This window comes from Balaenoptera musculus, chromosome 21 (assembly GCF_009873245.2).
Source record: "Balaenoptera musculus isolate JJ_BM4_2016_0621 chromosome 21, mBalMus1.pri.v3, whole genome shotgun sequence".
Taxonomy (NCBI): Eukaryota; Metazoa; Chordata; class Mammalia; order Artiodactyla; family Balaenopteridae; genus Balaenoptera; species Balaenoptera musculus.
In genome coordinates, this window is record NC_045805.1 from 24,428,006 (window position 1) to 24,572,184 (window position 144,179).

Below are 144,179 nucleotides of genomic sequence, written 5' to 3' on the forward strand. Positions count from 1 at the left end.
CAAGGATTTAATTACACATGCTTCTAACGGAACTCCAGTAAAAACTCTGGTCACCCCAGCTCTGTGGAGCTTCCAAGTTGGTGAACACATTGATGTGGTGGTGGGGTGAGATGCCTGGATCCCACAGGAGAGGGCGTAGAACCTCTGCATATTCCTCCACTTCTAAAGAGTATTTCTCACGTTTGGTTGCTCCTGACCTGTATCTTTTATAGTAAAACTGTAATTCTAAGTATAATGTCTCAGTGAATCCTGTGAGTTGTTCAAGCAAATTACTGAACCTGAAAGGGTTGTGGGAACCCCAAATTTATAGCCTAGTTAGGGTACACCTGAGGCTTGTGGCTGGAGCCTCAAGGGGGGACAGTCTTGTGTAGGCCTTTGCACTTCTCTTGTGGGCTCTGTGCTAACTCCACGTAGTGTGAGAATTTAACTGAATTACAAGCACTCAGTGTAGAACAGTGCAACACACTATTTTTTAAAATGTCTTTTGTAATTTAAAAAACTATTAAACAGTTTTTAACACATCTTTTGACAGCTGAACTTATGACATTTACAGTCTTGGTTACAACTATATTTAGCTTATTGTCATCTTAACACTTTAAAAGATAAATTTTAAGTTGCCATAGTTACATGATAATTTTTTAAATGCATGGATATAATTTATATCCTTTCATAGTTTGCTATGGAAATTAACTCTCCACTTTCTTTTGGGTCTCAGATGCACAAGTATAATTAATCCTTTTATTTTATGGCACATTGTGAACATGTCTGTGCAAAAACTCGTTTTCCCTTCTCATCCCTGATACACAGTTTCATTTCTCTTCCTTAAAACGTATCCTCTAATGTTTTTGGTATATATCCTTAAATTATCCATGTAAAATATATAGTATTATGTACTTAATATGCATATAAATATATTCATATAGTTCTGTACATTTCATTGTTTCTAACTTCTTTCACTAAATGGTGATTACTGTATTTAGTATTTGTACAAATAACAAGCTATCACGTTTGAATCTAAAATGCTTAAAATATAGCGTTCTGTTCACCAAACAATATGGTTTTAAAAAACATTAGCTTTGATTATAGTAGCATCTTCTTGTCTATCATAATCACTGTCTTACTTGCTTTGCTTCTTTCTCCACAATTTTCTTCAACGTGTTCTCATCTGGTATGGGACTCGTAACACACCATGCAAACCAAGGGCTACACATGAAACCTTAAATGTGGTGAAAAAGCCTTTAGGACAAACATACAATAGTTGAGAAAGGTTCACATTGAGTATTAACTGTGATATCAAGACACCTATCCTGTTTTTGACACTCGGAGCACTTTTAAAAATGTGAGGATATCCCTGGCGGTCCAGTGGTTAAGACTCTGCACTTCCAATGCAGGGGGCACAGGGTTCAATCCCTGGTCAGAGAACTAAGATCTCACATGCTGTGTGGTTCCAAAAAAAAAAAAAAAAAGTCTGTGATTGTAATATTCTATGTATTTCGACCAAGACTTTCCCTATACATCATGTTGTTAAAATGTTACATCAAGTTTGGGGGACATAAATATTTTTTCCAATATTAAACTGGCTGAAAATGTATCAAGGAATATATCAAAGCAGGGTCTTGAAAAGATATTTGTGCACCAATATTCACAACAGCATTATTGACAATAGCCAAAAGGTGGAAGCAACTCAAATGTCCATCATGAATGAACGAATAAAAATGTGGTCTTGGGCTTCCCTGGTGGCGCAGTGGTTGAGAATCTGCCTGCCAATGCAGGGGACACGGGTTCGAGCCCTGGTCTGGGAAGATCCCACATGCCGCAGAGCAGCTAGGCCCGTGAGCCACAATTACTGAGCCTGCGCGTCTGGAGCCTGTGCTCCGCAACAAGAGAGGCCACGACAGTGAAAGGCCCGCGCACTGCGATGAAGAGTGGCCCCCACTTGCCGCAACTAGAGAAAGCCCTCGCACAGAAACGAAGACCCAACACAGCCATAAATAAATAAATAAGTAAATTAATTAATTAATTAATTTTAAAAAATGTGGTCTCTACATACAATGGAATATTTTTCAGCCTTAAAAAGGAAGGAAATTCTGACACACGCTACAACATGGATGCGCCTTGAGTCCATTATGAAATAAGTGAGTCACAAAAAGATGAATACTGTACGACTTCATTTATGAGGAGTTTAGAGTAGTCAAAATCATAGAGACACAAAGTAGAATGGTGGTTCCCAGGGACTGGGGGAGAGGGGGAAAGAGGCATTGTTGTTTAATGGGCTTATAGTTTGTTTTGCAAAATGTAAAATACAAGTTCTGGAGACTGGTGGCAAAAAAATGTGACTCTACTTAACACTACTGACTGCACTGTTAAAAATGGTTAAGATGGTAAATTTCAAGGCTCAAGAGGGAGGGGATATGGGGATATTTGTATACATACAGCTGATTCACTTTGTTGTACAGCAGAAACTAACACATTATAAAGCAACTATACTCCAATAAAGATGTAAAAAAAAAAGGTCCATTTCGTTTCACTACAATTAAAAATTAAAAATAAAAAGGGAGCCCTGCCAGGAATACCTTAACCAGGGATACGTTCTGTGGGGTGAGCCTGCACTTCCTTTCACTCCTGTGGCAAACCCAGGGTTGGGTCAAGGGATGAGGCCAAATCATTGCCCTACACTGACAGATGCTCAAGAATGTGAAGTCTATCAATCATGTCTCTTTATCAACTTAAATCATTCCACGGGAGGGGGGTGTGATGTGTGTCCCTCTCACTTCCCCATAATACCTACGCCCACAAATGCCGTATCAGTAGAATGCTTTATGTTATATTCTCGTATGTGTTTCCTCCATCCAAAGACCTTATTCTCACCTTTCCAGCATGTATAACTCAAACAGATTTTCAAGACTCACCTTAGGGTTGTCTTACTCATAAAAAGTGTTCCTAAATCCAGTAGGATTAATTATATGATTAATTATATGGTAATCCTCTTAAGACCTGTACACCAAGCACTAGCATCTATCACACCTCACTTTATTTTCACGGTTGGTTTCTTGCATGCCTCTCTCACTCTACACAGACCTTTCAAGCGAGAAGTGTCTCATTGATTTTTCAATTCCAAACGTCCAATCATAGAGCTAAGCCCAGCAACAACAGAATGTGCTCCATAAACATTTGTTGTTTGTAACTTGGTACTGTATCTACATTGAATGGAATGGATTTTCACTTTTGACTTTATGAAAGTAAACAAACTACTGTCATTCTCACCCTTAAATCTTTCTTTGGGTTTTTTTGACTTTGACTTGTATCCAAAAGAAACACTCATGATGAAATATCATTCATTAACAGATTATTTTTACTTTGTCATTTGATGGATATCAGTAGATGGTTAGAGGAAAAATTTTTTCATTATTGCAGGTTCCTGGGCCAAGAAACCCAGAAGGCAGGGTAAGAAAATTAGTTTTTAGTCTGACTTAATGTTTTGCCCTGAAAAATTGGTGGAAGACCACAAAAGTAACCTAGCTGACTCAGCAGGTTCTATGCGTGCATTTTTCAATAGATGGCATGTTTGAAACATTTTTTCATGGTTGATCTGTAAGAAAGGTTAAGAGAATCTTCTCATTGGGGAAATGGAAGTACAGCCTTACATTTGGCTAGATTCAGAACTCAAGTTTTAGAGGCACTTTTACATTATGCATATTAACAGAAGGCAGACTGATGTAACTAAAATATATGAATATGAAAGTTAGTTTGATTACCTCATCAAAGAGGCTACCCTGAACATCTCAGCTTATGGATCATCCAGTAATTCTCTATTACTTTGTTTTGTTTTGTGTATGTCACTTCTCACGATGTGAAATAAACTACTGTACTTAAATATTTATTACTTGTCTCTCTTGACTGGAATGAGAACGGCACGAAGGCAGGGACTTTGGCTTGTCCTATGAAACTCCGGGCAGGAATGAAGTTTGTCAGAGTCAGGGGAAAGGAAGGAATGAGATGAAGGTGGAAGCCGCTGGAGTGGATGGAGTGTCCCAGCAGTTTATTTAATCAAATTCAGTTCTTTGTGGACTCTTTTTCTTATAATGAGTATACGTATAAAGAAAAGATTATCCGTATATTATTTGCTCATTAGTCAAGAAACACAAAAGGAGAAAAAAAAACCCCTGAAACTAGAAGGACTAGAAGGAATTCAGCTTATTCAGATAATTCTTCAAGTTCCAAAACAATAATATTTACAGACAAGCAGGTATTTTTAAAAACAACGTTCACTCAAATTTTAATTTGTTCTTTTTTTTATTTTTAGAACCAAGACACATACTTGAGGGGAAAAAACACTCCATTTTCCCACGTTCCGTTTCAAAGTGCAGATTTTAAAATGTAACTAAATATTTACAAGGTTTTTTTTCTCATTATCTTTCTTTCAAGAAAATAAAACTCACGAAATAAAAACATCACAAAGACAATATCAACAGAATCTGCAAGTTGTTTAAAGAAAGCATCCTTAATTAGAATATTTAACTTTCGGTTTACCTAATAGAAACATTGTTAATACTAAACCTGTAACATCTTTCCATAACCAAACATAAAACAAACGGCTGAGGCAAAGTCATTCTTTGAATAACAGTTGATATTATTGCTTTAATACCTGTTCAGGAGTTCTGATTTTTACAGAATATTTCCAAATAAAACAACTATCTGTACAAAAAAATGTTATTTTGATATTGCTTTAATTCTGTAGTATTTTTTCTAATTCCTGTTTTGTTCAGTTGCAGTTCTTTGCTTGACTTTCCCCTTTTAAGATCTGTTTGTTAGAGAAGAACTCTAAAGTACTCTGGACTCCATCCTATTTGGTTAATGTGATTAATGAGGCTTATCCTGGGGGATCTTAGTGTTTTTCTAAATTGAAAAATTAGCTACTCTATAATAAATGCGGCTGAATCACACTCTCTTTGGATGCCTGTACTAGATAACATAAAAAGTTTGCTAACACAAAAAGGCTGCGAAAACACTGAAGCTTTGCTACCTAGCTGTTTAGATTTAGCCAATGCAAAATCTCTTATCACATTTTAGGGCCCACTAGCACTTGAGAATCTATCCAGTTGTGAGGGATCTTTCTGACTTGGATCTTACAGAAACCAGGAATGGTTGCTGGTGGGCAGAGAGGTTGCTGAAGACCACGGTTACACACTACAGCCCTGTTGTTTAATGATGATTATTACTGACACTTCTTACTTTCGTGGAATGTTGAAAAGGAAAAAAAAAATCTATGATCACAGCATTAAAAAACTTGTATTTGTGCTGCATTATTCTTATTATTTTTTTAAATTTTAATTTATTATTTATTTATTTATCTATTCATGGCTGTGTTGGGTCTTCATTTCTGTGCAAGGGCTTTCTCTAGTTGCGGCAAGTGGGGGCCACTCTTCATCGCGGTGCGCGGGCTTCTCACCATCGCGGCCTCTCTTGTTGCGGAGCACCGGCTCCAGACACGCACGCTCAGCAATCGTGGCTCACAGGCCCAGCCGCTCCGCGGCATGTGGGATCTTCCCAGACCAGGGCTCAAACCCGCGTCCCCTGCATTGGCAGGCAGATTCTCAACCACTGCACCACCAGGGAAGCCCTGCATTATTTAAATTACTGAGATACAACTAAACTAATGGCATAAGCTAAAGACATTATTCCCTATTATTTGCTATAAAATCACTAAAAGAACCGTTTAAATTGTAAAATACAAATATAAAAGAAATAATCTTGTGGAAAGGGCCCTTATGGAAAAAGGTGTTAAAAGTGCTTTAATTTCAATATAATGATCTAAAACTGCTTCAAACATAAATATTTTAAAAATCTCTACTCAAGGACAAACACTGAAAATATGTAAACCTAGTTCTCTATTAAAATATATTTTGCAAGTAAAAATTAGAAAATATTGAAGTTAAAGGAATTTGTCACATTAAACACAGAACGGTAAATTACATAAAGTGTCAGGAATTATAAAATTATTGGTTTAATGATCAATCTAAGTAAAAAAAAAATCCTACTTTAATCTAAGTCAAATGGCACAACACTACCATAAACAATGAATCAAAAACTATCAGAGACAAAAATCTTGTTTTGAAGATTTTACTACTATTGCTTACCCTTAATCATATTAAATGTTACATTTACTCTCCTTATTCCATTAGAATAATCCCAAAGAAAATCTTTATATAACTTTAATAGCTGTGATAGCAACATTTCAAAAAATAAATTTCACAGTATTGTTAATGTTTTTGAAGGCTAGGTAGGTACTGAAAAATAGCCTAGTACAGAGTTGCTAAAATAATCGCATGGAAATTATTTTGGTATTTTAGATGTCAGAAATTGATTTCCTATTGCATTATATGATACACTTTTGCATCTAAACATTTTATCAAGGGCTATAAGGTTTATAATTTACCACATTTACATTTATTTTTAAATGTTAAAATAAAAAATATGTAAGTAAAAAATACTTGGAAAAACTTGTAAACCTCTTTTCAGTAGACAAAAGAACTATCTTCAATGTCCTGGCTGAAAGGGTTCTTGATACCATGGAACTGGAAGAAAACAAAAAGCACAAAGATTTGAGATGAATTAATGAAGCAGACGGATGGTACGTAATAGGATAGTGGAAAGAACCCAGTTAAGTTAGAGCCAAAGAGATCAGAGTTCAAACTGTACATCTGCTCTTTACTAGCCATGGGATCCCAAGAAACTTAATAGTATTGCAGTATTTAAGGCTCTCCAAAGAGTAGTTTCCTCATCTGTAAAAGAGCAATCACATCCCTGCATCTCTCTCACGTATCTTGTGAGAATTAAACGGAATAAAGGATGTAATGTGGCCCGCACACAGGGCTCTCTCAGCCCTTCCTTTAGTTCCATTATGGTGCTGAATACAAGTATCATGAGCACAACAGTAGGAAGTGGGTCACAGGGATTTTCACGTCTTCAGAAGGATGTAGTTCGTTGTAATACAACCAAAGAAATAACAATTAAAATTTCTGAGAATCAAAGCTGGATTTGATTCCAGATAGCTTTCTTAGCATCACAAACAGCTTAATTATTAAGAGCACAAGAAAGCTCAAACCATGAGACCTTTATGAAACAATTTCATTCAAGATTTCCTATTTCAAAAATTAAAATGTCTTTAATTTGTAGGTTTGCCACATCTACTATGCTTGGTGTGTTTATCATTACAGCAGCTACAGCAATTTATTAATCAAAAAGGAAAAAGCAGTCATATACCCTGCCCCCACTTTCTCTCCTCCTTTATAGTTTTTCTTCAGGCTATGATTTAGCTGAAAATTTTCCAGTCCTGTTTAAACTCATTTAGTGGGGCAGGGAGGGAAGGAAAGGATACATAGATAATTACACCACCACAAAATACTCATATGTGAGAAATGCACACAAAAATACTGTGGAAGTAGAAGAGGCATTCTCACATGAGAGAACAGTAAGAAGTTCAATGTGGCTTGAATACAGAGGTGGAAGTGGTGGGAAATGAGCCTGTCTATGCAGGGCTGTCAAGGGCCCTGTGTTCCAAGCAAAAGTATTTGAATTTTATCCCATAGGTTATAGGGCACCAGTGGCAACTCCAATGTAGAGATGCTGCTGTCAATAGGTTTCTTAATTAGAAATAGAACTATACTAACAGCCTGCTTCTTGTCCAATTCAGACTAAGGAATTAATTAATTCAATTAATTTTTTCTACTTATTAGTTTGTAAGATAACCCAGGACTGAGAAAGAACTTTTTAAAAAATACAATTCAGCACATTTATTGAACTCTCTAAATATTTTAATGAATACAAAACCTTGTTGGTTTTAATAGGTTTTCTTCCTTCTTTTATATTGCAGTTAGCACCAAGTTGAGGCAAAAAGCCAAATCAAAGCTTTAAAAATATTTTTTGGCTGAAATTGCATGTGGTATTTTTCACCTTATATATCTACAGACACACACAACCTACAAAACTGATTTTCCTTGAGAAACAACTTTTCAATTTAAAGAAATTCCTTGCATTTCTCTGTTTAAGACATTAAGAGATGATTAAATTTATACGCAGTACATTTTACCTCTGATGGTAGACTATTTGGGTGCTAATGTAGTTTTTGCAGAATTATTAATAACTGTTTTAAAATTTTGCTTTAACTATGGTAAATATACATGTCAATTAAATTAAAAATTATATTCTAATCATGATATTCTATAAACAGAATTGTTTCAGAGAAAAAATTTCAAGTCCCCGTGGCAAACTACCAAGTTGTTCTACTAACACATTTCAATTAACTCCATTCACTTATGCCAAGATACTATATTAAAATACTGTTATTAGATACTATATTATCTGATTGAAGTTCCTTTTTTCCACATATTTACTCTATTTTTTTCCTTCATTTATCGAAAAATGTATGTTCACAATAGGAAATCTAGAAAATAATGAACAACACTCTCCACAAACTCCAAATTTTATCACTCACAGGGAGACAGGTTAAAATGTTAGTGTACTTTATTTCCGTATCTCTATGCATTTCTTTATTTACGTAAGTAAATTTATACAATATAGTTTTAAAAATTGTCATTAAAAACTTTTATAAACCCTTCAATGGTTGCATATTTCAATAACTATAATTTACTTAACTATTATTCCTTGAAGTTGGGTTTTATTGAAGGACATATTTAGTGATATTACCAATTCTTTTTTTCTCAGTCTTTGACAACTAGTTTTCCACTGACAATGTAATTCAACTCTGCCTGATTTTAAACAATTCTACAAGTCTACACAGAAAAATGTGCCATCTATCACCACTTGTTGTAAATTCCACTAACATAAATGTACAAAGATAAAAGTGAAAACTCTACGAAGTACTAAACTTGTGAAACTCACCGTTAAGTCCAAGGAACTTCTGGAAGCACACCCAAATCAGGAGAGCAAGGGTATGCAGAGACCGGTTGATGGGAAACATACTGTGAAAAAATTGGCTGCTGAAAATTGTAAACAGGCATTTGAGATGGAAAATGTCCACTCACTGGCACAAAGTCATTTGCTTGTTGTTCCCCAGCAAAGTAACCAAAATATTGAGAGTACAACAGATTAGAATGTGTATTTTGAACAGTACTTGTAACTGCAGTCAACATTCCGAAAGGAGGTGGCTGTACTTCATAGGATGTTATTCCCTGGTATGTCTGGGTAATGGAACTCCCATTGCTGCTGCTGTAACGATAAACACACCAAGCAAAGTAAGGATATGAAGTTCCAAATGACTGCTCAGAAGAATTATATACTGGGGCACATGCAGACTGTGGAATTTCATTCCAATATGTGGCAGCATTCTGAGTTAAAACTTTTGAATTCTATTGTTCAGAAAAAGAGTATTCTACTGTTTGATTCACATTAAGGGTCATGTTCTCAGATGCTTCAACAGGTGTAGTATTGGAACTCAATGTACCCTTCCTATATTTTTCTTTTGACTCAGTTTTTGCAGGTTGTGTTTTATTTGCAGAACAGGAATTTTGTTCTGGATACGTATGGGTTCTGGAGAACTGGTGCATGTAGAATTTTTAATGGATGAATTTAATATTTCATTATCTTGAGGTTCAAAGTCAGTGTCATTCATTTCTAAATTGGCATCGATATTCCTCACAAAATAGAAAATAGGCTTTGAGAGCACTAATGCATTAGGCAGAAGAGAAGCATCAGTTTCTGGTTTTATGTCTGAGGGACAAGATTTCTCTGCAGGATCTGAGGAATTCTTAAGAAATTTCTGAGAAGGTATCTCCTGGTCTTTTGAAAATGTGCCATCTACGCATTTTTGGTCAAAAATTGCCAAAGGAGAACAATCTTAGCACTTTTTGTTTCAGCAACACTAAAATTTACATTTCTTTCCTTCACGTTATTTAAGTTTCCCTGTTGTCCACTGAAATCTTCTGAAGTAGTAGATGAAATATGTTAAATCTATTTTGCCCTTTAACTTTGACATACAAGTGTCTTTTAGGTTCTTTAAAGGTAAAAGTGAGCCAGGTAGTGATCGCTGAATTTCAACTTTTTTTGGAGAGACATGGTTTCTTTTCAGATTGTCAGATGAACTTGGTCCTATATCATTTTCACTTTCGGGATGAGATCTCACAGTCCTATTAAGTGTAACACACATACAAACAACTTTAAATATAGAGAGTCACAAAATTTCAATATAAATATATATTTGAAAATTTTATTTAGGAAAAGAATTCTTAAGATTCACATTTTCCTCTTTGTATTGGCACTATACAAGAAACATATTTCTCCGGTTTTCCTCCCTTGGTTTGAATTTAGATACTTTTCTTGCTGAAGGTGATATATTCCACATTTCAAATATATTTCCAATACATCTGAAAATACAGAGTGCTGCCAATATTCTAATAAATTATTTTATGCTTTGGACACTTCCTGATTTCAATTTTTTTGCAGTCGTTTCTAATTCATATACCTCCAACCTATTGACAATCTTCTTTACTTGCAAATGGCCATATATAGCTGGTGAAACCACTAGCTGTGATCCCTACCCCCAAAAGACTATCTTGTCACAAAGTACTGAGATATTTTGTCTGTTCAAGGTCGAGAACAGGAAAAGCAGACTTCCAAAATTTCTTGCCAAGGGAATATCCTTGGCATTCCTATCTAAATTTAGACAGTCTCAATCAGGGTGAAGGAAGCATTCATTATTGAAGGTCTAGAGCCAGACAGTTAATACAAGTCTCCAGGGCAATTATATTTTTTGGTGTCTCATCAAATTCTTCGAATTAAAAGTGGAAAAGAACATGTTGAAAGAAGAAAGTAACCATTCCTCCACAGTCGAGAAAAATTAATCTTTGGCCTGGAATTTGTATATCCCACTCATGAAACTAAAAGCCCCTATTTTACTTAATCCAGCCTCCTTAAAAGGCACTTAAATGACAACCTACATCATCATCCAACCCAATATAATACTTTGAGTTTCCAGAAAGGACAATTTTGACTCTATCACATTTCCAATGATGTTTCAGTGATGTCTCAACCTTATATATTGACAGTTGCCTGTATGATCTGTCCTTTTACCCACTCTCTTAAAGGATGTTCTTCCATGACCATGGAACCTTATATTAACCTTATATTAGAATTCATTTTCCTGCTAAGTGAGGCACAGTTTGATTCTTTGAGCAGCAAATACTACCTATACTTACAAAACTTAGTTTTGTAAACTAAGTAAAACAAATCATCTTAGTTACAAAACTAAGATGATTACAGAACTGGTTTATGTTATGCCTCTGATAGCCTATTCATCCTTATGCCACTACACAATTATTTAAAGAGTCATCTGTGCCAGGAAAAAGATTCTAGAAATGTAGTAAATTAAAGATCATATTTAATTTTTTAAAAAATTAATTATTTATTTTTGGCTGTGTTGGGTCTTCGTTGCTGCGCACGGGCTTTCTCTAGTTGTGGCAAGCGGGGGCTACTCTTCGTTGTGGTGCGCGGGCTTCTCACTGTGGTGGCTTCTCTTGTTGCGGAGCATGGGCTCTAGGCACACGGGCTTCAGTAGTTGTGGCTCGCAGGCTCTAGAGCGCAGGCTTAGTAGTTGTGGCGCACGGGCTTAGTTGCTCTGCGGCATGTGGGATCTTCCCGGACCAGGGCTTCCCAAACCTGTGTCCCCTGCATTGGCAGGTGGATTCTTAACCACTGTGCCACCAGGGAAGCCCTAAAGATTATATTTAGAGAAGCAAAACCAAATAAGACAGAAATGAGAATGCTTATCTTCTTTTAGTTCATATTATTCATTTTCCTTCATGGGATGGAAAAAAGATGGTAAAAAATGAAGCTTGTCATAAATTGAAAATCTTACAGAGTTGAATGAAACAAGAGATGGTCAACAAGTCCAGTGGTGCCACTTCATGTCAAAATGAGAAAAACATAAATAAGGTAGTGGGTTTTTAATAAAAATAACTAATTCAAAAAGAATTTAAAGAACTAGCCTTTATTCTGAAATCATGTCCTTTCTATATTGTGGTGTTAACACATCCTTTCCTGAAACAGTAGTATACTTATAATATGTGAGTGTGTTTGACTAAGCTCCCACTTAGGAATGTAACTTGTCAATTTTTATCTTGTTAGCCAGTCTTGAAATTTGACAGGTCTATAAAATCCACAAGTTTAAAAAAATCTAATCACTTGCCCCATTCTACACCCTTTTTAGTAATAAGCCAGTCACTAAGCCCCATCAATTCATTAAATAATGTCTGTCAAATATGACTTTCACCTTCTTATTCTGTAAAGCGTCACTCTTTTCTAAGCCCTGGCTGACTTACTACTTTTAACTATACTTAGAATCTCCTTACCCTTTAAATCACTGTGAAAACGCATTTCACAGGATATTACCTTTCAATCCTTACAGAATGAAATTCAAACTCCTTAGGCCTTACCTAAGACACTGCATAATCTGAACCTTCTTCTCCCTCCTTAGCTAACTCTTCTCCCCTAAGTTACATATATAACCCAACAGAGGAAATAAATAAAGGTTTTAGTCTTGTTCCTTAATATGTGCTCAATTTTGTTTAGTTTTTCTTCAGACAGGGCTGATGGCAACTCCTACCTTGGATGCTTGAATGTTGCCTTTTCTCTGTTGATCTTCGTGACATCTTTCATGCTAACCTATGTTTAAAAAATACAGAGAAAACCTACATTGTTGATCGTTTAAAGTATAATATTTATTATTTTACTTTTCAGACATTAGCAATTGCTTGTTCTGTCATCATCTAAAATGCACTGTCTGAAACTATATTCGTTAATGATCCTCTCCTTCAAAACTCAGTGACTCTGCTGGACTTCCCATATTTCATAAATGTTTGGAGAAACTTTTTAAAAAAGCAATCTGCAACATTCTTTTTACCCACATTTTACAACACATCTATTTATGACTGCTTCCTATTTTATGCCCTTTTTAATCAACCAGTCACTCAGCGCCACTGTTAAGTAATGTCTGTCAAGTATGGATTTTCCTTTCCTATTCTGTAAAACAGCACCTTTTTCTAAGACCCAGATGACTTACTACTTCTAACTATACTCAAAATCTCTGCTCTTTAAAATCACTGAAAAAACACAGTTTACAGGACGCTACCCTTCAATACGTACAGAACGAAGTTCACACTCTTCAGGTCTATATTTAGAACATTCTGTTATCTGAAACAATATGCTTCTCCATCTTTAGCTTACTTCTGTCCACTAAGTTAAAATGTTTGTTCCAGACTTAATTTTAAACTCATTTCTCAAATAATGTCAATAAGCATTGTGTCTTTGGTCACATTACTTTCCATAGCTTGGATACCCTCTTCATTTTTTTACCTTCATCTGATAACATTTTTTCCTTTAAGGCAAAGCTTTGATCTGTGTCTTTCTATGAAATCAATGAATAAATCTCTATTTTAAAAAAATTTTGCTTTTCTTCTCTACACTTACAACACCTTTTTAGTAACACCCTCATTTTACTCTTGATGTGGAGTACACAACTTGTGTTGTTCTTGTGTTTTGGAAGTATGTTTATAAACTGGTTGTTAATTAAGCATTTTCCCACAAACACAGTGCAATAAATGATTTGTTTCCTAGTCTCTAGAACTAGAGTTTAACTAACGAATACAATTAGAGTAAGCTGAGAAAGAATCCTACTTTCCATTTTGCGTATAGGTCTCTCTTTCTTCACTTCTGAAATGAGAAATTCTCAAAAAATTTTGAGTAGTCTCCGAGGGTGGAGTAGGGGCAATTATTAATATGGGCTCTGGAGCTAGACTGCCTTGTTTTATATCTAGGCGCTTCTGTTTACTAACTTTGTGACCTTAGGAAAGTTATTTAACCTTTCTATGCCTCAGTTTCTGTACTTTTTAATAAGATAATAACAGTGCCTACATCATAAGCATTCTGTGAAGAATAGAAAGAGTTAATGTTTGTACATTCATTAGAACGCTGCCAAGTATTTAATAAATGCTATATAAAATTTGTTAAATAAAATGTACTTATGCAGGACTAACTCCTTCACAATCGTCTATTTTAAAATATCTGTACTATTTCTCTGTGTGGATGATAATGGTCAAGAACACAGACTCCACTGTCAATTTTTAATATCCACAACATTAAGTATAGCCTCATTATATAGAAGCTACTCAATCAATACTTGGTCACTCGCTTAACTCACATTCATAATAGGGACTTTTCATTCACACCCTTCCAAGAAGTGTTTTCTAAATAAAATAATTAATTTGCAAGTTTAAAAGTAGACATTCGCAAGGTTATCTCTCACATATACAAATCATTCATATCATTTTATAGATAATATGGATTGTTTAATCCAATAGTTCAGTTAGTAAGTTCATTTTGCAAGGCAGTATTTAAAGCATTCTCAATTTTTACAATTCTGCAAACTACATACTTGTTTGCTTAAAGAGTAGACTTGTTCTCAAAAAGAATACCTACATAGGTTTCGCTTAAAACATTTGTTACCTTTTGTTTTTTACAACTGGAAACGGTAGTATATTCCTCTTGCTCCTGAGGGTCTTCACATTTGTCTACAGTGAAAGGCCGTTTTTTAGAGGAATTTGAAACGTTTTTCATTATGCACTCTGAAATTGAGGGCACCTTCACACAAGTACTGGACTTGCTGATATTCTTCCTAGGTTCTACATGAATATTCATTTCTTCCTTTCTCTCCAGGTGGAAAGTCTTCTTTCTGTTATGTCGCATTTGGCACAGGATAAAGGAAATGGTTAATTTAGCATCTTTAGCACATATTATCTTCATATGTTCAATAGTTTTCATGACTTTCGTAATATGGGCCATTTTCCCTAAGTCCTTCCGAGGGACAGCCATTACATTTTTGAGCAGGGTGGAAAACTGATTGTAGTTGTATTCTAACTCCGTCACAGTGCTTCCGTAATTTATGGATGCTATACATGGCACAAAGTCAATGTATGTGGAAACGGAATACTTAGACTTCTTTAGAAGTTTTTTTATTTCTGAAAGTTCTTCAAGTTCTCTTGAGAGCAAATGAAGAGCATAGGAGCAATTAACAGCTTCATTATATTTGTAGATAATATCCAGATCTTTCTTAAGTTCAGAAATAGCAGTCTCTATCACTTTCCAAAGACAATCTGTTGAATCATCTTTAAGAAATGAGAAAGAAGTCATTTTTTCTTGGCACTGAACCAGTTCAGGAAGAAGTGACAAATCAAACCAAAGCATACCTCGAAACCTCTGTTTGTCTAGTTTCTTTGCCATTGAGTTTTTAAGAAAGTGAACTGTTTCTGAGAGCATGACGATTTCAATATAGGTTTCAATGGCCGCAGGTTTTAAAATTACTGCCCCATGGTTGTGGTTTTTCACCATGTCCAAAACATTTTCTTGTGTGATAAAAATATTATCTATGTTATCTTCTTGCAGCAACTGAAAGTATTCTTTTAAAATTTCTAAGTGATCGGTACATCTCAAAGTGAGTTCCTGTAGTTTTTTAAAGTCTGCAAATTCAGCTTGATCCAATATTTCACTAATACAACAGATATCTGGATGTGAAAGCAAAGTACTGTTAAACCTAGAGTTTTCTATGCTAATTGTTGCTTTGTTTACTAGAGCATTTGACTTTCTGGAAGCAATCATAGTATTCTCAAGCCCAGTACTGGAAATGCGTTCACTGCTTAAATCTTCAGACAACGTATCACATATCTTCTGCAACTTAGAAAAAGCATGTTGATTCATTTTGAGTAGTATTTCTTTGCTGTTCTTTCCTGAGTATTTTTTGCAGAAAGACTCTCTCTTTTCTTTCCAAATGAGACTTTTTGCAGCATCAAAAAAGATATGTTCCAGACCATAAAGAGATATTTTAATACTTACTGCCTCATTGCTCTTGATAAAATTAACTTTTGAGGAGATCATTTCTATAATAATCCATAGATGGTCTTGTTTCCCTGGACAGGAATCATTTTGGGGAGAGTCCCCATACATACTGATCAGATTTAATGTACTTTTTCTCAAGGCTTCTAGGTCTCCTAAACTATCTCCAAAGTTAACTCCACAGGTAAATGGAACAGAAAGACAAAAGTCAAAGCAATCAGAACAATGTTTCATTATTGCCTCACACTCATTAATCTGTCGTTTGTATTTTAAGAATGTGTAGTATGAACTGTTTTCCCTTTTGGTTTCTTCAAACACTTCAACCAACTGATCATGATAGTTTTGCAACTCACAGAATGCATGATATTTTAACCTGCCTTGAAAAGCAGGATAGAAACTGGATTGTTGTTGAAACCCACGTGGTCTGCCAAGCAGCTCACTGTACAATGTCTCATCATACCAAAGCAAGCTTCGGAATGTTGGCTCACCTCCTAAGAGCCGTGTTTTGTTTTCAATGAACTGAATAGTTTCCATCATCATTTGGAGTTCTACCAAGGAGTCAACAGCACACGGCTTTAATTTGTGCCTGCAGTTATTCCACAGGTTTTGTTCTACCAACAGGTCTCTTGAAATCAAGATTTGTTTAAATGAACATTCTTGTTTTCTTTCAAAAGCTTCAACAAATAAAGGGAGAATATTTTGACAAACTTTAGTTTCTTCCTGTAGAATCTGCAAAGATGATGCTTCATCTGCCCTCTTCAAAATTTGAGCTATCTTAGCTATAGGAGCCAAATTATTAGTTGAGCAATGTTCTTCTTTTAATTCATTCATGTATGATGTAGGCATCTTCGGAGGAGGAGAGACGCTGGAGGTTTCAGAGTGGGCATGTAGAAGAGGCATATGATTCATTCCTGTAATGCCTGGTTTGGAATTACAGGCTCTTCCTGAGTGCATTGTGGAGTCAGACTGAGAGTCATGACTAACTTTTCCCTCCTCTTTCTCTCTTTTGTTAAGCTGATTAGAAGCAGTGTTACTCAAAGAGACTGCCTCAGTAGCATCTTTAATGCTTAAATGAGAATCAATCAAGTTGTTTTTAACTGTTTTCTCACTTAAGTAGGAGGATTCTTCTAATGTCTTATTCTTTTGATTTTTGTACTCAGTCTTAACACTTGATCCTTCAGTCATGTTTTTGTGAAATGAATCTTTTGCTTTCTCTGCTTGTTTATCTTTCCACATTTTTCTGTCCTGAATGTCTTTCTTTGCAATACATTTTGGGGAAGAAGAACCCTTTATGTTATCTTTTAAGAGCAAAAAACTATCATTGGAAAATAGTTTCTTCATCATATTGTCCTTACTTTCTTCAGTTACTGATGTGAAATCCAACTCAGAATTCTCAATAACATTTGTTCCATTCCCATCTATGTGGAAGCAATTACTTGAAGAGCAATGTTCTGTCTTTAGCAGCTCCTTTCCAGCACATCCTCGTTGACAGTGTGGTACAATGGTAGACACTGTTGAAGAATCTACAGCAAAAATGCTCTGTTTATTCAGGTAAGATTGTGAAGATTCTCCCTCACTGTCTGTCACTAGAGTGGCTGATAACAATTGAGGAATACTGTTACGCTTTTTGCTTTTTATCAGAGTTAGATTTAATGGGTCCATAAGGAAGTTTTCTGTTATAATGCCTGGTTTGGAGCTCTCATTAGGAGGTGTCCATTTTTCTATAGGAAAATTTACTTCCAGGTTTCTTGTATAACCAGATAAAATAAGGTTATTTGGCTTGTCGATATCAATGTTAAAAACATGCGTCACACTTGATTCTAAGACTGAAATAACTATATCAGTTTTCACCTTTGTGTGGGCTATACAAGTTGCATCATAATTTTTGTCCACGTTAAAATTTACGTTGCTTTCTTTTATGCAAGTTAAAGATACCGAATTCCTTTTACTTATTACTTCATTAGCTTCAGAATTGTTTTCTTTTGTTGTACCCTTAATATTACCATGTGCTGAATGGTTCTTAAGCTTTTCATATTTACTAACGTTAGATAAAAACTCTGCATCGATTTGATTTTCTTTTTTAGTTAGTTTCTCATCTGGGCAGTCTGGGGAAGAGAGACACCCAGTTTTTCTAGAAAAGGGCTGAAGTTCTGATGATCTGGGATTTCTCAAACTGCTAGTGCTATAAGCTGACTGACTTGCACTTTGGGACGTGGAACAGAGGGCTAACTGCGATTCAAGATACTCTCGATCACAATATCCTCTCATGCGAATAGTGGTGGGACTTCTGGAGACACCGGACACATTTTTCTTAGAAAGGCAATTTGTGACTCTCTCTCCACTTGTTTTATAAGACTTGTGGTTTGATACATGAGTTAATGATTTATCAACTTCAAATCCCAAAGCCCTGTTCTTTCCAGGTTTGTTGTATTTTCTTTTTGACAAAAATTGCTTAGTGGAGTAATATCTTCTTTCAGACACAGAACTATAACCTTGAAGGTCACAACTTTCCCAGAAATTATTGCATATTACTGCATATGCTTTTGGTAAAGGGCCCTTTCTTTTTTCTCCCACTTTAGCTATAAGCTGCAAAGACGTGTGAACTCTTCTATGAGCTTTTTTTAAGTGAAGAACAGCTCTGTCAAGTTTTCTGGAAAGACATCTGCTTTTGCATAAAGATGCTTCGCTAGTTAGAATATCCAGGACACTCCTAATGTGTTTTTCTGACCGTGAAAAGGTTTCAATTCGTCCTTGGGATAATGAAGAAAAACGTTCCGACGAGTCCTGACTGGTTAGCCTCCTCCTCTTCCCACAAATTTCGTGACGTCTTAAATCTTTACGCGGTATATTCTGGTCCCTAAAAGGTGTATGTGGCTTTCTTTTGCTAATTCTTGATTCTGTGTCCTTTTTACTTCTAGTATCATTACAATCGGTTTTTGACTTTGTAAAGGAACGCCTGCTTTCGTTATTTACTGTTGTGACATTAGAAGGTTCAGTAAGCAAAGGTCCCTTGTTTTGCTTTTCAGACACATGATTCACGTGTGTATTATGACTCAAGTCAAAACAAAGTGAGGTTTCAGATTTACTCACTAGTCCTGATCCTTGCCTTACATTACCAAATTCACCTTCAGATGGATGATGTGAATTTTCACCAGAACACTGGGAATGAATTTCAAATCGTGGAACTTCTTCCTCCTCCTCCTTTATTTCTGATGTTATGGCTTCAGTTCTGTATTTGCAGAAATTATCTTTCAATGCAAGGGGTTCAACAGCAGGACTGAATCCTTGCATAAGTACATTAGTAATCCTAACTTCTAGATCAGGAAGTAAAATTGGGTTGAAGAGCTCTGCTTTGCTTTTTGCTGTAGAGAAATAAAAACTACTTTCCTCAGAGCAATGCTGATCGCTATTCTCCCTCCTTGTGGTGCTTTGCAAAACTTCTGTCTCCCCATTAGTGCTTCCTAACAGACCTTCCCAATCGATGCGAGACTTCAGAGTCTCATATGAGGCCCCGAAGTCTTCATAGAGTACATTTCCATGGCTATGAGCGTCCTGTTGAAATAGAAAAGCATTGTCACTCCGTTCTGATCCTACTTCAATCTCATTATCCAATTTGACGCTTTGAAGAACTGAGTTGTCACTTACTGACTGATGAAATGAGTTGTGTAATTGATTTTTATCCGTATCTGTTTCACAATCAGAAACCCTATATTTTACTAACAAACCAAAATCCGGACTCTCAGAAGAACAAGTTTCTTTAAACTGGTATCTTAGGTGATCTTCGAGATTTGTGCCTAACGCAGGCACTGGAGCATCAGCTATCTGAACTGCAGCATGTGAGGCTATATGCCCTGAAGAACCTGCAATTTTGGGAAATGTTGTGGAAACCAAATGCTCTACAGTCCTTCCAGTATTTTGAATATCTTTTTCTTTTATGGCAGTTACGATATCTTCGTTTTCTAATAATGTAGATTCTGTGGACACATATTTTTTTCCCCAAGTCAAATTAAATGTAGTAGAAAATTCTTCAGAACTCAGAATTTCTATGCTATTGTAATCTTTATTCTCCCTCCTTTCATCTACAGTGGTAAAATTTTTGTTTGCATGAAAACTCTGCTTCTCATCTCCATGTATATTCCTTATGTTGTTTTCTGTAGACAAAGCAATGTCTTCCACTTCAGCCTCATTCTGGTTTTCCTTATCATTATCTCTCTGTTCTCTGCAATCAATATTCAGGTGCACATCACTGTTCAACTGTGAATTACAGAACTGAGTGTGATCTTGACCTTTATTGTTAACTTGAGAATTTTCTTTGCAGTCTCTTTCACTGTTCTCTAAGGACACTGGATCATTTCCATTTCTCCTTTTAACACATATATGTTCTCTAGCTATGCTGCAATTTGCATTATGAGCTGTTTTAATGTCATGAGATGAAGTAACAGCCGGCAGTTGTTTGGCCTGGAGAATGTCTTTTGCTTCCTGGAAAGCATCAGTCATAACACTAACACAGTTTTGACCTGGTTTTTCCAATTTCAGTTCCATTAGTTTTTGAGAAATGGTAAAACTTGTATCAATGTTATCTTTGTACTCTAAAGAGTGCTGAGGATGCTTTTGTGGAAGGTTCTCCAGTCTTGGAGTAAGATGATTTTGTATTCCCAATACTAGATGATCTAGCTCATACTTCTCCTCTGTGGTAGATGAGAAAGATTTTGGCTTTTCTAACCCTTGAGTAATTAATATTTGATCACAATTTTCCACCAAATAATGAAGATTCTCATTCTCTTTGTACTCTTGATGCAAAGAAATATAACTATCTACTGGACTGATTTTTGTTTTATTAGTAAAAGAATTATCAACTTCTTTCCATAAATTTTGCTTTTCTTCATGTTTGGAATTGTCTTCTGGCCCAGTGAAGTTTCTCATCTTTCCAATATCTTGAATGTACTCATGTATGCTTTCTTTGCTTTGGAGTGGAAAAAGTGTAGGCATTTGGTGACCAGTCTGATATACAGTTTTAAAATTAGAAGACTGTGATTCTGGAGAGATGTGACTATTACACCCTTTTGTACAAGTATTCACTGATTCGTAAGAGTCATGTGGCTCACTATTTTGTTCAATTAAAAGTGGAATGTTGCTTCTCTGCTGGGATCTCTGAGCTTTTTCTCCACTGTGTTTTTGGGTTTCAACTTCTGAGAGTACATTTGGCACACACATTGGGAAGGAAAAATTATCCTGGCTCTTACACTGTTCTGCCATGGTAATTTTATTGGGAGCTGTACAATCATAGGTCTTAGAGCCCTTGTTGTGAGCCTGGGTTTGTGAATCATTCAAAGAAATTTTGAAGCAAGGGGCATCCAAATAATTAGTAAGAACAGTCTGATCACCAGGCATAACTTCAGATGACGAGGCAGGATTAGTTGGCATAGATGATAGGTTTATTTCTGAATTAGCAAAATCTAAATTCTTCTCAAATGGCAAAATCTCATTTAAACCTGTAATAGTATTATGTTTTCCCATGCTTTCTTCTCTCTTCATCAGTCTTGGGTCTTTGATGAGTTTCGAAGTAATAACTGTGCTTGAGCCAATATTGTTATGAAGGGGAAAAGCAGCAGCCAAATCACTTAAAACATCTTTAAGATGTGTCAAATTTAAGAGGTCACCATTATTAACACTTTCTCTGGTATCACTGGGAATAAATGAAAGGCCTGAATCATATGCATGTACTTGAGAAGTGTCTCTACATTCTGCTGAATTGTGCTCCATCTGTCCCCTGTATGCTTCAAGCACAGAAATGTTTTCATTTTGCACATTTCCATAGGAGTTAGAAACATTTGAGTTGTAAGGATTTATCTCTGAATTTAGTGCACTGCATGAACAGTTTTCCTGAACAAATGGATCTATAGGTTTCCCGAAACGTTCAAAGGTGACAGCAGCATCTTTTCCTTTTCCAATTCTTTTGGCCACTGTACAGTTTTTCAGAGACCATGTTCTTTCTGTGGAAATAATAAGAAAATAAGGAAAAACAGGAACAAAAAGTGTTTCTTCAGGCAACTCTATTAATGCAAGTAAACTATGTCATGAGCGGTTTTAACTGAAAGTCCATCAAATAACCTAATGATGATTAAAGTATGTTCTCCGCAGAAAAAGCAAGAAGAGAAGAGGATGAGTAACCGACCAATAAAGTATAAATGACGTAGCATGAAATTCTGCCCTATAGACCCATTATAAGTATTTGCCATAAAAAATTTGAATTTTGACAAATACTAAGAAATAGAAAAATTAAATAGGAATAAAACCATGTTGCTCACAGACTAGGTATTTCTTATATTAATTTCCTATATGCAGATATTTAATAATAGAATCTATATATTGTTAGGTAAAATTGTCTCCCTCCAACTACTGTTACCTTGCTTCTTTTTTTTTTTTTAAATTATATATTTATTTATTTATTTATGGCCGCATTGGGTCTTCGTTGCTGCATGCGGGCTTTCTCTAGTTGCGGCGAGCGGGGGCTATTCTTCATTGTGGTGCACGGGCCTCTCATTGTGGTGGCTTCTCTTGTTGTGAAGCACAGTCTCTAGGTGTGCGGGCTTCAGTAGTTGTGGCACGTGGGCTTCAGTAGTTGTGGCTTGTGGGCTCTAGAGCGCAGGCTCAGTAGTTGTGGCGCACGGGCTTAGTTGCTCCGCGGCATGTGGGATCTTCCCGGACCAGGGCTCGAACCCACGTCCCCTGCATTGGCAGGCGGATTCTTAACCACTGTGCCACCAGGGAAGTTCCTACCTTGCTTCTTTTCCCTCTACCACAGGAGAACAAAAATGGAAAGGAAAGAGGAATAAGGTAAAGAAACGGCGGGGGAAAGATCAAAAAGGGTGCACAAAATCCTTCCCAGGAGCCAAAGCAAACCACTACCCCTGCTCCATTATGAAATAAATATTCTGGCAAATAACAAATATAAATAAAAACCTGGAAAATAGAAGCAAATTTTCTTTTTATAATTTATAGAGATTTATTCCTAAAATTTCATAAAGCACTTCATGTAATAACAAAGGAACATATAAAAACACATATTTAGCAAGTAAAATGTTCACAAAGCATTCATAGCTAAGTAATACCATGAAAATACCATTGTTAAAACAGATTATTAATGAGAGGTTGCTCATGAACAATATGTGAAGTTATAATCATATCACTGGGAACGTACCATGAAGTTCTTTTTCACAGAATGTTAAAAAATAGCTCTGTTGAAGATTTCTAAATTATATAACTATTGTGATTATCCTTTTAATTACAGTAAGTTATAGTGGAAATATGTTCGAAAATAGAGATGTGGGACTTCCCTGGTGGTGCAGTGGTTGGGAATCTGCCTGCCAATGCAGGGGACACGGGTTCGAGCCCTGGTCCGGGAAGATCCCACATGCCACAGAGCAACTAAGCCCATGCGCCACAACTACTGAGCCTGCACTCTAGAGCCTGGGAGCCACAACTACTGAGCCCACGTGCCACAACTACTGAAGCCTGCGTGCCTAGAGCCCGTGCTCTGCAACAAGTGAAGCCACAGCAGTGAGAAGCCCATGCACCGCAACGAAGAGTAGCCCCCGCTCGCCTCAACTAGAGAAAGCCCGCGTGCAGCAACGAAGACCCAAGGCAGCCAAAAATAGACAAATAAAAAATAAAATTAAAAAACAAAAAAGAAAATATAGAGATGTAGTGCTTAAGCTGGAGTGGACAGAAAAAAACGGAAGGTGGATCCCTATACCTCCTTATACTGAAATAAAACAAAATTCATTAAAAAATAAAGCCATAAAAATACTGGAAGAAAACATGGAGGGATAGTTTTATAATCCTGGGGGTAGGAAAGCACTTTTTAAGCATGGATGGAAGCCAGAAAACCAAAAATGAAAAGTGATGTCAATTACATACAAATTAAATATTTTAATAGGTCAAACCCATGATAAAACTTAGAAAAATAAACTGGTAAAAAGAATATTCTGAATGAGACAAACTTAGTACATAATTACACATATATTGGAATACATAAAGAATATACAGATATCTTCAAAAGATTAATAAAAAGACTATGCAATAGATAGTTGGGCAAAGTACTTAAACAAGAAAATCACAGGTTAAGTAAAAATTGTCAACAAACACAAAAAGATGTCCAACCCCACTAAATACACAAGAAGATTCATATTAAAAAACCTTTTAGATGGCAAAGATTCTGAAGGATAAGTAATTACCCTTTTCAAGATAAAAACACTCAAAAAAAAAAAAAAAAAAAAAAAAAGATAAAAACACTCAACAAACTAGGAATAGAAGGGAACTTCCTCAACAGGGTAAAGGACATAAAAAACCCCACAGCTAACATCATATTTACTGGGGAAAGATGAACACTTTCCCCCGAGGTTCAGGAACAAGCTATATACCTAAGAGCAAAGAAAACACATGTCTACACCAAAACTTGTTCAAGAATGTTCTTAGCATAATTATTCATAATTGCCAAAAGGTGGAAGTGACCCACATGGTCAACTGATGAATGGATAAACACAATGTAATGTATCCATGTAACAGAATATTTTTCCATAAAAAGGAATGAGGTACTGATACATGCTGCAACATGCAAGAAGTCTGAAAACACTGTTAAGTGAAAGTCACCAGTCATGAAAGGCTACTATTTATGACTTCACTTAATGAAATGGCCAGGCCAGGATAGGCTAATATATAGAGACAGAAAGCAGATTAGTGACTGTGTAGGGGTAGTGGGGGGCTTAGGGGAAAAGGGACATGAGAGCTTTTAATGGGTAAAGAGTCTCTTTTTTTGAGGTGATAATGGTAACATATCACACTCACTAGGCTGGCAGAAACATTTTTTAAATTTAGTTTTTATTTTATACTATAGTTGATTTACAATATTGTGTTAGTTTCAGGTGTACAGCAAAGTGATTCAGTTATGCATATAAATATATCCATTCTTTTTCAGATTCTTTTCCCGCATAGGTTATCACAGAATATCAAGTAGAGCTCCCTGTGCTATACAGTAGGTCCTTGTTTATTATCTATTTTATATATAGTAGTCTGTATATGTTAATCCCAAACTCCTAACTTATCCCTCCCCCTTACCTTTCCCCTTTGGTAATCATACATTTGTTTTTGAAGTCTGTGAGTCTGGCAGAAACATTTTTTTAAAAGTATATGGGGGCTTCCCAGGTGGCACAGTGGTTAAGAATCCGCCTGCCAATGCAGGGGACACGGGTTTGAGCCCTGGTCTGGGAAGATCCCACATGCCGCGGAGGAGCTAAGCCCGTGCGCCGCAACTACTGAGCCTGCGCTCTAGAGCCCGCGAGCCACAACTACTGAGCCCGTGTGCCACAACTACTGAAGCCCGAGCGCCTAGAGCCCGTGCTCTGCAACAAGAGAAGCCACCGCAAATGAGAAGCCTGTGCACCGCAATGAAGAGTAGCCCCCGCTCACCGCAACTAGAGAAAGCCCACCTGCAGCAACAAAGACCCAATGCAACCAAAAATAATAAATAAATAAATAAATATATTAAAAAAAAAAGAGAAGTATATGTACTGGCAATGATGTAGAGTAATTAGGTAACCTGACACAACCACTTTTGAAAACTGTTTGACACTGTCTTTGGATTAAGTTGCACATTCCTGATGTAGATGTATACGCTATAGAAAAACTCTTGCACATATGCACTGAGACACGTACATGAACATTTAAAACAGCAATATTTGGAATATGAAGAAAACTACAAAATGTCAAAACATCCCCAGAGGAATAGTGTATAGTCACAAAATTGAATAATGTGTGTGTATGTGTGTGTGTGTGTGTGTGTGTGTGTGTGTGTGTACAAATATATGAGTGAAAATGAAGAAACTACAGTTATACATATCAGTGTGGAAGAATCACACAAACATAACACTGAGCAAAAGAAGTAACAAAAATAGCTGCAATGTAATTCTAGATGTATAAAATCGAAAACAGGTAAAGAACAACTATTTTGCTTAGATATTCATAATGTATTAGAAAATCATATTCAGAAGTTGTAAGACCAGCACAAATGTTACTGAAGTAGAAAAATATATGTATCTTACCAGCCCTCTTAGGAACTCCTGTTGAGAGGAATCTCAAAGATGTCATAAGGTGTCCATTATCTACTTTTTGACCAATAAATTTTACTGTTACTATTGCATATGGAAGACACTGCCTAGGTTTATCTACTGGCTTTGAAAGATCATCATATTCATAGAGGTATACCTAAAAGATAAAGAAGGAAGAGAACATTTTTATGCTGATTAATTTTTTCAGACTTGAATAAGCTCCTATTTAAAAAAATCTAGATAACTGCATGTTGTTATTTATTAATCAGCTTCCATACAGCCCCACTCTCCCTGCCTTCTTCAACCCTAGTTTTCCTGAAGAGGAATTTTTTTCCTCACAGCATATTTTTTCCTTGATAGGCTTCCAATATCAGCAGAAACAAACACAATCTGTTTTTAAATAAAAAAGTATTTTTTCATTAAAACTTCAATGTTTTGCATATGCTGGGAACCACTATATTTTATTTGGGAGGAAAAGTCAATTAGAAAAATAACAATAGCTTAATATATCTTACATGTGGGAGCATATATATATTTCTAAAATATTTATCCTCATTTAATCATATATATTATATATAGTATGTATTACATAATTTAATCTTCTATAAAAGATTAAAGGTCTACTAAGTGTCTCAGTAACATATGACAGAAAATTACTGTGTAGTAATTAGTCTACCATGTAATGACTAATACATAAGCCTTTTCTCCTTTTGCGAAGATCAATAACATTTCAAAGTAGCCTTGTTTGTTTTGCAAGTTAGGAATTAATCTATGAAACATCTAAATAAAAGCAGCTACTGTACTTAGAACGAAGTTAAATGTAAATCTGGAAGCCTCTTTATTAATGTTCCCAGATCACAAATATTAAAACAACTTTTACTATCTATTTATTTAGGTCATATTATGGTGAATGAAGTAAGAGATTTCCATTTAATATTTTGGGCAGTTGTTTTAAGGCTTGTATCATACAGTGTGAGGCATGTGACTTTCAAGTTGTCAAATGAACCAAAAAGTTAACATACTGCTGAACTGTAGGCTTGTAGTTCAATGGTATCTTTCAAAGAGGGTATACTTCTTGACATATGGCAGTCAAAGTTAGGAGAAGGATCCAAAGAAACTTTGTTTTTATCCATTGAAGGCTGAATTTTCTTCACTTTTCCAAAAAGAACCTGGAAAAAAAAAAAGGCAAAAAGAAGGTAAATAAAAATATTCCAAAACGCTTTAAACTCTCATACTAGGAAAGTAAAGCTAGCTTCTTTTTTAAGGAAAGAAATTCGAATGGAGAGATAATCCACGTCCCAGATGAATGGCATGACTTATTGTAATTATGTCAATTCCCCCTTAAATTAAACTCAAAGACTACAGTAATTCCAATAAAAATTTCAGAAAATCCATTTGTAGAAATGAGTTTTAGTTTAAAAACTTCCCTGAAAGACTAAACAAGAATAACGTATATAATTTTGGAAATAATTTTTTGAAATAAAATTTGGGTCAGAAATAGAGAATGATGGAACAGGAAAGGTGACATACACTTCCAGATATTAAATACTTTTTAAAAGAACGGTACTACCACAAAAAAGGCAGAGAGGGGAAAAAAGCCGCACAAAATAAAAAGCCCAGATGAGTCCAAGCATCTATAAAAATATAGTATGATATTAAAAGCATCATTTGAAATAAATGAAGCAAAACCAGATTATTCAGTAAATGGTGTGGACTTGAAAAAAACTAAATTCCTCTCAACCTATAAACCAAAATAAATACCAAACAAGGTAAACATTTAAGTAATATAAACACTGTAGAAAGAAATACAAGCAAATATTTATCTAACCTCCAAGTGAGGATTCTTTTCTAAGCATATTGCCAAAAAACCATGAACTAAAAACAAACTTCACTGTAAAATATTCCAAAGCTTCTGTACATCAAAAACAAATGAGTATAAAAATTTTAAAAAACATGAACTAATTAAGTGATAAGAGGTGGGGAAAAAGTGCAATTTATATGAAAACAACTACAAATTTTACTTAAGTCAGCAATTCTATTACTTTTATTTTTTAATATGCTAATAATTCATTCAAAATTGAAAACAATACTAAATGTAATGTGGTACCCTGTACTTGGATACTGGAAGAGAAAAAAACATTAGTGGAAAAACTGGCAAAAGCTGAATAGTCTGTAGTAAATAGTACTGTACCAATGTTAGTTTCTTTTCATTTTATTTTATTATTATTTTTTAAATTGAGATATAATTGACATACACACTGTTAGTTTCTTAGTTTTAACAGAGGTGCCATAGTTATATGAAATGTTAACATTAGGGGAAGCTGGCTAAATTGTATACAGGACCTTTCTGTACTACCTTCATAATTTTTCTGTAAATTTAAATTTATTACAAAATAAAATATTTAAAAAAGAAAACAATAAGTGATAAAACATTATACACAGAAAAGCCTAGCTCTCAACATTCACTTTAATGAATTGATAATGCTTATGAATCAACTAGAAACAAAGAAAGGAAAATCCAAGAATCTAGCAAAGGATATTAATAGGCAGTTCACTAAATACTGTCAATGAATATACGCAGAATGTTAAGCTCAGCAATAACTATGAAAAAGAATAAAAAACTGAACCAACAATGAGAAACTATCACATATTAAGACTGGCAAATATTTTTTTTAAAATATAATACACAGAGTTAGTGATGGTGTGAGATAACAGACATCCCCCACAGGCTGTGGAAAGGAATGTCAATTAGTACAACCTTTCTCAGGACAACTGGGCATTACATATCGAAAGCTGTGAAAGTGTACACATACCTCTGACTCCTAATTTGACACATAGGAATTAATCAATTAATTCTTAGCAAATAATCACAGGTGTGTGTAAAATGTACCTACATGAATAATCAAAGTAGTATTTAAAAGTACAAAAATAAGAAAACCAAGTAATTTATATCCCAACATTAAAAAATGTGTTGCACAAATTTATGGTAGAGTTGTACAGTGGAATACTATGTAGTCGTTCAAAAGGATATTACAGAAGAATATTTATTTAATGACATGGAAAATGTTGATTTTATAATCAATGAAAAAAGCAAGTTACATAATATATAAAGAATGTATTTTAATGACCATTATACAATGCATATCCATATATATGAGCAGAAGACTAAGTATAGGTATACAAAAAAATTGTGTTGTTATTAATGGGCTTTTTGGAGCTTCTTAGTATGTTCCAAATTTTCTAAAATCAGTATGTATTATTTTTTAATATAAAAATAAAAATAAATCATGCTTTATGAATTTGATAATACCTGAGGTCTAAAAATAATTAAATTATACCAAATGAACTGTTGGTTTTACGTGAATGTACACACATCCTAAGTTACACAACTGAGGATCCTGCCTACTTACTGTGATTTTAGTAATCCTGGCAAAGCTGCAATTAACAAAAAAGTATACCTTAACCAGTTTGTTGATGCTTACAATTCGACTGTAAGATTTTTTCTTTTTTTTCAATTTTGAGTAATTTTAGACTTTAAGAAAAGTTGCAAGACAGTTCAGAGATCCCATATACCTCTACCCTGTTTTTCCTAATGTTAACATCTTATATAAGCATGGCAAAATTATTAAAGCAAAGAAATTAATATTGTATAACACTATTAAGTAAAATAAACAGTAAGAGTGTAGCAACTTTAGCTTAAGTCAGAATTATTAATACCAATGTTTTGAGGAAAGACACTTAGAATACCCTGGTATTAATTATAGTCTGAACAAAAGAGAGAAAGATAAGAGGGTCAAATAGGAGAGAAAAAATATACATTAGGAAAACCAATATGATAAAGGCTGCCTTTGTTTACTTGAAGACTTTTATGCTGCACACCCACTAGAGTCAAAAATAGGGGAAAATTTCAAATGATGATGATGATAGTAATAAATAATTATTATTTATTTTATACAATGCAACTTTAAAACATTAATAATTCATATTGAAAGTAAAATACATTTAGGTCAATTTAAAGCAAACTGAATATAATATTTAGTATTTGTTTTGTGCTACCAACCTTAAAAACTGTAATACTTTCTACAGTAATGCTTCTACTATGAGCAAAATTCAAGGCCACATCAACATGTCTAAATATATAAATTCCAAGAAGAGGGTTGCCTAGTATCTTCAATGTAGATGTTTTGGTACTTATTCCATTCTGATATATCTCAGCCACATCACTCTGAGGAAGTGCTAAAAAGCAGAAATGTTCTTCAAGTTCTCTGCCGTGTCTTCCACTCCCACGCATCTCTGACCTAAAGCAAACAGCGTGTAATTAAATGAGAACATCAACAGAATTTTCAAGGAGAAGATGAATACTTGAGCTAGCTTGCTACAGTTATGGTAACTATCCTATGGTAACAAGTTAGGCTGAAAAATCATCTAAGGAAAGATTCAGGAAATAGTTCAATAACTACTTGTGTAGGATTATGGTCTACATTCCGTATAGGCCAATGGAAATAAGGGCTAACATTTCCTGAATGCTAATGTCCCCAGCACTGTTAAGACTTAACCGTTACATACCTTTTGTCATTTTGTTCTCAAATCCCCAAGAATTGAACTACTGCTATTATTATTACTTATTATTGTCATTGTTGTTACACACATTTTTAAAATGAGAAATATGAGGTTCAGAGGGTTAAAACTTGCCAAAATAGTAAAGTGACAGAGTCGGAAATATATATGCCAATTCTTGTCCATTAAGTTCTGGAGCTAATGTTCTTATTTGTGTTACAGAGCGAAGGACATGCATTTCTTAAATATACACAGAGAGAGACACATACACAATACACTTATATATGGTCAATTATTAGGGCCATTCTCTATTCTCCAGGGATCTAGGTCACAGCTGGGAGAAGCAAGCTAGAATTTGATTACAGGTTCCTATCTTGGCACTGTGAAAATTATGAATCATTCTCAGAAAAGGTTATAATCTAAAGTACAGACACTATTGAACTTTTACCTACATTCCACGAGAATCACTGCAACATATAAAACACCCATCCTTCTCCTCCAGTTGGTGGACCGGGGAAGGGAGTCCTATGTGGCCTGCTCAGGAGCAGCAGCGGCGGCAGCAACTGCCACAGCAGGTGATAGCGACAGAGAGCTTCAATCACCGTGACAGAAGTGTGATTCCAAAAGACTATCAGCAGTGGAGAAGCTACAGAACCTAGAAAGTAATGTGCATACCACAAAAGGAAAACTGCTCTTGAAAACCACATGCTACCTGTATTTGTTATTTCCTGGAACACCACTCAAAAGAATTTGTATAAGTATACTATGCACATTAGTGTATTAATATTTACTTGCAAAAATAATTCACCTTCAACAGTAGACAGGCCCATGGCAACAAAACACACGGCAACAATAACAAGCAAGACTAACCAATGAGATCATGACCATTTCTCTCAGTTCTGGAAATGTCAGCCTTAACTTTCAACTCCACCGTCATCATTTCCTGCTCTTGTTTTTAGCTTGACGTCAGACTCTGTAAACCACTAAGATCTCTATGTTGATTGTTAAGGTTTAATTCTCACAGAAGAATTACAATACTTTTTTCTGTTTTCCTAATTTCTCATGTGGTTTTTCTTAGGATCTGGAAGAACTCCCACAACAATAGCACAAAGCATGAGAGGGAGGGAGGAAATCAAAATATATTGTTGTAAGGTTCTTACAGCACACATGAATCACATTACGTGAAGGTGTGTTGTGATGAAGATGTACACAGGTATACCTTGTTTTATTGTACTTCACTGCATTGGGCTTCACAGATATTGCATTTTTTATGAACTGAAGGTTTGTGGCAACCTTGCGTCAAGCAAGTCTACTGGCACCATTTTTCCAATAGCATTTGTTCACTTTGTGTCCCTGTGTCACATCTGGATAATTCTCGCAGTATTTCAAACTCCTTCATTATTATTATATTTGTTATGGTGATCTGTGATCTGTGATATTTGATGTTACTACTATGATTCACTGAAGGCTCAAATGATGGTTAGTATTTTTTAGCAATAATGCATTTTTAAATTAAGGTGTGTACACTGTTTTTTTAATGCTGTTGCACACTTACACTATAATGTAAACATAACTTTATATGCACTGGGAAGCCAAAAAATTTGTGTGAATCTCTTTATTGTGGTCTGGAACTGAAGCTGTGATACCTCCGAGTTATGCCTGTAATGTAAACCCTAGAGCAGTGGTGCCGTTGACATTCTGGACCAAATAATTCTTTGTGTTACCTAGTCATCTTATTGGCTGAACATTATATCCTGTTAATGGACTGAGTACAATGAAAAAAATACAACTTAATAAAGATCCGATCCAGGGCTCCAAAAACCTTTATAAATTCAAGTAAAAAATATTCCCTGGAGGTTTCTGTTAGTAATAATACTGTTAAAAACTTCGTACTTTTCAATGTATGTTCAGAATTACGCTTGAAAAAAATTTAGGACTAAATATGATTTACATAATCAAAATTACCAATTAAAAATTAGCCTTTAGAACTATTTCTAGGTCTAAAAAGGTTTGTAAAAGGTTGACTTTCAAAGTTATTCAGACACTAGGATCTATGTTAACTCGTTAAATGACGGCAGCTCTGAGTTTCGACAATGCCATTTCAGAGACGATAGGTAAAATGAATCCAAATAGTCTTTTGTCTTTTTTTTTTTGGCCGTGCCACCGTGCGTGCCCTACAGGATCTTAGTTCCCCGACCAGGGACTGAACCTGCACCCTCGGCAGTGAAAGCACGAAGTCCTAACCACTGGACTGCCCGGGAATTCCCGTACACAGAATATTTTCAATAAATATACAGTTGGCTCTCTGTGTCGGTTGGTTCTACATCCATGGATTCAACCAACCATGGACTGCAAACTTAATTTACAATCCATGATGGGTTGAATTTGAGGATGCAGAACTCGTGGATATGGAGAACCAACTATGGGATCTGAGCATCCGCAGATTTTGGTATTTGGGGCAGGTCCTGGAACCAATCTCCCATGGGTACCAAGGGACAACTGTAAATGTAAAAGACTTAGATAAAACTCACATTGATGAGAAGTTATACAAGTTAGCAAAGCACAATGAATGAGTGGTAGAGCTGTGCACTTACACCTGTCACCAACCTAAATTCCTATGTGTGCACCATGGCAAGATCCTGCTGATAACCAAGGCCCTACAGCAGCATGTAGGCCCAGATCCGCCCTGTCTTCTGTCACTGGCCTGCACCACTAGGCTCACCTGCAGCTAGCCCTTCCACAGTGATGGATACCCCTGGCCCCCATCAGGCCTCCAAAGCTACATGTCCATGGCAAGATCCAGCAGTCACAGTAGTGCACACCAACAGCCAGGACCCCCCCAAAGCTGTCAGTGCACCTGCCATTGGCACTTGCCTTGACATCTGCCCTGGCCCCCATTGCTACATGTGTGTTTATTTGATTTTTTTTTAATCATAGAATTCTAAGTATTTAATCACATTTTGAGATAATCGTTTAGTTACAGTAAATACTTTTTGCTTCCATTTTCCTTTCTTTATTTTATTCACTGTAAGTTATCTTATTGTTCCCAAGAGAGTATAACTTTAAAATGAGTTAACATGTTACATTACATTTTCCTTTCTAACATGAAATTTAATTATATTGCATTTAATTCACGTAAGTGTTCATCTAACAAGTGGATTCTTAAATATTTTTTGAGTTACTAAGAAACAGAACTTCTCTTTTTCCTCCGTTTTCTCTTTTCCTTTCCTTTTGCTCCTCTTCTTCCTTATTCCTCTTTTTTCTCAAATAAATTCCTCAGCATTGTCTTCTGCTCGCAGATTCACAAAGCTGAGCCCACTAGAGCTGGAAGAGGCTGTGACGATCCTCCTGTCCATGAGTTTCTGACCTGGGGTTCACTTACACAGGAAAAGTCCCAGGTTGGCTACTGTGGGGAGCCCAAAAACCTTAGAATTCTGTGCAAAGCTCTGTGTTCATGTGCACTTCCCTGGGAAGAGGAGCTATAACTTCATCAAATTCTCAGAGGGGTCCCTGACCCCAAAGGTTAAATAAGTATCACTGGTGAGGAAAACAATGGCCAAGATGTCAAAATAGCTCATCCAGGATCACATAACTATGTAGTGGCAGAACCAGGAGTAGAATTTAGGTCTCTGGCTTCTAGTACAAGGCTTTTTCTGCTACACTAAGAAAGCGGGCCTAGCTTCAATTTTTATGGGGTTGTTGATATACAGTTTATGTCTTCTTTTTTTAAAATTTTCTTTCTTTTTTTAAAAATTTTTAATAGAAACAACCTAAATGTCCATCAGTAGAGGAATGGGGGCTTCCTTGGTGGCGCAGTGGTTGAGAATCTGCCTGCCAATGCAGGGGACACGGGTTCGAGCCCTGGTCTGGGAAGATCCCACATGCCACAGAGCAACTAGGCCCGTGAGCCACAATTACTGAGCCTGCACGTCTGGAGCCTGTGCTCCGCAACAAGAGAGGCCGTGATAATGAGAGGCCTGCGCACCGTGATGAAGAGTGGCCCCCACTTGCCGCAACTAGAGAAAGCCCTCGCACAGAAACGAAGACCCAACACAGCCATAAAAATAAATAAATAAATAAATAAACGCAAAGTTTAAAAAAAAAAAAAAAAGCACAGTATCTTCTGCTTATATTTAAAAAAAAAAAAATAGAGGAATGGATAAAGAAGATGTGGGACATATACACATGGAATATCACTCAGCCATAAAAAGGAACGAAACTGGGTCATTTGTAGAGACATGGATGGACCTAGAGATTGTCACACAGAGTGAAGGGAGTCAGAAAGAGAAAAACAAGTATCGTATATTTGTAGAATATACGATAATGCATATATGTGGAATCTGAAAATATTCATATAGATGACCTTATTTACAAAGCAGAAATAGAGACACAGATGTAGCGAACAAACATATGGATACCAAGGGGGAAAGGAGGGGTGGGATGAACTGGGAGATTGGGATTGACATATATACACTATTGACACTATGCATAAAATAGATAACTAATGAGGACCTACTGTATAGCACAGGCAACTCTACTCAATGCTCTGTGGTGACCTAAATGGGAAGGAAATCCAAAAAAGAGGGGATATATGTACACATATAGCTGATTCACTCTGCTGTACAGGAGAAACTAACACAACATTGTAAAGCAACTATACATGTGTGTTTATAACCAGCCCTGTCACAACTCAGGCACCTGCAACTGGCCCGCATAGCCGAGTGTGTGCATACAAACCAGCTTGGGCCACTACTGCTGCTTACTCTGGTCCTCTCCCTAGTTTATGGACCTGGAGGTGCTGCTGAGAACCCCAACAGCCATTGTAACCTCTGCAGACCCCTGGCAGTGTTTGCCAAAGACCACACAAATTGTCGATGTCGTGGATCCCAATGGCCTGATCTACTGAGTTACACCACAATCCCCAAGACATGGAGCCACCACATGCCCCTCCACGTGGCACCCTGCAGCACTAACCCAGGGTCACAGCACTCTCTGGCATGTCCCCACCCCAGCTGAAGGTCTTTTCTTAGCAAAGTTAGTCCATAAAGTCTCGTCTTTAAATGTGCAGACACCTATGCAAGGCTAAAGGACCATGAAGAATCAGGGAAATGTGACTCCACCAAAGAAATACAGTAAACCTCCAGTAAATGGCCCCCCAAAAATGGAGATACAGGATTTGCTCTACAAAGAATTCAAAATTGTTCTAAAGATGCTCAGGGAGCTATAAGAAAACACAGATAAATACTTTAACAATATCAGGAAAAGAATATAAGAACAAAATGAGGAAAGAAAGAGAAAGAGAACATAAAAAAGAACCAAAGAGGAATTTTGAAGGTAAAGAATACAATGACTGAACTGAAGAATTCAACAGAGAGCTTCAACAGCAGACTAGACCAAGCAGAAGAAAAAAAATCAGTGAGCTCAAAGACAGATTGTTTAAAATTATCCAGTCAGAAGAGCAAAAAGAAAAAAGAAAAGACTGAAGAAAGCCTACAGATCTTATGGGACACCATTAATAAAACAATCTATACGTTGTTGGATTCCCATAAGAAGGATAGAAGGAGAAAAGTGAAGAAAGCTTATTTAAAGAAATAATGGCTGAGAACTTCCCAAACCTCAGGAGATATCCAAGTTCATGAAGCTAACAGGTCACCCCAAAATTTCAATCTAAAAATGATCTTCTCTAAGACACTATAATTTTATTTTAAAATTTTTAAATAAAAATTTTATTAAAATTAAAATTTTTATTAGACAGTTTTATTAAAAACTGTCTAATATCAGAGACAAAGAGAAGATTTTAAAAGCAGCAAGAGAAATTTTTTTCTCTCATTCAAGGGAACCCCCAATAAAGCTATAATCAGATTTCTCAGCAGAGATCTTGCAGACCAGAAGAGAATGGAATGATATACTCAAAGTACTGAAAGAAAGAAAGTGCCAACCAAGAATACTTAACCCAGTCAAGCTGTCTTTCAGAAATGAAGGCAAAATAAAAAGTTTCCCAAACAAAAGCTGAGGGAGTTTATCACCACTAGACCTGCCTTATGAGAAATGCAAAACGGACTTACTCAAGGTGAAATGAAAGGGCTGTAACTGGTAACATAAAATGTATGAAAATAAACAATACACTAGTAAAGGTAGATATATAGTCAGATTCAGAATACTTTAATACTGTAATATGGTGGTGTTAACTCTAGATAAAAGGTGAAGTACAAAAGTATTAAAGATAGCTATAGCTATGATAATGTTAATGGATACACAATATAAAAAGATGTAAAGTGTGACGTCAAAAACATAAAATGGGGGAAATAAAAAGGTAGAGTTTTTGCATGCAATTAAAGTTAAACTGTCATAAGCTTAAGATAGACTACTATACCTATTCAATGTTTCAAGTAAGCCTCAGGGTAAACACAAGCAAAAACCTACAGCAGATACACACAAGATAGAGAAGAAGGAATCAAAGTGTACCACTACAGAAAATCATCAATTCACAAAGGAATATAGCAAGAGAGGAAGAAAGGAACAAGAGAACTACAAAACAGCCAGAAAACAACAAGATAGCAATAGTTGGTTTTTACCTATCAATAATTACTTTAAATGTACATGGTCAAAAAGCACAGAGTGGGTAAAAGGATAAAAAAACAAGACACAACTATATGCTACTTATAAGAGACTCACTTCCAGGACACAAATAGACTCAAAGTGAAGAGATGAGAAAACATCCCATGCAAACGGAAACCAAAAGATAGCAGGGGTAGCTACACCTATAAGCAGACAAAACAGACTTTAAATCTAAAACATTAACAAGAAACAAGGTCATTATAAATGATAAAGGGGTCAATTCACCAAAAGGACATAACAACTGTAAATAAATATGCACACAATATCAGAGCACCTAAATATATTAAGCAAATACTAATAGAGCTGAAGGGAGCAATAGAGAACAATACAATAATAGTGGGGGATTTTCAAACCCAAGTTTCAACAATGCATAGATCATCCAGACAGAAAATCAATAAGGGAACATTGGACTTGAACTATATGTTATACCAAGTGGATCTGACATATACAGAACATTCCATCCAACAGCAGCAGACTACACATTCTTCTCAAGGGCACATGGAACATTTTTCAGGACAGATCGTATGTTAGGCCACAAAACAAGTCTCAGCCAATTTTAAATCACTGAAATTATCACACCAACGATCTTTTCTAATCACAATAGTATGAAAGTAGAAATCAGTAACAGGATGAAAACTGAAAAATTCACAAATATGAGAATATTGTACAATACGTACCTGAACAACTGATGGGTCAAAGATGAAATCAAAAGGGAAATAAAACATACTGAAATAAAGGAAAATGGAAACACCACATGCCAAACCTTAAGACATGCAACAAAAGCAGTACTAAGAGGTAATTTTACAGTGATAAATTCCTACATTTGGAAAAAAGAAAGACCTAAAATAAACAACCTAACTTTATACCTCAAGGAACTAGAAAAAGAACTAAGCCCAAAGTTAGCAGAAGGAAGGCAGATAACAAAGAGCAGAAACAAATGAAATAGAGAATAGAAAAACAATAGGAAAGGTCAATGAAACAAAGAGTTGTTTTTTGAAAAGACAAGCAAAATTGACTTTACCTAAACTTACCAAGAAAAAAAGAGAGAGGACTCAAATAATTGAAATTATAAGTGAAACAGCTGACATTACAACTGATATCACAGAAATACAAAGGATCATAAGAGACTATTATGAACAATTATATGCCAATACAAATTGGATAACCTAGAAGAAATGGATAAATTCCTAGAAAAAACAACATACCAAGTCTGAATCATAAAGAAAAAATCTGAACACACCAATAACAAGTAAGGACATTGAAACAGTAATCAAATATCTTCCAACAAAGAAAAGCCCAGGACCAGATGGGTTCATGGGTGAATTCTACCAAACATTTAAAGAAGAATTAATGCCAATTCTTCTCAAACTCTTCCAAGAAACTGATGAGGAGGGAACACTCCCAAACTCATTTTATGAGGCCAGCATTACCTTGATATCAGGGCCAGGTAAGGATACTATAAGAAAACTAAAGCCCAATATCTCTGATGAATATAGATGCAAAAATTATTAACAAAATACTAGTAAACCAAACTCAACAACACACTAAAAGGATCATACACCAAAATCAAGTGGGAATTATTCCTGGAATGCAAGGATGGATCAACATATGCAAATCAAGAAATGTGATACACATTCATAGAATGAAACATAAAAATCAAATGATCATCTCAAAAGACACACAAAAAAAGCATTTGACAAAATTCCACATCATTTCATGATAAAAACTGTCAATAAATTGAGTATAGGAGGAACATACCTCAACATAATAAAGGTCATTTTGACAGACTGACAACTAATGTCATACTCAGTGGTGAAAAATTGAAAGCTTTTCCCCTAAGATCAGGAATGAGACAAGAATGCCCACTATCACCACTTTTATTCAACAGAGTACTGAAAGTCCTAGCCAGAGTAAGAAGGCAAGCAAAAGAAATAGAAGGCATCCAAATCAGAAAGGAAGAAGTAAAATGGTCTCTGTTTGCAGATGACAGGATCTTATATATAGAAAGTCCTAAAGTCTCTACCAAAAAAACTATTAGACCTAACAAACTAATTCAGTGATGTTTCAGGATACAAATCAACATAAAAAAATCACTGCGTTTCTACACACCAACAATGAATTATCTGAAAAAGATGTAAAGAAAACAATTCCATTTACAATAACATCAAAAACAAAATACTTAGGAATAAATTTAAGCAAGGAAGGGAAAGAGCTATACACCTAAAACTATAAGACACTAATTAAAGAAACTGAAGAAGACACAAAAAATAGAACGATATCCCTTGTTCATGGATTGGAAGAGTTAACATTGTTAAAATGTCAATACTACCCAAAGCCATCTACAGATTCAATGCAATTTCTATCAAAATTCCAATGGCATTTTTCACAGAAACAGGAAAAATGATGCTAAAATTTAAATGGAACCACAAAAGACCCCGAGAGCCAAAACAATCTTGAGAAAGAAGAACAAAGCTGGGGCATCACACTTCCTGATTTCAAAGTATATCCCAAACCTACAGAAATCAAAACAGTATGGTACTGGCATAAAAAACCATATAGACCAATGGAACAGAATATCAAGAGCCCAGAAATAAACCCACGCATATATGGTCAAATAATATTTAACAAGGGGGCAAAGAAAACTCAATGAGGAAAGGACAGTCTCTTCAACAAATGCTGGGAAAAATGGATATTCACATGCAAAAAAGTGAAACTGGACTCCTATCTTACACCACTCACAAAAACTTAACTCAAAATGGATTAAGGACTTAGAGGTAACACCTGAAGCAATAAAACTCCTGTAAGAAAACATAGGGAAAAAGTCCTCCTTGACAGTGGTCTTGGCAATGATTTTTTTGGATATGACATCAAAAGCACAAGCAATAAAGAAAAACCAACAATGAGATGATCTCAAACTAAAATGCTCCTGCATGGCAAAAAGAAAGAGTCAAGAAAAGGAAAAGAGAACCTACAGAATGGGAGAAAGTATTTGCAAACTATACAGCTGGTAAAGGGTTAATATTCAAAATACAGAAGGAATTCATAAACTCAACAGCAAAAACAATCTGATTAAAAAATGGGAAGAAGACTTGAAGAAACATTTTTCCAAAGAAAATGTACAAATGGCCAAGTACTTAATAAGGTGCTACACATCATTAATCATCAGGGAAATGCAATTCAAAATCACAATAAGATATCATCTCACATGTGTTAGACTGGCTATTCTCAAAAGACAAGATAAAAAGTGCTGGTGAGGACGTGGAGAAAAGGGAACCTGGTGCATTCTTGGTGGCAATGTAAACTGGTACAGCCACTATGGAGAACAGTATGGAGATCCCTCAAAAAATTGAAAATAGAGCCACCATATGACCCAGCACTCCCACTCCTGGGTGATGTCTGAAGGAGACGAAGTCACTGTGTCTCAGAGATGCCAGCACCCCCACACCCACTGCAGCGCCATGCACAACCGCCAAGACGTGGACGCAACTAAGTTCAACAGATGAATGGATAAATGTGGCATATATACACAATGGGATACTATTCAGCCACAAAAAGAAGGAAATCCTTCCATTTGCAACAACACAGATTAATCTAGAGGACATTATGCTACGTGAAGTAAGTCAGAGAGAGAAATACCAGATGATCTCGCTTACATGTGGAATCTAAAAACATCAAGCTGATAGAAACAGAGCAGAATGGTGGTTTCCAGGGTCTGGGGAGTGCGGGAAATGGGGAGGTGGTGGTCAAAGGGTACAAACTTTCAGTTATAAGATAAGTAAGTTCCAGGGATCTAAGGTACAGAGTGGTGACTATAGTTTATAATACTGTATCGTATGCTTGCAAGGTGCTGTAAGAGTAGAGTTTTAATGTTCTCACTGTAACAACGACAACATGGTAATTGTGTGAGGTGAAGGATGTGTTAACTAACCTTACTATGGTAAACATTTCCCTATATATGTGTATCAAATAATCACGTTGTACATCTTAAACATACACAGTGCTATATGTCAATCATATTTTAACAAAACTGGAGGGAAAAAAAGATATTTTCTAACTCACACAAAAGTCCAGAGATAAGGCAGTATATAGCTGCTCTAAGAAATTACCGCACACTTAGTGGATTAAAACAAATCAAGTTTATTATCTTACAGTTATGTAGGTCATAAGTCTGACATGGGTCTCATGGGGCTAAAATCAAGGTGTCATCTAGACCGCGTTTCTTTCTTAGGCTCTAGGGGAGGATCTCTTTCCTTGTTGGCAGAATTCAATCAAGGGGAGGATCTCTTTCCTTGTTGGCAGAATTCAATCAAGGGGAGGATCTCTTTCCTTGTTGGCAGAATTCAATCAAGGGGAGGATCTCTTTCCTTGTTGGCAGAATTCAATCCCCTGCAGTTGGAGGACTGAGATCCCACTTCCTTGCTGGCTGTTAGCCAAAAGCGATCCCCAAATTCCAGACAATACCTGCGTTCATAACACCTTTCCTGCATCTTTAAAGCCAGCAAAGGCAAGCTGAATCCCTCTCATACTTTTCTTTCTTCCTTCAGTCTCTCACTCTTCTGTCTTCCTCTTAAATTTTTAAGATTAAGAGCTCATATCATTAAATTGGGCCCACCCAGATTACCCAGAATAATCACCCAAACTCAAGGTCTGTGACCTCAATCACATTTGCAAAGTCCTTTTTGTTAGGTAAAGGTTGTGGGGATCGGAGTGTGGGTATCTTTGGGGGAGCATTATGCTGGCTACCACAGGAAGAATCTAAACTTATTTAGTCCCTCAACAATATTAGGAACTCAAGTTTCTTTTCCTTGACTCTCTACCCTGCTGTCCATCGCTTTATCTTTATCTCTGCCTGGCTCCTCTTGTGGTCATAAGAGAGCTGCCAGCAGCAACTAGGCCTACCTGCTCCCTTGCCCACAGACACCAATAGAGACACTGACTTCACCTTCCCAGGATTTCCAAGAAAGCCTCATACTGTGTTATACTGAACCATATTGACTATGCTTGTACATCAGTAAACCAACAAAGGCAAGGGGAATGGGACAAAGAATAGTTTAGACTAATTATATGAGACAATCTAGAACTATTAGGGAGACTGCAGTCTACTCGTTTGGTTCCCCTTTAGACACACCCTTCTTCCAACACTTATACTTTCAAAAATGCTCATGCTCACACCGAGCAAGGTCAATCCACCTCACAAAAAGGGAACAATCCAGTCTCATCAAGTTACTGCATCTAACTTCAGATCAATGATGTGAGTAATACGCTTTCCCTTAAAGTGGGTCTGGACGTAGACTCATATAGTCAACATCCATTTAGGCAGCATATGGTTACAAGGTTAAGTTACCTACACGAAAAATAAATTGGTGAAGAAAACGTAGGGTAACCACAATTAAATTTAGAGAAGTGAAGAATGACACCATGGTCAGTGTTAACTGGCCCTTAGCACAAAGTATATCCTTCTAGAAAGAAATAGCTAGGATTCTTGGCCCTCAAAATTCCAAAGGCTAGGAACCATAGCATGATCTTGTTTAGACAATGGTTGCTATTAGGAATTTCAGTCTCCTGGCAACAAGCCTCTGAGACCCTCCCATTTCCCAAGGCCCTGAATTTAGAATGGTCTTTACCCACTGCATTACAATTTGAAACTATCCATTTCTTTCCACAGACTGCATTTAAAATATATCTTTATTGCATAAAGTTGAGTAGTTCCATTTGCCAGGTAGAAAATGCTTAAAAGGAGGTATCTGGGAAAGGTTGAAGGCAACAGATTTGTGCTTCATACTTACTTCAGATTTACCTCATACTTATCTCTTGTTAAATCTTTCTTTTAAACCCATATTCACACTAACTTTGGAAAAGATGAATTCTTTACTTCATGCTAATCTTGCAAAGCTGATCTGTGAAACTAGGCCATAAGTACAAAGGATTTTTTTTTTTTACCAAATCTGAATTTTAAAGGCCTCTTGGATCTAAGCAGGAAATGGGCAGGGCACTTCAATATCCTGAATTTTTTTTTGTACAAGTTCCCCCCAAACCACAGCCTCATAAAATGTATAGTCTGTGCCCCCACGTATCACCAACTTCCCATTTAGGAACAGTGAGGGGTCCTTTATTGCCCTCGTTCCAAGTTAAATCCATATCTTAGAATCTTCCACTAGCAAGTGGAAGTACCAAGTTCAACACCAGTACCAAGTTCCTAGTACCAAGTTCAATACCAGTTTAAAGGCTATCGACTTCAAGTATGGAAAACCATTCAAACTGGCTTAAAATTGAGTTAACTTCTTCTTTTTTTTTATAAATTTATTTATTTATTTACTTATTTTTGGCTGCGTTGGGTCTTCGTCGCTGCGCATGGGCTTTCTCTAGTTGCAGCGAGCGGGGGCTACTCTTCGTTGCGGTGCGCGGGCTTCTCATTGCGGTGGCTCCTCTTGTTGTGGAGCACGGGCTCTAGGCTCATGGGCTTCAGCAGCTGTGGCACGCAGGCTCAGTAGCTGTGGTGCACAGGCTTAGTTGCTCCGTGGCATGTGGGATCTTTCCAGACCAGGGCTCAAACCCATGTCCCCTGCATTGGCAGGCAGATTCTTAACCACTGCGCCACCAGGGAAGTCCTGAGTTAACTTCTTACGACAAGAAATTCAGAAATCAGGCAGCCTTTATCAGTTGACCTATTCCACAGCTCCAGATGTTTTCAAGGATTCAGGTTTTTTCCACCTCTCTGTTTTGCTGTCATCACCTCGAGGGTCATCCAACTGGTGTCGTCATTATTCCAAGAGTGCTGCCATCAACAGGTTGAGCAACATGCTTTCTTGTTCACAGCAGATTGGCTTCTCTTTTCCAGAGACTCCCCCCTGCCCACAAGCCAATCTGTCCTCAGTGTGTCACTGGCCCAAACTGATTTAGTTCTGCACCCTCTCCCCGAACCAATCATTGATAAAAGTAGATGAAATTAAGCATGGATGACTCAGTCTACTCATATGGGGTAGAATGTAAACTGAGATGCCAAGTACAAATTTAACCACAGTGTCAAGATAGATACTGACAATTTTTAAATTTCACATAAATTTGAAATGTTTAAAGGTAAGTTATCTTAAAACAAAACAAAAAAGGGTCAAACTGATACAAATAGCACAATATACTTAAGAAGAAGTGAATTCAGTTCTCTTTTACCCATTAAGACCAGCTCAAGTTCTTAACTCTTCAGAACATCTCTCAAGACTCTTACGAAGAATACTCAATCCCTCATCTATGCACCTACCTCTTACTATAACATTATTTTATATTTAGCTGTATGTCTTCTCCACTGGAATGTAAACTCTTTAAGGCTGAGGAGAAAACATTCATTTTTCTCTGAGGGTATCAAATACAACATCTGACACAGTAGGCACTCAAATGCTCAATGAATGACTTAATACACAGATGTTTAGATGATTAATGTGTTTTTGCTGATTTCACACTTAAGCAGTGGTAGATGCAATGTGGATAAAAAGTGGAGACTGGGGAGTTCGCTGGTGGCCTAGTGGTTAGGATTCTGGGCTCTCACTGTGTGGCCCGGGTTCAGTCCCTGGTTGGGGAACTGAGATCCCGCAAGCTGTGCAGCATGGCCAACACAACAACAAAGAAGTGGAGATTGGTATCTTTTTGGAGCTACTTTCTTTTGCTGAGATCACAGATTTATAAACTCCTCTAAGGGGAACAATAAAAAGAAAAGCTAGAGGCAGTCAATGTTATTAATACTTTCTCTTTTCATCTCTCCATCCTATTTTTCTCTTCTGCTAACCAATTCTGATATTTCCTTTTATTTTTTTTTACCTGTGCCTTAAGGCTACTTAAGGGTACTTTCTACCTTCATTGATTTAAAACAATGAAATAAAAATGTAACTTAATTTAACAGTTAAGTGCCCACTGTGTTGCCAGACTCGGTTCCATACTATGGACACAAAAAAACAAATAAGATAAAACTCATAATGTAGTAAGGGAATCAGACAAAACCAACATAGTGTGGTAAGTCGTGTAAAATGAGTATAAAGTACTATGGGAGATAAATGAGTTTGTCTAATTGGGCAAATACCTAAGAAACCAATAAATCCTATACACATTAGTCATTCAGAATGTTCTATCAAGTCTTGTATTGTTGGGTAGTTGTTCTAACTTTTCTGTAATGTTAACAGGGAGAAATAAATGGGTGAAACTTAAGTGTCAGGGGGCATTATGAAAAAGGACACAACTTAAAAATGCCTAATATACCAAAATCAAGGAACAATGCAGGAATTCATTTTTGATCAAACTACTATTTCAATCTGGAAGGGGCAGTGTATAGCCAGTCCATTCTACTTTTGCTCAAAACCGTGATTTTTAGATGAAAAAATATGCCATCAACTAATTCTGTCATTCTCACCAATTCTCCCCAACAGACAACAAGTGGGGTAGCATGTCTGAGTCAAGAGGAATTGATTCGAAAACAAAAAAAAAAGAGACCAAAAACATTCCAAAATGAGTTCTAAGTGTGGGTCCATCAAACTATAGTTATGTTCTAAGTTAAAAATGCAAAATGGTGAAGGAGGCAAGTTCAGAAAATGAAAATGCTAAAACTGTGTTCACACAAGATCCAAACGTATTAAATACAAAATGTTTACAATGAGAACTCTGCATGTGCTCTTATTTTTTCTTACTAAGATAACATAATGGGGCTTCCCTGGTGGCACAGTGGTTAAGTATCTGCCTCCCAATGCAGGGGACATGGGTTCGAGCCCTGGTCCGGGAAGATTCCACATGCCGCCGAGCAACTAAGCCCGTGAGCCACAACTACTGAGCCTGCGCTCTAGAGCCCGCAAGCCACAATTACTGAGCTCGCATGCCACAACTACTGAAGCTCACGTGCCTAGAGCCTGTGCTCCACAACAAGAGAAGCCACCACAATGAGGAGCCTGTGCACCACAACGAAGAGTAGCCCCCGCTCGCCGCAACTAGAGAAAGCCTGCACGCAGCATCGAAGACCCAACACAGCCAAAAATAATTCATAAATTAATTAATTAATTAACATAATGGAATGTGCCTTCCCAAAAACCAGAAGGGGTACTTTTTAAAAGTTAAGTGTCAGAAATTGTGGCTCTAGTGGAGTAGTTGGAAATAGCCAGATACAACTCCGCCAAATTAAAACATCAACTCAGTCTCTGAAGGATTGAGTCAAGAAAAAAAATTCCGTTCTAGGGGCTTTCCTGGTGGCGCAGTGGTTGAGAATCTGCCTGCCAATGCAGGGGACACGGGTTCGAGCCCTGGTCTGGGAAGATCCCACATGCCGCGGAGCAACTGGGCCCGTGAGCCACAATTACTGAGCCTGCGCGTCTGGAGCCTGTGCTCCGCAACAAGAGAGGCCGCGATGGTGAGAGGCCCGCGCATCGCGATGAGGAGTGGCCCCCGCTTGCCACAACTAGAGAAAGCCCTCACACAGAAACGAAGACCCAACACAGCCATAAAATTAAAAAAATTAAAAAATTAAAAAAAAAAATAAAAAAAGAATAATTAAAAAAAAATTCCGTTCTAAATACTTTAAGTGCTATTTTATATTATGCAGGAGGCACAAGGATCTACAAAATGGTTCCTTAATAAATGTGCTGATGTATGCTTCTGAAAAACTTACAAAGATTAAAAAAATTAGAAGGGAGTGTCTGAAGTCTGGCTACATTAATGTGCAGGACTTACTAACCAAATCTCACACTTAGCTTTTTACTATTACAAAAGGCTATGAGATGGCAACAAAACAAGAAATAAAACACCTCTGTACTTATTTTCTTAGTAATACTTATCAAATCTCAAATGGCAGAAATAACAGATTCGTATAAAACCTCAGAGCAAAAACAAACAAAATCTCAAACTTCCTTAGGTCACGGTAACTTACCTCTTAGAAGTAAAATTTTTTTCCAGCTCCTCATTGTGAATCAGTTTTGTATCTCCAAACTGCCATGAAGACTGTAGATCACAGCTTACATCAAGCCGGCACTGATTAAGAGTATCGTGTATGAAACTATACTCTCTAGTATTGGTGCAACAAGGTGACAAGTAAACTAAAAATAAAGAAAAGGGCAAGTGGTTATTTGTGTTTAAAATGACATCATTGGGACTTCCCTGGTGGCACAGTGGTTAAGAATCTGCCTGCCAATGCAGGCAACACCGGTTCGAGCCCTGGTCCTGGAAGATCCCACATGCCACAGAGCTACTGAGCCCGTGCGCCACAACTACTGCAGGCTGAGTGCCTAGAGCCTGTGCTCTGCAACAAAGAGAAGCCACCGTAATGAGAAGCCTGCTCACCGCAACTAGAGAAAGCCTGTGCACAGCAATGAAGACCCAACACAGCCAAATAAATAAAAATAATAAAATAAAATGACGTTATTGTACATCTGCACAATGACAACTGTGTATCAATATAAGACACAAATAAACAAATATTTGGAATTTTCTTTAACCATCTGGAGGCATTTATATTTAAGATTCTATAACAGTAATACAAACTTCCTATACCTGGTATAAATGAAAATATGAACCTTGTTTTTCTCCACATACCTATTGGGAGTTCTTAAAAGCTGACGCAGATATACTAGGTAGTACTAGAATTCAGGTGACTTGTTTTCAACTTAAGATGTACAGACTCTATAACATACAGTGCTACACAAACCTGGTAGCTACTGTTAGTGCATGAATATTTCTTGAATTTTGCCCAAATAAGGCAACCTATATACTAGTAAACTGGTTATTTTGACTTGCAAAAATACCAGAACATCTCTGTAAACTCTTGGCTGACATGGTGGCATGACTAAGAGGCACACTTTGAGAAGACAATAGGCAGTGTTTTAAGCACTGTGATATTAAGTAGATGCATAAAAGAATAAAACCCTCAAGGAAGAGGACTCGGAGGAAACTGGGGAATACAGTTGATTCTTGTTATTTGTGGAAGGTATAGTCTATTAAAGTTGCTGCCAAGAGTGAATTAGTGAATACTGAACTATTAATCTTAGGAGAAATACACAGTTAGGTTCCTGTCAGCCTCTGGTCACATTTTTGACAACTGGAATGCCACCTGCAGTAAGTTTGTTTGCCAACATCCCGGTAAAACAAGCCAGTCTCATTAGGGATGGAAACTTGCCACATAACCTTTTCCTGTATAACACTTACCAGGTGTCTTTAAAATTCTCCCCCAGCCTCCTGTTCTGCAGAACCTGCCTACCTGCATCCCTTATCACCTTTTGAAATGTGTGAGTCAGCCAGCACTAGCCAAGAGGGACCTAACATTTTCCTGACCCTGGGGACCATGACTGTAAGTCTCTTTGGCTTTTTGCCTCACAACAGTGCTGCCCACAAGTTTCTGTTTTTTAAAAAAAATTAATTAATTAATCCATTTATTTATTTATTTATTTTTGGGTGTGTTGGGTCTTCGTTTCTGTGCGAGGGCTTTCTCTAGTTGCGGCGAGCGGGGGCCACTCTTTATCGCGGTGCGCGGGCCTCTCACTGTCGCGGCCTCTCTTGTTGCGGAGCACAGGCTCCAGACGCACAGGCTCAGTAGTTGTGGCTCACGGGCCTAGCTGCTCCGCGGCATGTGGGATCTTCCCAGACCAGGGCTCGAACCCGTGTCCCCTGCATTGGCAGGCAGATTCTCAACCACTGCGCCACCAGAGAAGCCCGTCACAAGCTTTTTATTGGTGGTCATCTCATGAATCTACAAATGTAGATTCCATCCTTTCCATAGGAAAGGAAACACAGATGTTCCTTTAACACTTTCTGGAGAGGCTTGATGTACAAACTGGCAAATTTCCTCTTCCTTTTCCTGAAGGTTCCATACTGCTGGTCAACAGCACTATAACTTACCTTACAGTGTAGCTTATGTGACACATATTTTCTCTGTAAGGCACACCATAGACTACTTGAGCTTAGGAACACTAGACAGCATTTCAGCATGATATGGTGAAGACCATTTTAAACGGAGACATCACGGACAAAAATGCAAACAACACAGCCCTAAGTAGATGACGAAATGGACACTTATTTATAATGACAGCTGGAACAAGATGCAGAGCTCCGTCTCATCTGGCCTCATCTGGGAACGTGTGCATCAAGTGACTCAAATTTTTCACCACTCGCACGTGTCTGCAAATGACTGTGAAAGCACTGCTGCTGAGTACTGACGCTGGGGTTACAAGCAAATTTTAGCAAGTAGGAGAATTTGCAAATATGGAATCTGTGAATAATGAGGATCAATGATATATATAATTTAAGCCAATTTCCATGTATATGAATCTAATTAACATAAACAATAGTCCTTTGTATTTAACAATCAACAGAGTAAGTTACAACAATGGCAAAACTAATACAAAATATTACAATCCTCTGTTTATCAAAAAAACCTCATTCTTCATCCCCTTCCCATCTTAAATTCTATTAAATTAAAATAAAATTAATCCAAGTAAAACTAATTTTCGCTTTAATATTTGTAACAATTTAATTGTTACAAAGTTTGATCATTTCATAAGATATGAGATACGATTTTGTGCATGTGTGCCTGTGTTTAACTTCTTATTTTGAAGTGAATATAGATCACACAACATTCTTATAGAGGCCCTGTATACCCTTAACCCAAACTCCCCAGTGGAAACATTTCACATAATTATAATAAAATATCAAAACCAGAAAAATGACACTGGTATAATCCATAGACCTCATTAACATTGTACCAGTTTTATGCGCAGTTATGTGTGTGTGGGTAGTTCCATGCAATTTTATCACATGTGTAGATTCATGTAACAACCACTATAATCAAGATACACAACTATTCCACCTCTCATGCTACTCCTTTACATACAGTCATACTGGTAACCCCATACCGCTTCTCTTCCTCTCAATCCTGGAAACTACCAATCTGTTCTCCATCTCTATACCTTTATCATTTCAAGAATGTTTTGTAAATGGAATTTTGTACTTGCAACCTGTGGAGACTGGCTTTTTTCATTCAGCATATTCCCTCTGAGATCCAACCAAGCTATTGTTGTTCCAGTAACTCATTTTTTAAAACTGCTGATAAGTATCCCATGGTATGGATGCATCATACTTTAACCACTCACTCACTGGAAATCAGGGTGATTACCAATTTCTGGCTATTACAAATAAAGGTGCTATAAACATTTTTGTTTGGGTTTTTGTGTGGACTTAAGTTTTCATTTCTCCGGGATAAATGTCCAAAAGTGCAATTGCTGGGTCATATGGTAGTTGCATGTTTAGTCTTTTATGAAACTATCAAACTGTTTTTCAAAAGGTGGCTGAGCTATCTTACCTGACCATCGGTTGCATGACTGATTTGGCTTCTCCATATTCTTCCTAGTTTTTGGCATTGCTATTCTTATTTTAGCTGTTTTAACAAGCATGAAGTGACACCTCACTGTGGTTCTGATTAGCATTTCCTTAATGGCTATGATGTTGAGCATCTTTTTGTGTGCTTATTTGCCATCCATACCTCCTCTTTAGTGAAATGGCTGTTCATGTCTTTTTCCTGTTTTCTGCTTGGATATAACACTCTCTTTTCTCATACTATTGAGTTTTGAAGGTGCTTTATATGTTCTAGATGAGAGTCCTTGGTTACATTTATGATTTGTAAATGTTTCCCCCCACTCGTAGCTTGTCTTTTCACCTTCCTAACAGAGTCTTTCACAGAATAAAAGTTTTAAATTTTGATGGAGTCCAATTTACATTTTTTTTTTTGGATTGTGCTTGTGGCATCATGCTAAGGACTCTTCATCTAACTGTAGATCCTGGAGATGTTTTCTTCTAAAGTCTTACAGTTTCACATTTTCCATTTAAACCCAGGATTCATTTTGAATTAATTTTTGTGTGAAGTTAGGGTGAAATTCTTTTTTTTTTTTGCCTATGGATAGCTTTCAATTGCTCCAGTGACATCTGATGAAAAGACTACCTTTCCTCCACTCAATATACCCTTGTTAAAAATCAACTGAAAGGAAACCAACTGAGCATATTTGTGTAGGTCTATTTCTGGAATCTCCATTCTGTCCCACTGATTTAAGTGTCTATCCCTTTGTCAATGCCACAGTGTCTTGATTACTGTAGCTACACAGTAAGCCTTAGTATTGGCTACAGTAATTCTAAACACTTCTATTTCAAAATTGTTTTCGCTATTCTAGTTTCTTTGTCTTCTCATGTAAAATTTTTAAATTTATTTATTTATTTATTTATTTTTGATTGCGTTGGGTCTTCGTTGCTGCATGTGGGCTTTCTCTAGTTGCAGTGAGCGGGGGCTACTCTTCCTTGTGGTGCACGGGCTTCTCATTGCAGTGGCTTCTCTTGTTGCAGAGCACAGGCTCTAGGCACGCAGGCTTCAGTAGTTGTGGCTCGCGGGCTCAGTAGTTGTGGCTCGTGGGTTCTAGAGCACAGGCTCAGTAGTTGTGGCACAGGGGCTTAGTTGCTCCGCAGCATGTGGGAATCTTCCCAGACCAGGGCTTAAACCTGTGTCCCCTGCATTGGCAGGAGGATTCTTAACCACTGGGCCACCAGGGAAGCCCCTTCTCATGTAAATTTGAGAACAAGCTTATATATTTACAAAAGGTCTTGCTGGGATTTTGATAGAAACTGCAATAAATCTACAGATAAATTTGTGGAGGACTGACATCTTCATTATGTTGAGTCTTCTAATCAATAAGCACAGTATACCTTTCCGATAACTTAGAATTTCTTTGATTTCTTTCATCAGCACTTTGTGCTGTAAAGCATAAAAAGCCTGTATATATTTTATTAGTTTTATACATAAGTATTTCATGTTTCGAGCTATTAGAAATGGTATTATCATTTTGATTTTCATGGGTTCTTTGCTAGTATATAGAAATTCAATTTATTTTTGTATTTTGATTTTGTATTCAGTGACCCTGCTGAACTTGTTAGTTCCAGGGTTTTCTTCTTTTTCTTTTTTTGTAGGTCCCTTGGGATTTTCTATGTAGACCATTGTGTAACCTTCAAATAGGAACAGTCTTATTTCTTCCTTTCTAATTTCTATGCTCTATGCTTTTTATTTCATTTCCCTGACTTTCTGTGCAGGTTAGAATTTCCAGTACTATGTTGATAATAAGAGTGGTGAAAGAGAACATTCTTGCCTTCTTTCCCTACAGAGAAAACATTCAGTTGTTCATCATTAAGCATGATGTTAGCCATGGATATTTTTTATATACTTTTTATCAAGCTGAGGAAGTTCTCTATTCCTAGTTTGCTGAGTCTTTATCATGAATGATTTTTGTCAAATGCTTTTTCTGCAAAAATTGATATGATCATGTGATTACTATTATTTATCCTGTGAATACAGACTGACTTTCAAATACCAAACCAGCCTTGCATTCCTTGAGTAAAACTCTCTTGGTTATAGTATATAATTGATTTTATACATTGCTAAATACAATTTCCTTATATTTTGTATAGGATTTCTGTGTCAAGGTTCATGATGTATATCTGTCTGTAGTTTTTTTTTTTTATATTACATTTATTTAGCTTTGGTACCAGGGTAATACTGTCCTGATAAAATTATTCTCTCCTCTGCTATTTTGTGGAAGAAATTGTAAAGAATTTGTATTAGCTCTTTTCTTTAATGTTGAGTAGAATTTTCCACAGAAACCATCTGGGCCTGGAGATTTCTTTTCCAACAGTTCCTGTGGGTTACTTGAACATTTTTTAAATGGCATTTTGATTTATTTATCGTGTTTTTATAAAAAAAACTTTTAATTCTGAGATAACTGCAGAGTCAATATGAAGTTGAATATGAACTTTACAATATGAAGTTGTGATGTATAATAGAGATCCTATATCCTATTCACCCAGTTCCCTTCAATGGTAACATCTCACTTTATAATTGCCTTAAATACCTCCTCTACATATACCGAGAATCACATTGAAGAATGTCATAATTTTTGTTCCAACTGTCAAACATAATTAAAAAACTCAAGAGGAGGACTGTCTATTATATTTCCCTATATTTTTACTCTGCTTCGTTCTTCCTTCATTACAAATGTTCCCAGCTTCTTTCTTTTGTCATTTTCTATTTGGAGAACTTTGTTTAGCCATTCTAAACTAAGATCTACCAATAAAAAATTCTTAGTTTTACTTCATCTGAGAATGTCTACTTCAGTTCCATTCCTGAAGAATATTTTTTCTGGGGACAGTTCTTTTCTTTCTGCACTTAAAAAATGTTGTGCCACTTCCTCTGTGCTCCATGGTTTCTAATGCGCAATCTCCTGTAATTCAATTTTTTCCCCTATAAATAACATTTAGTTGCTTTCAAGATTTTTTCTGTTCTTAGTTTTCAGAAGTCTGATTATGATGTGCCTTGTCATGGACTTCTCTGGGCTTATCGTGTTTAGGGTTTATTCAACCTTTTGATTGTACAGGTTTATGTCTTTTGCCAAGTTTGGGGAATTTTCAGCCAGTATTTATTCAAATACTCTTTCAGCTCTATGCTCTCTTCTACTTCTGGGGCTCTGAGGACAAAGACATTAGGTCTTCTATTATTATTCCACAGGTTCCTGAGGCTCTGTTAATTTGATGTGTTCTCTGTTGTTAAGGCTGGGTAATTTCTGTTATTATATCTTCAAATTCACTGCTTCTTTCCAAAGTCTTCTTGATTCTTCTCTGGAACCCATCCAATCAGTTTTTTATTTCAATTATTGTATTTTTCAGTTCCAAAACTTTTACTTAATTCTTTATTACATTTTCCATTTCTTTGCTGAGATTTTCCATTTTTTCATTTGTTTCAAGAGTGTTTGTAATTGCTTGTTGAAACATCATTATGATGGCTGTTTTAAAAGCCCTGTCAGATAATTCCAACATCTGTTTTATCATGATGTTGGCATCTGTTGATTCATCTTTTCTCATTTGAGTTGGGATTTTACTGGTTGTTGGTATGATGAGTGATTTTTTTAATATCTTGGTCATTTGGGGTATTGTTAAGAGACTCTAGATCATATTCAATCTTGTGGTTTAACAAGCCTCTACTAAAACTAAGCCAGCAAGGGACTGTGCCAGTAGGGAAAGGCTGGGGGTGGGGAAGACTCTGACTCTTTACCACGAGGACGTCCTGGCTCTCCACAAGGTCTCCACAGACATCCTGGGTGGGGGGCTGTCTTGTTACCATGAGAAAGGGGTACAAGTCCATGCTCCTGACTCAGCCTCCACTGACACTGTGGGAGGGGGACAGATGCCTTGTTACTGGTGTGTGTGACAGAGTCTAGGCTCCCCACTTGGCCTTCACTGACTCTACTCCCACTGAGAAGGGGCAACTCATCACCACAGGGCAAGAGTGGAAACCCACTGACACTGAAGGGGCACGGGATAGCAGAGAAGGGAACGTATGAAGTGGAAGGGGAGAGGCAGAGGTGGAAGTCTAGGCCCTCCACTTAGCCTCTGCTGACAAAGGTGTAGGGCCTATTTCTTTTTTTCCCCCCTAGTGTTTTGCAGGAATAGCATATTCACTGTCAAATAGGTTTCTGTCATTCTAGGGTACCCCATTCCCAGTCTCTGGCAAGACAGAACAGACTTTTCTTAGGGCTTTTTGTGTCTGTAAAAGTTCGCATTCCTGGATTGTGGTCACCCAATCTGAGACATGGAGGAAACAAACAGAAAATCCAGAGAACTTAATGCTACATCACTCCTTAACTCCCAGGGTCCCACACTGACCCATCTTCTTCTCTCCACCTTTCAAAGTCTTCTTATGTTTGTTTTATGTATGATGTCCAGTGTTTTTAGGTGTACTTAGTGGGAGGGATAGGAGACATGTGCCTATTTTATTTTGTGTGGAACCAAAAGTACATGTGTATTTAAGGAATTAAAAGCCTGACTTAACCTAATTTTATGTAGAGTCAAAATAGAAGATGAGCATAAACTAAGAATCAGAGGAATGTAGTAACAGTTATGAAATAATCCCATCTTCCATAGAAATATTACCTTTCCCAGCTGTCCTCCTGATCTTGGGAATGGTGAATTTTTTCAAAGGATTGACATCTATACCAGTAACAAATAAAGGTTCAGTAGTTGAGTTCATTTTCAATAGCGTCTTATATTTAGCAATCTCTTTCATTTCCATTTTGCTGGTGGCCTAAAATCAACCCAAAGTTATTAAACAAAAGGTCAATAAATACATAAGAGGCAATGGCAGTAAAACTATTTAAAAGTTCTTACGTGAAACTGAATAAAGATATATTTTTGGTCACACTCACAACAGATTTCAATCTCAATTTGCCAGGTTACCCAAAAGAGAAAATGAATTAACAATTTTGGGTTTTATATAATATAAAAATATTTATTTTGTAGTTTCTAATATACATTTTCCTTGCAATTTAAAGCCTGTGTGTTTCCGAAAAGCTTAATAACATCCAAATAACAATTTCTGTTAACATTTGGTTAAGCTCTTGCCAAGTATCTATGTTTTAAAGTGTTTTTCCTATACACTTCTGTGAATTGAATGATATTCTCTAATTTAGAACCTTTGGCTTTGGGAGAAACTTATGATAGTTTTAAACCAACTATTGCATGGCCATCCCTACAACTGATAGCCTAAAACAGTCACTATCACTCACTGGCTATTGTTCCACAGTATTACTACCAATAGATTAAGACATCATATATTGTTATACTACTAGTAACATATTCCTTTTCCTTCCTCCTCCTTTCAACCCTTTTCCCCAAACATACACACACATTGATTAACCTTTCAAGTAGAACTCATACTGGATATCAAAGGAAAGCTATGGTGCCCACACACAGAGAAATATATGCAAAGATATATTTTTCATATCATTTCATAATATGTTTCCTGGGCCTCCTCATACCTATCAACTGCTTAGTTCAAGCATTAGATCACAATCCAAATTAAGAGGTGCCAAAATTCTACAGAAGGGTCACAAAGGAAAAGATTCTAGCGAAGGTTCACAAAGGATTATTCCCCACAATCCCCACTCCTTCACCCTTTATGAAAGGTGATCTTGCAATCAAACATGGATCAGAACAGGGAACGGACCAAGACCTCTAGAAAGAGAAGAAAATCAGCCTTTCTCTCATCCAGTCACGTGCACAGACACTACTGGTGTAGCCTACTAACAAGAATACCCTTAACATATACTAGCTCCAGAGATATTTGTCAAGACTGCCATGTTCACGTGGAAGTTTAATAAGGTGGAAAAGGGAGAATAATTTACTTAGAATAACTTTTATTACAAAAAACTCTTCAATTCATCATGTTGTATACCTACTGCACGCAAAGGTATACAGCCATCAGTTAAATATACTTTATACTTTTAGAGTCTTGTGCTGTGACAATCAGTATTTTCTTTAACTACAGTAAGATGGGTGATATTTCAGCTATATGGTTCCTTAAAAAATGTTTCTCTAGTAGAATTTACTAATAAAGACTTCTGAAATTGACTCATTTTGTTCCTCAGTGCTCAGGATAATACTTAGCCACAAAGTAGCTATGTTAAAAATCGTCTGATGAAAGATGAATATTCAGGGAACAATGTATACAACGTCCTTCATTAAGTAAGCTGTACCCAGCAAGTTTTCAAGTATAATCTTTCAAGTAGGAAATAATACCCCTTTTACTTCGGTCCAAACAAATCAGCCACATTAAAGTGGTAACAAATGTATATATTTCTTCACGCTTATAGATCACAGTCCCAGAACCACTTATTTATATTATTTATTTTTATATACATGTGCAAAAATATATCATGTTATATACTGCAAAATATATACAATAGTCCTATAACCATTATCTATGTATTTATATATATTATTTATTTTTCTATGTATAAAAATGAAATCACAAAGTTTGAATCCAGGGAGTTCATGCTATGGCTGTACTATGGGGTCCTGGATTATTCTAGGTGAGAGTAAAGAGAAAAATCAATACTAAAAGCTTCAAGAATAGTTAATGCACAAGACACTGAACTTGGTAGGTCCTTAACAGATACTAAAATGGATGAATGAACTAAAGATCAAACAAAGAAACCAAAAACAGAAAGTTTCCCCAACAACTAAAACATCTATTCATATAGGTCCTAAGAGTAGGTATATTATGAACAACTATAAGTCAATACATTTAAAGAGTACACAAAATAATAAATTCCAGGAAAAAATTTACTGAACTTGATTCAAGAAGAAATTAAAATAATGCATCATCCTATTACTACTAAAAGGAAGTTAAATTAGTTACAAATTGATTCTAAAAATAAAAACCATGATATTACTATATCATAAATAAGCCAAGTACATCCCAGAAATGCAAGAGAGATTTAATAGCAGGAAATGGGTATATTTCATTTACTACATAAACCTATTAAAGGAGAAAAGAATCAAGTGATTATCTCAACAGATGAAGAGAAAGCACCGAATCAAATTCCAAATTCACTTATGATTAAAAATATAGTCTTAGCAAAGGAAACATTCATAACTTGATGACAGGTATCTGCCGAAAATTTATAGCAAACTGGTAAATGTCTGATGCGCTACCTTTTAAATTTAGAATAAAACAAGGATACCACTAACTCTGCTTCCTTTTAACAGTGTCCTGGAGGTACTCACAAGGGCAGAAGACAAGAAGTAAAAGGTATAAGGGAACTAAAAAACTAAAGGGGAAAGGAAAAGGGCTTGGGAATGAGTCTAAGCTTGTAAGAGAAAGCTTAGACCCAAATAACAGATGAAGAATGAATTTTACTTAGGTAAAAAATCACAATGATTCAAATTTTGGTTCTACTATTAATTAACTATGCTGTTAGGCAAAATATCTAACTTCTCTGAGACTAACAGTATCCATACCTCACATGATTGCAGAAGCCGGTAAAAAATAACTGCACATTATGAACTGTTAGTGATATCCTGAAGCCTATAATGTGGACCCAACTTACAGAGTTTGTCAAGAAGCAGTATTGTAAAGATAACTAGGTTATAAGTCAAGTGATATTGGTTCTAATTCTCGATCTGCAATTAACCAATTAACCTTAGTTAATCAACATGCCACTAACTTCCTTTGCAGTGCATTACTCTGCTTGCATTATGAATGCTAATACATTCTTCAGAGGCAAGTTAGCAGCAAAGGAATAAATCCCTTTTATGTCAAATAGCCAGTCTAAAGACTTAAGCCTCTTAAAGTTTATCTTAAAAGAATATATGTACTGAGTTTCCTAAAACTATCATTAAAAATTAAGGACCTGAATGCCTGAGACCACTGGTTATGGATTAGAGATTACTAAATAAACCTGCAAAACCTTTTACCCACTTACTATCAAAATATCTTTAATAACAGAACTTGGTGTTTCAACTGAACAACTTAGAGAGCCCTAGAGTTTCTTTAATAAGACTCAACTGCTATCAGTTATGAAAAGGTTTCCTAGTATAAGGCAACTCAAGATGACTGTAGCTACATGAAGCATCAGTGAGAAAGTTTTTTTTCAGTTCTCTTTCAAACTTCCACATTAATCAGCTTGTTGTTAACTTACCTTTAACATCTCTAAAAGTTTGCTAATCTCTTTTTAACGAAAACAATGACTCAGTTTCAGGATTTTCTGGCAAATGACACTGTTCTATTTTTACAATTACCTTTGATTTGTTCCAAATAATACCGATTTTCTACTTATTTTCCATCCCAAAATATACTTAAGTTAAAAATAAGTCTATTATAAAATATTAAAGACACTATTCTAACAGTGATCTGCAGATATGGCAAAGATCATCCCTCTTCCAGTAATCTCAGGAAAGAGTTCCTAATGAATAAATAAATGACGAATAAATAATGTTCTTGAAACCTGAGTCACAAACACATAAATTCTAAGTTTTCAGCAGAGTTCTAAATGGTTAAGAGTAAGAATTACTTCTGATAAAAGGTTAAATCATATCATACATATGATAAACTACATACACATTTAATGAGATTAAGTCAAGAATCTCCCAGTTAATAAAAACAGAACTACCATATGACCCAGCAATCCCACTGCTGGGCATATACCCTGAGAAAACCATAATTCAAAAAGAGTCATGTACCACAATGTTCACTGCAGCTCTATTTACAGTAGCCAGGACATGGAAGCAACCTCAGTGCCCATCGACAGATGAATGGATAAAGAAGACGTGGCACATATATACAATGGAATGTTACTCAGCCATAAAAAGAAACGAAATTGAGTTATTTGTAGTGAGGTGGATGGAGCTAGAGTCTGTCATACAGAGTGAAGTAAGTCAGAAAGAGAAAAACAAATACTGTATGCTAACACATATATATGGAATCTAAAAAAAAAAAAGGTTCTTATGAACCTAGGGGCAGGACAGGAATAAAGACGCAGACGTAGAGAATGGACTTGAGGACATGGGGAGGGGGAGGGGTAAGCTGGGACGAAGTGAGAGAGTAACACTGACATATATATGCTACCAAATGTAAAATAGATAGCTAGTGGGAAGCAGCTGCACAGCACAGGGAGATCAACTCAGTACTTTGTGACCACCTAGAGGGGTGGGATAGGGAGGGTGGGAGGGAGACACAAGAGGGAGGGGATATGGGGATATACATATGAATATAGCTGATTCACTTTGTTATACAGCAGAAACTAACACAACATCGTAAAGCAATTATACTCCAATAAAGATGTTAAAAAAAAAGGCAAAATTAAAAAAAAAAAAAGAATCCCCCAATTAAGACAATATGATGTCAAAATGAAATGTATTTTTTAAAAAAAATAAATTTATTTATTTATTTATTTGGCTGTGTTGGGTCTTCGTTTCTGTGCGAGGGCCCTCTCTAGTTGCGGCGAGTGGGGGCCACTCTTCATCGCGGTGCGCGGGCCTCCCACTATCGTGGCCTCTCTTGTTGCGGAGCACAGGCTCCAGACGCGTAGGCTCAGTAGATGTGGCTCACGGGCCCAGTTGCTCCGCGGCATGTGGGATCCTCCCAGGCCAGGGCTCGAACCCGTGTCCCCTGCACTGGCAGGAGGATTCTTAACCACTGCGCCACCAGGGAAGCCCCTGAAATGTATTTTAGTCCAACTTTTCACTTCACAGATCAGGGGTTGGCAAACTATAGCCTGTGGGTCAAATCCAGCCCAGTACTGGTTTTTGTAGGGCCCACAACTAAATGACTTTAAAAAAAAAAAGGAATAATATTTCACGTCACTTGAAAAACTATATGAAATTCAAATTTAAGGGTCTGTAGTAAGCTTTACTAGACTGTAGCCACGCTCATTCATTCACCTATTGTCTATGGCTGCTTTCCTATTAGAATGGCACAGCTGAGTAAATATGACAGAGGCCCTATGGCGTGCAAAGACTGAAATATTTACCATCTAGCCCTTCACAGAAAAAGTTTGCCAACCCCTGTGATAGATGAAACAACTAAGTATCAAAGAATTGGAACAATAAAAACTAGGTCTGCTGATTTCCACTTTGGGGCTTTTTCTTCTATACTCCCATTGTCTCAAATATCTCTCCACCTTTTTCTGAATTTCATTCCTACCCACTTTGCTTCTCTGTATCCAGCCCTACAGCATTTAAACAGACTCACACCTGATCAAGTGAAAAGCAAAACAGACAAAACCTGCCAGGGTCAGACAGATTTGCCCTTATCTACATCACCTCCTACTTCCTCCTCAATCTATTTTGATTTCCACCTTCATTACTCTACCTAAACAGCAATCTTCGTCACCAATGATTTCCACGTGAGTCTCTCATCCACATAGTACGTTTCTGGCTCATAACTTACTTGGCCTCTCTACCTTTGAAACTTGTGACCAATCTCTTCCTGAAATACTACACTGACTTGAAATAATGCCCTGACTTCTGTGACGTCATAATCCTGATTTTACAGCTACTTCTCAGGTGGTGTTCTCTTAGTCTCTTAGCAACCCATCTGTTTTAAGCTGACCTTTATTATTGTTTTAATTAATTTTCATTTTTATAAGATAAATTTAAAAATATCCTCTTAAATTTTCTTTTAGTATTTTGTCAAACTAATCTTTGTAAATAAAAATAAAACTTTGTGTTTTTAATTTGCATTTCTTTCATTATTAGCGAGATTGAGTCATCCTGTTTATTTTTTCTGTGAATCACTTGTTCCAATCTTTTTCTCTTGTTTTTTATAGGTAAAATGGTCTTCAGTTAATGATTTATAAGGACTCTATATACACAAAAATTAGTTTTTACCTGTCATAAGTGTTGCAACATTTCTGTCTTTTTTGTTGATGCAATTTTCCTCCCATAGCAAAACTTTAATTTTTGTGTAGTCTACTTTCTGATTCTTTTAGTATACTGGATTTTTATACTATCACCGGGAGTATATATACCCTCACTGACACCTGATATTTGCAAACTTTAATTTTTGTCAATCTGATGCAAATCTCTCACTGTGGTTAGTTTGCACTTCTCTGGTTTTTTATGAGACTGATCTTCTACTGGGTATATTTATTGGTCATTTGTGTTTTCACCTTTGTGAAATGCCTGATTAACTTTTTTCCCACTTTTTAAAAAAAATTTCCTTCCTTTTATTTATTTAGGCTGTGTCAGGTCTTAGTTGCGGCACGTGGGCTCTTTTGTTGCAGCGCGTGGGCTTCTCTCTAGCTGTGTGGCATGTGGGCTCCAGAGCACGTGGGCTCAACAGTTGTGGTGCACAGGCTCTCTAGTTGTGGCATGCGGGCTCCACAGCACATGGGCTCTGTAGTTGTGGCATGCGGGCTCAGCAGTTGCAGTGCATGGGCTTAGTTGCTCCGCACCCGCGGCATGTGGGATCTTAGTTCCCCGACCAGGAATCACACACGACTCCTCTGCATTGGAAGGTGGATTCTTAACCACTGGACCACCAGGGGAGTCCCCCACTTTTCTATAAAGCTGTTTATTCTATTTAATGTATCTGTGAGAAATCTTTTTGAGATACTAACTCTTCACCAATTATACTTGTTGCAAATAATTTCCCCTACGTTTTTTAAACTTGCCTTCTCACTTTTTGAAAAGAAAAAGTTAATTTTAATGTAGTCAAAATTATGAATTTTTCCTTTATATTCGGTGCTTTCTTTTTCACTTCTGATCAACTTTGAGAAATAATTATCAAAACTGGCCAAGATGGTGGAGTAAAAAGACCCTGAGCTCACCTCCTCTCATGAGCACACCAAAATCACAACTATCTGCAGAACAACCATCGATAAAAAAGACTGGAAACTACCAGGAAAGATCTTCTACAGCTGAAGACATAAAGAAGGAACCACATCAAGACCACTAACATCAGGGACTTCCCCAGTGTTCCCGTGATTAAGAATCTGTGCTTCTACTGCAGGGGGCGCAGGTTTGGCCACACAGCATGGCCAAAAACAGAACAAAACAAAGACCACTAACATCTTACTCAATGGTGAAAAGCTGAAAGCACTCCCTCTAAGATCAGGAACAAGACAAGGATGCCCACTCTTGCCACTTTTATTCAACACAGTTTTGGAAGTCCTAGCCACAGCAATTGGAAGAAAAGGAAATAAAAGGAATCCAAATTGGAAAGGCAGAAGTAAAACTGTCACTGTTTGCAAATGACATGCTACTATGTGGGAAGCATGCAGTCTTAGCCGGAGGTAACTCCTGGAGGAGACAGTATGTTTCTCACAGAAAGCAAAGCCCTTACCCTTGACTTGGAATGCACTCTTTTTCCCAGGCCTGAGGAATGTAAAAGAGATTAGCAAAGCTATCTCAAGCCAGGAGACCTCAGGGAGCTGAGAGTCCTGGTTGTTCCTTATGGCTGGGGGCTGCGTGTGTGCCTGGTTAGGGGAAGATAATGTTCAAGGATAGTTGTTGTAAACTTGTTGACGTCCATGGTGGTGACTGAACTGAGACGATAAGCAATTCTATGAGTTCATTGTCTAATAACGAGTTCCTCTTCTGTCTATATTAGATTCAGTAAATTCTAAATAAAGTGCCTTGCAACCATCAGTTGTCTTGGTCCTTCTGACCCCATACTCATGGTGCTATTCAGTCCCTTACCCCTCTCCGTCAGGACCTGGAAGACACCCTGCAGTGGCTGGACCGTCGCACTACTATACATAGAAAACCCTAGAGCTCATCAATGAATTCGGTAAAGTTTCAGGATACAAATTAATATACAGAAATCTGCTGTAATTCTATACACTATGAAAGAAATATCAGAAAGAGAAATTAAGGAAACAATTCCATTTACCACTGCATCGAAAAGAATAAAACACCTAGGAATAAACCTACCTAAGGAGGCAAAAAATCTGTACTCCGAAAACTATAAGATGCTGATGAAGTAAACTGTAAGACCATACAAACAGTTGGAAAGATATACCATGTTTTTGGATTAGAAGACTCAATGTTGTTAAAATGACCATACTACCCAAGGCAATCTACAGATTCCACACAATCCCTATCAAATTAACAATGGCATTTTTCACAGAACTGGAACAAAAAAAAGTTTAATTTGTATGGAAACACAAAAGACCCCGAACAGCCAAAACAATCTTGAGAAGGAAGAATGGAGCTGGAGACTGTTCCCCAACTTCAGACTCTACGACAAGGCTACAGTAATCAAAACAGTATGGTACTGGCACAAAAATAGACACAAAGATCAATGGAACAGTATAGAAAGCCCAGAAATAAACCCATGCACCTGTGGTCCATTAATCTACGATAAAGGAGGCAAGAATATACAATGGAGAAAAGATGGTGTCTTCAATAAGTGGTGCTGGGAAAACTAAACAACTACACTTAAAAGAATGAAATTAAAACATTCTTTAACACCATTTACAAAAATAAACTCAAAATGGATTAAAGACCTAAATTTAAGACCGAATACTATAAAACTCCTAGAGGAAAAAAACATAGGCAAGACACTCTTTGACATAAAATCGCAGCAATATTTTTATGGATCCATCTCCTAGAGTAATGGAAACAAAAATAAACAAATGGGAACTAATTAAACTTAAAAGCTTTCGCACAGCAGAGGAAACCATAAACAAAAAGAAAAGACAACCTACTGAATGGGAGAAAATATTTGCAAATAATGTGACCGACAAGGGGTTAATTTCCAAAATATACAAACAATTCATACAGCTCATTATCAAAAAACAAACAAACAACCCAATCAAAAAATGGGCAGAAGACCTTAACAGACATTTCTCCAAAGAAGACACACAGATGACTAACAGGCTCATGAAAAGATGCTCAACATCGCTAATTATTAGAGAAATGCAAATCAAAACCATAATGAGGTATCACATCACCCTGGTCAGAATGGCCATCATCAAAAAGTCTACAAACAATAAGTGCTGGAGAGGGTGTGGAGAAAAGGGAACCGTCCTACACTGTTGGTGGGAATGTAAATTGGTGGTCATTATGGAGAACAGTATGGAAGCTCCTTAAAAAACTAAAAATAGGGTTACCATATGATCCAGCAATCCCATCACTGGGCATATATCTGGAGAAAACTCTAACTCGAAAAGGTACATGTACCCCAATGTTCATAGCAGCACTATTTACAATAGCCAAGACATGAAAGCAACCTAAATGTACACTGACAGATGAATGGATAAAGAAGATGTGGTATAAATATATACCATAATAGAATACTACTCATAAAAAAGTCATAAAAAAGAATGAAGTAAATGCCATTTGCAGCAACATGGATGGACCCAGAGATTATCATATTAAGTGAAGTCAGAGAGAGAAAGACAAATATCGTATAATATCACTTATATGTGGAAACTTAAAAAATGATACAAATGAACTTATTTACAAAACAGAAATAGACTCACAGGTGTAGAAAACAAACTTATGGTTACCAAAGGGGAAAAGGGGGGTAAGGATAAATTTGGAATCTGGGATTAACAGATACAGACTACTATATATAAAATAAACAAAAAGTACCTACTGTATGTAGCACAGGGAACTACATTCAGTATCTTGTAATAACCTATAATGGAAAAGAATCTGAAAAAGAACAGATATATATGTATAACTGAATCACTTTGCTGCACACCTGAAATACTGTAAATCAACTATATGTCAATAAAAAAATAAAAATTAAAAAAAAGAAATAATTATCCCTAAGGTCATTAAGATAATCTCCTATATTCTCTTCTAAAAGTTTTATAGTTTTGCCTTAAAGTCTTTAATCTGACTGAAATTCATTTTTGTCTAAGGTAAGAAAGTAGGGCTCAGTTTTTCTTATGACTATCAAACTGTACTAGCATTGATTAGAACAATCTTTCCTTTCCCTATTTATCTATAATGCCATCTCTGAGAAAAATCAACTTTCTACATACACAGGAATTCTATGGCCTCTGTTCTGTTCTACTCCATTCTGTTCTACTGGTTGGTGCATCCTGCACCAACACCATACCATAATAAATCTTGATATATGTTGGGGCATGGCCAAAAGAAAAAAAACAAATCTTGTTCTTCTGAAGCATTTTTGCTCTTAAAAACACATTTTAAAATGAGCTTGTCTAATAAGGAATGTTGTTTAGGTTTTAACTGGAACTTCATTGAACCTACTGATGATCAATTTTAGGAGGAATGATGTTGTTATATTAGTCTTCCTATCTGTGAACATGATATCTCTTCACTTATTCATCACTAATATCTTTCAACAAAGTTTTACAATTTTTTCCATGAGGGTTTTACACATGTTTTAAAGAATTTATTCCAAGATACTTTATAATTTTTAAATTACTACAGTATATATACCATGTCATGTATTTTTCAGATTTACATTTTATTCACTGCTAATATGTTTTAAATGGTGTTGATGATAATGATAATAACAAAGGATAACATTTATCTATAATACTAACTAGCTACCAGTTATCTAAGTGCTTTAGATATTGACTGATCCATTTAATCCTCATTATATCCCTATGAGATACCCTTATTTTTAAATTAGAAAAACAAGTACAGACAGCAACAGTCAGCTCTACCCACCACCAGAGCCTCCCATCAAGCCTCTTAGATAGCCTCAACCACCAGAGGGCAGACAACAGAAGCAAGAAAAACTACGATCCTGCAGCCTGTGGACCAAAAACCACAGTTACAGAAAGATAGAGAAGATGAAAAGGCAGAGGGCTATGTACCAGATGAAGGAACAAGAAAAAACCCCAGAAAAACAACTAAATGAAGTGGAGATAGGCAACCTTCCAGAAAAAGAATTCAGAATAATGATAGTGAAGATGATCCAGGACCTCGGAATAAGAATGGAGGCAAAGATTGAGAAGATGCAAGAAATGATTAACAAAGACCTAGAAGAATTAAAGAACAAACAAACAGAGATCACCAATACAATAACTGAAATGAAAACTACACTAGAAGGAATCAATAGCAGAATAACTGAGGCAGAAGAACGGATAAGTGACCTGGAAGACAGAATGGTGGAATTCACTGCTGCAGAACAGACTAAAGAAAAAAGAATGAAAAGAAATGAAGACAGCCTAAGAGACCTCTGGGACAACGTTAAACGCAACAACATTCGCATTATAGGGGTCCCAGAAGGAGAAGAGAGAGAGAAAGGACCAGAGAAAATATTTGAAGAGATTATAGTCGAAAACTTCCCTAACATGGGAAAGGAAATAGCCACCCAAGTCCAGGAAGCGCAGAGAGTCCCATACAGAATAAACCCAAGGAGAAACACGCCGAGACACATAGTAATCAAAGTGGCAAAAATTAAAGACAAAGAAAAATTATTGAAAGCAGCAAGGGAAAAACGACAAATAACATACAAGGGAACTCCCATAAGGTTAACAGCTGATTTCTCAGCAGAAACTCTGCAAGCCAGAAGGGAGTGGCATGATATACTTAAAGTGATGAAAGGGAAGAACCTACAACCAAGATTACTCTACCCGGCAAGGATCTCATTTAGATTTGATGGAGAAATCAAAAGCTTTGCAGACAAGCAAAAGCTAAGAGAATTCAGCACCACCAAACCAGCTCTACAACAAATGCTAAAGGAACTTCTCTAAGTGGGAAACACAAGAGAAGAAAAGGACCTACAAAAACAAACCCAAAACAATTAAGAAAATGGTCATAGGAACATACATATCGATAATTACCTTAAATGTGAATGGATTAAATGCCCCAACCAAAAGACATAGACTGGCTGAATGGATACAAAAACAAGACCCATATATATACTGTCTACAAGAGACCCACTTTAGACCTAGGGACACATACAGACTGAAAGTGAGGGGATGGAAAAAGATATTCCATGCAAATGGAAATCAAAAGAAAGCTGGAGTAGCTATACTCATATCAGATCAAATAGACTTTAAAATAAAGAATGTTACAAGAGACAAGGAAGGACACTACATAATGATCCAGGGATCAATCCAAGAAGAAGATATAACAATTATAAATATATATGCACCCAACATAGGAGCACCTCAATACATAAGGCAACTGCTAACAGCTATAAAAGAGGAAATCGACAGTAACACAATAATAGTGGGGGACTTTAACACCTCACTTACACCAATGGACAGATCATCCAAAATGAAAATAAATAAGGAAACAGAAGCTTTAAATGACACAATAGAACAGATAGATTTAATTGATATATATAGGACATTCCATCCAAAAACAGCAGATTACACGTTCTTCTCAAGTGCGCACGGAACATTCTCCAGGATAGATCACATCTTGGGTCACAAATCAAGCCTCAGTAAATTTAAGAAAATTGAAATCATATCAAGCATCTTTTCTGACCACAACGCTATGAGATTAGAAATGAATTACAGGGAAAAAAACGTAAAAAGGACAAACACATGGAGGCTAAACAATACGTTACTAAATAACCAAGAGATCACTGAAGAAATCAAAGAGGAAATCAAAAAATACCTAGAGACAAATGACAATGAAAACACGACGACCCAAAACCTATGGGATGCAGCAAAAGCGGTTCTAAGAGGGAAGTTTATAGCTATACAAGCCTACCTAAAGAAACAAGAAAAATCTCAAGTAAACAATCTAACCCACCTAAAGAAACTAGAGAAAGAAGAACAAACAAAACCCAAAGTTAGCAGAAGGAAAGAAATCATAAAGATCAGAGCAGAAATAAATGAAATAGAAACAAAGAAAACAATAGCAAAGATCAATAAAACTAAAAGTTGGTTCTTTGAGAAGATAAACAAAATTGATAAGCCATTAGCCAGAAAAAACAAGTACAGGGAAGTTAAATAATGTGCCCCAGGACACAAAGTTAGAAAGTGTTGAATCTGGAATTCAAAGCCAGGCAGTTTGGCATCAGATTGAATGCATTCAACAATGAGGCAAACTGACTTTCAGTGAAACTGATTCCTGCATATGAACTATCCAGCAACCTTGTTAAGTGCCTACTAATTCTAATAATTTGTCTCCATTAACAACTATATCCTCTATGAATAATGAAGGACAATATAATAATGACTTACAGTTGTGTTTCTTCCTTTCCATTTCTTATACCATTTAGTTCTTGTGCTTGCCTTATCTTGCTGGCTAGGAATTCTAACATATGTCAAATATGTGATAATGGAAGGCATCATTGTTTTTTCCCTTGATTTAAAATTTTTTAAGGGAATGTTTTAAATCTTCTGCAATTGAGTGATAAATGTTTTTTGGTAGACATGCTTACAGCATGTTACAACAGGTTAAACAGGTTAAATTTTCCTGGGTATAAAATTCTAGGCTGCCTGCTATTTTCTCTCAATACTCTGAAAACATTATCCCACTACTTACTGTCCTTCACTGCTCTTGTCAATGAAACTGCCTGTCATTCACTTATGGGCAATCTTTTTGCATTTTCATAATGATGTTTTAGTCTAACTATTTGATGGACTTTTTGTATCCAAGGTTTCGTATCTTTGACAGTTATATGAAATTCTCAGCAACTTTACCTTTGACTATTGCTGTGGCATTGTTCTATTTCCTTAGAATAGGACTTTTAGTTAACTATGTTCAAACTTCTACCTTTATTCTTCATGTATCTTAACTCCTAATTCATAACGTTCATGTTTTCTCCTTAGGCTGCATTCTCAGTAAGTTGATTTAAAATAAATGAAGTTGGTTTAATACACACCCACAGGAAACAAAGGTGGAGATAATATGGTATCTGAATTTGCTTAAAACATATATAGTTTATAACTGCTGAAGCTTGAAAACAGGCACATTGCAGTATTTTATTCTCAGGTATGTTTGCATTTTCCATAATAAAAATAGAAATATAAGAGTGCTTGATTAAATGTGCATAAATTATCCAAAAGAAATAGTCGCCTGTGGAGAAAGGAACATTAGATGATTTAGAAACGGGGAGGAGGGAGATTTATCAGTTTCTGTCTTTATTACCTTTTAATTTTTATCTTTGTAAATGTATATCCTCTTAAAAATTGAAAAGACTTCCTTCACTATCAGTGAAGACTCCCTTCACTCCCTCCCCATAGCAACAAAAAATATAACATACCTAAGAATAAACTTAAAAATGGACTGGGCTGACATGAAGACTTGTAAAAAAAAAAAAAAAAACTCTGAGGGTTATAAAAGTTTTGCTTAAAAGGAGAATATGCACTTTATTTTCAAGCAAAAGTACGTATTATATTGAATATGCAAAAATCTTCCCCTATTAAGCCTTTAAAGTTGATTCAATCTCGAAGTTGACAAAAGTAATACTAAAGGTCATATGGAAGAAAAAACCAGAATGAAATTATGAGAAATAATTGGAGGAGGAAAACTGGCACTATTAAATATTAAAATTTATTTAATAGTTACAGCAATTATAATTAGCTAGGTACACTACCACTCAATTAAATCCAGGTTCTATTAATAAGAAAGAAGGGATCATGAATAATAGGCAACTTGAAACTGTGCAACTGACTCAATAATAAACAATGGAACTCCGTGGTCAGAAAAAGATCAGAAAACCCCATGATTTTTAAGATGCTATTATTGGTATTCCAAATCAGTAGGAAATCTATGGTATTGATCAAGTTAGGGTGGAGACAGCAGATTCTAACCAAAATCTCTAAGAACCACTGCCCTAGAGATGCTCTTGCACACGTATACCTAAAGGCAAGTAATCTTCCAAGCAGCACTGTCACTGAACAACTAACTGAAATGTCTATCACCAACCAGCAGATAAATAAGCTGTAGTATATATACCAGGAAATACCTCACATGAGTGAAAATGAATGAACCCCAGCCATATGAAACAGAATGTCAAATCAAGTTGCAAAAGATTAAAATATGATTCCATTTATATAAACTTTAAAAAAACATGCAAAACTGAATTAATTTGTAAGAGTGGAAATATGACAGCAGGCAAAGCATTAGCTCAGGTGTGTTAACAACCTTGTAGAGTCTCAATAGAAAATTTTCAATCCTACAACAGGTGAACAACTGAGGCTAGAAAAAAGTACATACAGAAGGGTTTAGACAAACTTGTGCTTAACCGATCTATAGTAATATCCTTCCTCCTCGTCACCATTCATTCATGGTGATCCATTATGTAGGCATGATTGATGACTGATAAAACTAATGTATTATTTTTATTCCAGGAAACATTTTTTCAAATTCCCATGCTTTTCAATCATTTATTAAAGTCAATATGAATTGGAATGTAGTATTTTTATCTTCCCCACCAAAAGATCACTATTAGGTTAATAGTCGATATTATGTCAAATGGCTATCTATAACAGAAAAAATATGACACGTTACACAACTGAGTGGTAGCTGAATGCTGACAAAAAAAAAAAATCTAACCACTAAAAAAGTACTACTTTTCAATAATCCCAATTCCCTTTACCATTCCACACTGTACCTATTATACTTTATACATTTCTTCAAGTATTATACTAGCCTTCACCCTGACCAGCCCATTACTGACAGCAGAGGCATAAATGTTCCAGGAGGAACTATGTACAACCAGAATTATGTTAGTATATTAAAAACTTACCTTTTAATGATTTAAGTGAGTTTTACATTTTCAGATTTTTACATCAATCTTAATTCTTAAGTTTGTTAAAGAAGTAATCATAACCCTAAAAATAGTTATAATTACGCTGTGTTCATCCTAATTGGAACCATTTCAATGTTCTAAAATTCACTGATCTTGTGACATGTAGAGAAGGTAAGATCAAATCTCTAATACGACCACTGATATCATATACTGAATTATATAATAATCTTATCAATAGACAAAGGATACTTACTTTGATCAAAGACGTATTATATTGAATATGCAAAAATCTTCTTCTAATATGTCTTTGATAGTTTTAGCTATAATCACCACTGAATATGAAATTAGTATAAAAAGAGACATGGATTGTGCAACCAGAAAGCAGCTGGTCTTATTGGTAGGACTAAAGTTTCACAAGTCCAATAACATTAGAAAAAAGAGGGCTGGGGTGAAAAGAGACAGCATACTAAAGTTATGGAATCCTTAGCTCTTTTGCCCTTCCTGGCTCACAGAATGTCAGTACTACAGAGAATGCCCTTTGTAGGTATGGAAGGGCTAAAATACATATATATTTAACATGTACTCTTTTGTAGAAAGCCACCATAAGATGTGCTTTAGGGGGGGGGGAAAGAAAAGAGAATGAATCTAAAATGAAGATGACATGGGATAAAAAAAAATGAAAGGTTCCAAACAGGGTAGTAATCCTAGGGTGGATGAGAGTGGCACATAACTTCTAGGAAGCCATCGGTCTAGACTAAAGCAGAAAAATGGAGGCTCTAAGAGACAATTCTCCTGGTCAAAAAGAAAAAGGAACTTATATGTCTTAGCCAATAAAAACATGACTGACAAGTTATGGGTACATTTGCAGAAAAAAATTATTAGACTTAGAAAAGCAGGCTAAAAAAAGCAATGATTATCCTACGGAAAACAGACAGCCACAGTTGTAGTAAACAATATCTGGATCATAACAATGTGAGCATTGACCTCTAACAAAAAATTTTATGTTGGAAGAATGGGGGAAGGTAGCGGAGTGGTGGTGGCTGGATGGAAGAGCTTTGTTCTCATTGACCATAAAGACAAAACTCAGTGGATAATTTCTATAATTGATAAATCAAGAAATACTATTAAAACCATATTATGTCTAAGTGTGGAGGGGAATACCCAGGAGAGTAACTGTAAGAGCTGAAGGTGGCTGCCCTTAGGAAGTAGAACCAGGAGCAGAAGAGAGTGGGACAATGGACCGCTGTTTTCCACTATACGTCTCTAGTACTACGACTTTCTAAATAGTTCCATGTATTAGCTTGATTAAAAGCAAAAGTTAAAAAGTAACAGTTCTTTATGTCATACTTCCATAAAAATAATACAAATGAATATATATACAAAACAGAAACAGACTCACAGATACAGAAAAAAACTTGTGGTTACCGAAGGGGAGAGGGAAAGGGGGAGGGAAGGGAGAAGGGAAAAATTAGGGGTATGGAATTAACAGATACAAACTACTATATATAAAATAGATAAGCAACAAGGATATACTGTATAGCACAGGGAATTATACCCATTAACTTGTAATAACCTATAATGGAACATAATCTGCAAAAATACTGAATCACTATGCTGTACATCTGTGTACTATTGCTGTACACCTGTGTACTATTGCTGTACACAATACTGTAGATCAACAATACTTCAATTAAAAAAATAAAGATATAAGGCTATGCTATTACATGTGGCAGCAACTTTGATAGGAATCAGAATATCTAGGAAGAACAGTGTAACATCTTTCAGAAAGAGGCAGAGTATTCACTTTGATGGAAAAATATGAACTTTGGTACCAGATGCTGAAGAGTTCTCACAGATCCAGGTAACATCCCAAGGACTATGGGGAAAGCTTGCTTTTGCTGTGGGAGTGGTTGTTATTGTTATATAAATGTTCCAAGTCCTTTTCCAACTCTTAATGCTATTTAGCTATTTGTATCATTTAGTTTTTGTAACACACTTGACATTTTTCTAAGCGATGTCTGTCTCTTGATTTGGAATTGTCTAGTTCACTGAATGCTAAATAGAAAGTAGCGATATTTTGTATATGAAAGAAAATTAAGGCTAAAAGAATAGCAACTATAAACTAGGATGTAAAAGAAAAATGTTCAGAGGTAAGTGCTTTTATTCAAGTAACAAAATCTTGAAGATACAGGGATTAGATGATAAAAGAATCAACAAAGTTTAAAAAAATCCTTCCTCACTAGAAATGTGCCTGGAAAGGAATGGTTCTTGGCATCCCTACCTGTCCACAATAAGAACTATGCACAGTAACAGCTTTTTATTGTAAATATGTAACTTCAAACTCAGTTTGGGTTGTCACACAACTCTTCACTAAAAAGAATGCATGAGGAGACAGTCTGAGACACTTTAATCAGGAAGAAGAACTGGCTTGTTTCTACTGGAAGGAAATACCATGCGTCACAAAGTAAATTCAGCAAGGAAAAAAAACCGTGGTAATTTTTTTACTTTCTACTTTTATATTTTCTAATATATTAAGTTCAGAGGGTTAGAGTGAAGACTGTTCTAACACCCTATATTACATAGAAGGATAAATATACTGATTAACTTTAGACCTAAGTTACATATGCATGTTTTAATTTCTAGGCTAATAAGATTGAGGAATAATTGGTTTGGTGAAGAGTCTCACTCATTGATTTGTAAACAACGACATCTAGTTTTTCAATAACTGCTACCTCTCCCAATCTGCTGAGTAGCATGTTCTCTTACAGAGTTCATAACTTTTTTTTAGCAGTGAAATCACGGAGTCCTAACCACTGGACCACCAGGGAATTCCCCAGAGTTCATAACTTTTAACTCACTCTTTATTATTAAGTCTCATTTAATTAAGAGAAAGAAAACAAACTTATAATAGAGAAAAAGAACAAAAGACAAAAATTGTTTTTTTGTAAAAGCCAAACAAACCTTTAAAATACTTCTGCTAAGACTGATCAAGAGGGAAAAAGACAAATATTTAAGACAATTCCTTCATGAATCCTAATAAGATTTTTTTTTTTTGCAGTTAGAAAAAAAAAAAAGATTTAAAAATGCATGCAAGGGGCTTCCCTGGTGGCACAGTGGTTAAGAATCCACCTGCCAATGCAGGGGACAGTTCGAGCCCTGGTCCGGGAAGATCCCACATGCCGCGGAGCAACTAAGCCCGTGTGTCACAACTACTGAGCCTGCGCTCTAGAGCCCACAAGCCACAACTACTGAGCCCAGGTGCCACAACCACTGAAGCCCTGGTACGGGAGGATCCCACGTGCCGCGGAGCAACTGGGTCCATGTGCCGCAACGGCTGAGCCTAGGCTCTAGGGCCCTTGAGCCACAACTACTGGGCTCATGTGCCACAACTGCTGAGCCCACGTGCCTGGGGCCTGTGCTCCGTGACGGGAGAGGCCACCCCAATGAGAAGCCACCGTAATGGGGCATGGCCCCTGCTCGCTGGAACTAGAAAGCCGGTGTGCAGCAACAGAGACCAAACGCAGCCAATCAATCAATCAATCAATCAATAAAATACGGCCATTAAAAAAAATGCATGCAGAAAAGTAACTGCCTGAGAATAGCCAATATCCTTAACTGTTATTAAAATTTATTATAATGTTACTATAATCAAAATGATGAAGTATTGGCTCAGGACATACATAGACAACAGGACCAGAAGAGAGTCCAGAAATAAATCTAAGTATCTGTGAAAAATTCATACATAATAAAGGTATCAAATTGTTAGGAAAGAGATGGCTTATTTATTAAATGGTGCCAACATAAATGGTTAATTTTAAGGAAACAAGACTAGATCCCTAATTGAGAACATAATATAAAAAAAGTCAAGTTGGATACAGTAGAATTAATCATGATACTCTCTAGCACTGCTAGGCATTTCAGGGGAAAGGAAATCTAGAATGTTAGGAAAATTATTAATGAAACGGAATGAGTGACCATGGGCAAATCCAGCTTCAATAATGATACAAAGTATGCCAAGAGGCTGATAAAAAATACAACGGTGAAAGGGGCAGAGATTATAGTGAAGATAAAAAAGCAGCAGGGGAGAGATGAAATGGGAGGCATGGAAAAAAGAGATTGTGGTCAAAAAGGTTGAGAGTGTCTGCAGTCCCAGAAGAGTGGCAGTTTCTGGTAATGCGTTTCCAAGCAGAAATGAAGCACTACACTGAGGAGGCCAAGAGCAAAAAGATCCAGGCCCATGGAAAGGAATTGGATGATGACAGAAAACTGGAAGGAGAAATCCCTTCTGATGTCACAATAAACAAACAGAACACTAAGAGGGAAAACATGAACACTGGTTCTCCCATAGCAGAGGAACGACAGGCAAGAGCACCGGGCCCGCCTGAGCTCCACGGTAAGCTCTGAAGGGGGTCTGGGAAGCCGGAGCCAGGCCCGGGAGGGGCACAGAGAGAGAGCAGGGGGACGTGGGGTCCACACCGAGCTGAGGCCGGTGGGAGGGGCTACCTGGAGCAGCAGGTGCCCCGCTCCCAGCCCCTTCACTCCCCACAGCAGCAACCAGGGACTGCGGAGGAAGGCCCAGGTCCCAGTGCCTTGAGGGGCCCAGGCCTCCAGGGACCCCCAGCCCGGGTAGGGCTGTGCTTGGCTCACGCCCCTCCCAACCACACTGGCTCCAAGGCCAGGTCGGGCTGCGTCTCAGCTCCGCCCCGAGCAGTCGCGTGGCACAAAGCACTAACCTGGCACCCCTCCCAAGAGGAGGTGCCCAGCGTACACGGCAGGGGCACAGCCCACACACCCCGCGCACACCCCATGCACATGCACACAGTGCATTCTAGGTCATGTTGCAAAATGAATTTCTTACTCTGGGTCATGATCACAACTGGACAAAAGACTGTTCTGGAACAGACAGTGGCTGTCTCTGGCCCTCCGGTCCATATGGGGCACAGGGCCTGGGCGAGCCCGCCTGCTGAGATGCCTGCCGGAGGGTCCTTCCTACACACCCACAGAAGCACACGTTACACAGTTTGGAAACAACTGAAACATCTCTGCTTGAGAGTCTGGTCCAGGTCCAGGAAAGTGCTGCAGGTACCAGGGTGTGCAACAGTGCTGAGGAGACAGACTGCTGTAAGAAAAGCAGAACTGGGCCTGAAAACAGAGCCAATGGAAAATGCCCTCCAACAGGGTTTTTAGAAGATCTCCCACTGGTCAGGTTGAACTGATCATTAGAGAGTAAAGGATTATGATCTGTATGATGAGAAGGAAAAAGGCTCAGACAAAAAACAAGTATAGCTTAATGACTCAAAGGTTAACACCTAACTTCATACAAACAGAGTTTCAATAAATGTCTCTTGAATTGAGGTGGGGGGAGTTAGAGAGGTAAAGTCAAACTGTTTGTCTGTTTGTCACTGTTTGTCATGGGCTGGGAAACTTGAAACCAAATTTTGTTGAAGGGGCAGAGAATGCCCCTAAGCTGCTATCAGTAAAAAACCATCTGTTAAATAACTGCCTTCTTTCACTTAAAGAATGTTATGGACCTTTATTTGTCCATTAATTTGGGCAGGAGCAACTGGCTGAGCATCAGACCATTTGTTCTTATTGATTTCAGATTCAACATCCATGAAACCATTATTGTGTCACATATCGCATTAGATATAGTTAGAGATTATTCAAAAGGTTTAATGTCAACACTTTGTGAACATACACATTTAAAGAAAGCTCGACTTCATTGTAGTAACTTAGAAAGTTCTATTCTTAGTTCTCTCTCAAGTTCTTTAACTTGAGGTTTAGCTACGGGTGACTTGGAGCTCTGGAGGAGAGAGGGACATCTGGAATGCCTAAATGCAGAACAATGATAATCATAAAGTTGCTGTGTTTTTTTAAACTGCCCCTCAGTCTTATACACAGAAGGTGGAAGTTATTAAATAAAAAATGTTTCTGGATCATCTCCACCCTCTTCACATAAAGTTAACAGAAAACTAGAAATAAAATAGCAAAGGAGGTTCAAGAATAGTTTTATTTTGCTTCTAATTTTATTAAAAATGGCCATTAGGACTATCTTATCATTTCTTTTCCACTCATCATGTTTATTTTGCCACTGCCAAATCTCAGAATCTTTTAGAAAGAGCACCATGTGGAGGTTATCAAACCCTTCTGGAGAAGATGAGCCATCTGTTGAGTCCTAGTTCCCTGGAGGGCATTATTCTACATCAAGACAAGGGCTTTTAGCAGCTACACAGTAATTCTAGTAGGTACCTGGACTCACTACAGAAAACAAACAAGGAAGATTAAAAAAAAAAAAAAAGAAAGAAAAGACAAAGCCACAACCCCCAAGAGAACAGCTCTGCTCTTCTCATACTTGTTTTACTTAGGTTTAAAAGATTTTAGACAAGCAGAACTGTGTGCTTCTGAAATCAGCGCCCATATCAACCACTTCCCCAGAAGGACACACAAAAGAAAATACCATACGTTAGAATGCATATACCTTTAAACTCCTAGAAATTTATAGTAAAACGTTACTAACTTGAACTATTCAGGGAGAATAAAATCTTACTACCTTGGGGTGATCTTAATAAATGTATTACGGAATGTTACCAAGTAAAAATCCGAGAGAAGCTCTCAGATTTGTTTTGAAGACTTTACTAAGATTGAAAAAGCAATTTTTCCCCAAATGCAAAAAAGTCTAGAACTAATCACAGTGACCAGTTAAAATATAAGGGAAAAAAATCTAAATTGTCAGCCCCAGTTACAAATAGCTGAGGGTAACCTGGCTAGAGAGCTCACTGTCCTGTGACTTAATCCAACTTCTCACTTTCCTTCTAAATTTTATGGAACTGGTTTTAAAAAGAATTTTTTCACCAGTATTTATGATATAGTATACAAGGTATCAGTAGACACGGGTTTCCTGTCCTGATTCTACCCCTCACTAAATGTCTGCTCCTAAGCTTTACTCTTCTCATCAGTGTTTCAGTAAGGCTTAAGGCTATATTGTAAACTGTACCTACCCTTCTCTCTACCACTTTCAGGCTCTATTTATTTACATTTTCTCTGTAGTTCCATGTATATGCAAGAAATTGTATACTGTATGCAAGCTGATGCCATTAAACTTTGACAGCTTCATAAGTTAAACAGCCCTGATTCCTCCTCTAGCTTGCAAGTGACAAAGAAAATGTATTTGCCTAGAGTACTTCTGTCTATGACTATGGCACTTTTGTTTTTTTAAATGTCAACAGTTGGTTCAATTTCCATCCTCTGAGATGTTTTGTTTTTAGAATCAACTAAATATCATTTAAAACCCATCTGATTAGTATGGGTGACCAAATGCGGCAATACCACTCTTGATTAAAAATACATAAAAATGAAAAAATCTGGATACCAAATAACTGTTTCTCATTCTGCGTATGTACTGGTTCAAAAGACAATGCCAAACTTTGATTACCACAAATGTTCTAAGCAACATTTGCATACTGGCCTGACTTGCCAACTGATTCAAAACTTCAATACTTAGGCCAAATTAAGGTCGGTTTTGTATGGGCCAGTCTTCTCCACTGGACTACATTACCCATTTTCCTATCTCCAGCACCAACTATAGTTCCTTATAAAGTAAGTGAAAAAATACACAGATTCTTCAGGTATTGTTTTATTGCCAATTACTTATGTCAATCATAAAGTAGAAGAGCTTACCCCAGGTGGGTTAAAAAAAAGTAAATACTATAAGTAATAGCAGTAGTGAAGCCATTACTTGAAATACTTACCACTCTTCAATGGAATGTACCATCATATGGTTATGATCAGGACTCAGTCCATACATGAAAAATGACACAGGAATATCTACAAAAAAACAAAAAGGCAGAAATATGTAGAGAATTACGGTCAGAAGCTCCTTCCAGAATCACCTCTTCATTGTCCTCTTCATTCACTTTTTTCTTCCTGATTTCTGCTGGCCTTTCACTCCTGTTTCATTTGGGGGGAAGGAGGGGTTGATTTTCTGCATGTCTCAGTGCCTTCTCTCTTACACCCTTGCATTCTCTTCTCCTCTCTCATTCCTCTTTTCTCATTTAAGTCTTTCTCTTTCCCTTCAGTACATTCTCATCTGCTATTCAGAATCAGCTCGCCACTAGCCACCTCGTAGGGAAAACGACACTGTGACACAGCAGGTGAGCAGGCTCTTGGATTTCACATACAGCACAAAACACTAAACAACACTGCTAGTTTTATACCAAAATTTTAGTTAACAGTCACTGTAAACAGTTGTGATACATGCCATGTTCTGTGTACTTCATATACAGTATCTCATTTAATTTTCACTGATTGTAGTATTATTCCATTTTCCTGATGAGAAAACAGAGACTCAGAAAGTTTAAAACACTTGCCTAAGGTTTCCCAACTGTGAAGTTGGTTTTCAAGTCCAGGCATGATGTCTGGATTCTAAACCACTACGCTATCCCAACCAGTTCTTAAGCTTCTTTCTAGAGGCATTTAAACCTTAACTCTGATTATATGCACCATTATGATTAGTCCAAATCTTGGTACCTTGTTATAATTAGCTTCACGTTTATACGTTGATTTCAGGATACTACTACTTATGCCCTCATTTCAGGATATTACTGAAATATTACTTATGTTTTGACTTCAGGATAATACTATTGATTACATGGTAGTATCTAGATGTTACTAAGCCATACATTAAAATGCGACACATTTTTTAAGATAAGGTACTTTTTATTAGTGAAAACATCCAGCAAAATTTTGGACTGACCACAAATTCTAGAGTTTTTCTTTTCTCCAAGTTAAACATTCAAGAATATAAAAAAGTATTTAAAATAGACATTGTAGATACATTTTTGAAAATACCATTACTACACATTTTAAAACTCAGTGTATAAACAAAAGAAAATCTTATCCTTTACTAATTTGCCTATGTTTTACTCACGTGCTTTAATGAAGTGTCACTGCCCAAGAGACCCAATAAATAAAAGGAGACAATATAAAAAAACAATCGGGGGTAAGCGTAGTCATGTAGTATCAAGGTAATAAGGATGAGAGGCTGGTGTATAAAAATGAAATGCCAAATAATTTAGGAAGTAGAAATTCTAAGCAATTTGATAGTGATGGTTCATCCTATAATGTGAGCTGGCAGTCACATAAGAATATCAAAACTGGGACTTCCCTGGTGGCATAGTGTTTAAGAATCCACCTGCCAATGAAGGGGACACGGGTTCGAGCCCTGGTCCGGGAAGATCTCACATGCTGTGGAGCAACTAAGCCCATGTGTCACAACTACTGAGCCTGTGTGCCACAACTACTGAAGCCCGTGTGCCTAGAGCCCGTGCTCGACAACAAGAGAAGCCACCGCAATGAGAAGCCTGTGCAACGCAACCAAAGAGTAGCCCCCGCTCACCGCAACTAGAGAAAGCCCGCGCGCAGCAACGAAGACCCAATGCAGCCAAAAATAAATAAATAAATAAATTTATTTTTTTTTAAAAATCAAAAATGGTATGAAATATTTAGTAATACTTATATGGATAATATGTACATTTGGAAGTTAATGATTAGTGGCATCTGTATATCTACTATAATTACAGTAAGTTAAAATATAATTTTTAAGTCAATACATCAGTAAGAATCTGAAGCAAACTTGTAAGTTAATTTGACTGGAGTGTCTAAAAAACAAGTATGTATGAGAATATAAACATTTCCAATTTTCTTTTAATTTGATCATGAAACTTGCTCAAGGAAGGATGTTAACATAAAGACACCTGCACAGAGCTGATGCAGGCTTCCTGGAATAGCAAAACAGTGGCAAACAAAACCCCTGGAATAGGGGGAAAAAACTGGTATGGGGACAGTGAAATTACAGAGCAACACCAACCACAGGTTGTAACAAAGAAGGTACTGATCTGGTAAGCCTTGCCACAAATTCACAGGAGATACTCTATTAAGAGAAAAACTAGATGCGTCTTCAAGACTTTTTTCCTCTACTAGAACCTATCTAGTATAGAAACTCTGACTTGCATCTGCAGAGGATGTATGCATTTGATCTGTGTGGGTATGGCTGAAACATTCAATTAAAGTTTCTATTAAACTTAAGAATTCTGGGGAATTCCCTGGCAGTACAGTGGTTAGGACTCTGCACTCTCACTGCCAAGGGCCTGGGTTCAATCCCTGGTTGGGGAGCTAAGATCCCACGTACAAGCTGCATGGCGTGGCCAAAAAAACCAAAAACCAACCAAACAAAAAAAAAAACCAACAACAATAAACTTAAGAATTCTGTATTCGTTGATCTATTTCAGATTTTCTTCTTTAGAACAATTTAGCAAGAAAAAATGGCTTATAAAAGAGTTGGGGGGGGGCTTCCCTGGTGGCGCAGTGGTTGAGAGTCTGCCTGCCAATGCAGGGCACACGGGTTCGAGCCCTGGTCTGGGAAGATCCCACATGCCACGGAGCAACTAGGCCCATGAGCCACAATTACTGAGCCTGCGCGTCTGGAGCCTGTGCTCCGCAACAAGAGAGGCCGCGATAGTGAGAGGCCCGCGCACCGCGATGAAGAGTGGGCCCCGCTCGCAGCAGCTAGGGAGGGCCCTCGCACAGAAACGAAGACCCAACACAGCCATAAATAAATAAATAAATAAATAAAAATTAAAAAAAAAAAAAAAAGAGTTGGGGGAAAAAAGCCTGAGTTCCATTTCGTTTTAATCTGTTTCAGGAGATGCTAAGAACATGTTGTGTAAGAATTCAGGTGACAAGGAGTCAAGTCTAGAAAACTGTGTTTAGCTGTGAGAAAAAAATCCGAAAGAAATATCAACTTTCCCATTCTTTAGGAAGTTGTATTAGAGAACAGAAAATAGAGGAACAAACATCAACTCCAGAAGATAAACAAGCAACACATGTTTGGGTATAAAATTACTTTGGAAAATTAAGTAAGCTTGTTATGAATTTGTCAAATTAACACTTATTATGTGGAGCACAGGGTGCCGGGTGGTAAGCCAAGGTTCAACAACAGATCACAAGAGAAAATGAAATAAAGAAGTTTATTATTCACAGGTCCTAAAGGAAGTACTTGATACACCTCAAGAAACCACATGGGGAGGTCAAGGCAGAGTGCAGACAGAAAGAGGCAGGACCTGAGGCACACACCTTTATTAGGGTCGGTGTGTGAAGTGCTTTGGGGTTCCTGGGCTAAGCCTGCATTGATCAACTCAAACCAAAAGAGCAGGGTTTTGGTAAGCCACACGGGCACAAAAGGGGAAGGCAATGGGGACAGGTGACTGTCGGGGCAGTTCTATCAGAAACCTGCAGGTACTTGTGACTCTGAGGGCTACTATTTAGGGTATGCACTTGCATGAGGGGACTAGTGTCAGTTTAAGGTCACTTGCAGGCTGCTTGGCCAAACAAAATGAATGCCGAGGCAGCAATACCACGCAGTAGCTTAGCTAAACTCTTGACAAATCGTGAGATGAAAAGCAGAGAAACGAAGTGATCAGCGTGGCAAGATTTGGGTAAAGAATCTATTCCACTCAATTAAATTCAATTATTTAAGCAGGTGAGTTTTAAATCAGTCTTTAAAGAAGTCTGAAAAAAAAAGTCTCGTGTTGAGAAAGAAGACCTAAACAGACACCTCTGGAAAAAAAATATTTTTCAGTAAGTTTGCTACCCAAGTATATATACTTTTCAATTACAGATTACAGATCATTGGTATGCAAGCACCAGGAACTAACGTTCACATTCATGAAATTACCTGTATTTCTGGTCTTGGTGAGCCAAGGGCAGTGGTTCTCAAATTACAGTCCCTAGACCAGCAGCATCAGTATCGCCTGGAAACTTACAGGCAATGAAAATCTTCTGGCCAGATCCTAGACCTACTGAATCAGAAACTCTTGGAGTTGGGACCAGCAATCCGTGATTGGACAAGTTCTCCCGGTGATGCTGATGTAAGCTAAGTTTGAGATTTACTGGTAGATAACGCTGAGGAAAGCATCCAATCAGCTACATTAACAACCATTCCTTTCTTTCACTTTTCCTTTTTTTCTTTTTAGTATTAGCAATCTTTCTCAACCAGTGTCACTATTAGGAGAAAGAAATGCTCTTAACTGGGAACCTCACTTTCAGACTTAATGCTCCTGCAGAGAAAGAAGCCAAAAGAAATTTTAAAAGAATGTGGTTTTGCTTTCTGGGAAGGGAAGGGAGGCAGTTATTCATTTAACAAGTATATAACAAGCAGCTACCTTGTTCCAGGCACTCAGCAGGAAGAAAAGACAAGGAAATAAAAAAGAACTCTGAAAGCCACCAACAATTTTATTTTGGGTACCATTCAATGTAATACTAACACAAAATGCCTATTCTTGGAGTACACATAGGGAGTAATACCCACATGAGTAATTGGTATTTATATTGAAGCAATGGACTAACAAAGCAAAAAAAACATGTATTCCCTGATGATCTAGGATTAGTGGTTCTCCAGCTTTTAACATATATCAGAATCACCTGGTCAGCTTATTAAAACAGATTCCTAGGTCCCATCTCCAGGGTTTCCAATTCATTATGTCTGAGCTGAGGCCCCCAAATTTCTATTTCTAATAAATTCCCAGGTGATGCTGATGGTCCAGGAACCACATTTTGAGAACCCCCAATCTAGATGGTCAGGCACAAAAAAATTTGGGCACTCCACAAAGGGAAAGTCTAAGGATTACCAGCACATTTCTCAAGACTTACTCATTTATATTTATTGCTCGGATTTAGTCTGTCGCCCTCAGGGCAAATAGAACAGGCAAGAGAGAGATTACTTTTTAAACTATGTGTCGTTTAACAATTTTATCACGATAACCCAAGATCAGTTATGTTGGGTCAATGAAACTCCAATATGAAGGATTTCCTAAACTAGAAGCAAAAACTAGTCCTCAAACATTTCCATGATTTTGTTCTGACTCAGAAATCCGAATCTTGTTTTAATATTCTGTCCCATATGGATGGACTTCTCTAAAAATTTGGGGCAGGCTCTCCCTCTGGGCCCAAGGAAAAACCTGTATCTACCTAATTATACATAGTCAAATGACAGTGAAGTTAAAAGTAATTTACATGCTTTACAGACTATCCCAAGAGCCTAGGCTATGGGAAAGAGTACTTCCAGTCCAGCTGCTTTTCAATAGGGGGATAATTAAAGTTAAGGGGCCCCCAAGGCTTCAGAGTCCCCTGGTTCCTTTCCCTTTAGAGTCTAGAAGCTTTGAGAAAAATAGATCAGGTTCCACAAAGAGGTCAAGGTCATTCTGGCTACAAAGGTGAGAAGACAGATCAACTCTTCACTAACTCAATCCTCCAGTCTTTAGTTCTTCCTTCAACCTTCTCAAATGCCCAAATTCTGACTGGACTGACCTAAATAGAATCACTCAACCATGGAGTAAATTAGCAAATGATAACTTGCAAGCTATTCCATAACAAGGAAGATTACGTAACTGGATTATCTACCCTTATCCTCCATATCAACCTTGTTTTATAATATTTATAGACAAACACAAAGAGAAAGTAACTGCTACTGCTAAGAATGCCTTCCTCTAAGTTACTGAAACGCACTGTATTGTAAACACAGTGAAAAGCAAATGACAACAGCAAGAAAGTCGCCACCTGGCCTGCTTAAAGTCACTTCTTGTCCTCCCTATGCAGATATAAACAGATGAGTGCTTGGCCAAAATCCTGGAAATTAGAGGTGTTGCTGGAAGGGTGTAAAATATGGAAGTTAATTGTGTTACCAGGCTGTGAAAGATGAAGACTAGATCAATCAATCAATATAACCCCAAGCTGAGTGCATTCTCTACTCAGCAGGTGGAAATTACATGCAAAAAGAATTAGGGAATTGTTGTAAAAGCAAGGGGATAAGATTAGCAGCTAATCTACTACAGCCGTGAGACTTTTTAAAAGACATTAGGGAAATACAAAAGGAATAATCAAATGATTAATGATAATGACATACAACTTTCAAGGGGATTAAAAACATAATACCCTTGGAAGAGAAAGAATAATAAGAGCACCCTATTTAATCCTTGTACAAAGCTTATCAGTTACTTTCTCTATCAACAAAGTAACCTCTAAAATTGGTCAGATCTACACCAAGGGGGGAAAGTGGCGGGATGAAATCAGATCAGGAGATTGGGATTGACATATATACACTAATATGTATAAAACAGATAACTAGTAAGAACCTGCTGTATAAAAAAATAAATAAAATTCAAAAATTCAAAAAAATAAAATAAAATTGGTCAGATCTAAAATCCACACAATTCATTTTTATTTATGTAGGAAAAATAACTGTATAGGTAACATATGAAGCATTGCTAGATAAATGTCTAACTAGGACTGAATCAGCTTTTCCTCTTGCACTGGATTGTTTTCTAGTTAAAAACCAAGGGTATTTGTCAGATTGCCCTCTAAGATCAATGAACTGTTCACCGAATCATTCTTGGTATTCAAGGTGTTCTCATCAAAAATATTAAAAATATTAAGCTCATTAAAATTAAAAATATTAAGCTCATTAAAAATATTAAGCTATCTTTCTGTATAGGTCCAAAAACTTCAAGAGTAGTTTAATTTTCTACACATCTTGGTATGGAAAATATAGCTACCAATCATTAGTCACCTAGTATGTCCGCTGAACCTAAAAGTAAATGTATGGCTGAAGCCAGAAAGATAAGGTACAAAAATTTTTTAAAACATAATTAATATTGAACTATGTATATTTGTAATGGAGTCATGCCCAGAAAACAATAATATGCAATTATAATTCCTAAATAAATTTATCTAATTATACATCCTTCTCATGAAGAGGCAGAACATTCATTTAAAAATTAGTCATTTATCCCCATATTTAAATTTGAGAAGGTAACAACTGTCAATTATCCAATCTTCTTTTGTATTAGCAACAGACTAATAAATGTGCATACTTACTAACATTAGAATAGATCTTTATACATAAAGAACAAACTAGTGGTTACCAGTGGGGAGAGGCAAGAGGGGAGGGGCAATACAGGGGTAGGGGATTAAACTGTTAGGTATAAGATAAGCTGCAAGGATATACTGTACAACATAGGGAATACAACCGATATTTTATAATAATTGTAACTGGAGTATAACCTTTAAAAATTGTGAATCACTATATTGTACACCTGTAACTTACACAATGTCATACATCAATTATACTTCAATAAAAAAGAATAGATCTTAATATAATTTGTCTATTTATAACATCTCATTCATTTTAAGACTCTACCTAACTCTAATAACAAACAGGCTTTTCAAAATTCTGTAGAAGCCGTTTAATCATGCAATGTCTAAAATACTAAAATACACCTGGTGGGTATAACACCAAGTAGATAGACTGGAAACTTAAAAAGACTTCAAAGAAACCTGTAGGCAAACCTTGAATATTATCAAGTTCTCAGAAAAAAAGGAACTAGAATACGAGTCACAGCACCTTAGGCAGAGAATGAACTTGGATCAGTTTTCTTGACTTTGGTGATGCTATTCTTTTACTAGACTTTCAGTGCCACTTTTGGATAGTGTATAAATATCAAGGTGACCAAGACAGAATAATGTACCGTTAGCTTTTCTTCAGACTCAGCAAATTTGTAGCAAATAATTTTCCTTTAACAAATTAGCATAAGCAGTTCAGACAGATTGTTTTTAAAGGAAAATTATTTAACTTATGCCATAGATCAGAAATAAATATTTTTAGGGGCAGTTCGGTAAAGCCAGGTCACCTGGTCAAATCCTGTTCTGCCTCTTACTAACTGTGCAACTTTGGACCACTTACCTAATCGCTGTGCTTCAGTTTCTTCATATATAAAAATAGGAAAACTAATAAGTTATCAACTCAGTTAATTCAGTTAATTGACACCCTCCTGTTGTACTGGTTAACTAAATTAATATACGCAACATGTAGAAAAATGTCTGCTTTATAAAAGTGCTATGTTAAGTGTTGGCTATAATAGGTGCATGTTTAATCACATAAGAAGGTGTAATTTTTTAATCCTTAGAGTTTAATACTAATCATCTAACATTCCTCCATTCTTTTTCAACTAGATACACTACTGACCTGTGAAGCCCTATTCTCTTTTACAGCCTTAAGAGAGAACAAGCATATATAAAGTGCTTGTATTTGTACGGGCTAAATATCTCAGATGGATAGGCAAACAGTAACTTTGGAGAAACTAAAATAGTAGGTTTAGTTGATTGGAATGGGCTTGAAAGACACCTGCAAACACAACATCTGGGTCTTCTAGAGACAGAGAGAAGATGGCTTTGTGGAGCTTTTAAAACTTGGTCTTTTGCGGTTCACTGAAGTTGCTTCCTATTGGTTGGCTAAATATGATGTCACACAAACACACCTCACAGAATGTAAAGGATGTATAAACCTTAAGTAAGACTATCATTCCAAGCTCAAAGGGCTTACAGACTTCCCTGACCACCACTACAATATGCAATTCTACTAGCAAAGAATCTGACTTTTTTTTTTTTTTAAATAAGGGCTTGTTTCTTTTTTCTTTTTCTTTTTTTTTTTTTTTTAATTATTTATTTATTTATTTTTGGCTGTGTTGGGTCTTCGTTTCTGTGCGAGGGCTTTCTCCAGTTGCGGCAAGTGGGGACCACTCTTCATCGCGGTGCGCGGGCCTCTCACCATCGCAGCCTCTGTCGCTGCGGAGCACAGGCTCCAGACGCGCAGGCTCAGCAATTGTGGCTCACGGGCCCAGTTGCTCGGCGGCACGTGGGATCTTCCCAGACCAGGGCCCGAACCCGTGTCCCCCGCATTGGCAGGCGGACTCTCAACCACTGCGCCACCAGGGAAGCCCAAGAATCTGACTTTATAAAAGCTTTGTCCCTTTTGGATTTGTTCAATTATACTAATGGCACAAAATTGCGGTTATGTTTTCATCTATATTAGGAAGTATTTGTTCATATCTCCCTTTACAAACGACAATTCATTTTTTGCTCATGGTTTCTGTTGAGATCAAGCATTAAAATGCTTATGTGAGCTTTAAAGATCTCTCTAAACAAGGCTTCACTTGTAAGTCACAGAGTATAGGACACTGCCCTATCAAAAAAGAGGTCACTACAAGATGCAATAAATGTGGATTAACGGAAAAAGCAAAGGATTGTCAGTAAAAACCTAGGCTTGAGGTCTTAGCTCTGCTACAAACTAGCTATTTCAGTTTATAAAACTGAAAATGGGTTCTTCTAAAAACAACCTCTCTCAAGTTTATTGCTAAATTTGTTTTGGGGGGAGGGAGTTTCATACCCTTTAGAAAGTCTGAAAAAGCCATGTATCTTTTCCTCAACAAAAATTAACACAATTTACTCACTTTTTGCAAAGAATTAGGGGCTTCAAGTAATCACTGAAGTCCATGTATCCCAAGTTAAGAATTTCTAAATGAGAGAATTATAATGGTCCCTGATTTAATATAAAAAATGCCATTTAGTCATTTTCATCCCCCCCAGCCCCACCCACACTTTGCAGTCTTGCTGTTCAACCTGTAAATATACCAGTGCTAACAAGCTTATGCTTAGAAAAGTGTAAAGGAAATGTTGTTTTAGCTTCATTGGCAAAAGGAAAGTATTTCCCCATCTTGAGGCGTGTGTGCTCCCATAGGAGGTTTTAGATTTCCATTCTGACAAGCTAGATCCTCAAATCAGTGATTTTCTCTATCGCATTATTGTCCTCAAAATCCTCAAGTTGAATTACAGTAAACCTCTCAGAGAAACTTAAAAATCGAAATATTTTTTGTATATCTAGGGTCTAATAAGCACTACCAAAGCTATCCAAAAAGGAAAATTAGGTTCTGATAAGGATTTAATCGTCCACATATAGTCACAGCCGCACTGCTGAAAGCCAAAGCTGTAGTTGCAGCTTTGCCAGAGTCTCAGCTGTCGTAATTAAAGGCAGACCCTCAGGAGCAGCTATCATTAGTTTTGAAAAGCAGTAATTACAAAGGCTTTTGCTTTCTGCGGATTATACATTCCAAGCATACAGAGTTGCTACCAGACTTCAGGGACGATCTTAACAGGCAAAGTTGCTCATTAAAGCAATCATCAAATTTATTCTATACATGTGTTAAAAATTTTCTAAACTTTTCTTAGCATGTTGTGCAACTTTACCTCACCTCGTAAAACAGAGATACTTCTAAAAAAGTTGAGTTCTGACAATCTAACTCTACTACTGAACTTTAAAAAACAAAGCATTACAGTGCTTCTCTGGTGGCACAGTGGTTAAGAATCCACCTGCCAATGCAGAAGACACGGGTTCAACCCCTGGTCCGGGAAGATCCCACATGCCACGGAGCAACTAAGCCCGTGAGCCACAACTACTGAAGCCCACGCACCTAGAGCCCGTGCTCCACAACAAGAGAAGCCACCGCAATGAGAAGCCCACGCACCGCAACGAAGAGTAGCCCCCGCTTGACGCAACTAGAGAAAGTCCGCGCGCAGCAACGAAGACCCAACACAGCCAAAAATAAATAAAACATAAATTCCATAAAAAAACAAAGCATTACAAAGTAAAAACCAACTACCCTAGAATATCACTTATAAACATAACAGATCAATAAATAGAACACTGGTGCTCTGGAAATATTTGTTGAACCAAAAAAAGTTACTTTTTGATAAATAAGGATAAGTAACAACATATGAACTGAAAAAACGATAAGACTTAGAGGAAAACCGATTCCAACTGTGCAACACAATCACAGTTTCTGGTCTGACAGAAAACCATGCAGGCACTTCAAAGCCCCAAATCATCCTTCATGAAAGCACAGATGTTTTTAAATAAATGAGAAAGGAAACAGGAACACAGCAAAAGCAAACCAAAGTAATACGTTTACCAAAAATCGTAATTGCCAGTTTTCTAAAATTAATCTTCAAGTACTGTGAAAATGGTGACTGTTTCCCCTAAATTAAAAATTCTGCAACCCAGGTACAGTATATCCTTCAGCATAATAAAACAACATTATAATTTACAAGTGCCCCTGTATACTAGTTGGTGTACTGAGAGAAAAAGTGATCCTCAGGTAACTTGCTCTTGAGTAAAAGTACAATAATAATATTTCATTAATAAAAGTACGATAATTATACTTTAGTGGTTCTGTAATTTTTATATATAATTGACATATATTGAGCTATAATTGACATAACATATCATTTTCAGGTGTACAACATTATGATTCCATACGTATATACTGCGAAATAGTAAAAACATTTTTAACATATTAAACTATAAAAATAAAAAACGGCTGAAAAATACACTAAAATTGAAATTATCACTAGCCACTAGAGTTAAAATTGCAGAAAACGTAAACAAAAGTTACGCTATTTTTCCTATTGTTCAACAACTGACCTCTATGGATAATTCCTATTTTTCCCTAGTCATATGAATTCTTCAATACGTTTTTAAAAAGAAAATGTGCATGGGTATTCAAGACACTTCGCCATTCTTTCCAAATTTTGACATCTTTATGATTGGGTAAGGTTCGGATTTCTAAGTATCTGAGCAAAAAAGTAGAGTTGTTTTTGTTTTAATTAGAAGCTTTTAAAAGAGTGAGCAATGACACAGTATTGAAAATGTCTCTACATACTGATTTCACTCCTCCGATCCCCTTGGGCCTCAAATCTTAAAACGTACCCTCCTTTCCAATCAACAATGTCTTTTGAATGAAGTCTAAAACCTGTTTAGAGTATCTCATAAATAAAATTAACCATTTTCTAAATGTGAACTCAAGGACACTTAAAGCCTGTACTATTTCTAGTCCCTCTGCACAAACACGCTTAACACACTGTCAAAGACGGAATTCAAACACTTAAATTATAATTTTGTGCCACGTCGACTTTGTCCTTTGAAACAGTCCCATATTCATCTGTCAGCCCCAAAAGCAAATAATGCACTCACAGAGTTGGGACGCTTCACGATGCACGTGGAATCCCCAATTTTTAAAAGTGGAAGGGAACTGTGGTATCTTTTAAAGCCTTACAGTTACCAGTAACCTCAGCCTTTCCGTTTTCTGTAACATTACTAAACGGTTTTTTCCACATGGCCACCACGGCGGCCGGGTACCCCCAAACCGAGCATTCCAAATAAGTGGAGTAAGTTCAACCCCAAGCATGGAAAGGATGGAAACGGCCTTAAAAGATCTGAGTAGGGCTGGGCTTAGGAAGTGGCTCATACTAAGCTACCTGGCAGTCAGGAGACGTTTTGTGCACGCACACTACCGCGGGATCCACAAGTTTCAGGATGTTCAAAGAGCTGAATCCAGGAGTCAAGAGCTACCGAGGCGAAGCAGCCTCGGAAACCCTCCATTCAGCCCTTACAACGGCCAAAGCGCCCCGGGCGCGTTAGGTCCGCCCGCACGTCGGGGCTGCTCACCCCTCGCCGGAGCCCCAACGCCCTCCGCGCCCCGCTCCCGAACCGCCCTCACCTACCCGAGCGCCCCCACGACCATCCGCTCCTGCAGCGAAACAGCGGGCGGCCAGCGACGCCGGGCATCGTCCGAGCGCGGGCTCTGCTCACTGGCGACGCGGCGCGCGGACGGCCGGGGAGGCCCGGGCGCCTCAGCGCCTCGCGGCGCCGCGAAACCAGCCGTCACCTGGGCGGCCTTCCCAGTCTCCGCGCTCCCGGGGCCGCGTGTCGCGCCTGAGCCCGACGTTGCGGCCCCCGGGTGGGCGGTCCCCGGCGAAGCCACGCGCAGGAGCCCTCCCCCCTCCCCCGCCCCCGGGAAGCTGCGCCCGAGTGTCCGCAGCCCGGAACTAATTGAGTAGAACGTTGGACACACCAGGCTCCGCGCGGAGGCACCGAGGATTCCAAGCGCTCCCTTCCGCCTTTGGGCGACTGGGAACCGAGGATCCAGGGGGCGGGGGCGAGGCCACGGCCAAGCTGTCGGGCTTTCCCCTCCCGCTGCCTCAACGTCCCTAGCTGCTAACCCAGGCGTCGGGCTACCTCAGTGGCTCTTGGAACCCAGCAGAGGGAGCGCGAGCGTGCGAACTACCTCATACGAGAGAAGCTAAAATTTCACTTTCAGTGTCGGGGCGTCCACGCCCCTCGGAGGCCGCACCTTTGGGTGCAAATCCTGAATTTCATGATTATTAACATTCTCTCTTCAATTCAACCTGGAACCTTGCTAACTTCTAAATCGCCTCGCCGCATCCGCCACATTCCCCACAAACCTTGAGTATCCTTCTTTGCCCGGCCAGTTCCTCAGAATCTAAATTTTCAAGACGAAACCGAACTTCTTTCTCCGGCACCCGAGGAAACTTCAGGAACGAAGGGCGTTCCTCAGGCACGTGTGCGCACGCGGAGGCTTCTGTTCCCGCAAGAGGTCACATCTGCGCCTGCGCAGTGGGCGGAGCCGGAGGCCCTGTAGGGGGAACCCGAGAGGGGGAGGGGGAGCGGGAGGGGGAGGGGAGCGGGGGGGGAGGGGGAGCGGGGGGGAGGGGGAGCGGGGGGGGAGGGGGAGGTGGAAGGACTCCTAACACTGTTTGGTGTCCCAACGTGAAATGGGTGTTTAGCGCGTACTCTATTTGCACATAGGAGGCCTTAGATAAACGTTTGTCGGATGACTAAAGGAACGGTCTGTACCTGCTACTGACATCCTTTCGACTCTGATGAAGGCCTGGGTTCCCTTCCATAAAACTGAATAGAGTGGGCGTTGCTTAAGTAAGCTTCCAGGCATCCGCAATACTTAAATGAAGGGGCCATTCTGGTACATTTTTTGATGACTTAGTAATTCAAAAAGTTTTCGAAGAACTATATATGTTCTACAGCTAAAGGCCAACTGCCTTAGCTGGAAGGCTTGAGCTTGGAGGTAGCAAACACTTCACACCAAGTTTGGGGGAACTAAAATGACAAGATTTTAAAGACTCCTTGCATTAATTATAGCATGGCCTATTACAGCCAGATTCAAGGGCTGTGTAGATCATAGAATCCAGCTACTCCAGTCCAGTCACTTACATTTAATTTCACAGTTGCAGGCCTGAAGCGTCCTTCGCTATTCATGGGTGAAGACTTTGGAAGAGGGAACCCAAATGATGCACCATCCCATTTCCCAGTAATCACTTATCATAAGGCACATTTGAAATGTGTTTTATATCTTGAATGTAGCATATCATGAGATAATTTTAAAAATTCAGTCTACAGCAGGGTTTTTGTTTGTATGTTTGTTTTAACTTGAAAGAGGAGCTTCAGGAATATGTGAACACACAAAAACTATATGAAAATGGAAATGATTAAGTGCAATTTTGTGGGAAAAGATTCTGTAACTTCATCAGATTCCCAGATACGTGACTTCCCCTAAAATGGTAAGAACAGCTTTATGTTTATGTGCCTGTAAAATGGTATTTCTAAAAATTATTTTAAGCTCCGGTTTTATTCCATGTGAAATAAAATTTTATTATTCCTCTTAATCTATTTTGTCAATAAACAAAAGTTCAAAATTAATCTATTTCTCATTTTCTCCTTCATTGACCCTATCCCTCCTCTTAAACTTAAGAATTAGGGTACTCAGCAACTGTACTCCTAGGACTTTACACCGAAGGGACATGTATAAGAATTTCATACCAACACTATTCATAATTAGCCATATTAGCCATACATTCATAATAGTACTGGAAACAACCCAAATATCCATCAACAAAAAGTGTGGTATATTCATCTACTGGTATATTTAACAGCAATGAAAACAGAATAAACTACACTTACATGCAGCAACATAGATGAATTTCACGTTACGGGAAAGAAGTTAGAAAAGAATATATATTGTGAATTTCCATTTATATACTGTTCAAAATGGGTAAAACTAAACTCACATTTAGGGATGCATACTTACATAAAATATACAGAAAAGCAAAAAAGTGATTTCCATGGAAGTCAGTGTGTTGCAAAACTATAGGTGATTATTTTCTTCATTACGCATTTCTCTAACCTCAAAATTTCATACAATGAACATATGTAATCAGTAGGGGAAAAATAGATATTATTTTTAATAGTGAATAGAAAGGACGAAGATAGAGTGCTACAATAAAACTGAAAAAAGAATTATCTTGTGAACAGCACTATATATATAACTATATCAATCCTATGACTTCAGTTTCTAGTCCCTCAATTCCCATCTTTGTTTCCTTTTTGAAATCTAAAGAATTTCAAGTTCTGAAGAAAAAATAATCTACCATTTATTTTTTATTACCTAAAAATTAATTTTTGTTTTATTCCCTATCATTTTCTTAGAAAATTATTTTCTATTATCTTCTTGGTTTGGTTAGTTTATTTTCATCTTATTTTTCATATTAAGAAAATGTTTTTAAGACTGTGAGTCTGAGGACTTCCCTGGTGGCGCAGTGGTTAAGAGTCCACCTGCTAATGCAGGGGACATGGGTTCGAGCCCTGATTCAGGAAGATCCCACATGCCACGGAACAACTAAGCCCTTGCACCACAACTACTGAGCCTGCGCTCTAGAGCCCGTGAGCCACAACTACTGAGCCCACGCACCACAACTACTGAAGCCCACGCACCTATAGCCCGTGCCCCATAATAAGAGAAGCCACCACAATGAGGTGCCCGCGCACCACAACAAAGAGTAACCCCCGCTCGCCGCAACTAGAGAAAGCCCGCGCGCAGCAACGAAGACCCAAGGCAGCCAAAAATAAATGAATAAATTTATTAAAAAAAAAAAAAAAGACTGTGAGTCAGCCTCTGAGGTCATACATTGGCTTCATCCTATGAATTTTTATGTATAGTATTTTCATTATTGTTATTTTCTAAATAATTTGCGTTTAAATTTTAAATTTTAAATTTTCTTTTTATGTCAAGAGTTATTTTGGAAGCCTTTTAAATTTCCAAGTGATTTAAAAGTTGTTTTTTCTGTTCTTATTTCCCAGTTTAATAACAACACAGTCAGAAAATATGATCTGTACAACTTCGGGGAATTTATTGGGGTTTTTTATGTAGCCTAAAATATGTTAATATTTATAAAGTTCCCATTGCTGTTTTCTGTAGTGTACAAAGTTTAGCATACACATACCTTATAAATCATTATTTAGAACATTCAATTCTTTTTTTCCAATTTAATGTTTTTGCCTTTTGATTTTTCCAAGAAATCAGAGAAATGTGCACTCAGAGAAATGTGCTTCTATCAGTATCTCCTTGAATTTATGGCCACTTTTCTTCATGTTATTTAGTACATAAAGCTTTATGAAGATTGTATTTTCATGTATATTGGATCTTTTCTCAAAATGAGTCTCTTTATCACATTTAATGTTTCTTTCCTCCTTAAATTCTGCTTTAACTGGTATTATTATTGCTATTCCTTTTTACTGTTAACATTTGCATCTTATTTCTTTTACTTTTCTGTGTTATTTGGTTTACCTATTTTTAATAAACAGTGTGTAATTAAATTTTATTCCTTGTTAATTTCTTTTTAAAAAGGGATGCAAAACCTTTGTAGGTATAACTGACAGTCATCTTTTTTTAATGCTATTTTTCATGCATTTTTGTTGGGTTTTTTGTTTGTTTTATATCTTTTGATACATGGATTACATTTTCTTTTGTTCTCCTCTAGTGTTTTGGCAGGTACAGATACTTTTGTTAACTAAATAATAATAGAACTTGCTCGTTCTAATTGTCACAAATGAAAACTCTGCCATTTCTTCCACTTGGCAACTAATTCAATTTCTATTTCTACCTGCTTCCTTTTTACCACAGTCTATTGATTTATAATCTCATCCTATGTTTAAATTTTTAGCATTATAAAAATTATTTAATACTTGGGAAAGTTTGTCACACAACTAATACATAGGAAAAATATTGAATACCTTAAATTTATAAGTGCAAGTCAAAGAATAAGTTCAATTATCTAAGTTTATAAATAGGACTAAATGTTTAACAAATGCCCTTTAAAGTAATTTTTATAATTTACTACATTTATAAATCAAATAATAAGATTTGTAAGGCTATTCTTAAGATTTTTTAAGTATTCCAACACTAAGCTTAAGAGTTAAGCTTAAGATTATAGTCTACACAGATTATTTAGTTATACAATTTCAAGTACATTCCTAAACTAATCAGTTAGACATATGAAAATGCCAAAACTCTCTTAAACATTTTTATACTTAATTCTAAATCTCTTGTTTTTGAAAGATGTTTACATGCAAAGGAAACAATGATATCAACACAATTTGGGGGTTATTTTTCCACGTAACTCTTGGGGTCAGTTTATTAGCTTTCTGCTATTTCTTAATGAACAGAGAGACTCCTGGCCCAGACACCAACAGAATTCTTTTCCATGACCCAGTGTGAGGTGAGTTTCCAAAGCAGTAAATATCCTGCTGAATTTTTTTCTACTTGAATTTCACTGGATATAGGTGAGAATTTCATATTTTCTTCCAGCCTGACTTGTCCTCCTTTGAGTCAACAACCTTCTTTATTTCTTGAAATGGTATGCTGATTGAAATCTGCTCTGACTGGGAACTCCTCAAACATTGTTAACTCATAATTTCTCGAGTTAACTCTGATTCCTTTTCTAGATGTGACGAGCCACCAGGTGTCACAAATGTGCATGCATTTTTTTTTTTTTTAATCAAAAGGCTGTAGGGTTAGCAATAAGAGCAGGATTTTACCAAGGTAATGGTGAATTTTAAGTGTAATCTACAACCCAGGCATGCAAAGTAGCATGTTTTAGAGTTGGCAAGGACTTTAGAGCTTCTGGAAACTGAGGTCACAGATGTTAACGTTAGTTGCCCACACAGCTATTACTTTATTAAATATTTGTAAGTAAATAATATTGTTTTCTTCCTATTAAGAAATCACTTATTCCCCACTCGTTGTACTCCATGTGAAATGAGATTGAAGAGGAATGGGTTATTGAAAGAATCAGTGTCTTTCTAGAAAGACAGTGCCACTTTCCAGATAGATTTCATGGTTAGTTTGTTTGTGTAACTGGGTTTTAACCCAAAACATCTTTGCATCAAGACATATTTGTCTGTTCTCTCCTCTCACTCTCTCTTTCTCCACCACTGAGACAAGATTAAACTAACTTATGACACTTTCAAATGGTTGGATCAAGTTGATTTTCTGTTGAATATTTTCTAGTCCTTAAGGACTTCAGTAAATATTTTTGGAGAGACACTATGCTTTGTATATGTTACCAGACACTGTGCCCTTTACATATATTCTCAGGTAATCCTCACAACAATCCTGAAAAATGGCATTAATTTCATTTTACAGTTGGAGAATCTGAGGCTCAGATGAAAGAATTTCCTAAGCACATACAGCTAATAAGCGATAGAGCAAGAGTTCAAATCTAAGATCTCTGGCTCTTAAAACCCACCTCCTTTCCACTGTACCACACTGAGTGGAAATTTGAAAAGAGCAAGTAATTTTCTTACCAAATTCCAAAAGTAGAGGTAGTTTATTTGTCAAAGTTTTAAGTACCTAACAATGAACCTTCATAAGTTCAGGTCTTTGACATTTTGTAAGCTAATTACTGTAGTTTCAGGGCAGTACTGGGCATTTGAAAGAGCTACTCAACAAATGCTGTGGACTTTAATCCAAAGAAATGATATTTTCTCTTGAACGATTAATTATTAATTTCCTGGCAAGAAAGCTACCATGTAAAAGTTTCCAGCATCTTCTCCATATAGTAAATGACCTAGAAAGAATCACTTGAGTAGTTCTGTATTTGCAAGACAAATATGCACCCAGTTCCCTAGGGGAAGAGTGTAGTGATAAATTTTCCATGACTTAAAAATGGCTGGGGCTTTCCTGGTGGCGCAGTGGTTGAGAATCTGCCTGCCAATGCAGGGGACACGGGTTCGAGCCCTGGTCTGGGAAGATCCCACATGCCGCAGAGCAACTAGGCCCGTGAGCCACAATTACTGAGCCTGCGCGTCTGGAGCCTGTGCTCCGCAACAAGAGAGGCCGCGATAATGAGAGGCCCGCGCACCGCGATGAAGAGTGGCCTCTGCTTGCCACAACTAGAGAAAGTCCTCGCACAGAAACGAAGACCCAACACAGCCACAAATAAATAAATAAATAATTTAAATTAAAAAAAAAAATGGCTGCATCTCCCAATACCCTCTTGTGTGAAAATCTTGACTTTGGGGAGAAAATGTGCACATTTAATCTAGAACCAATGTGCTTCCAGAGAGCAAGGAGTGGAAGGCCTTGACTAACTTTAGAGTCAATATAAAACTTCTCTGATGAACTGAGATGGTCCCCACCAGGATATGCTGGAAGGATAGCTCCCTGAAGGACCCCCAAGGATGAGCACAGTATAAAGGAAGAGAGAGTGTGGTGACAATGGCCAGCATCTATGCTCAGCCTGGCCTGAGTGTGGAAGCTCTTCCAGACAGTATGCGATTACCCTGGAGTTACAGTGGGGCTGTGTAACCTTAGGAGCACAAGCTTGGAACAGAAAACTGGAGAAAAAGACTTCTCCATGAAGCTAGATGATCAGTGGCTCTATCACAAACATAAGCAAGGGTGCAGAGGTAATGCAGGAACTGCTGTTTCAGTGGTACAGTGGAGTGACAGGAGTGGCTTTGGCAGTGACAGACACATCGGCTGCAGAAAAGGACAGTCCACTAGTGGGCTGATGACTTCTTTCTCTACATAGCCTTCCCAAAGCAAAAGTGGCCCCTCTGTACTTACTAAGTCCCTGGAGTCCTCGGACAAATCATGGTGGGGAGGCGGTCAGATTTAGCAAACAATAAACAAATAAAAATACAGGATGCCCAGTTAAATTTGCATTTCAGATAAACAACAAGTAGTTTTTCAGTATAAATATGTTCTATGTAATATTTACCTGAAATTCAAATTTAACTGGGTGTCCTGTATTTTTTGTTTGTCAACCCCACTTCCAAGGTAAAAGTTACAGAATTTCTGGACAATTATGTCAGATTAGGCTTTAAACAGGGGTCATACCAGTTAATAAGCCAAAATAGACTATAAACAGTATTTTGTCTGTAATCTCATAACATCTGTGCCTACCTCTATTATAGCACTTAACCCTGTACTGCAATCACTGATTTTCTTATGAGTCTCCGTCAGTTTTCTGTGAGCTATTTGAGGGAAGGCACTGTGTTTTCCCCATGTCTGCGTCCCTGAAGCTCAACATGAAACCCAAGATAGCCATATTTGTTAAATGCTAAATGAATACTTGAGAAATTAATTCGTTTCAATGAACTTGGGCAAATTGTCATTCTCTCCAATAGAGGGCAGCTGTGCACACAGTACTGTACAGAGCGATCTGTTCATAAGGGCAAACCAGCATTCATAACTTGAAAAATTGTATACCCCTGGCTCTGTAATTACAACAATGCTGGCCAATCCCCCACTCCCACCCTAACCCATGGCTGGGTCAATACACGCAGGATCCAATCAGTCTGTGGGAAAGGCTCACACATCCTACACAATTCTTAATGTTCCATTGAAAAGCTCAATCAAAATCTCCTCTTTAGAAATGCAGAACTCTCCTACATGAAAACATTTGGAAAAAAAAAAAATCCAGGGACTACTCTGGTGGCGCAGTGGTTAAGAATCCGCCTGCCAATGCAGGGGACACAGGTTCAATCCCTGGTCCGGGAAGATCCCACATGCCGCAGAGCAACTAAGCCCGTGCGCCACAACTACTGAGCCTGCGCTCTAGAGCCCGCGAGACTGCGTGCCACAACTACTGAAGCCCGTGCGCCTGGAGCCTGTGTTCTGCAACAAGAGAAGCCACTGCAATGAGAAGCCCGCGCGCAGCAACGAAGACCCAATGCAGCCAAAAATAAATAAATAAATAAATAAATAAATAAATAAATTTATTTTAAAAACCTTGTGCATGAATGTTCACAGCAGCATTATGCAAAATAGCTAGAAAGTAAAAACAATGCAAATATCCATTAACTGATAAATGCATAAACAGAATGAGGTATATCCATACTATGGAATATTATTCAGGCATTAAAAAAAGGGAAGTTCTGATACCTGCTACAACATGGATGAACCTGCAAAACATCATACTAAGTGAAAGAAGCCATACACAGAAAGGTCACATGTTGTATGAGTCCCTGTATATGAAAGGTCTAGACTAGGCAAATCCATAGAGACCAAAAGCAGATTCGTGGTTGCCAGGGGCTGAAGGGAGAGGGGAGATGGTGAGTGACTGTTAATGGATATGGGTTTCTTCTGGGGGTGATGAAAAATATTCTGGAATTAGGTATTGGTGTACAACGTAGTGATTATACTAAAAGCCACCAAACTGTACAGTTAAAACAGTGAGTTTTATGATATTTGAACTGTATCAGTTTAAAAAATAGGCCATAAAAGTTAAATTTCTTATTCTGAGACATCTGTTCACCTACAAAATCATGACAATGTGATACAAAAGATTAAAGTTTTAGCACAAGGTTCTTTTTGTATTTATTTAGAAATGTGTATTTCTTTTTCCATAGGGTCGTTTTTCATTTTTTGGAAAGAGACCTACTTGTATTGGTGCTCTTAGTTGAATAACTTTTGATACCCAGGGTACTCGGCATTTACTTGGCATCAAGAAATATTTTATTGATTGATTCTCCAATCCCTAGTCTAACCCATAAGTTATTGAAAAATGTATCAGGCCATATACCTAAGAAGGAAGAGACAAGACATAAATCTAGGTCTAAGGAGAAGGTGACACATGAACTCCGAGATGGATCCTTCTCTGGTTGGCTCTTCAGCAGGCATCAACTAGCTCTGCTCTCAGACAGATTCTCCAAGTGAAAGGTGGAACTTGGAGGCAGATCTCACACCAAAGCTCTTCAGAGAACAAGTCCCTAGCAAAATGCTATGAGTGTGTTTTCCCAGGAGTTATTTCTGTTCTTCTTCTGAACAGCAGTTCCATTTGCCCAGGTCCAGTTTCTCTCAGAGTTTGGATTCTACCCTTAAACCCAGAATAACACATTCAGATTTTATTTCCTACCAGTTCTTATGAAACGGGCACAAATTGGTTTGCCTCATCCTTTTATCTCCTTGGAATTTCTTTTGCTGACAGTAGTAATGACTGCTATGAAATATGTGCGTATTTGAATATATGTGTTCAAATACTAAATAGGAGATCAAAATCTGTAATCCCATACCACAGAGAAGATCACTGTTAAGACTTTGATCTAGATAGGGCCATACTCATTCCTACATCTATATTAGTGGTTCTCAACCCAAGGCGACTGTGACCTCCAGGGGACATCTGGCAATGTCTGCAGACATTTTTGGTTGTCACTGCTGGGTTGGGAGAAAAGTGACATTGGTAATGGCATTTGATGTGTTGGGGCCAGAGGTGGTGTTAAACATCCTATAATGCACACGACAGCCCCCTACAGCAAAGAATTATCCAGCCCAAAATGTCAACGTGGCTGATGTTGGGAAACCCTGATTTACATGATCACACTTTATGTTCAGTTTTATAGTCATACTTAATAATGTATCATGGACACTTTCTCATGTCAAAACCTAGGGTTTTACCATATCTCTTTGTATTCTTAATTCAATAATAAATTTTTAAATGAGAAAGGAATTTTGAATTTTTTCCAAATGTTCCCATCTATTGAGATAAACATAAGTTCTTTTCCTTTAATATATTAATAGTGTATACTATGAATTCATTTTCTAATGTCAAGTCATTCTTATAATTCTCAAATAAGCCTTTGTGATAAAAATTTTTAATCTCCAAGAACTCTTTCCTTTCTCAACTGCCTTTAAAAAAATTTTTATGGCATTTTGTATCTTTTGCAGATTCTTTGTGTCTTTAAATCTCTCTGAGGACAATAATTAGAAGTTTTTAGATGGTCTCTTCTATTCACGAAATATCTCTTTCTTCTAGAATGGGTTGCTCTGCTTTGTTTATCTTAAAGCTTTTCTCAGGCTCTTGTTTTGCTTTGAATATCTGGGGACTCTAACTTGTTCATGCATATTTTTCAATGACAGACTTGGTTGTGCAGCATTCAAGCTGGCCCAGGTACCCCAGGGTACCTCCACGGTCCTAAAGGTCTGTTCCACCATAGCTCTTCCCCCAAATAGGATAGCGGGCAGGAAAGTGCTGACAGACAGTATTCCTTTTGGAGTGAGTGCAGATTGCCCAGGTGGGAAAAGCCCAGCTAAGCTCAAGCCCCTTATTTGCTGCAGTAAGAAAGACCTAATGTGGCATCAGAGTGGTGTTGTGTATTTCACCCCCTGCTCTTGCTCTGCTTTCTTTTTTCTTTGTGTCTGCTGTGGGGTTGCAAAGCTGCCCTGGGTTCTACTCAACTTCTCTCTTGGACTCCAGTGATCTCGCTGGCAGTCTTCCCCTTTTATTTAGATTTTTTTTTTTCTCATCATATCTAACTTGGATGCAAATGTCTCCACTAGGTATTCTATCTACAAACAGTACAATTAATTATCCTATTCCATGACGCACTCCCCAACTCCAACTCAGTATGAACTTGGAGTTCCTGCTAGAAACCACTGGGGAGAGTGGTGCTCAGCTGTGTATCAGACCTCGATTTTGGACAGCAGGTTTCTTATTTACAGGTTCTTCATTGGGCAAGGAACTTCCTTTTATGTATTTTCTATCCCCTCAGTGAGATTTTGGCAGGTATGAGAGATAAACACATTCGCTTAGGCCACCATCTTGAACGAGTTAATATACAAGTTTTAAATTTCAAAACATATATTCAAAATCAACTTTCCAAAATAAAATCTGCACCAGTTTACACTTCTATCAACAGTAAACAAGAGTGTCAACTTCCCCATTTCCATGCAACCTCCAGGCAAAATGTCGACTTTAAATTCTTATCTTCATATATTCAAAATATTTTCTTTTTCTTTTGATTTGTATTTCTTTGTCAGCGAATTTAATATCTTTTCATCTTTGTAATAACTTCTTAGTTTCTGTTTCTGTGAATTTTCAGTTTGATCCCCATTTATTGTTCTATTGAAGTGTTTGTTGATTTTTATTGATTTGAAAAATATTTGTACATACGGAGTGTATTAATTATATCTCTGCCATGCTACATGTATTTTTCCCAGTTTGTCACTTGTATTTTGTTTTACGGATGGCCTATTTTGCTCTAGAAGTTTAAAAATAATTAAAAAAATAAGTTTGATTAGCAAACCTGTCAGTATTTTCCTTTATGGTTTCTAATTTTAGTGTAATACTTAGAACATTCCTTTATTCTACTTTCTTATGTTTTCTGTTTCTTGAGATAAATTCATAATTGATCAATATTTCTTATTTATTCATATAAATATTTATAGCATTGAATTTTTCTCTGAAAAAGGTTTTAGCTATGTCCCAAAAGTTTTGATAAGTAATGGGACATTGTTGCTATATTCTAAATAATCTATAATTTCAGGGTTTTTTTTTTCACTTTTATTGTGTAACTTCAGTTTTAATTTCTCCTTTACCTAAGAGCTATTTAGAGGTGTCATTTAATATTTCCAGGCAATTTCTTTTTTAAAAGTTATCTTTTAGTATGGTACTGGCACAAAAACAGAAATATAGATCAATGGAACACGATAGAAAGCCCAGAATAAACCCACGCACATATGGTCACCTTATCTTTGACAAAGGAGACAAGAATATACAATGGAGAAAAGACAGCCTCTTCAATAAGTGGAGCTGGGAAAACTGGACAGCTACATGGAAAAGAATGAAATTAGAACACTTCCTAACACCATACACAAAAATAAACTCAAAATGGATTAAAGACCTAACTGTAAGGCCAGACACTATAAAACTCTTAGAGGAAAACATAGGCAGAACACTCTTTGGCATAAATCACAGCAAGATCTTTTTTGACCCACCTCCTAGAGTAATGGAAATAAAATCAAAAATAAACAAATGGGACCTAATGAAACTTAAGAGCTTTTGCACAGCAAAGGAAACCATAAACAAGACGAAAAGACAACCCTCAGAATGGGAGAAAATATTTGCAAATGAATCAACGGACAAAGGTTTAATCTCCAAAATATACAAGCAGCTCATGCAGCTCAACATCAAAAAATCAAACAACCCAATCCAAAAATGGGTGGAAGACCTAAATAGACATTTCTCCAAAGAAGACATACAGATTGCCAACAAACACATGAAAAGATGCTCAACATCACTAATCATTAGAGAAATGCAAATCAAAACCACAGTGAGGTATCACCTCACACCGGTCAGAATGGCCATCATCAAAAAATCTACAAACAATAAATGCTGGAGAGGGTGTGGAGAAAAGGGAACCCTCTTGCACTGTTGGTGGGAATGTAAATTGATACAGCCACTATGGAGAACGGTATGGAGGTTCCTTAAAAAACTAAAAATAGAACTACCATATGACCCAGCAATCGCACTACTGGGCATATACCCTGAGAAAACCATAATTCAAAAAGAATCACGTACCACAATGTTCATTGCAGCACTATTTACAATAGCCAGGACATGGAAGCAACCTAAATGTCCATCGACAGATGAATGGATAAAGAAGATGTGGTACATATATACAATGGAATATTACTCATCCATAAAAAGGAACGACATTGAGTTATTTGTAATGAGGTGGATGGACCTAGTGTCTGTCATACAGAGTGAAGTAAGTTAGAAAGAGAAAAACAAATACCGTATGCTAACGCAGATATATGGAATCTAAGAAAATGGTACTGATGAACCTAGTGGCAGGGCAGGAATAAAGACGCAGACGTAGAGAACGGACTTGAGGACACAGGGGGGGAAGGGGAAGCTGGGATGAAATGAGAAGGTAGCACTGACATATATACACTACCAAATGTAAAATGGATGGCTAGTGGGAAGCTGCTGCATCGCACAGGGAGATCAGCTCGATGCTTTGTGACGATCTAGAGGGGTGGGATAGGGAGGGTGGAGGGACACTCAAGAGGGAGGGGATATGGGGTTATATGTATACTTATAGCTGATTCCCTTTGGTGTACAACAGAAACTAACACAACATTGTAAAGCAATTATTCTCCAATAAATATATATATATATAAAATAAAAGTTATCTTTTTATTGATAGCTTCTATTTTTTATTTTGTTCAGAGATTTCTACTTTGTAGAATTTATTATTTATTGACAATATGATCCCTTAATCTCTATGCAATTTCATTTATTCTGAAAAACTCATCTCTAACCATCCTCATGAGATCACTCACACTAATCATTACCTCTATTCATGGAGCAGGTCTTTCCCAGTCTCACCCAATCTGCTGTAATTTGATTCTCACTGGCTTCTCTCTCTTCAGAATGACTCTTCCTTTATACTTTCTTTCCATTTCTATAAACATGTGTGAAATTATCTGAGGTATGTAGATAATGGTCTTTTGGAGCATTGGAAGAGTCTTAGTATGGATCCAGACCACAGCCAGGTGGAAGCTTATGCAGACCTTGAACTAGACCTGCAAGATAATATAGACCCTCCAACAACAGATGCAGCAACGTCTGCTGGGAGGTTGGGAAGAAGTCCAGTTCAAACGGGCAGAACAAAGTGTTTAAGAGGTCTAGAAAATCCAACACAATTGATCTCAGATTAGTCCAAAAGCAGGGTAGCAAGAGCTTTAAGAGGCTTGTAGAACAAATAAAGGTGAATTCTGGAGGCAACGGAAAGCAGAGATAGGCAGCCAGAGAGATCAACCATGGAATCAACAACTGAACAGAATTCTGGTCTCCAATCCCCAAAAGATTGCTGACCTGGAAAGGTGACCAAGAATTAGAGCACAGAACATGGTAGAAGAATGCTAAGCACTGCAATTCAGGTAAAGTATCAAAGGTGTGAAACAGTAAATGTGATGACATCAAGCCCAGTGTTTTGGGGTTAATGCCTTCTTTCAAAGATTAGAATTGGCCCTAGTGATGAGGTATCTCTTGGTTTAGGGTAGCGAGTTGTGGCAGGAGGGAGTGATATCAGGCATAATTTGACATAGCATATGTAAAACTTAATTATCCCACTGGAAATATCCCTCTGTAAATGGTGCTAAACAATGGATTTTTTTTTTTTTTTTTTTTTTTTTTGCCACACTGTGTGGCTTGCAGGATCTTAGTTCCCTGACCAGGGATCGAACCCAGAACCCCTGCAGTGGTGTGAAGTGCAGAGTCCTAACCACTGGACCGCCAGGGAATTCCTGAACATTATTTTTTTTCCAGTTTTATCGAGATATACTTGACATACAGCACTATATAAGTTTAAGGTGTACAGCATAATGACTGTACATATGTTGTGAAATGATTACCTCCGTAAGTTTAATTAACATCCATCATCTCATATAGATACAAAAAAAAAAAGAAAGAAAGAAAGAAAGTGTATTTTTCCTTGTGGTGAGAACTCTCAGGATTTACTCCCTTAACAACTTTCAAATACACAGCAGTGTTAACTATAGTCATCATCTTGTACATTACATTCCCAGTACTTATTTATCTTGTAAATAGCAGTTTGTACCTTTTGACCACCTTCATCCAATTCCCCCACCCAAACTCCCACCCCACCTCTGGCAACCACAAATCTCATCTCTTTTTCTATGAGTTTTTTTCCTTTTTTTAAAGATTCCACATATAAGTGAGATCATACAGTACGTGTCTTTCTCTGCTTGACATTTCACTGAGCATAATGCCCTCAAAGTCTATTCATGTTGCAAATGGCAGGGTTTCCTTCTTTTTTATGGCTGAATAATATCTGGAATGTTATCTTTATTAAAAATAATTAAATGGTCAATTCGCACATTGAAATAAATTGATAATAGAACTGATAACTATTTTTCAGCTTTACTGAGGTCTAATTCCTGTATTAAAAACTGTGCATATTTAATGTATACAATTCGATGAATTTGGACATATGCATACACCTGTGATAACACTGCCACAATGAAGGTAGTAAACTTATATCCATCACTCCAAAAGTTTCTTTGTGTCCCTTTGTTTATTTGTTTTTTGTGGAAAGAACACTTAGCATGAGATCTATCTTGTTTTTTAAAATTTTTAATTTAATTTAATTTTTAAAATTTATTTATTTTGGTTGCGCTGGGTCTTAGTTGTGGCAGGCGGGCTCCTTAGTTGGGGTGTGCCAGCTCCTTTAGTTGCAGCATGTGTGCTCCTTAGTTGTGGCTGGTGGGCTCCTTAGTTGCGGCTTACAGGCTCCTTAGTTGTGGTATGTGTGCTCCTTCGTTGCGGCTCACGGACTCCTTAGTTGTGGCATTCGAACTCTGAGTTGTGGCATTAGAACTCTTAGTTGCGGCATGCATGTGGGATCTAGTTCCCTGACCAGGGATGGAACCTGTGTCCCCTGCATTGGCAGGCAGATTCTTAACCACTGCACCACCAGGGAAGTTCCCATTTAACAAATTCTTAAGTGCACAGTATCGTACTGTTAACCTTAGGCACTATGTTGTACAGAGCATCTCTAGAGCTTATTCATCTTATATAACTGTGACCTTCTACACATTGAATAACACCTCCCCATTTCCCCTTCTACCCAGCGGCTGGAAACCACCATTCAATTTTCAGCTTCTCTAAGCTTGACTATCTTATGTACCTCATGTAACAGGAATCATAAAAGTATTGTCCTTCTGTTACTGACTTATTTCACTTAGTGTGATGTCTTCCAGGTCCATCCATGTTTTTGCAAATGGTGGGATTTTCTTCTTTTTTCAAGGCTGAATAATACCCCATTGTATGTATATACCATATTTTCTTTATCTATTCATCTGTTGGTGAACATTTGGGTTGTTTCCCTATCTTGGCTATCATGATTAGTGCTACAGTGAACATGGGTGTGCAGATATCTCTTTGAAATACTGATCTCCCTTCTCTTGGGTATATACCCAGAAATGAGATTGCTGGATCATATGTTAGTTCTAATGATAACTTTTATCTTACTATTGTACCAAAGTGTAAACTAAATATTAATATAGTTCCCACTTGACTGAGTAAAGACTTGAATGTTTCTATGGACACATTAAAAAAAAAATGTAAATGAAAACCCCAGCTCCTAACACTGTAAGTCCTCAATAAATATTTTTGAATTAATGAATGAAGAAATGACTTCGTGTAATATGTAAGAGGGAAAAAAGGGAGAAAAACTAAAGACCCATTAGTAAGACCCATTCTATGACCCATTAGTAAGGTCATAGAAAAGCATAATACATTCATATTTTGTAATTTGTATGATCATGAAAAAATAATCAGATAGAACTTTTTGTACTCACAATGAAGCATGTTTATGATTTTTTTAACCCAGAAATAAAGAGAATATGGCTCTCCATGTATCCATTATCCAGATTCAACAATTATCAACATTCTGCAGTTCTCATTTCATCTATCTTCCTCTTTTGTTCATGACATATTTGATGAGTGAAACACACAAATACACATAGCATCATCCAATTTTTGTTTAAAAAGTAACACACTGAGAGAGAGAGAGAAGGTGTGTGGGTGCATGCAGTAAGGGATCTGGGAAAAACATATCAGACTGTTAAGTGATTATCCTTAGTGTGTGGGAATGAGGTAGTTAAGAGTAAGATAGGAAGATAAGATTTAGATTTTTTACTTTATACTCCTGTGTTCTTGGTTGGTTGTTCTAACAACACACATGTACTACTTTTGCAACTATTGATAAAATATTTAATGAAAAAAAGGAAAGCATTTTATATAAAGAGCTTAACAAAATAACCAACATTATTATTTTTATTAACTTCAGTGCTCAAGGAAGAAATTTAATTTAGCATTTAGGTATGGCCTTTGTAATATTTTCCGTTTTCTACCACATCAGATACAAACAATCCGTTACACCAGTTTTAGTATACATGCTGTCAATGTAACCACATGTAGACAACTCGTACTAAGCTATCCAGGGACTTCCCTGGTGGTCCAGTGGTAAAGAATCTGCCTTCCAATGCAGGGGATGCGGGTTCGACCCCTGGTCAGGGAACTAACATCCCACATGCCACGGGGCAACTGAGCTGGCTCACCATAACTACTGAGCCAGCACATCACAACTAGAGAGAAGCCCACGCGCCACAACAAAGGTCCCCGTATGCCACAACAAAGATCCAACGCAGCCAAAACAAAACAAAACAAACCTAAGCTATCCAGCGACAGCAAAGCCCTGAACAAAATGATGTGTACAGCTGGGAGTTGTTAATAACTGATTTGATCAGTGCAGAGTGGGTTGTCACAGAGATGACGAGCAGGAAACCCTCTAGATCGCATTCATATAGAATAGGAGGTGAATTCAGGTATTGTGTGGTCCCTGGAGGCTGACAAGCCCGTTACTCACAGTACACATTGTGTCATGATGGCAGAGCTGTTACCCTGACAAACACTAATTCTTTGTTGTCTCTCTTCTGTGAATACATGAGACAACATTCAAGAAAAGGAGTGAGTTTAGTGCATAGTATTGAGTGACTATATTTGGAGATCAGGCCTTTAAGGAGGTAATAAAGGTTAAATGAAGTCATAAGGGTGGGGCCTTAATCTGGTAGGACTGGTGTCCTTTTAAGAAGAGGAAGAAACATTGGAGATCTCTCCATCTCTTTGCACTCACAGAGGAAAGGCCATGGGGACACAGTGAGAAGGCAGCTGTCTACAAGTCAGGAAGAGAGACCTCAGCAGAAACTGACCTTGCCAGCACCTTGATCTTGGACTTCTAGTCCCCAGAACTGTGAAAAAATAAATTTCTATTGTTTACGCCACGCAGTGTGTGGTGTTCTGTTTTGGCAGCCCTAGGAGACAATGTTCTAGCATCTTTCTTTAAGACTCTCTTTTTATTAAACTGATATCCCCTGTTGTCTTTTTTCAAGGAATTCTATTCAACCTTCCAGTCTCATCTCTATCTTTTGTTCTCAATCTTGTTCTCTTTCAATTGTTTCTTATCATTTTCGTATTGCTGAGCTTTTATTAAAATATAGTCTTTTGCTCTTTAGATAAGAAACTGAGAAACATGTAGTACAATGTGATTTCATTCTTTGAAAAAAACTATTTAAGAAAAATATAGCTTAAAACTCCGGTTTAGAACCAAATTGCCAAAACACCTTAGTTTCCATGCACATTTTTATTATCTTCTTTATACTCTCTATATTAACTTTATTCATCTGAATCTATTTAGAAAACGGTGACCCTCACTATCAGCCTATCAAGATTACCATTTCTATTCAAGAGTTTTTAAATATACTTAACAGCTCTTTTTTTTTTTTTTTTGTAAGCACCGGGAGTAAAGAATTCTGTCTTAAATATCATTGTTTCAATTCCTAGCATGATCCCTGATAGAGATCAGCAGATATTTTTAAAGTTGATTTTAATTGTGTACACATTAATCCTCAAAATTCTCGTACGTTGATAATAAACCCAAGTTAACAGAAAAAAGATCCAAGGGAATGCAACAGTTAATGATATATAAAATATACTAAATGTTAGGCAATTAGGTCTTAATCATAACTTGCTGTAAGACCTTTGGTAAGGCACTTAGCCACTGAGTTTGTTTCCTTGACTGTGAAGAGCAGGCATCCACTGCTATTTGTGTTTTTCCCTTTTCAGAGAAAAGGTTGAGGAACACTGGAAAAGATGATCTTTTTTTTCTTTTTTTTTAAGATATTAAGTTTATTTATTTATTTATTTATATTATTTTATTATTTTTTATTTTTTTATTTTATTTTTGGCTGTGTTCGGTCTTTGCTGCTGAGTGCGGGCTTTCTCTAGTTGTGGTGAACGGGTGCTACTCTTCGTTACGGTGTATGGGCCTCTTCTTGCGGTGGCTTCTCTTGTTGCAGAGCACGGGCTCTAGGCCTGCGGGCTTCAGTAGTTGTGGCTCACGGGCTCTATAGCGCAGGCTCAGAAGTTGTGGCGCACGGGCTTTGTTGCTCCGTGATATGTGGGATCTTCCTGGACCAGGGCTCGAACCCGTGCCCCCCTGCACTGGCAGGCGGATTTTTAACCACTGTGCCACCAGGGAAGTCCCAAGATGATCTTTAAGATTCCTTCCAGTTCTAATATTCTTTCAGTCATATGTCATAATTCACAGTCCGAGCTGCATGGCATGCTGGGACATTCCAACAAGCAGGATCAGGGAACCTGGGCCAGAAAGTGACAGTGTTGTGAGAAACCCCAGGAGCAGGAACTCCCCCTGGGGAAAAGTTGTGCCATCAAATCAGCAAGTCCATGGAGATGCGGCAAACTCCAGGTGACTCTAGGTCAACAGCACTCTCTAAGAGGGGAAATTTGACTCAGAAAAATGGGCACAGCAGTGTGTGCAGGATTTCTGGACAGCAATGATTCTCAGCATCGGGTGGGCTTCCAGGATCGTATGTCAGGGAGGACTCAGAGTCAAGTTATTGCAAGGAATAGCAAGAGTGCTGGAGGGAAGTGGGAGGAATAAACTTGGTGAAGGGAACCTGGGTTATGGTCTACCAAGCTGGGATTCAGGGCCAAGCTTTGTTCCCAGTGGGGAAGCTGCATGGGGGCAGAGAACCCTGGTGGACAAACCAGACAGGCTGGCTATACGTGGAAGTGGTGAGTGTGTGTGAGTGTGTCTGTTTGCTGGGCATGAGGATTAGAGGCACGCTGCTGCTCAGTGCTCACGTGGACATCCAGGACTCTCTGCACCTTTTGTGTATCAATTATTTCCATACCCCCTCTCACTCTCGGGGAAAGCTTCTCACTTCTTGCCAGACTGGGTTTTCACGTGTTTGAAAACTGGGTAGGGTGAGCCTGCAAAGAGGAGGACGTGAGCAAGCAGTGACTGACATTTGGCAAGTGGAGGAGGGAGCCACTCTTCTGGGGCCACCAGAGGCTGGAGGTTTCCTGTTGGTCTCACCCTATCCATAGTGATGCTTTGGGCTAGAGATGCCTGGGGGCACTCACATGGGCCCGAGGGGAGCGCCCGCAGACATTACCCCTTTCAGAGTTCATATTGTGGCTGGACCAACCCTTGTGGTTCTTATTCTGATTGCAAGACACTCAGAGGTTACCAGGGAGAGTTTAGGGGCGAGGGAATGGGAGTCAGTGTTGAGTGGGTATAGAGTTTCTGTTCAGGAAGATGAAAAAATTCTGGAAATGGATAGTGGTGATGGTTGTACAACATTGAATATTCTTAATGCCACGGAATTATACACTTAAAATGGTAGATTCTATGTTTTGTATACTTTACTACAGTCAGCAATAACCACCAGGGAACTTTAGAAAAAAACAAGGTTTATTGGGACTTCCCTGGTGGTCCAGTGGTTAAGACTCTGAGATTCCACTGCAGGGGGCGCAGGTTCCATCCTTGGTTGGGGAACTAAGATCCTGCATGCTGTGTGGCGCGGCCGAAAAATTTAAAAACAGAACAAAACAAACAAAAAAACTCCCCCAAAACCCAAGGTTTATTACTCACAGGTCCTGGAGGGCACATGGCACACCTGGAGCCACACAGCAAGGTCTCTGGTAAAGAGAGAGAGTGTGAACATGGGCCTGGAATTCTGCTTTCTTTGGGGGTTGAGGCTGGGGTACCTAGGATTTCACGGGTTCACTCTTCATTGTTGAATTTAAAGCAGGAATTAAAGATGGCAAGGGAAAAACAAGCAGCCAAATGGGGTCAGTTATCTAAGTCAATCAGAGAGCTCGAAAACAAAGGAACTTCAGGGATGGGGCGGCCTGGCTCTTTAGTCATGTAGCTGGCAATGTGTTTATTCGAGAAGACAGTCTTTGAAGTGGATGCCTCAGCAATCAAAAGCTTCATGTCAGGCATTGGTATGACAATCAAAAAGGCCAACTGTCAGGTGCTTACACTACACTGAGCTAGGACCACGTGGCAGAGCCATCTAAGGCAGACTTAACCCACCACAGAAAAGAAGGTTGTCAGAACTGTCCAAAAGTGAATTCTCTATCATTTAAAAGTGTTAGTTGAATGAGAGTTGTCTGAAGATCTGTAAGGGATACTATGGAGGGAATTCTTACTGAAGCCCTTAGCAAGCCGGTCAGCTCTGCCTCCAGAGTCTATCTGCAGTCTGACCACTTTCCCCCACCCTTTCCCCAGTCCAGCCACCATCATCTCCTGCCTTGACCACTGCAGACGCTTCCTTACTGGGCTCCCTTTCTCAAGAAAGGCCTAAGCAGTCTTTGAAAGGCTCACCTGATTAAGTCAGGCTCACCTCAGATAATCACCTTTTAAATTAATTCAAAGTCAACTGGTTAGGGACCTTAATTACAGCTGCAAAATTTCTTCACCTTTGCCATATAATGCCACTTGATTATGGAGTGATGGAGTGATAGTCCATCATAATCACAGGTCCTGCACACACTCAAGGGGAGGGGATCATACTAGGGTGGGGTCATTGGCAGCCATCTTAGAATTCTGCCTACCACAGGTGTATTACCAGCCTCAGCATAACCCCACGGGGAGCTCTGGAGTATAAATTACACCAAGCTAAATCAGCCTTGGTGTGAGAAAGCTAATGCTGTTGGGCCCTACAATGCCTTCATCTTGGTCATCTTTGTTCAGGTACTAGGTGGCTGGTGATAGAAGTCTGAAATTTTGGGCAAGTCTTAGTTGTTTAACGCCTCTTCTGCAGTGACTGTACTCTGGTGGGCGTTCATGGGGATACAAAGATCCTCTCACTTTAGCCCACTCCTGTAAGCCCCCAGGCTGTCATGGCCCCAGTCTTAATCCTTCCAGACCTCTGACCAACCAACTGAATTATTCACCAGAACCTATGAGGAATGGTGAACTACGGGATGAATGATGGAAGTGGCCCACTCCTGTGCAAGCAAGAAGGGTCTGTACAGAATTTACATAGAAATGCTTAAAAGACAGTTCACTTTGTATTATCACTGGGCAGTGGCAATTCTAACAATATCGGTATTAAACTATTTCTCCACACCGGGGGGGGACTGTTCCCACTACCCCCCACCCCAGCTTGGTATATCCTAATAGTATCTGCCCAACAGTCCACAATACCATTCCTCCAGTCATTTCTCTCTTCACACACGTAGATGACCAGGTGCACTGCTTGAAACTCAGCCCATCAGGAGGGTTTCCCCTCACCAGTGTCTTTCAAGAATACTCCTGCATGGGGTTGTAGTGCATCCCATTCTATCTGTGGTTCCCTCTGATGAGCTGACCCATCCAACCTTGCCAAACATTACAGTAATTAAGTTCACCTTGTTGCTGGTGGTTAAGGTCTGCCACCTGGCCTCTACTGTTCTGGAATCCTACCACCCCATTGTTATTAAAGAGAACAGTTGCATAACAGCCTCTGGAACAGTCAACCCTGGGCAATGGAGGACCCCACAACTGTGTGTCTCAAGAGTGCTCTGTTCTCCTCATTAGTACATCATTCCTCATTGTGTAAGTGAAAGGAACATCCTCCGTGCCTTCACAAGGAACAAAGTGGGTCCTTGAGTCTTAAATAACTGATTCATTCATCTCTGAGCCTTTAGCTACTGTCCTTAACACTCTGCCAAAGCATTTCTAACATCTCCACTTCTTTTAATGTGGGCTGTTTCCCCCACAAATTCTAAAAGCCATCCCAATAGCACATTAGGACTGGCTTCACTGCCAGGAAATTAATTCCTGAGTCACAGGATATGGACCTCAGATTAACAAACTCTCCCTTATCCAGATTAGTGTGCTGTCCCCCACTCAGGTCCAGCACCCTCCTGACCCACTCCCAGACATGTTAGCCAGGACTTGAAGCTCCTTCAGTGAATACTCTCTCTCTCTCTGCGTCAGGACCAGCTCTTTCTTAATCAGGCCACAATGAGATTTGTCTCTCCTTATTGGTCTAGTGGCCAGGAGGGAAGGAGGTTGCTGAACTTGAGGAGGATGGCAAATATTGTCTTGAGGAGCACAGGGCATCTGCCACACTTGAGGCTTTAAGTGGTCTTCAGGCAAGGGGTGGGCTGCTAGTCTCTAGCCAGGAGCCTAGAGACCACTTCTGCAGACTCAGAGGGTTCGAGGTTCTCAAGTGCATCTACCCCTATGTCACCATTCCAAGTCTCAGGTTTATACTCCTTCCTGAATAAGGCCCTGACTCTGATCTAGGAGACTTGATGAGGCTGAAAATACAGCCTTCTCTGAAGTTCTGCTACTCTTAAAATTAGGTCCTGGCCTGGTCTTTAGCATGCTATGTCCTCTGGTTTTGGAATGTGAAAGTCTCTTTTTTAGGGCTTTCTGTGCTAAGGAGGCCTTCTGACTGTCACATCTGTGCCTATTTTATCTTCAATGTCTGGAAACAGTCAACCAGTTTCACTGTCCTTACAATTACCATTTCTTTCTTAACTTCTCAGACACCAGAGAAGTCACACAAGCCACTGGCTCTCCTCCCACTGTGTCCTATCAGTTTCACCGCAGATGAAAGTCTTAGTGATTGCAGCTCTGCAGTGTGCCAGGGACTATCGACACTGCACTTACCCCAGTGAGGAAGCTCTGGTTGCCATCTGGCTGGCAAGTGACCCAGCTTAGAACCCATACTTAGAGGCAGCTTCCTAGGACCCCCTTCAGAACCAACTGTCTCAGGCTCAAGTCCCCCGAAGCAGACACTGAGACAAGGATTTGTAATCAAGTCATTTAATAAAGAGGTGCTTCCAGGAGAATTCTGTAAGGAAATGTGGAAGCGGGATGAAAGGGGAAGAAGTGAAGCAAGCGTGCACTTTGGGGCAGAGTCTCAGCCTCAGCCTGTCCCTTTGGGATCTGGAGTATAAACTACCCTTAAAGTTGGAGTCCCTCAAGACAAGGGAGGTGGGCTTTCATACACCACGTGGGGCAGTCACAGGCTAAGGCCTCTCCAGGGAGAGATGAACTCCCGGGCCCATCTGCTTCCCTGCAAGTGTGGGTCGACCGGCCCCACAAGGTCAACTACGCTGATCAAAGAAGCGTCATGGTACATCTGTCAGCTATTCCAAGAGACTTCCCAGATTACCTGGGTAGTTGGACCTCTGGGTGAGGGAGGAGAGCAAACCACAGGCATATGAACAACAGGGCCAAACCAGTAGGTTTTCTGCGCTGTGTCTATTGAATTGGGGTGATGAGAATTCTATTTCGTGTGTGTGTGTGTGTGTGTGTGTGTGTGTGTGTGTGTGTGTGTGCTTTTTGACTCCTCAGTACTGGCAGTCTTCTTCTGGGCACATGCTTGTATTCCCCATTATTTAATTGCCATCAGGATTAATGTGTCCACATTCTAATATTAGCATCATAAAGGAAGGGTGTAGCTATTTCTGTCCTTTGCTTCACAGTGGATGAATGTCTACCTTGCCTACTTACAGAAACACAAAGCAAATAGAACAGTGGATATAGACCTGAGGATTAATGAGCACCCATCAGTTTAAGGCCTGATTTACAGGCACCTTAGATGGCTGCACATATAACCATAGCTTAAAAAAACTGTTCAACTCTTAAGAATCATCCAGAATGAGAACTTTCAGGAACAGAGCAAGGTTAACTAAATGATATTTATTTACTCAAACATCCTGCACACCTATTACTTGCCAAGCGTTTTGTCAGGGGAGAGGCACACGGTGATGAATAAGGCACAGTCCTTCTCCTTGAGCTTACAAATGAGTAGAGGAAGCACACCAATATATAGTTACATAATACGAACACATACACATACAACCTATAGTTGTGCTGGATGCAAAAACAGAGGTAGATACAGGTTAAAAAGAGGGGTAGAATAAAGTTGCTAGAGGATATCTTGCTTCAGCCTCAGGAATACTTGATAAAACTGTGATGAAAAATTGCAGACAAAGAAGCCTACAGAGTCACTGAGTTTTCCACACCCGGAGATGCGGTGGGAGTATTATGTTGCATCTGCTTCTGACTCCTTCCCAAGCCTTGAGTATGATGCAAAGAAGATGACTTAACGATAGTGCCTGAAAAATGATTGTTAAGTCTTGAAGGAGCTATCGTCATCACCCCCAACAAATACTTGTTTGCTCCTAACACAAGAGATGCTGGGGGTGGGGTGAAGGATTGAGAGGTTAAAGGCCACCTTTACAAAGACTTTCCTGCTCTCTCCAGCTAAATATTTACCTGCACATTTTACCTCTTCTTTGGCACTTATCGCCTTATATATTACCATTAGCTCTATCTCTCTAACTCAAGGGTCTGATTTTTGGATGTAGAGGCTATGTCTCACTTATCCTTGGCCCTTTAATAGTGCCTAGCGGGCTTCCCTGGTGGCGCAGTGGTTGAGAATCCGCCTGCTAATGCAGGGGACACGGGTTCGAGCCCTGGTCTGGGAAGATCCCACATGCCACGGAGTAGCTGGGCCCGTGAGCCACAACTACTGAGCCTGCGCGTCTGGAGCCTGTGCCCCGCAACGGGAGGGGCCGCGATAGTGAAAGGCCCGCGCACCGCAATGAAGAGCGGTCCCCGCACCGCGATGAAGAGTGGCCCCCACTTGCCATAACTAGAGAAAGCCCTCGCACGAACCGAAGACCCAACACAGCCAAAAATAAATAAATAAATAAGTAAATAAATAAATAAATAAACTCTATACATATGTTTGTGCTTAGAAAATATGAAAAACTTCCACTTTAAAAAAAAAAAAAAAATAGTGCCTAGTGCTATAGCTTATATGTGAGTGGCTTTTACTAAATGTTGGTGGATAAATGAATGAATGAGTGAATGCAATGCGAAGACCTCTCAGTGAAGATGGGGAGATAAATTACATACACATGAAAAAGTAATTATAATATTATAGGTCTAGATCATCAGTAGTATAGAATAATAAGGAAATGCTTTGCAGCTATATCATCAAGGACGGGTAGAATTGAAAAAAAATGAAGGCAGACATTCCGGAATAATTAATAAATGAATGAATGAAGTGAGCATCTACTAATGCAAGGCATTGTGTCAGGGCCTGAAGATACAAGAGTGAGCAAGACTGATATAGCCCTGCCCCACATGAGAAGTAGATACAAAACAAAGAAATACACAAATAGCTATACAATGAAAATTGTTGTAACACCACAGAAGAATGCAGTGAGGTTGTGTATTAGGGGGACCTAATTTGGGGGACCTATATTAGGGTGACATTTACGCAGAGACCTGCAGAGTGAGTCGAAATTATCCGGGTGTATTAGTTTCCTAGAGCCACCTTGCCAAATAACCACAAACTTGGTGGCTTAAAACAACAGAACTTTATTCTTTTACATTGCTGGAGGCCAGAAGTCCAAAATCAAGGTGTTGGCTGGGCCATGCTCCTTCTGAAGGCTCAAAGGGAGAATACTTATTTGCCTCTTCCAGCTTCTGGTGGCTCCTGGAGTTCCTCGGCTTGTGGCTGCATCATTCAAATCTTTGTCTCCATCTTCACATGGCCTTTTCCCCTCTGGGTCTCCTCTATCTGTCTCAAGTTTTTCTCTCCTTTCCCTTATAAGAACATCAGTCACTGGATTTAGGGCCCTCCCTAAATCCAGGATGATTTTATCTTGAGATCCTTAATTACATCTGCAAAGATATTTCCAAACGTGCTCACATTCACAGGTACTGGTTTGGATACATCTTTTGGGGGACACAATTCAATCTATGCACTACATTAGATGAATGGATATCCTGGAGGAAAGGAAGGAGGAAGAGCCTTCCATAGACAGAAAACAGCATGTCAAAGACCCTGCTATAGAAAGTAACACAATACTTTTATTCAAGCAATAGAAAGGAGGACTTATTTTTAAACATACTGAACAGGTTTCTTTATAGCTTCCTCTGAAGATCCCACTAAAGTGACAGAAAATGAATTTGAAATATATGAATTCACAAGAATAAAGAAAAAGAGGCAATACTGGACTAGTGATGTCAAATTTTTGGAAAATAGTAAGGAGAGGGAGGAGTCATTAATAACCTTAGTAGAACAGAAAAAGCTGAATCCTTAGGTGCCTGTGTAGGAGGATGACAAAAAAGAGCAAAGCCATCTCCCATAAAACCACAGAAAGAGTCAGTGACTGGAGGCGACAGAAGCAGTGGAAGGAAGGGTAAATGATGGGGTGAAACCAATGATTAGTTGAAAATCTGTATATAAAACAGATTCCTGTTCCTTTTCCCCACGTTTCATAGCTAGGCAGCAACCTTTCCTCCTGCCTCTGCAGGACCCCAGAGGCTTATAATCTGAAGAAACTGAATTAGAGAAGTTCCACACTTGAGGACACCAGGCAGAATGGAGGGTAGGTGCAGGACGGATAGAAGGCAGAATAAGGGAGAATTTGCACATTGAAAGGCAGAGACCCCATCCCTACCCCACCATGCCAGCCACCCTTCCTGCTCATCTCTGAGTGGTAGCAACCAAGGTTATACTTTCTAGGCAAAAAACACAAGGTGCTTCTCTAGAAAAACAGAATGGTCACAGAGAGGGGAAAAAATAGTTACACAAACTGATGTTTTCAGTTCTCTTAATTCAATGGGATCCTTGCCCAAAGGCAATTGGTCAAACCAGTCCGTGCACACAGAGCTCCAGTCAGCTCCTGTATTCCAACTAAATATGAGCGGACAACCAAGTGTCGCCATACATTGAAAGAAAGTCAGTATTATGAAATACAGAGACTAGGAAAGCAACTCAGAGGAAACAGATACTATGAAGAGCAGAAGAAAACTTCATAATATCCCCAGAGAAATCAAAGAAGATACTCCCTTTGTGAAACAGTTTTCAATTCCTGTAAAAATAAAATCAGAAGAAAGTGTGGGTTTGGAAACTGGCCCCCTTACATGGAGGGCAAGGAGAGACCAAAGAAAGAGGCAGACCACTAACAGGTTTAATAAGCAAGGGAACATGTTTATAAGGCTTGTCTTGGGTGGTCACAAGACTAGTAGCTCTCTGCACTCACCTGCCAGAATCTTAAAGCTTATAAAGAGGCCTTAACTGAGTTCAGTTACGTACATTGTCCAGATGGTCTCAACAACACCTTACTCTCTTAAGCCTGCATCCGTGAAAATGGTTCCCATTGTGAGAAGAGTGAGCACAGCACACATTCTAAGGACAGGGGAGGGGATGAGGAACCTCTGATTACCTGGGTCCAGCTTGAGGGTCAACCTGTGCTCATGTCCTCTTGAAAATCCTCCAGCAGAAAGAGCATTTGGAAATTTAAAATATGAGAGATTAAAAACTTTTAGTATTGGGAATTCCCTGGCGGCCCAGCGGTTAGGACTCTGCGCTTCCACTGCAGGGGGCACAGGTTCAATCCCTGGTCCGGGAACTAAGATAAAAAAAAACTTTCAGTATATAGGCTGGAACATAAGGTCAGGAAACTCTCAAATGTATACCTTTTTTGCAAACAGATAGAACATAGGAGAGTAAGTCTTTTTCAGAAAGAGAAAAAGAAAATCTAAGGGAGTAAATTTTCAAAAGAATAATACAAGTTTAAATTTTAGTCTGAGCTGTTTCAAGAATGAAACTGTCCTTTAAATTCCCAGGATAATGAGTGAAGAAACACCTACAAAGCAGGAGGTGAACATGGGATGAAGGAAATAGGGAATACAACATAAAAGAAGGATGAGGGAACTCCAAGAAGATGAAAGTCTTTGGGATAACAGTTTTACCAAAAGCTTAGAGAACACTAGTTCAGGTTGGAGTAGAAGACTAGTGGTCTCTAAAATACACATATACCCTATCCAGAACTGACACATTTGATGATGTGAAAAATAATAAGTGAGTTTTATAATTCTGTAAGGAGTTGGGAAGAAAAAAATTAATGGGTACATCATTTACACTAAGCAAAGGAATGGAAGAATCAACTATTAACTGTAGATAAAACCAGAAAGAAAATATAATCAAGTTATATTTTTGGTTTAGCAGTAAACAGTAATTATATAGTTACAGTAAAGAAATCACAGTACTGACTTTTTTTTTTTAAGTTTTGATATTATCTAAATTGGTGGTATTATCAGGGGAGAAGTGTTAGGAGTGATGATGCTAAATCTTTACCGTCCATTATAAGAAGTTAACAGATAATATCTAAAGTTAATAACTCAAGCATAGAGCATAAAATAATAATATCTGCAAATACCAGAAGAAATACTTAAAAGAGCTGAAATGCTTGCCTAATTGGGATTGGACTGTACAGTGAGTTGAGAATTCTTGTTTTATGTTTTGAAAACTTGTAGTAGTACTTGACTTTATTTTAAAAGTTTTTATTGAGATACAATTGACATATAACATTGTATTAGTTTTAGGTGTACAACATCATGATTTGATATTTGTGTATGTTGGGAAATGATTACCGTAATAAGTTTAGTTAACATCCAGCACCACACAGTTACAAAAATATTTTTCTTGTGATGAGAACTTTTAAGATCTACTCTCTTAGCAACTTTCAAATATACAACACAGTACTGTTAACTGTAGTATCCATGCTGTACATTACATCCCCAGGACTAATTTATCTCATAACTGATAGTTTGTACCTTTTGACCACCTTCACTCATTCTGCCCACTCCCTCTACTTGACTTTTAAAAAATTATAAAGCTTTATTTTTATTAAATATGAAAATTAAATATTAAAATACCAAAGTGGCAGTAGCATAGTAAGTAAGGATGAGGGACACTTGAGATAAAGCTGGAAAGTCAGGGGGAATTAAGGAAGAAGTTGTGTGACAGTACAGGAACGAAACACACACCCATACAAGCTACAGCAAGGTGACAATATTAGTACCTTTCATTTGTATAATACATTGTGATGGTGAATTTTATGTGCCAACTTGACTGGGCTAAGGAATGCCCAGATAGCTGGTAAAACATTTTTTGAAGTGTCTGTGAGGATGTTTCCAGAAGAGACTAGCATTTGAGTTGATAGATCGAGTAAAGACTGTCCCCTCTCACCAATGTGAGTGAGTCTTATCCAATCCACTGAGGGCCCGAATAGAACAAAAAGGCAGTGGAAGGGCGAATTCTACTCTCTCTTTTTGAGTTGGGATGTCCATCATTTTCTGTCCTCGGACATCGGAGCTCCTGATTCTTGTGCCTTTGGACTCCAGGGCTTAACATCATTGGCCCTCCTGGTTCTCATGCCTCTAGAGTTGGACTGAATTATACCACCAGCTTTGTTCTACAGCTTGCAGACAGCGGATGGTGGAACTTAACCTCCATAGCCAGGTGAGCCAATGCCTATAATAAATCTCCTCTTATATCGTTCTATACATAGCCTCTGGGTTCTGTTTCTCTGGAGAACTCTTAACTAATACATAATAAAACATAGTCATAAAGATAAAGAATTCAATAGACAGAGAACTTGGTTAAAAAAAAAAGTAGTAAAAAAAAACCACTGGCAGTTCAGTGGTTAAGACTCTGTGCTTCGACTGCACGGGGCATGGGTTCGATCCCTGGTCAGGGAACTAGATCTCACATGCTGTACAGTTCAGCCAAAAAAAAAAAAAAATTAGGTTAATGATAATTAGCCTAACTTCACAGATTCATTTATCATATATGTATCAGGAAATAATGATGATCAGAACAGACATGATCCCTGCCTCATGGAGTAGTGTAGCTGGGAAGGAGGACGTTAAATAAAAAATCATAAAAATATATAACTACAACTATGATAAACAGTATGCTTACAGAATATATAGCAGGGAGTCTGTGATCTAGTCTGGGTGACGCAGAAAGCCTTCTTTCAGAGGAAACAAAAGCAGGCCAGGGTGCTTGAAGAAGAGAAGGAAGGGGAAAGTGGCACAAGATGAAAAGTTTGAGAGACCATATCAGGCAGGGCCACATGGGATATAACAGAAATGGGAAATACTGAACAGTTTTGCACAAGGGAGTGATGAGTTTAGATTTTTGTCTTTAGAAGATCACTTAATGATGCCATGCCTGTTATTTTAAACAGTATATACATATATGCTCTTAACACACTAGGAATAGAGGGGAACTTACTCAACTTTGTAAAGAACATCTACAAAAGAACAACAGCTGGACTTCCCAGTGGCGCAGTGGATAAAGAATCCGCCTGCTGGGCTTCCCTGGTGGCACAGTGGTTGAGAATCTGTCTGCCAATGCAGGGGACATGGGTTCGAGCCTTGGTCAGGGAAGATCCCACATGCTGTGGAGCAACTGGGCCCGTGAGCCACAACTACTGAGCCTGCGTGTCTGGAGCCTGTGCTCTGCAACAAGAGAGGCCACGGTAGTGAGAGGCCTGCGCACCGCGATGAAGAGTGGCCCCTGCTTGCTGCAACTAGAGGAAGCCCTCGCACAGAAACGAAGACCCAACACAGCCAAAAGTAAATAAATTAAAAAAAAAAAAAAAAAAAAAGATCCACACCAATATTTAAAAAAAAAAAAAAAAAAAGAATCCGCCTGCCAATGCAGGGGACACAGGTCTGATCCTTGGTCCGGGAAGGTACCACATGCCGCGGAGCAACTGAGCCCGTGTGCTGCAAGTAAGGAGCCCATGTGCTGCGACTAAGGAGCCCTGCCTGCCACAACCAAGACCCGGTGCAACCAAATAAATAAATTATTTAATTAAAAAAAAAAAAAACAGCAGCTAATATCATACTTAATTGTGAGTGTCACGGGCTGACTTGTGTTCTCCTCCCTCCATTCATATGTTGAAGTCTTAACCCCTAGTACCTTGGAATGTGACTATATTTTGGGACAGGGTCTTTAAAGAGGTAATTAAATTAAAATGAGTTCATTAGGGTGGGCCCTAATCTAATATGATTGGTATCGTCATAAGAAATGGAAATTAGGACACAGAGAGGTACAGAGGGAAGACCATGTGAAGACACAGGGAGAAAACAGGCATCCACAAGCCAAGGAGAGAGACCTCAGAAGAAACCAACCCTCTGACATTTTTGATCTCAGACTTCTAGCCTCCGTAATTGTGAGACAATAAATTTCTGTTTAAGCCACCCGGTCTGTGGTACTCTGTTACAGCAGCCCTAGCAAACTAATACAGTGGGAAACTAGAAGCCTTCCTAATAAGATCAGGAATAAGGCAAGGTGTCCTCTATCATCACTGCTATTCAACATTGTACTGAAAAAACAACAACAAACATCGCACTGGAACTCCTAGCAATGCAATAAATAAGACAAGAAAAGGAAATATGTATATGGAATGGGAAGGAAGAAGTAAAACTGTCTTTGTTCATAGGTGGCATGCTTGTCTATGTAGAAAATCCCAAAGAATCAACCAAAAAACTCTGGGAACTAATAAGCAATTATAGCAAGGTTGCAGAATACAAGGTTAATGTACAAAAGTCAATTGCTTTCTTATATACCAATAATGAACAATCAAAAATTGAAATTTAAAACAGAATCATTTACACGAGCCCCCCCAAAATTAAACACTTAGGAATAAATCTAACAAAATATGTATAAGAGCTATATGAGGAAAACTACAAAGCTCTGATGAAAGAAATCAAAAAAGATCTCAATAAGTGGAGAAAATATTCCATGTACATGGATAAGAAAAGTGTCTCAATATTGTCAAGATGTCTGTTCTTCCTAACTTGATCTATGGCTTTGGTGCAATCTTAATCAAAACCCCAGCAAGTTATTTTGTGGATATATGTATATGCTTTTGTGTATGCGTAGACTATATTCAGAAAGATTCATTAGACACTGCTAACAATGTTTGCCTCTGAGGGTGAGGAGCAGGGGACATGGGGGGACGCTTGCTTTTATATTTTTTGTATTTTTTGAATTTTGTACCACATCCATGCTACGCAGATGAAAAAAATTCAAGCTAGAAAAGAATTTGTACAAGGTCACACAGGTAGTAATGGATAAAAAGGGACTAAGGTGGAACTATAAGGTGGAAAAGAGAAGGGGTTTCTCTTTGTGCAGGTTGATAGTGACAGAGAGAGATGGAAAGAGGATTATCGTAGGATTAGGAGTGGGCTAGGCAGAGTGCCAAGCTAAGGAGTGTGGACGTCATCCTGCAGGTCATGGAGAGTTGTCCAAGTTTTATGCAGAGCATAATCTGATCAAAGGAATATTAGGGACTTTACTGCTCTCCTCTCCGACCACTGCCCAGAATCCACCTAGTTAGACTTCAGAGGGGTGAATTAGGAGAAAGAGGAATTCTGTAAGAATTGAAAAAGTAAGATATAGAATGATTCTCTCTTAATAGAAGCAGACAGCTTATTTAAATAAGCCTCCAAGGGCTGCAGGAGTGATGGGAACACGTGGGAACACAGGAGGCCATATAGGAATAACCTGATAAGTAGCTAAGGAGACAGCATGCACATAACCAGTGAGCAATTAGGAGACAGCAAGCAGTTCTGGGAAAAAGCATCAGGAGTGACTCTAACATTCCTAGCTACCCTTCACAATGATTGCTTTTTCTCTTGGACAAAAAAAATTGAGTAAGCTGTGTTCAGATTAGAATGACTTCTCAGTGTTAACGAGAGAATAGAGGATCTAAAAGTCATTGCATTTGTACGTGGAAGCCTAGCTGTAATGCAATCATTTGCATTTATATAGAAACATTCGTCTAAGGCGGAAACGTGCTTCCCAGCATTAACTTATTAATCCTCACAACATCCTTGCGAAGGAGCTGGTGACTATCTCCATTTCACAAATAAGAAAAACTGAGCTGCAGAGAGGGTAAGTGATTTGGGTGATAAAAGGTTGGGTATATATACAGAATTAATACTTGTATTAATACAAGTCTCTTGAAAATGAGTTATAAATGATCGGTTCAACACAGCTTAGTGTTCAGATTTCTCAAAAGTTTTTAATAAATGAATATCTTGCTTTGGCTTTATAACCAGCAGAATCTGATTATTGTTAAGTCTTTATTCGCTCTGATGAATAACAGAATTTGTCTCTTGGGATTCAAAGCCACATTTATCCCTGATTAATAACTTTAGAGCCCAGAAGTCATAGACTCTGAAAGGAATTGCAAGGTCAGAGAAGTAATGAGAGAAAGTCACTTGGCTTAATAGGTTATTAGCACTTAGTTTTAGTTTTTGAACGACAAGCTCCCCACCCTCCCCAAAAAAAACCCAAGATAAAGATTTGGGTGCAAGTAGTTTATCCAGAGGACATCCCGAGAAGCTTGTTGAAGGAGAGGTAAAATAAGACAGGGAAGAGAGGAAAGTGAATAAAGCGTTCCTGATTGAATAGCTTACCGCTGTGGGAATGGCTCTCTCTATTCCGTAGGGACCTGCGGTGAGACTGTGTTACAGCACACCTCAGAATTGTCTCATCCAGGAGCAAGGAAGTTGGGTGTTTTATCCAGTAACTCCTGCACCTCTTTAGTTGAGCATTATTCCTGCAGCACTTTGTGCCCAGGCTGAATAGCTCCTGGAGCCAGAAAGCCCTGAGGCAGAGAAATGCTAGGAAGCTGCAGGTGAAGTGCCTGACATTGCCGGTTTCATTGCTGACGTATCCATTGCAAAGACACCCACCCTGAATAAACAAATTGCCAGCTGTATGACACAGCCACTAGCAAAACTACTAGGTAAGAAATCAGCCTGCCCCTACCCTTGGAAGTCCCTTTTAGAAAGCCCTGGGTAACTTAGATAACTAACTACTGGAGTGTCCCGGCTTTTCTTTTCCAAAGCCCTAATTCCCAATCTTATGTTTGAAATTAGTCACTCAAGAGTGAAACCAGGGACTTCCCCGGTGGTCCAGCGGTTAAGACTCCGCGCTTCCAAGGCAAGGGACACTGGTTCAATCCCTGGTGGAGGAACTAAGATCCCACATGCTGCACAGTGCGGCCAAAAAAAAAAAAAAAAAGTGAAACCAGGAAGCCCTTAGGAACCCCACCCTGGACCCAGTTCTGTGCTTGCTCCCTCTCTCTTCCTGCAATTGTAATAAGAACCACAGGGTTTCCCTGGTGGCGCAGTGGTTGAGAATCTGCCTGCCAATGCAGGGGACACGGGTTCGAGCCCTGGTCTGGGAAGATCCCACGTGCCGCGGAGCAACTGGGCACATGAGCCACAATTGCTGAGCCTGCGCGTCTGGAGCCTGTGCTCCGCAACAAGAGAGGCCGCGACAGTGAGAGGCCCGTGCACCGCGATGAAGAGTAGCCCCCGCTTGCCACAACTAGAGAAAGCCCTCGCGCAGAAACGAAGACCCAACACAGCCAAAAAAAAAAAAAAAAAAAAAAAAAAAAAAAAAAAAAAGAACCACAAGGGGCGGTCCAGGCACAATGTTGGCTCCGGGGAAACGTCTGGGGGCTGCCACCAGTATAATAGTTGGGGCCCAGATGACAACACTACACAAGCCTTCAGCAAGTGAGGGGTGTCACACCTGAAACTGCTGGTGACCTCAGGGCAGGGCAAGAGGAAAAGATTAAAGCTCTGACCGCATCTGCTGCACTATTCAACGATTCAACATTTACTGAATACCTACTATGTGCCACTTTGCTAGGTGTAGGAATACAACATAACTAAAATGTGGCATTTCTCTGAAACAAATTCTGACCATGACACTCTTTAGATGCTCTTTAGTAGTTCAGATCTACTTCAAACTGCTACTATATTATGAGAGATGCAGAGAAAGTTGTAAGCTTGAGATGGAAAAACATTGAATAGCCTTAATATATTCTATTCAATTTGGGTTGACTGAGGGAGTGATTTCCCAGGCTGCTTCTCCAATCTTATCCCAATATTTAAGCTATAAGCCTTTGGTTTCATGCGGGAACATGGCAGAATCCTCTCGCTTTATGAACCCACTTTCACCACATTTCAACTACTTCTTCCTTAATAGGGACAATATCTATTTGGCTCCAGTTTTTGCATCTCTCCTAGATCGAATCACAAACATACCGGTTTGTCCCTTGTTAATTTCTTTGCCTGTTTTTTTCTCTTTTCGATCTGATCCTCCCTTTTAAAAAATCTTTCCGATGACAGTGAGTTCATTTTGAGCTTTCCTTCCCTATTCCAGTGCCCTCATAATGACTGCTCCTCCTGACAATTTCTGGTCTCCATTTAAATTGAATGATATTATTATGTAATATTGAAATTCCATGCTCTTTTCTGATTTCCAAGATAAAGCTAGGTGAACTTTTCCCTGGGTTAGTAGATTGTGAATGAGAAAAGACAAGCTCTGTCTCTCTGCCTCACAAACATATCCTAATAGTATTTATGGATTTTAAGCATGGCTCTGCCGACTGAAAAAAATTGCACAATGTGAGAGTCATGAGTTAAGTTTTATTTGAGGCAAAATGAGGACTATAGCCCGGGAGAAAGCATTTCGGATAGCTCTGAGAAACTGCTCCAAGGAGGTAGGGGGGAAGGTCAGTATATATGTGATTTTGGTGAAGGGGGATTACACGTAATCAAGCACATATTTTTTGCAGAAGGTTTCTGCTAGTCTCGTGAAGATTACTGCTAGACACGAGAAGCAGACGTCACCATGAGCGATTTTAGTGCTTTTCTAGATATGAGGAGATGCAAGAATTGGGCTCATTAAAATCATCTCCTGAAAATATCTAACTATCTGAAGACCTGTTCTGCCAGTTTTTCCCAGAGCGCAGAGTGCCTCATTTCTGATCTCCACCCTGAACTCATTTCAGGGGGTGTTGAAAGTCAGCAGCTGCAGTGGGTCATAATTAATCCTTGTAGAGGTAGATGGCAAGTGCCAATTTGTAGGTGACAGCCCTCAGGAATCAACCTTCCCCTTCCTGACCATTGTTTGGCCCAATGGAATAACGATGACAAGACCCTCAGTTTAACGTAAAGGCAAAGGTAATATGTTTTCTAGACATAATGCTGTTTCTGCTTAGGACTTAAATCTCATTGAGTATATTTCCAGATTGTCTTGTGAAGAAGTGAAATAAAGTAGTTTGGTGTGGTGGGGAGGATTCAAGTTATATTTCTGTTAACTACGTGGTTAGCATCTATGCTTACTGTCATGCAACTCTTTCCTTGGCCATTCGTGTGCGTCCTGGTCATTGTCAGACATTAAGAATGCATGTGTGTACACACACGTGCACAAGTGCTCAGTAATAATCCAAGAACAAAGTCAAATGAGCCTTGAGTGTTAGCCGTTGTGAATTATCAGCACCACATTGAGGAACTCCAAAAGCTGGGAGTTAATGCTCCCTCTGCTTGATTTGTCTTAGTTTGGGCTGCTGTAACAAAATACTGTAGGCTTGGTGGGTTAAACAACAGACATTTATTTCTCACAGTTCTGGAGGCTGAGATGTCCAAGATTAAAGTCCTAGCTGATTCGGTTCTGGTTCCTGGTGAGAGCCCTCTTCCTGGTTTGCAGATGGCCACCTTCTTGCTGAATCCTCGTATGGCAGAGAGAGATCACCTCTCTCATGTCTCTTATCAGGGCATGAATGCCATTCATGACCTAATTACCTCCTAAAGGCCTCACTTCCAAATACCATTGCAATGGAGATTAGACATTCAACATGTGAATTTTGGGGGGCACGTTCAGTCCATAGCACTAATGTTAGTATTGTAGAAAAGTACCTGTATTTCCAATACAAGAAAAACTTTATTAAGTAATGAAACTAGACTAAAACTCAAAATTAGAGACACTAGTGGATGTATAAACACTATTGCATTCCCACTGGCAAATCAAACCACTCCAGGTCCTTGAGACTATGATTTGCAGTGTCCTCACTCTTCTGAGCCTTTAAAAATAATTTTGAAAGCATTTTAAAACTTGGATAAAAAGAAAAACAACTTGGAGCAAAGAGAGTACAAGGCACTGAAGTGAATTGTTGATGGGAAATACATATTAGAATGTATTAAGGTGACCTTGCACGTGCGCGCTTGTGTGTGTGTGTGTGTGTGTCTGGTAGTAGGGTGGGGAGGTAGAATTTAGAGAAAGCTGAGAAAGACACCATCTCAAGTTCATCTGGGTAGACCAGCGGTGGCCTTCATTTAGCATCCTAAGGGACCGTTGGAGCCCATCTTTCACTGCCCACCCCTCAATTACGCCTATTTCCTTTTCTCTCCCCATTGCACCTCTTCTCTTTGTTGAACGACTTTCCCTCCCACGTGTGCTCTTTTCTCTTTCTTCCTTTCCTTTGCCTCCATCCTGCGCTCAATATCACAAGCAGTAACAGATAACATTTAAACAAGTCCCCAAAGCCTCTTAGAAATCCAGAATGAATCCATTCAGGTCAAGAATCTCCTTAATTTCCCAAAGGAACTCAAGATTTGCCCTGTTCTCATGGATGGCTGCATGGGAGTCCAGAAGTATCCTCTGTTACACGCGCATGAAATTTCCTTGTCAATAGTGGATTATTGTGATTTCTGATATTTCAAGCCCTCATGCATCCTTCACTGAAAGATTCAGGAGAAATGATAATAGTCCCAGCCATGAATTCCTATTAAAGCTGAGTATAGTGTAAGTATAATTTTTTTCAAGTCCTAACTAAGGACAATGGAAGGAACTAGTGATCAAAGGCAATTAGAAGTAACTCACAATGATTAAAACACCTGCCCTGCTTGCTACTCTACATATGATTCTTCTGTGATGCTAAGGTTACTGAATTAAATCGAGATTTGGTTAATATGTTGCAGATGTTGGGGAATCAGACAGCCTTGTAAATAGAGTGAAGGTTTTCTCTGAAGGGATCAATTATGTCTGGTGTCATTTATCCAGTTGGACTTAATAAATCAGAACTTAGAATGTATAGCAGGGATCATGTGTCCCATTTGAGGTCTTGTTCTTTTCAGAGATAGATTTTTTTTTTTTTTTAATTAATAGCTACTTTATTTATTTATTTATTTATTTATTTATGGCTGTGTTGGGTCTTCGTTTCTGTGCGAGGGCTTTCTCTAGTTGCAGCAAGCGGGGGCCACTCTTCATCGCGGTGCGCGGGCCTCTCACTATCGCGGCCCCTCCCGTTGCGGGGCACAGGTTCCAGACGCGCAGGCTCAGTAGCTGTGGCTCACGGGCCCAGTTGCTCCGGGGCATGTGGGATCTTCCCAGACCAGGGCTCGAACCCGTGTCCCCTGCATTAGCAGGCAGATTCTCAACCACTGCGCCACCAGGGAAGCCCCAGAGATAGATTTTAAAGGGGGCTTTCAGGGAGGTGAGCGTCTGGGTGTGGGATCCTGAGTAAGAGATGCAAAGATGGTATCTGTAGTAAATTTGACAATCATCTCTTTCCCATCCACAGTGCTGTTTTCAAGACATTGTTCCGCCCACAACCCCTGGAAAACACCATCCCCCATCACAACTTGTAGGACAGGTTGTGGATACCCAATACTAGATAACATCAATTAGACTTTTGCTTTTGAGAAGTTGGAATTGTGACAATGAGAGTTTGAGTCACTTAGATGCTCATGGGTATTTGAACTGAAAGGTCATGGACAGTCAGGGCTGAAGCTGAATTTAGGGAAGCTCCATGTTCAAGCCAAAATTACAGGGAGCCGAGAGTTTGTCTTCAAAAGGAAGCAGGAGACTAGCAGAGCAATGTAGCCAAAAAGAGACTAGAGCTCATGCAGCATCCCTGATTACTTAGGGGAAGTAATGCTGGCTGTAGTTTAGTCCTTTTCATTGCTGAACAGTATTCCATTCAATGTACTACGCCATCCCATAGTAAAGCACAACTCACTTATCCATTAATGAATTCTCTAGTAAGAAAACTCATTATACACCCAATAGATGTACCAGGTTGTTCAGGTGGAAAGATTCATAGCGCAAAGGGATTCTTCACTTTCAGAAGGATTTTCCCCAGAGATCCTTTAACTAGAAATGACCCTAGCAGCACTTAAAATGCAGATCTATTTACCGAAAATCAATTTACATTTTTTTAATGTAAAGATTTTAATTTACATATTAAATTCCAGAAGACCCTTGGTAAAATTCCTTGTTCTAGTCCTAAAGCTTATTGATACTTGTTATACATTTAATGGTTTTCCCTCCTCTTTGGGGAAAAAAATAGAAATACAAAACTGTGACTAACTAGTTTTCTCAAGCAAGTCTCACCAAGATCCGTGTGCACGCTTCTTGGGAAAATAATTTGTATTTTCATCACAAACAGAACATGTAAAATTTGCAAAGTTCCTACAGGAAATCACTAATATTTGTACTGATATTAATATAAAGTATACCATATTAATATTATACTAATATTTGAACTAATATAAATACTAACATCAGTACTAAATTATGGAGAGCGACCCACGTACTGAATCCTTCTTAACTGAGATGAGGGAACTACGATTAGATGTCACCATTGCCCATCTTTTCTGCATCAGAAGTTTTAAAAAGGGCCAGAAATGGAATTCCCTTGTGGTCCAGTGGTTAGGACTCCGAGCTTCCATTGTCGAGGGCGCAAGTTCAATCTCTGGTCAGGGAACAAAGATCCCACAAGCCGCAGGACGCGGCCCCAAAAAAACAGGGGGGCCTGAACGTTTTTTCCCTTTGAAGGAGAGGAAAACCACTGCTGCTAGAACCACTGTTTTTGCCTCTTGGAGTGTGGGGAGGGTAACATCTGATTAAACACATGAAAAAAGAACAGAATTCCATATGCAGAAGGCTAAACCTAGTGTGGTCATACTTGGAACGTTGTTTCATTTTGTTTTGGTTAGAGAATAAATAGGTATTAAAATTTCTTTTTACTGGTCTCAGAGTCTTTTGGCATTTTTTAACTTTTTCGTTTAATTTACCTAAAAGAATCAAAATTAGGCCTACTCCAAAAAAAAGGGAGTACTTAGCATAGGTACTAATTGATCCAATTACATTTGTCTTTAATAAATCATCACTTCTCCTGAGCAAGTAGAAAAATAGTAATTTGCAAGATTGCGTTGTCTGCTTACAAGTGCTCACCTGGAGTGATGTCTCTCTCAGAATTCTCTTTGATTAGGTACCCACATTGCACATATCTTTCTTTAAAAAATAAGAAATCATTCAGCATTATTATTTTCATGTAACAAATACTTATGTGCTAGATGTCAAGGGTACGGTAGTGAAAAAGCAGTAAGTTTATCCTGAAAACAAATTGAAAATACTGTGAATGAACAGTTTGCAAGTGAGAAATGTGTCAAGCTGAGATTTTGCTTTGGGGGAAAAGATGCAGAAAGTGAGGAATAAAGACGTAAGGTGACATTTCTTAAGGAATGACATTCACCCTCACCTCCACAGGTTTGCAAAGTCTGGAAGTTTTCTAGCCCAGAAGCTCATGTTTGGGATTAAAATCATCCTCATTCAGAATGGTCCCTATTTCCTCTCCCCAACATGAAACATTGTTTCTAAGATACAACACACAAAGAGTGGCATTTTTTTAACTTAAAAGAGAGATGGAAGATGTAGCTTGGATTTTGTGTACGAAGTCCATAGATCAAAGAGCAAAATAAATTTGCTTTATCTTCATAGAAAAAGTGAATTGTGTTTGAAATCATCCTTTCAAGGTAAAAATGGACAGAAATTCAAGCTTTAAGAAATATGTTGGGTATTTTTTTTTTCTTCAATGAATGAATTTTGTTAGCTCTAACACCTTTCTACTATTTTGTGATGAGTGAGAAAGCCTCAAATATAAATGCTAAGCACTGGCACTGACCTTTTTCTACAGCTACCTAATCAGCGGACTTTGTCCAGAACAAGCAGGAATTGCCTCGAAAGACAAGAGCCATCCCTTGCTGTTTAAGTGACTACTCCTGTTGGCAGTAATTTTCATAAAGAGAACACAATGGCTGGAAGAAAAGGAAAGTTCTTTTCTATTGTCTATTCCTCTATAACGCCAAAATCTGCTGAAAGGCGGTAGGGGAAAAAAAATCTTACAGACAACTTGTGCTTTGTCTGTACTAGGTCAAATGATTTTTTTTTTTAATGAATTGATTGCAAAGAATGGTTGTTTTTGCATTGGGTGGAAACAACTTAAGCTTTTAAGATTTACCAACTAGCAGACTCTGCTAGCCCAGTAATGATGATGGTGGTGGTGGTGATAGAAGATATTATTTATTGAATGTTTACAACATGCCCGGCATTATTCTGCCCATGATCTAATCCCCAATAACCTAATGTCTTTGTTGTACGATGAGGAAATGTCCAAGATCACACAGCTAATATGAAACCTAGCTGGAATACGAGCTCACGTTAATGAGCTTGAAAATACATGTGTAAAATATACCATAGAAGGGCTCATCTTTGTGAAAATTTACTTTGCAAATGCCTACAAAAATAATGTAACTTGATATTAAAACCTAATAATAATAGGCCCCAAATGCCTTGGATTTAAATAACCCTTTTTTCTTGAATAGTCATCTTTAGAAAACAGATTTATCAACACTATTTTATACCACTTAGTCATCTCATTTTGAAGAGATTGCAGAAGACGATTTTTATGTCTGAAAGTTCCTAAAAATTGAAAGTGGTATTCATCCATTTATGTAATCTTTCACAGCGTGTGTAACATACTTTTGGATGATAATGGTGGTGAAGGTGGGGATGGGGTATGAGAAGAAAATAAATAAGTTTGGAATGAGAGTAAGAAATAATATGTCTTGTATAAATCTAGGCAAGCCAACCCATTGCTGAGGGCTTCAACATATGTATACTTGGAGTAATATAGTAGCATAGATTCCTGGGTTATCTGACAAAGATACATTAAAACAAAAGAGATAATGTACAAGAAGCATTTAGAATGCCAAGTATAGGGCTTCCCTGGTGGCACAGTGGTTGAGAATCTGCCTGCCAATGCAGGGGACACGGGTTCGAGCCCTGGTCTGGGAAGATCCCTCATGCCTCGGAGCAACTAGGCCCGTGAACCACAACTACTGAGCCTGCGCGTCTGGAGCCTGTGCTCCGCAACAAGAGAGGCCGCGACAGTGAGAGGCCCGCGCACCGCGATGAAGAGTGGCCCCCGCTTGCCGCAACTAGAGAAAGCTCTCGCACAGAAACGAAGACCCAACACAGCCATAAATAAAAATAAAAATAAATTTAGAATGCCAAGTATAAAGTGACCATGGTGCTGTATTTCACTTGTATGATATATAAAACTGCATTCTATTTTTAGATATATATCCTCTTTTTTTGATATGACGGACTTCACCTTTCTGACAATTGGTACTCTTCTTCTTTCATATCTGACATATTACCCAAACCCTGCAAGACAATGCTTATTGTCCTTCCATTTCTCACTATCTCCACTGCTCCCCTGGTTCAAGCCACTGACATCTCTTGCCTGGGTTACTGCAAAACCTCCTAACAGGTTTCTCTGCTTCCCCCTTGCCCTCTTGTGGTCTTTTGGATCCTATTAAAATGCATGTCATATCGTGACACTGACATGCTTAAAACCCTCTGGTAGCTTCTCACTTCACTCAGAGTACAAGTCCTTATGATGGTCTACACATCACTACAGGGTCCGTCCCCTTTCCCCATCAACTCTCCCGTCTCATCTCTTATTCTCTCTTGTTAACTCTGTTCCAGCCACGCTTACTTCCCTGCTGTTCCCTGAACATGCCAGGAACAATCCTGCCTCATGGCCTTTGCGCTTGCTATTTCCTCTGCCAGAAATGCTGTTCCCTCAGTATCCATACTGCTCATTTCCTCACTTCCTTCAGGTATTTGTGTAAATTCAGCACATCAGAGAGCTCTTCCCTAAGGGCCACGACCTTTTTTTTGGCTGCACCGCACAGCTTTTTGGGATTTTAGTTCCCCGACCAGGGATTGTAGCCTCGGCAGTGAGAGCACGGAGTCCTAACCACTGGACCACCAGGGAACTCTCCCTCCCCTGCACTCCTTATTCTTCATATTCTGCTTGATTTTTCTCCTCCATTAATTCCTAGCACTTTTCATCACCTGACAAATTCTTGTTTGCTGATTGTCTCTCTGCTCTCGAATGTAAGCTTCTGAGGTAAGAACTTTTGTTCAGTTCACTGCCGTATCCCCCAGAACATAATAAACACTCAGTAAATAATTGTTAAAAAAAAAATGAATGAGTGAGTTCGTCCTCATGGTGGTTCAGGATTGAAAATAAAATGGAAAGGATCTTCCCCTTTAAAAAATTGGCTTGAAAGCAGATTTCTGTAATACAAGTTATGTTTGCACATTAGATAAACTCTTACATGATTTAGGAAAAGTGGTTCTAAGTTTCCAACAGTTTCCATTTTGAGTTGCTGATAACCAAAGTGATAAAAGAATACGAGAGAGATGCATTAAAAGTTTGAGGCACATCTATGTAAGCTCTATGAAAGCAGAGACTTTTCCTGTTGTATTCATCACAGCTTTCCTAGAACTTTGAACAGTGCCTAACATAGTAGGTGCTCAATAAGTGTTTATTGAACAACTGGACACATTTTGTACATTCCCTTTATGCAAGCAAATAGCAACCTAACTCTTTTCTTTTGCTAATGCCCCTAGGCTGCTTTCCAAACAGTGAGTTTTAGTAGGTACATCTACTAAAGTATTTGTTGAGCACCGTCTATGTGCAAAGTATGGTTTGATGCAGTTATTGGGCTTTTTGCAGAGCCCCATGAGGGGCAATGGGCCTAAACTAGGCTACTGGCCATGAGGGTATGTGGAAGGGGCAGAATTTAACTTCATTATGGCAGGAGTATGGCCCGGATTCGACAACTGATTGAATGTGAGGGGCAAGAGGAAGGAGGATTGACTTTTTTTGACCTTGTCGCTGTTCATCCCTCCCTTCAAATAGCTGTATGGAAAATGTCCCTGAACTTCTTCAACTTGAGGCCCTGTGGAAAACCTGCATGCCATGCACAGCGTGAGAAAGCTTACAAACAAGACTCAGATAAGGACTTGAGACTCCAGGGACAGAAAAGTTTATGACGTGATTTTTATGTTAGGAGGTCTGTACTTTGCTTGAAGATAATTCAGCATAGACTGAGTGTTATTATGTGTTTGTTACTTACATTAAGCTACAACCTAGTTGCAGCTAGCATTCTGATCAGAGATTACCGGGGATGGCTATCCTACACAGGTGGTGTTTCCGTGATTACGTGTATCTTGATCCACTCATGGTTACTCTACTACTTAGCAGAGTGAATGTCAAAAAGGTCATTTTACTGAGGTGTTAACTAGCATGAAGAAAGGTAGAAATGGGTAACTTCAAGATATATTGATTGGTGAAATATTTTAGAGACATTCCCCACACTTGCATATATAGGATACAAGAATCAACAGAATCCTGTAGCATGTATCCTTAGGAATGTAACTGTAGGCTAAGAGGATTCTTGTCTATTGTTCTGCCATGTCTGTCTAGAGTGGTAAGAGAATCTGGAAAAAAAGAAAAAGAAAGGAAGGAAGGAAAGAAGGGAGGGAGGGAGGGAGGGAGGGAGGAAGGAAGGAAGGAAGGAGGAAGGGAGAGAGGGACGAAGGAAGGAAGGAAGGAGGGAGGGAAGGGAGGGAGGGAAGAAGGAAGGGAGGAAGGGAGGAAGGGAGGAAGGAAGGAAGGAAGGAAGGAATTTCTTTTGAGCTCAAAATGGGTTGTGTGAACGGCTTCACGCTTGCCTGTTTAGTGAATGGTTCAATAGTAAATGTGTGTGTGTTGGCAGAATGTGGTCTGAGGGCTCCTTTCTTCATACCCAGGCACCAACGTTGTGGTAGATCGCTTATCTCCATTCAAGGCAAATTTTTGGGCAGCTACTGTCATCTTTCTGAAAGAACCCCGGTGTTCCAAAGTGGCTTGGATCAGCTTGCAACAACTTACCACCGTATGGTATAAAATAAAGCAATCCTAACATAAAATAAGTGTAAGTCAGTCCAATCATTTTAAAATTTATACCAGGATAACTATTAGATGATTTTTGAAAACATTAAGCGTATGATTATTTGTATTCTTCTTGTCTGGCATCCCTGATGTGCTGAAGCCTTAATCAAGACTGTTTGCCAAGTGTACAGCCCAGCAAAGCCTGCAATGATGAGGCTGCCACTTTGAGCTTCTGGAGAAGAAAATGTCACTTGGGGGGCTTGCCTGGTGGCGCAGTGGTTGAGAATCTGCCTGCCAATGGAGGGGACACGGGTTCGAGCCCTGGTCTGGGAAGATCCCACATGCCGCGGAGCAACTAAGCCCGTGAGCCACAACTACTGAGGCTGCGCATCTGGAGCCTGTGCTCCGCAACAAGAGAGGCTGCGATAGTGAGAGGCCCGCACACCGCGATGAAGAGTGGCCCCCACTCGCCGCAACTGGAGAAAGCCCTCGCACAGAAACGAAGACCCAACACACCCAAAAATAAATAATAACTAAATAAATTTAAAAAAAAAAAGTCACTTGGGCAGTTTGTGCCTGGTCACTTGCGTTATCTTTCTCTGTGCAAGGTGCACCTGGTGATACGGGAGCAAATCAAGGCCAGGGAGAGAAGGCAACTGAAAGTCAAAGGAAGGTTAGAGCAAAGAACCATGAAGGGACCTATGAAACACTGAGAAGAATTAGGGTGAATTGCTGAACGGTATCATTGCTCTCTGGTGCCCCAAGGGCAGCTGACAATCAGCATGATATTTTTCCTATTTCTTTTACACAACAGAAAACCCATGATCTTGCTTTATTTATGAGGCAACTGAATATTCTTACTCTAAAATGAGCTTTCAGACCTCTGGTATTTGATTAAAGGAAAGCAAACTCTTCATCTGTTTTCAAGCACCTATTTTCTCTGGCCCTTCAGCTTTTTTTGTGTGTGTGTGAATGGATTCAAATTATTAACTTTCCATAATATCTATGAATTTTGAGAAATGCAGAAATATCAAATCACCAAATTTAGGGTATAAAACATGTCTTGCTTACTTTAGTCTTTTTGTCTTTTTTTTTTTTTTAACTTATTTATTTTGGCTGCGTTGGATTTTCATTGCTGGGCATGGGCTTTCTCTGGTTGCGGCGAGCTGGGGCCACTTCTCGCCACGGCGCGCGGGCCTCCCACCGCGGTGGCCTCTCCCGCCGCGGAGCACGGGCCCTAGGCACATGGGCCCCAGCAGTTGCGGCACGCAGGCTCAGCAGTTGTGGCTCGCGGGCTCCAGAGCGCAGGCTCAGCAGCCGTGGCGCACGGGCTTAGCCGCTCCGCGGCATGTGGGATCCTCCCGGACCAGGGCTCGAACCCGTGTCCCCCGCATTGGCAGGCGGACTCCCAACCACTGTGCCACCAGGGAAGTCCTAGTCTTTCTTTTTAATTATCATTTTCTAAACTTAAATTATACAGCTGTCTATAAAAATGTGCAAATAAAAAAAACCGCACCTTGACACAATCAAAACAAGATATTTTGGTACCTAACTAAATTACATGTTTATCTTCAATATACCTTATTCATTACCTCACAAAGAATGTTTTTAATTTTCGTGTATTAAAAAAGCCTTCTTTGTAAATGAAGTACTGACTCATGCTACAACATGGATGAGCCTTGATTCCATTTATATGAAATGTTCAGAACTGGCAAATCTATAGAGACAGAAAGGAAATTAGTAGTTGCTGGGAAGTGGGGCAGAAGGGAGGGGAGTGGGTTGGTGGGGATAGGGATTAACAGCTAATGGGTATGGGGTTTCTTTTATAAGGGATGAAAATGTCCTGAAATTAGATTATAGTGATTTTGTGAGCCATCTTTTATTTTCCTTTAAACCGCAACAAATTTGCACGTAGGAGCATATATCACGTTAAGTACTGACATAGCAAAATCACATAGTTGCATTTAGAGTTACTCAGTGGTGAGACATGCTGTTTATACCTCATCTTTCACAAAGTTGGAATATGGCCAGTGATTTCAAATCCATACACAAGGTGCAACAGCTTTCCTGTGTAATTAACAAGTGAGAGTTTAAATGAAGGATGCTACGTATCTAGTTTTAGCTCATCTACAAACCATCTTTTAGAACCAGGAACTACAACATAAAGAAAGAAATTATATTTAAATAACAATGCTCCATCTGTAGGAAATCAAAGCCAATTACACTTACCCTTCATTTGCTCAGTCCTCAATGTTGAGGATCCAGGCAAGTCAAGAGGGATAAATCCCTGTTAGAATTTTTTTCTCCTGTTACCAGTTGTGCAATGAATGAATAAATGCACACACAAAAAAGAGATACAGTAAAGGAAATCACTTATGTGAAAGAAAATAACATTGTGTCTAGCATATGGTGCATATGTGATAAATGACATGGTAGTTTCTTAATAAGTAGGAGGGGGTGTTTTCTGCTAAGTAGAAAACAGGCTTCAGCTTGAAGCTCTTCACTAATATGTAATTGCTATTTCGCTATATGAGGGATTCAGAATTTAATTAGTGATTTTTTCAGTATTTAGACCTTTGCTTATTGGGCAAGAGTGAGAGTACAGAATGTAGAAAGGAGATGATTTTGTTAGTATCTACACTTTGCAAGCATGGAGGAAAGAACATTTAATCTGCTTGGTAGGTGTGGGTGTTTTTAACCTTTCACTCTCTGGTCTCCTTGGAGAACTGTCAGGAAGTTTTAAAATTCTCACACTCTGCTTTGAGACCTACACATCAGGAAGTTATAGAAGTCCTGTTCTGAGACACGAGGACATTTTCCAGTGTGGCAGACCAGCCGTCAAGCTGATTTGAGAGAGGTGTTGAGGGCACAGTCATCAGGCCAAATTGCTTTGAACTGTAATAGTAATGGGTGACAGAGAGATTAGAGAATTCAGAGAAAACACGAAGCACAGCAAGCCATCTCTGCAACATCATAAAATATCCCTGTGTTGTCCATCTTTGTCTGTCCCATTCCTGGCACAGAGCTCCCAAAACCCTCAAAATTTCCTAAGTGCTAAGAGAAGGGATAAAGGTGTCTTTTGTTATTCATTACAAGCCTGTTTTAACCCCACCTGGGTTTATGTTAATGACCTGACTTCTGGAAAGCCCAAGTGGAAGGGGGCTGGTTGCCAGGGGAACCAACCAGGCTGAAAGGGGCTGGAGATTGAGCTCAATCACCAATGGCCAATGATTTAATCCGTCATGCCTGTGCAATGAAGTGTCCCTAAAAATCCAAAACGACAGGATTCAGAGAGCTTCCAGGTCGGTGGACCCATGGAGGTCTGGGAGAGTGGTGGGTCCAGAGGGGGCATGGACTCTCTACACACCTTGTCCCCATACCTTGCCCTTGAGTTTGGTCCAATTTCACTAGGAGTCAGATTGGAGAATTATTTAATATTTAAAGATGTATAGGGACTTCCCTGGAGGTCCAGTGGTTAAGACACAGCGCTTCCACTGTAGGGGGCGCGAGTTCGATCCCTGGTCAGGGAACTAAGATCCCACATGCCACATGGTGCAGCCAAAAAAAAAAAAAAAAGAAAAAAGTTGTATAATATGGATCACTAACCCCTACAACCTTTCGGTCTTTAGGGGTAGAATCAGTCTCTGCCATTCCTCCCTGGGATACGGTATTGTTTTTGATTTATTATAGTATCTTTGCTGGGGGAGGGGAGTAGTTTCAGAGACTTCCACTTGCCTTTTTCCATTAAAAAATTTTTTACCCCACAAACCAAGGAGCCAGTGTAGGATATTCTGCTAACTAGTAAGTATATCTAGTCCAATAATACATATGCATATAGATAGATAGATACAGACATTGGCAGGATACAAATTATAAAAATTCAATCATATACAATATATACAAATAACAGTTGTATTATAAACTAGGAATGGACAATAAGAAACAAATTACAGGAACATGATTTATAATATCAAAATTATGAAATACTTAATAAATTTGAAAAAAAGATGTGCAAGACCTGTACATTTGAAACTGTAGTTCACGAAAGAAATTAAAGAAGAAATAGATAAATGGAGAGATACAAAATATTCATGGGTTGGGACACTCAATATTGCTAAAATGTCATTTCTCCCCAAATTGATGTATAGATTGAATTCAATCCCATCAAAATCCCAGCAGGCTTTATTGAAGAAATTGAGAAACTGATTCTCAAATTCATTTAGAAATGCAAAGAACCTAGAATAGCCAAAACCACTTTATAAAGAATAAGAGAGTTGGGATACTAACACTTCCTGATTTCAAGACTTATTAATCAAGACATTATGGTAGTGGCACCTAGATAGACAAATATATCAATAGAACAGAATAGAGTCCAACAATAGAGCCACATGTATATGGACAACTGAATTTTCAACAAAGATGCAAGGGTAAGTCAGTGGAAAAGAATAGTTTTTGCAACAAATGATGCTGGAACAATTGAATATTCTATTGCAACAAAATGAAATTTGATTCATATCTTACACCATGTACAAAGATTAACTCAAAATGGATCATAGACCTAAATGTAATACATAATACTACAAAACTTGTGAAATAAAATATTGGAGAAAATCTCTGAGATCTTGGGTTCTATAATATGGCACCAAAAGTATGATTCACAAGAAAAAATTGATATATTGGACTTCATCAAAATTAAAAGCTTCCGTTCTTTAAAAGCCATTGCTAAGAAAATGAAAAGGCTAGCCCCAGAATGGGAAAATGTCTGCACTCATACAGCTGATACGGGACTCGTACAAAGAACTCTTAAAATTCAAATAAGGCAATCAAAAAATTTGTAAATCAAAAATGGGAAAAGATTTGACACTTTACTGAAGATTCTATAGATAGTAAATAAGTATATGAAAAGATACACAGAGTCACTAGTCATTAGGGAAATGCAGATTAAAACCATGTGAGATACCCCTGCATACCTATTCAAATGACAAAAATTAGAAAAACTGATCATACTAAGTATTGGTGAGGATGTGGAGGAATTGCTGGTGGGAATGTAAAATGGAACAACCACTTTGGAGAACAGTTGGACAGTTTCTTAAAAAGCTAAACATACACTTACCATATGATCCAGTCATTCCATTCCTAGATATTTAGTAAAAAGAAATGGAAGCAAGTGTACATAAAATACTTGAACACAACTTTTCACAGCAGCTTTATTTTTTAATAGCTAGGGGCGGCAAACAACTCAAGTGTCCATCAACAGATTAATAAATTTAAAAGTTTAGTATATCCATACATTGAAATACTATTTAGTAATAAAAGGAATGAACTATTGATAGACACAACAATTTGGTGAATCTCAAAATAATTATGCTGAGTAAAAGAAGCCAGACAAAAAAAAGTATATATTGTATGACTCAATTTATATAAAATTCTAGAAAATGCAAACATCTATATTGATGGAAAATAGGTTGTAGTTGCTGGGGGATAGAGGAATGGATGAGGATGGGTGGGAGAGTGGAAAGGAAACTTTTGCAGATATGCTTATTATTTTGATTGTAGCAATGGTTCCATGGTTGTATACAAAATCAAAACTTATTGAATTGTACACTTGCAATATATACAGTGTGTTGTTGGTCATTTATGCTTCAGTAGAATAATTAAAACACTCATCTCTTTCAAACAAGTAACTTTACTTCTCTTACATATTTATTTGTAAAATATGTTTAATGCTTCATTAGTTGAAATTGTAAGAAACTGAGAACAATGCAATGTCCATTATTAAGGGATTAGTTAAATAAATTTTGATGCCTTCATACAATGGAATATTAAACAGTTTTAAAAAATAATTTTGTTAATCTTTAGACACAGAAAGATGCCTAGGATATTTTAAATATAAAAAGTAATTTGCTTGCTGGTGTTGATGTAAAATGGTGCCACTGTGGACAACAGTTCCTCAAAAAATTAAATACAAAATTACCATATGACCCAGAAATTCCACTCCTAGACGTATATGCAAGAGAACTGACAACATTTGTCTAAGTAAAAACTTGTACACATATGTTCATAGCAGCATTATTCATAATAGCCAAAAAGTGGAAACAACCCAAATGTCCATCAACTGATAAATGGATAAACAAAATATGGTATATCCATACAATGGAATATTATTCAGACATAGAAACGAATAAAGTACTGGTGCACGCTATAACATGGATTAACCTTGATAATATTTTGCTAAGTGAAAGAAGCCAGACACAAAAGGCCACATATTGTATGATTCCATTTTTCTGAAATGTCTACAATAGGCAAATCCATAGAGATGGTAAGTAGATTAGTGGCTAACAGCCCTGGTCCGGGAAGATCCCACATGCCGTGGAGCAACTAAGCCCGTGCGCCACAACTACTGAGCCTGCACTCTAGAGCCCGTGAGCCACAACTACTGAGCCTACACTCTAGAGCCCGTGAGCCACAACTGCTGACCTGGCGAGCCACAATCGCTGAGCCCGTGAGCCACAACCACTGAGCCCACGCACCTAGAGCCCGTGCTC

General features: G+C 38.2%; 1 protein-coding gene across 1 annotated transcript; it reads right to left on the reverse strand.

The window, feature by feature from the left end:
• Window positions 1–6,424: 6,424 nt before the first annotated feature.
• Window positions 6,425–78,976, reverse strand: TEX15 (testis expressed 15, meiosis and synapsis associated). The gene is given in 13 exon segments (XM_036838849.1): window positions 6,425–6,575; window positions 8,902–9,514; window positions 9,517–9,858; window positions 9,861–9,951; window positions 9,953–10,145; window positions 12,620–12,678; window positions 14,518–21,893; window positions 26,001–26,163; window positions 27,029–27,175; window positions 30,067–30,304; window positions 47,077–47,242; window positions 55,155–55,305; window positions 78,900–78,976. Coding segments are annotated over 11 exon segments (9,525 nt in total). The 5' UTR covers window positions 55,294–55,305; window positions 78,900–78,976; the 3' UTR covers window positions 6,425–6,575; window positions 8,902–8,903.
• Between the last annotated feature and the right edge of the window lie 65,203 nt (window positions 78,977–144,179).